The sequence below is a fragment of the Pseudonaja textilis genome, chromosome 13 (assembly GCF_049901715.1).
Source record: "Pseudonaja textilis isolate UNSWEBS1 chromosome 13, rPseTex1.2, whole genome shotgun sequence".
Taxonomy (NCBI): domain Eukaryota; kingdom Metazoa; phylum Chordata; class Lepidosauria; order Squamata; family Elapidae; genus Pseudonaja; species Pseudonaja textilis.
Genome location: NC_142002.1, coordinates 10,619,089 through 10,755,377, shown reverse-complemented (window position 1 = coordinate 10,755,377; position 136,289 = coordinate 10,619,089). Strand labels below are relative to the sequence as shown.

Sequence of the window (136,289 nt, the reverse complement as noted above, 5' to 3'; positions counted from 1 at the left end):
TGGAGCTCTCTGGGAAGGAAAAAATGGACCACCCACATAGTTTCAGTATATTGTACCAGGTGTGAAACATTGAACATCCACATGATGATCAGATGCAACTTTTCCTTAGAAGTTATCAGATCTGAACATGGAAGGTCGAACGCAATTGAGCAGCAAGGGATAACTTTGGAAGAAGAGCTCAAAATTAAGCTCATTTTCATGTAAGCAGACATGCATACCTTTTCAAGAAGACCTTGGATTTCATTATTAAGCTTCTTTTCGTATTCAGCGCTGTGAGAAACATTTGAACAACCACATGTGTCAAAATGGAATGTCAAACAAAATTTAGCAGCATTAACTTTGGAAGAACTCGGATTTCAAAATTAAGCTCATTTTGGTGGTTTGCGGGGTGGGAAATATTCAACATCCACAGAATATTCAGATGCTAGTTTTTTCTGAGAAGTTTTCATCTCAAAATGGAAGATTGGACTCAATTAAGTAGCAATGCAAACTTCTGAAGAAGAGCTCGGATTTCAAAGTTAACCTCATTTTCATGTTGTACGGGATGTGAAACATTGAAAATCCACAGGATATTCGGATGCTAGTTTTTTCAGAGAAGTTATCACACCTCAAAATGGAAGGTCGAACATAGTTTAGCAGCAATGCATAACTTATGAAGAACTTCGGATTTCAAAATTAAGCCCATTTTCATGTTCTGCGGTGTGGGAAACATTGAACATCCAGATGATGTTCGGATGCAACTTTTCCTGAAAAGTTATCAGATCTCAATATGGAAGGTCGAACGCAATTGAGCAGCAAGGCATAACTTTGGAAGAAGAGCTCAAAATTAAGCTCATTTTCATGTAAGCAGACATGCATACCTTTTCAAGAAGACCTTGGATTTCATTATTAAGCTTCTTTTCATATTCAGCGCTGTGAGAAACATTTGAACAACCACATTTGTCAAAATGGAATGTCGAACAAAATTTAGCAGCATTAAGTTTGGAAGAACTCGGATTTCAAAATTAAGCTCATTTTGGTGGTTTGCGGGGTGGGAAATATTCAACATCCACAGAATATTCAGATGCTAGTTTTTTCTGAGAAGTTATCATCTCAAAATGGAAGATTGAACTCAATTAAGTAGCAATGCAAACTTCTGAACAAGAGCTCGGATTTCAAAGTTAACCTCATTTTCATATTGTACGGGATGTGAAACATTGTAAATCCACAGGATATTCAGATGCTAGTTTTTTCAGAGAAGTTATCACATCTCAAAATGGAAGGTCGAACACAGTTTAGCAGCAATGCATAACTTATGAAGAAGCTTGGATTTCAAAATTAAGCTCATTTTCATGTTCTGTGGGGTCGGCATCATTCAACATCCACATCATATTCAGATGCTAGTATTTTCGGAGAAGTTATCACATCTCAAAATGGAAGGTCGAACACAGTTTAGCAGCAATGCATAACTTATGAAGAAGTTTGGATTTCAAAATTAAGCTCATTTTCATCTTCTGTGGGGTGGGCATCATTCAACATCCACAGGATATTCGGATGCTAGTTTTTTCAAAGAAGTTATCACATCTCAAAATGGAAGGTCGAAGACAGTTTAGCAGCAATGCATAACATTAAAAAGTTCGGATTTCAAAATTAAGCTCATTTTCATGTTCTGCAGGGTGGGAAATATTCAACATCCACAGGATATTCGGATGCTAGATTTTTCTGAGAAGTTATCACCTCAAAATGGATGATCGAACTGAATTTAGTAGCAATGCAAACTTCTGAAGAAGTGCTCGGATTTCAAAGTTAACCTCATTTTCATGTTGTACCGGGTGTGAAACATTGAACATCCACATGATATTCGGATGCTAGTTTTTTCGGAGAAGTTATCACATCTCAAAATGAAGGTCGAACAGAGTTTAGCAGCAATGCATAACTTATGAAGAAGTTCGGATTTCAAAATTAAGCCCATTTTCATGTTCTGCAGTGTGGGAAACATTCAACATCCACATGATGTTCGGATGCAACTTTTCCTGAAAAGTTATCAGATCTCAACATGGAAGGTCGAACGCAATTGAGCAGCAAGGCATAACTTTGGAAGAAGAGCTCAAAATTAAGCTCATTTTCATGATAGCAGCAATGCATAACTTTTCAAGAAGACCTCGGATTTCAATATTAAGCTTATTTTCATGTTCATGGGTGTGAGAAACATTGAACAACCACATGTCTCAAAATGGATTGTCAAACAAAATTTAGCAGCATTAAGTTTGGAAGAATTCGGATTTCAAAATTAAGCTCATTTTGGTGAATTGCGGGGTGGGAAATATTCAACATCCACAAGATATTCGGATTCTAGTTTTTTCTGAGAAGTTATCACCTCAAAATGGATGATCGAACTGAATTTAGTAGCAATGCAAACTTCCTAAGAAGAGCTCGGATTTCGAAGTTAACCTCATTTTCATGTTGTACGGGATGTGAAACATTGAACATCCACATGATATTCGGATGCTAGTATTTTCGGAGAAGTTATCACATCTCAAAATGGAAGGTTGAACACAGTTTAGCAGCAATGCATAACTTATGAAGAAGTTCGGATTTCAAAATTAAGCCCATTTTCATGTTCTGCAGGGTGGGAAACATTCAACATCCACGTGATGTTCGGATGCAACTTTTCCTGAGAAATTATCAGATCTCAACATGGAAGGTCGAATGCAATTGAGCAGCAAGGCATAACTTTGGAAGAAGAGCTCAAAATTAAGCTCATTTTCATGTAAGCAGACATGCATAACTTTTCAAGGAGACCTTGGATTTCAATATTAAGCTTCTTTTCATGTTCAGCGGTGTGAGAAACATTGAACAACCACATGTGTCAAAATTGAATGTCGAACAAAATTTAGCAGCATTAATTTTGGAAGAACTCGGATTTCAAAATTAAGCTCATTTTGGTGGTTTGCAGGGTGGGAAATATTCAACATCCACAAAATATTCAGATGCTAGTTTTTTCTGAGAAGTTATCATCTCAAAATGGAAGATTGAACTCAATTAAGTAGCAATGCAAACTTCTGAAGAAGAGCTCGGATTTCAAAGTTAACCTCATTTTCATGTTGTACGGGATGTGAAACATTGAAAATCCACAGGATATTCGGATGCTAGTTTTTTCAGAGAAGTTATCATCTCAAAATGGATGGTCGAACATAGTTTAGCAGCAATGCATAACTTCTGAAGAAGTTCGGATTTCAAAATTAAGCTCATTTTCATGTTCTGCGGGGTGGGAAACATGCAACATCCACATCATATTCGGATGCTAGTATTTTCAGTGAAGTTATCACACCTCAAAATGGAAGGTCGAACATAGTTTAGCAGCAATGCATAACTTCTGAAGTTCGGATTTCAAAATTAAGCTCATTTTCATGTTCTGCGGGGTGGGAAACATTCAACATCCACAGGATATTCGGATGCTAGATTTTTCTGAGAAGTTATTACCTCAAAATGGATGATCGAACTGAATTTAGTAGCAATGCAAACTTCTTAAGAAGAGCTCGGATTTCGAAGTTAACCTCATTTTCATGTTGTACAGAATGTGAAACATTGAAAATCCACATGATATTCGGATGCTAGTATTTTCGGAGAAGTTATCACATCTCAAAATGGAAGGTCGAACACAGTTTAGCAGCAATGCATAACTTATGAAGAAGTTCGGATTTCAAAATTAAGCTCATTTTCATGTTCTGCAGGGTGGGAAATATTCAACATCCACAGGATATTCGGATGCTAGATTTTTCTGAGAAGTTATTACCTCAAAATGGATGATCGAACTGAATTTAGTAGCAATGCAAACTTCTTAAGAAGAGCTCGGATTTCGAAGTTAACCTCATTTTCATGTTGTACGGGATGTTAAACATTGAAAATCCACATGATATTCGGATGCTAGTTTTTTCAGAGAAGTTATCACACCTCAAAATGGAAGGTCGAACATAGCAGCAATGCATAACTTATGAAGAAGTTCGGATTTCAAAATTAAGCCCATTTTCATGTTCTGCGGGGTGGGAAACATTCAACATCCACATGATGTTTGGATGCAACTTTTCCTGAGAAGTTATCAGATCTCAACATGGAAGGTCGAAAAAAATTTAGCAGCAATGAAAACTTATGAAGAAGTTTGGATTTCAAAATTAAGCTCATTTTCATGTTCTGCGGGGTGGGCATCATTCAACATCCACATCATATTCGGATGCTAGTATTTTCAGAGAAGTTATCACACCTCAAAATGGATGGTCGAACATAGTTTAGCAGCAATGCATAACTTCTGAAGAAGTTCGGATTTCAAAATTAAGCTCATTTTCATGTTCTGCGGGGTGGGAAACATGCAACATCCACATCATATTCGGATGCTAGTATTTTCAGTGAAGTTATCACACCTCAAAATGGAAGGTCGAACATAGTTTAGCAGCAATGCATAACTTCTGAAGTTCGGATTTCAAAATTAAGCTCATTTTCATGTTCTGCGGGGTGGGAAACATTCAACATCCACATGATGTTCGGATGCAACTTTTCCTGAAAAGTTATCAGATCTCAACATGGAAGGTCGAATGCAATTGAGCAGCAAGGCATAACTTTGGAAGAAGAGCTCAAAATTAAGCTCATTTTCATGATAGCAGCAATGCATAACTTTTCAAGAAGACCTCGGATTTCAATATTAAGCTTATTTTCATGTTCAGGGGTATGAGAAACATTGAACAACCACATGTCTCAAAATGGATTGTCAAACAAAATTTAGCAGCATTAAGTTTGGAAGAACTCGGATTTCAAAATTAAGCTCATTCTGCAGGGTGGGAAATATTCAACATCCACAGGATATTCGGATGCTAGATTTTTCTGAGAAGTTATCACCTCAAAATGGATGATCGAACTGAATTTAGTAGCAATGCAAACTTCTGAAGAAGAGCTCGGATTTCGAAGTTAACCTCATTTTCATGTTGTACCGGGTGTGAAACATTGAACATCCACATGATATTCGGATGCTAGTTTTTTCGGAGAAGTTATCACATCTCAAAATGGAAGGTCGAACAAAATTTAGCAGCAATGCATAACTTATGAAGAAGTTCGGATTTCAAAATTAAGCCCATTTTCATGTTCTGCGGGGTGGGAAACATTCAACATCCACATGATGTTCGGATGCAACTTTTCCTGAGAAGTTATCAGATCTCAACATGGAAGGTCGAACGCAATTGAGCAGCAAGGCATAACTTTGGAAGAAGAGCTCAAAATTAAGCTCATTTTCATGAGAGCAGACATGCATACCTTTTCAAGAAGACCTTGGATTTCAATATTAAGCTTCTTTTCATGTTCAGCGGTGTGAGAAACATTGAACAACCACATGTGTCAAAATGGAATGTCGAACAAAATTTAGCAGCATTAAGTTTGGAAGAACTCGGATTTCAAAATTAAGCTCATTTTGTTGGTTTGCGGGGTGGGAAATATTCAACATCCACAAAATATTCAGATGCTAGTTTTTTCTGAGAAGTTATCATCTCAAAATGGAAGATTGAACTCAATTAAGTAGCAATGCAAACTTCTGAAGAAGAGCTCGGATTTCAAAGTTAACCTCATTTTCATGTTGTACGGGATGTGAAACATTGAAAATCCACAGGATATTCGGATGCTAGTTTTTTCAGAGAAGTTATCACATCTCAAAATGGAAGATCGAACAGAGTTTAGCAGCAATGCATAACTTATGAAGAAGTTTGGATTTCAAAATTAAGTTCATTTTCATGTTCTGTGGGGTGGGCATCATTCAACATCCACATGATATTCGGATGCTAGTATTTTCGGAGAAGTTATCACATCTCAAAATAGAAGTTCGAACATAGTTTAGCAGCAATGCATAACATTAAGAAGTTCGGATTTCAAAATTATGCTCATTTTCATGTTCTGCAGGGTGGGAAATATTCAACATCCACAGGATATTCGGATGCTAGATTTTTCTGAGAAGTTATCACCTCAAAATGGATGATCGAACTGAATTTAGTAGCAATGCAAACTTCTTAAGAAGAGCTCGGATTTCAAAGTTAACCTCATTTTCATGTTGTACGGGATGTGAAACATTGAAAATCCACAGGATATTCGGATGCTAGTTTTTTCAGAGAAGTTATCACATCTCAAAATGGAAGGTCAAACATAGCAGCAATGCATAACTTATGAAGAAGTTCGGATTTCAAAATTAAGCCCATTTTCATGTTCTGCGGGGTGCCCTAATCTAACCCTCACCATCACCCTAACCCTAACCCGCACCCTAACCCTAACCCGCATCCTAACCCTAACCCTAACCCACACCCTAACCCTCACCCTAACTAACACCCTAACCCTCACCCTCACCCTGACCCTAACCGTAACCCTAACCCTAACCCTAACCCTAACCCTAACCCTAACCCTAACCTAACCCTATCCCTGTCCCCTTCACCCCTAATCCCATCCCTAACCCTATCCCTAACCCTAACCCCAAACCCCACCCTAACCCTAACCCCTAATCCCCCATCCCTAACACATTCCCTAATCCTAACCATACCCCTAACCCTAACCCTAACCCTAATCTTACCATCACCCTAACCATCACCCTAATCCTAAACCTAAGTGTAAGCCTAAGCCTAACCGTAACTGTAACCGTAAATGTAATCGTAAACGTAACCCTAACACCAATCCCAACCCCAACCCCAACCTTAACCCTAACCCAAACCCTAACCGCAGCCCCAACAGCAACCCTAACCCAAACCCCAACCCTAACCCCAACCCTAACCCTAACATCAAACCTAACCCTAACCCTAACCCCAACCCTAACCCTAACCCAATCGCAAACCTTCACCCTAACCCTAACCCTAAGCCTCACCCTAACGCTAACCCTAACCCTAACCATAAACGTAACTGTAACTGTAACTGTAACCGCAACCGTAACCCTAACCCCAATGCCAACCCCAACCTTAATACTATCCCTAACCAAAACCCTAACCCTAACCCTAACCCAGCCCCTACAGCAACCCTAACCCAAACCCCAACCCTAACCCCAGCCCTAACCCCAACCCTAACCCTACCCCTAACTCTTACCCCTAACCCCGAACCCCTAACCCCATCCCTAACCCCAACCCCAACCCTAAACCTAACCCTCACCCTAACCCTAACCCTAACTCTAACCCTAACCCTAACCCTAACCCTAACCTAACCATCACCCTAACCCTAACCCTAACCTCAAACCTAACCCTAACCCTAACCCAACCCCAACCCTAACCCTAACTCAATCGCTAACCTTCACCCTAACCCTAACACTCACCCTAACCCTAACCGTAACCCTAACCCTAACCCTAACCCAAACCCCAACCATAACCCAATCGCTAACCTTCCCCCTAACCCTAACCCTAAGCCTCACCCTAACCCTAACCCTAACCCTAACCATAACCGTAACCGTAACCCCAACCCTAATCCAAACCCTAACCCCAGCCCCAACAGCAACCCTGTCCCCAACCCCAACCCTAACTCCAACCCTAACCCTAACCCTATCCTCAAACCTAACCCTAACCCCAACCCCAATCCTAACCCTAACCCTAACCCAATCACTAACCTTCATCCTAACCCTAACCCTAAGCCTCACCCTAACCGTAATACTAACCCTAACGCTAACCCTAACCCTAACCGTAACCCAATCCCTAACCCAAAAGCCAGCTGAATGTTGGAATCTGGAAAGTATCATTTCTGTCCTCCTCTTGTTGTTTTTTTAAGGAAAATAATGTCATTAAAAGAGATTTAGCACCTTGTATGGAAAATGGCAAAAGATCCTACCAACATTTTTTTCCAGTAGTGCAAATTTGAGGCGCTGTACCCCATCGATGCCTCCAACCCCATTTTATGTAGATGAATGCTTAGATCTGTACAGACCAAGGTTCCCTCTTGCATTCAATTTAAGCACAACAAAATGCACAAGTACTACTGGAACAAGGGGTTGAGATCTAGTACAGTACTATATGTTATGACTCCCCTTCGAAATTCAAACGAACAAAACAGAAAGCAGCCGTTTCACAATTAAATCAAACGGAAAGAAGTCTTACAAGATAATGGCTGGCAGAAACCACAGCATAAATCTTTACTCTGTCCAGCAAACCAGTCCTGGCAATAAAAACTCAGCCTCAGAGCTCTTTGCTGTAACGTCCTCACTCAAATAGTCATTTTGTTCCTGGCGAAATGTACCAGCCCAGCTGTGTCCTTTTATACTCATTAAGGCAACGTGCTAATTTACTGACTTGCCCTTCTCATTTGCTCCAGCTGATTTTGCCTTTTCAACCGTCTTCTATTTTTTACATTTAACCACAAATTTTCCAAGTTCTCATCTCCACTAGAAGACTCTCTCAAAACTTCCTTGTCAGCCATTCCCGGCTGTTGATCAGATAAGGAACCAGAGGAGGTCAAAGGTCCTGACAATTCTAATACATCAGGTCTGTCGTCCTTTGTCACGTCCATCTCCTCATCCTGGTTATCAGTCCAATCAGTAAGCCAGGCTGGTTCATATTGTTCTGACATAACCTCTTCACTTGAACTCATATCAATCACAGGAGCTGAATCCAAGCCCGGAGCCACAACAACTATATTTATTTGTATCCCACCTTTATTATGTTTGCAAATAACTCAAGAAGAACATATTTAATACACCTTCCTCCTCCTATTTTCCCCACAACAAACCTTTGAGATGGGTTAGGCTAAAGGAGAGTGACTGGCCCAAAGTCACTCAGTTGGGACTAGAACTCACTGCCTCCTAGTGATTGGCCCAAAGTCACCCAGCCAGCTTTCATGGCTAAGGCAGGACTAGAACTTATAGTCTCGTGCTTTCTAGCCTGATGCCTTAACCACTAGACTGCTGAACTGAAGAAGTTTCTACCTACTCTTTGAGTTGGCATAAAACTATGCCAATGTCAAATTGACTTCCCTTGTCTTGCTCTGCTGGGGCAGTTGATGCCATCCTCTGACTTCCTTCCAAGTGATGAATCCTAACAACACAATCCTTTCACTAGTTCCAAGAAGGCTCCACACCCATTTGCACTACTCAGGTGACCCTGAAAATACAGATAAACTTCCAAGTGGCCTCAGTGACCCCCTAAAAGGATGCAAAGGAATATAAATATAAATCCTTGAGTCTGGCATTTTGGCTGCCAAAAGTACTTCGTTAAACACTTCCAGCATCAGTGGCCCTACTAACTCTATTGTGGCTTTGTACAATTCTACTGGAATCCCATCTGGACCAGGGGATTTATTATTACTTTGATTCTCCATTGCAGATTTCAACTCAGACCATGTAATATCCTTATTTAATAATTCTTTGTCTCCTTCCCCTATTGTTTTATCATTTGTATTCTCCAGATAAGTTCTTATTTTGTCTTCATTGATTTCTTCTTTTTTATATAATCTTTGAAAATAGTTTAATATAATATCTTTTTTCTTCTCAATCTCATGTTGTGGTATGCCTTTCTCATCTATTAGTTGGTGTATCAGTCTCTTTTCTTTTTCTTTTTTAAGTTTATAAGATAGCCATCTTCCTGGTTTATTGGCATGTTCAAAATAATTTTGTTTGGACCTTCTCAAGCTAACTTCTATTTTATCTTGTTCAATTAAATTCAGCTTATGTTTGGCTAATATTAACTGGTTTTGTAGTCCTTGGATCTTAGGGTTTTTTTGTAATTGTATTTCTAAGTCTTTGATTTGTTGTTGTAATACGTTTTGTCGGGCATAAGTTCTCTTGTTTCTCATAGCATTATAGGAAATTGTTGTGCCTCTTATAATTGCTTTCATAGTATCCCAAATATTCTGTTTTGAAGTTGTTTCATTATTATTATCTTTTAAGAAATAGTTTAGCTCCTCTTTCAGCTTATTAATATACTCTTCTTCATTTACTATTTGGGTGTTTAGTGTCCATCTTTTTTTTATTCCTCTCCTATCTCTCCAAATTAGCTGTATTGGGTTGTGGTCAGCCCATTCATTTGGTAGGATTTTAATTTCTTTTATTTCATTAGCCAAATCCAAATCCATCCAAGCCATATCTATTCTAGTCCAAGTCTTATGTGGATTAGAATAGTATGTAAATTGTTTCTCTTCAAGATTCCGTTCCCTCCATAAATCTTTTAAATTTAACTTTTTCAACATTTCCTTACATGCCGCAGAAAGTTCCCTTTTCCCCTTCTTGTTTTTTCCCATATTACTATGGTCTTTTTGGTAATCTGCAATGGAGTTAAAATCGCCAATCAAGCAAATGTTCCTTTTTTCAAAGCCTACTATTTTTTGGTGAAGGTGTTTAAAAAATTTCCCCTGGTCTTCATTTGGGGCAGAGATTGCTACAAGTAAAAATGTGATGTGGTTTATCTAAACTTGTATAACCAGAGTTCTTCCTTCGGGATCTGACCAGGTTAATTCTGCCTTTACATCTTGTTTTACGTAAATTGCAATTCCTTTTTTCTTGTGTTTATCGGCCGGTGCCGTAAAAAGTTTCCCTAATTTTGGACAAATTAGATGTCTTTCATCATTTTTCAAAATATGTGTTTCTTGAAGACATATTATATCTGCATTATGTCGAATAAGTTTTGAAAATATCCTTTTTCTTTTTGATATTGAATTTAATCCATTTATGGAGAGCAACTTCTTCCCCTCCACCATTTATCTACGTCTGCTTAGATTTTTGCCTAGTAATGATTCGGTTCTCTTGTTGTTGTTGTTGTGGGATTTGCTCTTCTCTCCCAGGTTGTGGTTTATCACTTCCTGAAATTGGAGAAAGTCGTTCCTTTTGGGTTCTGTGATTATATCGGTCCTCCTGTGGTCTCCTTTTAAGTTCTTCTTTAGTGGATTGACCATTCGTATCCGTGAGCTGTTGATAAAAATCTTGGGCCTGTTCTATCGATTCTATTTTGATTTTCCTCTCTTTCCACGTAATTAACATCCCTTCCAGGATTAACCATTTAAATTGGATTCCTTTTTTATTTAAATCATTAGCTAGAAATTTATAATCTTGTCTTATCATCCTCACTTTCTTTGGAATTTGTTTTAAAATCATAATTTCTCTGCCTTTATATGATATTGTTTCCTCCCTAGACATTTTCAAAATTAAATCCCTCAGACATCTCCTAGAGAAGTGGATATGGATTTCTCTTGGACAGTTGTTGCATCTGGCGTAGCTTGTGCTAACCCTATATACCTCATCAAACTCTTTAATTAGATCATCTTTTTCCTTTCCTAACCATTCAGCCAATATTTCTGCCATCAAATGTTCCAATTCTTCATTTTTTGCTTCAGCCACATTCTGGAACCTTAAATACGCCATTGCTTTGTCCATCTCGAGGTGAACCAGTGAGTTTTCCGTTTCTCTAAGTACATTTTTAAATTCCTCATCCATCCTTTCAAAGTTAGTCTCCATGCGTGTTGTTCTACTCTCTCTATCTTTTATTTTCACTTCGTTTTTCTCCATTGCCTGCTGTAGAGACTCTATCTTACCCTCCACCTTCGATATATCCGCTTTCATTTCAGCCTTCAGTTTCCCCATCTCATCTTTCAATTCGCTTATATCTGCTCTAGTTTCATTGTGATTTTTAATCATCATTTCTTGCATTTTAGATATAGCTTCCTGCAGGATAATAGGGAAGTTTGTATATTAATGTTGGGGACATTAGGCTGCTTTTCCCCTGTTAAGGACTCCTCAATAGTTTTTGAGTTGTTGGTGGGGTGGGTGTCAACGTAGTCGATAGGGTCGGGTAGCCTTCCTTCCTGTTTTTAAGGCCATAGTTGTTGTGGATGTCATCTCTCTAAGTATTTGTTTTTGTTGATGCACAATTTTAGATATATTATCCCAAATCACCATTCAGTGTTTGGGTCTTGTATTTGAAAGTCTATTGCGTATTTCAATTTAATATCTCACTCCACAGTCTTTTCCCCTATATCATAAATAGATATCTGCTACAGTATTCTAGTCTATGTAATAAGAAAATTGGTCAGCAATAGTACATCAATTAACACTTTAAGGCATTAATCTTAAATGTCTTAAGTAGTCTAAATAATTTATAAATAGTTTATATCAACAGAGTTTATCCCTTTTTACTATTAATACTTACAACAGTAATCTCTTAACTCTATAATAATAGTATATCCCCTCTTTTCCCCCCAAATAAGTAGAATTATGTAAGGTATTTAGGAGATACAATAGGGAGGCAGGGGGCAAAACAATAAGAGAAAGGGTAGGAGAGAGATTACCACAGCTTCAGAAAATCAACAAACAAAAAGCAAGGAAGTCATCTTAAAGAGAAAGTACTGCCAAATTAGTAATATTAAGTAGTACCACGTAATAAAGAAAGCAAGTTGGGTGAGCTAAAAGTCGATCTTCCAGCTAGAGAATTCTTTTCAGCCTTCCAATCAGCAAATGGTGTAATGTGCTGACTAGTCTGCAGTCCCAAAACCGTCTTTCCAGCCTTCTGTTCGCCTCTGCCTTCTTCCTCTTGCTGCTTCTTCTTTCTTTGCTTTCCAACTTTTAAATCAACATACAAATCTTCCAAAGTCCAATATAATGCTCAGTTTGTCTTCTCCACAGTATTAAATAGATGTAATAGTCATGTTGTGCTCAGATCTGAGGATTCATAAGACTCAATCAATGTCAGTATTCTTTCACCTCCGTCGCCTCCCTCTTCTCAAATAAAGTCAAAAAGAAAGGTCCAAAAGTCAGATGAAGCCCCTCACCAATTCCGGACCTCCGATCTCCTGGTTTTAGCAATCTCCCTCTTTCCCCAGAGCTTCCCTTTCACAGGGTAAATCTGTGCTTTCCCTTTTGTGCTTAGGCTTTTCCGCTCTCCATTAAAATCCTTTCATTTTCCCAACTGCTTTTCTGGCCGCTCTCCGCCCGACTTCTGAGAGGTGCTAATCACAACCAGGAGAGAAGAATTTATGCTGTCATTCTTCTGTCATTCTGCTCCTTTCAGTCTTCAAAGAATCCAAGTTATAAACCGTTTCTCTGTTCCTGTTACTCTCGGCCTCGCAGGCTGTCACTGCTTTGCTTATTCACTCAAGTGGCAGACCGGACTTGAAGCCGCCATAGAATGACAGCTTACTCTTTTGCGCTGGGCTCGGGAGCTTCCCTCTTCACTGTCGGGGGGGTTGCCTTCCCCCATCTGCAGCTCAAGGTTCTCCATGTTGACACGAACCTCTCCGGGGTTCGTGTATCCCTGGGGGATCGCTCCTGGCACCAGAAAAGGTGTTCAAAGACTGCAACAGTCTTCTTCAACTCCGTTCTCCCTGTCCTGCCACCGGAAGCTGTCCAACCAGACTCATGGAGGGGGGCGTTGATTTCGTTAATTCTGAAGGAGGATGTAGATGCCAGATATATCAACAATTATAGACCAATTTCACTTTTAAACGCTGATTATAAATTATTTACCTCAATTATAGCGAATAGAGTCAAACAAGTTTTAAATTTATACATTCATGAAGACCAAAATGGTTTCCTTCCATCCCGCCAAATCAAAAATAATTTAAGAACCGTTATTGACGTCTTAGAATATTATGAAGTTCATCCAGAGAAACAATTTGCACTCATGTTTTTAGATGCGGAGAAAGCATTTGATAACTTACATTGGCACTTTTTAATACAAAAAATCTATAACATGAGTCTGGGCACTAAATTCGAGAACATTATCACAATAATTTACAATACCCAACAAGCCAATATACTAATTAATGGTGAACAAACAGGCCCATTAAACATTGAAAAGGGCGTTAGACAGGGTTGCCCCCTCTCACCCCTCCTATTTATACTTGCTTTAGAATCACTGTTAACGCGGGTAAGACAAAACTCTGAAATCCAAGGAGTTAGGGTCAAAGCAGAGGAATATAAACTACAGGCGTTTGCAGACGATATGGTTTTCTTCCTAGAGGAACCCATGGAAAAAGGACATAACCTAATAAAAGAACTAGAACAATTTGGTTCAGTAGCAGGATTAAAGATTAATAGAAATAAGACAAAATTACTGACTAAAAATCTAACAGAGAATCAGAGGAAAGAATTAGAAAAAACCATGGGGATACAGGCAACAAAAAAGGTCAAATATTTAGGCATATGGTTAACACTACATAGTAAATCGCTCAAAGAGAATAATTATGATAAACTATTACAGCAAATTAAGAAAGACCTAGAATCTTGGAATAAGTTGCAGCTTTCTCTACTGGGCAGGATTGCCACAATCAAAATGAACATCTTACCAAAACTCCTTTACTTATTCCAGACAATCCCAATTAAATTACCAAAAAATTTTTTTGAAGATATAAATAAGGTAACTCTTAAATTTATTTGGCAAGGGAAAAAAGCTAGAATCAATATTAAGGCTTTACAAGATGCAAAAAGTAGAGGTGGGCTAGCGCTCCCAAACTGGGAATTATATTATTGGGCAGCCAACTTATTATGGTTAAAAGACTGGGTCAATTTACTCAATAAAAGAACTTTAGCTTTGGAAGGGCACGATCTTCAGAGAGGATGGCACGCATTTCTATGGGATGTGGGGAAAACTAAACAGTCGTATTTTCATAGATACCTTATTAGAGATTCATTATTAACTAATTGGAAAAAATATGCAAAAACATTATTCAAAAATTCGATTTGGCTTTCAACAATGGAGGCAATGGTTCATCCCAACAATTTGGATATAACAAAAACGACTAAATATAAAGATTTATTAGACCCTTTAGGAAAATTAAGAACTCGACAGGACTTACAGGAACAGGGATTTAAAATTGACCAGTGTTTATATATACAAATCCATAGCAGATACAAACAAGATATCAAAGAGTTTGGAATCTATAGCAAATTAAAATATTTAGATAAAATCTTATTAGGATCAAATAAAAAGAATATCTCCAAATTTTATAAATATTTATTGGAGGTAGAATTAGAGCAAGAGATAGTGAAAGGGAACATGATAACGTGGAGTAGGAATATTGGAAGAAGCATTACATTAATAGAATGGGAAAAGATCTGGAATAGAAACATCAAGATTACGAAATCCGCGGCGTACAAAGAAAATATGTATAAAATGTTATATAGATGGCAATTACCCCCTTCGAGGTTGGCGAAGATGAACCCTAACATGAGCTCAAGGTGTTGGAAATGCAAAAGCACTGAAGGAACATTTTTCCACACGTGGTGGTCTTGTAAAACTACCCAAAAATTTTGGCAAAAAATTAGAAAATGGTTGGAGGAGATAACTAAAGAACAAATAGACTATAAACCAGAGTTCTTCCTGTTAGGGATCTCTGATAGATATTTATCCAAAAAGACCAAATATGTAATAATCCATATTCTAACCGCAGCTAGATTAGCCTTTGCTCAATGTTGGAAATTACCTCATACACCTTCAGAGCAAATGGTTATTCAGAAAATTTGTGAGTGTGCCGAAATGGATAAATTAATGATAGCATTAAAAAACAAAGAGTCCTCAACATTTTACGACAACTGGGACTCATGGTATAATTGGCTTACACAGAGACAAATTATGTAAATGATAAAAAGTAACCTAAACATAACGGAAAAGAGAAGTAGATTGGATATGATGAAGAGAAATGATCCTTACAGACTGTCACAAAAAGATATCATTCGTTTTTAATTGTGTTTCTACCCTATTCCCCCTCCCCTTCCCTTCCCTTCTCTCCCTCTATATCCTTTCTCTTTCCCCAACCAGCCTTTATCCGGTGTGCTAGGCCGGGTGTTTTCCTTCTTTCCCCCTACCCGTCTTTCTTTCTACTTTGTAAATGTATTGTCGATGTGTTTTTAAATTGTAAATTTAATAAAATCTATTTAATAAAAAAAAAGGAATATAAATCCTTCCATTCCCCCACCATCCAGTCAGAGCTGAAGAGGTGAAACGTCTTCAAAGAAAAACAAGAAAATCTAGTTGCCTCTTGGGGGTGGGGGGAAATGCACCTTTGGGACAACCATGGCCTGGATGACTGAGAATCTCCATAGACAGCTAACAGATTTTGCATACCTTGAAGTTGTCTTTGGATAGTGTCAAAAGACATCTTACCAATATAGATGTGTGGGTGGCTGAAGCTGTCTGATGTATGGGCTGAGAATGAAACAAAGGCAGGGGTGGGATTCTACCAGTTGACACCTATTTGCTAGAACCGGTTGTTAACATTCTAAGCAGTTCGGAGAACCAGTTGTTAGAAGAAATTACTGGCCTAATCCTGTAAGGAAGGCAGGAAGGAAACATTCTGGTGTTGCTTACAGAAACTGCCTCTCCGTTAACCCTTATTACATTCTTGGCAGGACTAGACTTCCTATCTTTGGAACTTCTCTGGAGTTTTTTTCCCCCTCCTTTGCTGGTACTTTGCTTGTGTGGAGTAACCATTCAAAGTTACAATGGCACTGAAAAAAGTGACTTATGACCATTTTTCACACTTACGACTATTGCAGCATCCCCACAGTCACGAGAGGCCAGGCAAAGAGATGCATGCCTCGATGTGAGTGATGTTGAGTTGGCCACGCCCACCAATAACATGACCACCAAGCCATGTCCACCCAGTCACATGACCACCAAGCCATGCCCACCAACTAAGCCATGCCCATAGAACCAGTTGTTAAAAAATGTGAATCCCACCCCTGGGCAAAGGCAACATCAGGGGGACATAATAGAGGGAAAGAGATTCCCAGGCATGTCTGTGCCATGGTTGGTAATCGGTGGGTTTTTATTATTTTTTGGTGCTTTCAAGTGATTGTTGAGTCCTGATTCCTGTTGACTTAAATTAAAACATTTCTTTTTCTGGAAGAAATAACTATTTTTGGAGGGGGAGAGGGGTTGACTAATGTTCCATTGGACAGGTAGTTTTCTGTTTTCTTTTTCTAGACTCTGGTGGCTTTATGATCAACCTAGGTATTGCATTAGTCCATCTCCTTTGTACAATAGTATATTTCTATCACAGTTAAGCATGAAAGGAACACAGCTTCACTGAGCTACTTTGTATTTTTCTGGTTTTGAAATCACATTATTTCCAAAATAAACTTGCAAAAGGTTTACTAAGAAAGCCACAACTCTTTAAATAAGCGTTTGTATGTCTGCTTTCTCCTCTTCTTTTTTCAGGACCAAGGGTAGGCTCCCCCACTACCCATGGCTTATTGGCTAAACTTAGCTGACCAGTGGCTTGTTGAAGAAATCTTGCCAATTGAACCTGAAGAAGAAAAGGGCCCAGCGTGTTTTGTCGTGCAAAGCACTTGGCTTCCTTCTCTGCTGTTGCTTTTTAAAAGTGAGGAACAACACACCCATCTTCCTCGTGCTTTTGAAAAAGAAGCGCACTTCTCCAGCTATTCAGCAAACAAACAAACAAACAGGATTTAGCTCCTAAAGAGAAGAGGCACCTCGAGAATTCCCTCCGTCTTACTTGGGCGCATTTCACCCCAAAATCAAAACTTTTTCTTCGCGTCCGATTCTCTTCTCTGCAGTTTTCGTGGTCCCCTGAAGGACCAGGTGGCAAAACTTTTCAGAAGTATTAAAAAAAGAAAGTATTCCAAATGAAAGCTACCCTTCGCCTAAATGGCAGAAACCGGCTCCTAAAACTCTTCAACACAAAACGCAGCTACTGAGACGTCGCAGGCTGAGGGGAGGACAAGTTTTACACCGAAGAAAAAAACCCAGATCGCTGGAGATATTTTTCCATCCGGCGTTTACTGCAAAGCCAGACTGCGCCCACCCCCGTTCGCCCTCAAAGTGGATGCGCTTCCTTTCCAAGAAGGAGGCTCCCTCGCCCATTTCCCCACCCCAGATGTTGATGCAGGACAATTCCCGGCATGCTTTCCCACTGGAGCTGCTGGGAACTGTAGTTCGCCAACATCTGGAAACCCAAACGGCCCCTGTTGCTTTCCAGATGCGCCCTGCAGTCCGGCTCGGGAGAGAGCAGATGCTTCATCTTCTTCCCAGAAATCACGGCGCGTTCTGGACCCGCCGACCCAGAATCTCCCTCTTCCTCCTCCTCCTGCCCTCCTCTTCACCCCACCCCTCCAGTCCTTCCTCGGACGGACAGAAGGGGGTTTGAAGGAGCCGCCCCTTGACGCCATCGCTCCGCGCCGGCTATCCCAGGATTTGGGGCGGGTGGGGAGGTTGTGGTTCGCAAGGAGGAGACGGCATAAGGTGAGTCGGAGCAGACAGGCAGACGCCTCTTTCTGGATACAGGATACTTTTGAGCATATGGAGAGGACTTGGTGACTGTCTCTGGTGAGGGAGTGAAAGGAACGAAGAGGTGGGTCCAACAGATCAGCTTCTACCCTGGAAGCAGCCTTGGTCACAGTTTCCATCCTTGGGACAGGGATGCTTCAGGTCCCACCTGCTCTTCCGGGTCCATCTTTCTCTTAGATCTTGGGAATATCACGACTAGACCAGAAGAGCCAAGGAGCTGCCTACACAGTTCCTCCTCTAGATCCTAGGTAAAGGCTAATATTTGGAATAGACTCTCCTGCTCCAGCAGAGGGTTGGATTAGATGACCCCCAAGTTCCCTTCCAACTCTGTTATTCTTGTCTGATCTACGTGAGATATTAATTAGTTAAGATCACACCTGGAATACTGCATCCAGTTATGGTCACCACGCTACAAAAAAAGATGTTGAGACTCTGGAAATAATGCAGAGAAGAGCAACCAAGCTGATTAGGGGACTGGAGGTTAAAACATATGAAGAATGGTTGCAGGAAATGGGCATGGCTAGTCTCGTGGAGAGAAGGACCAGGGAAGATATGATCCCCTGACATGATCTTCCAATATTTGAGGGGCTGTCACAGAGAGGAAGGGAGTCAAGCTATTTTCCAAAGCATCTGAAGGCCAGACAAGAAATAATGGATGGAAGCTGAGGAGAGATTCAAACTGGAAATAAGGAGAAATTTTCTGACAGTGAGAACAATCAACCAATTGAACAGAAGTTGCTTTCTGAAGTTGTGGGAGCTTCATCACTGGAGGCTTTCAAGAAGAGATTGGACTATCATCTGTCAGAAATGGTGTTGATCTCCTGCTTGGGGGTGGGTAGATTAGATGACCTACAAAATCTTTTCCAACTCTGTTATTCTTTTATTCTTCTTCTGTTATTATTATCTCTTTCTTTCTTCTCCTAGCAGAAAGATGGCACCTTCCTTTGGGTTGTGTCACTCCTGACTTCTTGCCCTTGCTAATCATGGGTCCGAAAGCCAAGGCCCAGCCTTTGATAGAAGAAACCCCGGTCAGGGTAGCCGTGCGCATTCGGCCGTTGTTGCCCAAGGAACAGTTACATGGGCACCAGATCTGCCTCCAGGGAGACCCTGAGAAGAAGGAAGTGACTTTGGGCCACATTCGACATTTCCAGTTTGACACAATCTTCACTGAAATCTCAGACCAGGGGTCTGTGTATGCCACTTGTATCCAACCACTGGTGGACGCATTCCTGGAAGGCTTTAATGTCACTGTCTTTGCTTATGGTCAGACAGGCTCGGGGAAGACCTACACCATTGGAGAAGCACGTGTCTGTAAGTTCCCTGGTTTTCTTGCACAAATGAAGTCTGTTGTGGCCTGCTGGTGGCTGGCGGAGCTGGCAGCAGAGTTGGTACAGTAGTGAGGAGGTTGGGGAGGAAACTGGGCCAGTCCAGGGGACTGAGGAAGGCTTGGACAAGGGCTCTGTGTCAGAGGCAGAGATGGACCAAGGCAGGCAGGCAGGCAGTCATCAGCTGCCTTCGGGCTCAGATAGTAGTGAGGCTGGGGAGCAGTTGGAACTGTTCCCAGCCTGCGCATGCGCAGAGCTGTTAAAAGAAAGGAACAATTAAGAACTCAGGGTTGACATGGGAGCAAGGCCACAGGTGGACAATGAATGGCCCCTCGCATCAGGATTAAAAGAGGAGCAAAAGGGGAGGGGCTTTTGCAGGAAACAACTCGCTCGTTCGGTCGTTTGTTTGTTCCAGCCGCATGGAGATTTATTTGTAAGCCCAGCCTTCCCTGCCAACAGCAAGTGTGGAACTGTTTACTGGACAATGTTCAAGGATTGATAAAGATCTGAGATCATTAGTCTACCTTTGTGAGACTGTTTGCCAAGCTGTTGGCTGACTGTGAATGAAATAATTCACATTACTGTAAATAAAGAGGTTTTTGCCGGGACTCAGAATTGACATTGTTTTTTGGTGAGGCCTAGGGCAGAACTAGGTCCTTTAAAGCAGGAGTCTCCAACTTTGGCAACTTTAAGCCTTGTGGACTTCGACTCCCAGCAAAACTGGCTGAAGAATTCTGGGAGTTGAAGTCCACAAGTCTTAAACTTGCTAAGGTTGGAGACCCCTGCTTTAAAGTCTCTCTTACTTTAGCAGCATGAATACAGGTAGTCTGCGACTTAAGACCACAAGGAGCTTAAAATTTCTGTTGCTAAGTAAGGCGTTTCTTAAGTTGAATTTTGCTTCCTTTTAAGAACTTTCTTGGCACAGTGGTTAAGTAAATCACTGCACTTGTTAAGCTAGTAATGCTGTCATTCATCTGGCTTCCCCATTGACTTGGCTTTTCAGAAGGCTGAAAAAGTTGATCACATGACCCTGTGACACTGCAATGATCGTAAACGTGAATCAGCTGCCAAGTGTCTGAATTTTGATTTTTAATCCTGTGACCATGGGGATGCTGCAAGGATCAGAAGTATAGAAAAAAGTCATGAGTCACTTTTTTCAATGCCGTTGTAAATTTGAATGGTCACTAAACAAACTGTTGTAAGTCAAGGGCTTATCGCAAAGGTGCTTTTTCAAGAGGCAACTGGACTTTATTTTTTCTTTGAAGACATTTTGCTTCCAATCCAAGAAGCTTCGTCAGCTCTTAACAACTGAAAAACCAGAAAGTCCAGTTGCCTCTTGAAAAACCATCTTTGAGACAATCTTCCTTCCCTTTCCCTTCCTTCCTTCCTTCCTTCCTTCCTTCCTTCCTTCCTTCCTTCCTTCCTTCCTTCCTTCCTTCCTTCCTTCCTTCCTTTCTTCCTTCCCACTTTGCAATAACACTTAGACTTCTATGCCACTTCACAGTGCTTTACAGCCCTCTCTAAACGGTTTACAGAGTCAGCTTCTTACCCCTAACAATCTGGGTCCTCATTTTACCCACCTCGGAAGGATGGAAGGTTGAGTCAACCTTGAACCATTCAGGATCAAATTGCTGGCAGTCAGCAGAGTTAGCATACAATGCTCCATCACAGCTCTTCCTTCCTTCCTTCCTTCCTTCCTTCCTTCCTTCCTTCCTTCCTTCCTTCCTTCCCTCCCTCCCTCCCTCCCTCCCTCCCTCTAGTTTGTTGAAAAAAACCTGAAAACATTCTTGTTTTATTATTAATTCACAACATATATTCTGTGCAATGCACTTTCTTCAAAGTGTTGCCACTTTAGGAGGTCTACCTTTGGTGGAAATGTGAGCGTGTGTGTCAGTGGCATCAGACCATTTCCCTTTGGGGGGTGGGTTTGCAACCTCCCTGCAGCCAGTGCCACTAATAACTTCATTTCTCCCATCCAGCTTCCATCAATGAAGATGAGCAGGGCATCATCCCTCGGGCCATGGCTGAGGCCTTCAAGTTGATGGATGAGAACGATCTGCTCAACTACACTGTCCGTGTCTCTTACCTGGAAGTGTACAAGGAGGAGTTCCGCGACTTGTTGCAAGTGGACACGGCCAGCAAAGACATCCAGATATGGGAAGATGACAGGGGGAATACAGGTATAAGCCAAAGAACTCTTCTCTTCGCTGCCCCTTCCTCCATAAGGAACCCCTTAGGACATGCGTTTTTCTTCCTTTGTAATAAGAGTTGGATAGCACAGTTTGTTGCTCAAAGTTTGGGGCCAGAGAAGTAGTTTTCAACATCTGTCCCTTGCTAGGCATTCAATTGTTCAGTAAGATTTTTGAAAGCTGATTTGGCTATTCTCCCCCTCTTTTTTGTTATTGTCCTCTATATGTTGTTACTATGGTTGGTTGCACAGTCAGCCAGATGTTTTAGATTGGTTTGGCACTTTTATCCACCTTTGGAGTCTTTCCCAAGGACCAGGGATAGCAGATGTTGCGGTTTGCTGGTGTTAAGGGTATCGTCACAGGATGTAAGCTGTTCTAAGTAAAGCTGCCTTTTGCAATTGATGGAAGGTGATTCTGTCAATGCTGACGGTGTTTTAAGTGGTTCTGCGGTTATTTTGGGATTGCACATTAAGACAGCTTGTTATTATCCACTTCTTTCAATTATTGTCCCTCTGTTTTTAAATCATAGCTGCCAGAATACCCTGTTTCTCCAACAATACAGCCTCCCCCAATAGGAAGTCCCAGCATGTTTTATAGGCATGAAATAGGCCCCTCCCCCCAAATTAAGGCCTATATTAAAACATGCAAAATGGGGGGGAAATGGCGGGGGGGCTTGCTGTTAGGAAGTACTTTTGTTGCACACCGGATATGGTGCTGCCTGTGTTGACCCTGATACAAAGTGCCCCACCAACACTGAGGTCAACATCCAAGCCATCTCCGCCCGCCCTAAGATGCAAGGTGGGGGAATTAAGTCACCCCCGAAAAGACGGCCTAGCCGTTTTTTCGGGGCTCAAAATAAAATAAGATCTGGCATTATTATATGAGAAACATGGTAGTATATAAAATTCTGGGAAAGATTGCCTGCTTTGTTTTAGTACATCAACAATGTTGCTTCTCTTTTCTAATTTTATTGTTTCCTTAGCACAAAGATGTGTTGTGAAACTATATGTCACAGTACCATTTTTGCAGTGATTTACCCTAATATAAAATTGATGAATCACAGACAAAGCTAAAGCAGCCATTGAGTAAAGGCAGAGAAGTTTTGAATCCACACCCTGCTATGTAATCTAGAGCAGGGCTGTCAACCCCCCCACCCCATCACCTGCTGGCCACGCCCACGTTTGGTTTAGTGAAGAGGAAAAAAGTCCCTATATGTCACATGACATGGATCCCCTTGGAGGGGCGGAGGGGGGTTAAAGTGACATTGTGTTAACCCCTTGTTGTGCTTTGTTTATTGTCAAGATCAGGTTACTTCTGCACCTGGTTGAGAGGGCGTCTCCAACTGGGACGGATGGTGATTTAGTTTAGTTTACTTTATTGTCATTGCACCTCCTACAACAAAATCAAACACCATCTTCAGTGCACATCATGACCATGAAAATGAACACAAACACACATCCTTCTTCCTTCACACATTGAACTGGAAACCCCTGACACCACACCAACACTGCACTGTACAGCAGAATTCAAAAGAGCTACTGCCTTGGGATAGAAGCTGTTTTTCAGCCTATTTGTCCTTGTTTTCATTATCCTGTACCGTCTGCCAGATGGTAATAGTTCAAAAAAAGGCTGCCCAGGATGAGATGGTTCTTTGAGGATGTTCTGAACTTTCTTAAGGCAGCAGGAGCTATAAAGCTCTTCCAAAGAGGGGAGAGGGCAACCCATGATCCTCTGGGCAATGATGTTAACCCTCTGGAGTGCTTTCCTATCTGCCACTGTGCAATTGGCAAACCATACAGAGGTACAGTATGTTAAAATGCTCTCTAAGGTGCAGCGGTAGAAGGTCACCAGAAGTTTTTCATTCAGTTGTTTTCTGAGAAGTCTCAGGTAGTATAATCTCTGCTGGACCCTTTTGACCGGGGCTGCAATGTGGGCATGTGATGCAAATGAGGGATGCCAGGGGTAGATTTGTAGTTTTTACTTATTGCAAGGAAACCCGGAACTTTCATATTCGGGATTTCCCAGATGGGCCAGTTTACTACTCTAATAAAAGAAACTTTGGAGAGGATGTCTGGCTCAGAGTTATTTGTTGGAGTGGAGGTTTTCTGGAAACCTTACAAGAGGTTTGGCAACCCCGTTCTAGAGCGACATCTCCTTGTATCAACTGTGGTCGTTGTTAGCTATGGCTCAACCATCTTGGCTGGGTTTTTACCAGCTTCCCTTCTCATGTTGATCTAGGATGAAGATTGTTTGTTTTGAATCGCCTTTTATGAGAAGTTAACAGGGTGTATCTCTGAATCCACGATTAGACAAAGCACGGTTTCTTACAACAAGGGAGCCCAGTCTCTTTCCTTCCTTCTCTTGCTGCAGTGCTGCACGGGGTGAAAGAAACAGAAGTGGAAGGTCTGGATGAGGTTCTGAGCCTGCTGGAAATGGGCAACGCAGCCAAGCACATGGGAAGCACCCACCTCAACAGGAGGTCCAGTCGTTCCCACACCGTCTTCACTGTGACCATGGCACGAAGGCAAAACAGCAACTGCCTCACTCGCTTTGCCTGCCCAGGGAAGACTTTGGTGGCGCCGACCGCTGGGCAGGTTCTGAAGTCCAAGTTTCAATTTGTGGATCTGGCCGGTTCTGAGCGGGTGGTGAAGTTGGGGTGTACTGGGGAGAGGCTAAAGGAGAGCATCCAGATCAACGCCAGCCTCTTGGCCTTGGGCAATGTCATTAGTGCTCTTGGAGACCCCCGCCGGAAAAGCAGCCACATCCCGTATCGGGATTCCAAAATCACCAGGTAGTCTCCTTCTGATTCCTCATCGTTAGGAAGTATCTTATCCTCTTATCTGCTTTGCTGAAGCAATGGTTGCAGTGGTGGGATTCAATTTTTTTTACTACCAGTTCTGTGGGTGTGGCTTGGTGGCCATGGTATGGCTTGGTGGCCATGGCAGGGGAAGGATACTGCAAAATCCCCATTCCCTCCCAACCTAATAACCTGCTTTCGAGCTACGTTCTCCTATACAGGGCAACCAAAGAAGACCCAGCCAATCAGCTGGGACTCTGGAGTCAGAGAATGGATGGGGTTGGCGGGGCCAGTCAGGCGGTATTTGCCGGTTCTCCAAACTACTGCAACCGGTTCTCCAGAACCAGTCAGAACCTGCTGAATACCATCTCGGGATGATTGTATTCAAATCAAATCTAAATCAAATCAAGTTTATTACAGTCAGAGACCAGAACAAATACTTTTTCTTAGTATTTAATGGGCCTCACAAGTTTATGGATGGTTATTATAGTATAGTTAGGCCACGTGTAACTGACAGACTGGATTTTAATTTTAATATCTGTTATTTATTCTTTTATTCTATAATTTTTAACAGGATAATCCCTGAGTGTTTTTATTTGTTCCGGTCTCTGACTGTAATAATAAACCTGACTACAATTGTGCCCTAAATTTCGGTTGTTAAGTGAGTTTTTGCCCTGTTTGCACCCTTTCTGCCATAGTTTAAGGAATCATGGCAGTTTTTTAGTCAGTAACGTGGTTGTTAAGTGAATCTGGCTTCCCCATTGACAAAAGGTCATCACATGACCCCGGGACACTGCAACTGCCGTAACTATGAGTCAGTAACCAGCATCTGGATTTTGATCATGTAACCATGGGAAAGCCGTAACAGTCGTAAGTGAAAAAACGATCATAAGTCAATTTTTTCAGTGCTGTTGCAGCTTTGAACAATCGCTAAACTAACTGTTGTAAGTCGAGGATCACTTGTAGCCATTGATCAACTGGCCATTTCCATCCTCTCCATGGTTCTTATGGAACTCCAAGGAATTTTGCTGATTCAACAAGCCAGTAAAAACACTGATCCATCTGATCTTTTAAATTAACCTTCTCAAAAGATCTGTGTCCAAATGGCCTTCAAGAAGAATAGTTTTCAAGACTCTCTCGAAGGCCAGGAGGCTGGAAATGTTCCTTATCTCAGGAAGCAGGCAGCCCCCCCCACCAAATGGTACTACCTTAATTTTAAATCCAACCTTAAAGCTTTCTTTTAAAAAAATCCCTCCCTTGGAATTGTCCTTTGTTATCTCCCTTCATTCCATTTTAAGCCGAAATGGATGATACAGCTCAGCGTTGGGAAATACTTTGGCTGGGTGAGGTTAGCACATGCTAAATCATCATGGACTTAACAGGGACATTGGATAAATTGCAGCAGGCTGGGTTCAAACAGCATGCAGAATCACAAATCTTGATTTTTTTACGCTTTGCTGGCTGGCCTTGCAGAACATAAAAGCTGGTGGTAGTTTGGAAGCTTAGGTTTGTGGCACATCATGAGAACACAGACAACTGTACTAGTCAGCAAAAAATATTTAAACAACTGATAGTTTAAATTCAGGGCCAGGACTCTACAATGCTGATAGGTTATTTTTTCCTTCTTCCTGAAATAAAATTGATTTCAAGCTAAGAAACCACGTAAATAATGGACTTCAATGCCACTGTTATTTTCATGTACAGACTCCGATAGGTTTTCCTTCCTGAGAGCTATTTATGACCCAAAACAAAAACTGGATCGCACTGTTCCTTCTTTAAGTGTGATTCCACCCACTCTGCTTCAGTCTTGCTAATATGACATCCTGCTCTGGTTTCAGAATCTTAAAAGGCTCCTTAGGTGGGAACGCCAAAACCGTGATGATTGCCTGCGTCAGCCCTTCCTCCTCCGACTTTGACAAGAGTCTGACCACTCTGAATTATGCCAGATGGGCTCAGAATATCAAAAATTGGGCCGTGGTGAATTGTAGCAAGGAGGTGGAGCCCGTAGAAGCCCTGCAGCTGCGTATCAAGAAGCTTCAGAGGGCCTTGGAACAGAGACACCGCTCAGAGACTCGCATCATCCGCCGATCGGAGGTACCCATCAAGGGTCACTTGGAGGAAAGCATGGCTCACTTACGAGCTGAATGCAACCACTACCAGACTCGCACAGATGCCGCCTATCAGCTCTTGATGGAACTGCAAGGGGAGGGCAAATTGACAGAGGAACAGGGGCTCCGGGTGAAGGACTGGCTGTGTGCAGTGGAAAATGGGGCAGGCGAGCTGAGTTTGACCTCCGGCGTAGACAGCAGGATTGGAAGCACTTCAGCTGAGGAACAGCACTCCAAAACCTCCATTTCCAAGCTAGTCAAGACTCAGGTACTGTGGTAGAACCCCCAACTGAAGGATGGTGTGCCCATTTGGGGAGGAAAGAGACATTGGAGTTGGTTCAAGGGAGGAAACATCAGAGATCAAAATGTTAGGTCCACACCTGCTGTTTCCCAGGGGAAGGCAGACTTCCCTTGGCAAGATTCTTGTAATATAGGTGATCAATAATATACTATCTACTGGGGTCTGTCCATGTGTGGTTCTGGTTGCTTGCACTTGATTGGTACAATAATAGGAAAAGAGCACTTGGAATGCCCTGTGTTTGGGTCAGTGGTGCAGAAAAGAAAGGGAGAAGATTTCATCATCTACAAATGGCGTTGATATGTTGCCAGTTAAGAAAAAGTCTGTAGGAAACTTAAAAAAAGCTTACTGTTGTTGTAAACCACCCAGAAACACTTAGATGAGATGGGCAGTTTAGCAATTTAATAACTATATAAATTAAAAATGAAAGGTTAATACTGTTTTGTCAATAACCTGAGATAATTGTAGACTATGAAAAATGAAAGGGCATGCTTTGAAAATTGTTTTGGATCTTTGACTAAATGTTAGTCAAATAAACACACTGGCTGCTTTTCTTATATAAGAAAAGATAAATTATGGTGATAGAACCACCAACTGAAGGGGAGGATTCCCATTTGAGGGTGGTAAGAGACATTAGTTCAAGGGAGGTCAAACTGTTAGGTATATATCTATATCTTTATATTTCTATATATATCTTTATATTTCATTTGAGGTCAAACTGTTAGGTATATATCTATATCTTTATATTTCTATATCGTTAAAAACCAGCCACAATTGGTTGGTTGCCTGTGCTTATTTGTAAAACACTCTGGTTTATATTTATTTATTTTTACATCTCCATCTCCATCTCCACAACCATCCATCCATCCATCCATCTATCTATCTTAAAGATAAGCAGCCAGCGACCGGCCAATTGTGGCTGGTTTTGAAAGAGCTGCTAGAGACTATTATGCTTGTGAAGTCTTTAGAAGAGACATGATTGATGATTTTGGATGTTATTTTTTTGTGCTCTTGGGGATCATTCAAGGTGGGGGTGTAATTAAATAGCCTTCCTTGGGGTACAAGACATGGAGCTGTTTCTGCCAACAGCATTTCATGGGATGATGCTGAGAGTGGATTATGAGAATGTTCTGCTCCTTCTTTGATCTGGGTGGGGAGATGATCCAAGAACCTTCTGAAGATCCCATGAAGATCCCTCCTTTCCCTCTTCTTTTCCCAGGAGGGGCATCAACAAGGACCCGAGACAGTGGGACAGGAGGAAGTGGTGAGGCTGGAGGAGCAAGTAGAGCGCTTAGAGAAGGAGAACCAAGATTTCTTGGCAGCTCTTGAGGATGCTATGGAGCAGTACAAAGCACAGGTATCTCCTTCTTAGGTTGGCAAGCTTCTCCTCCCTCAGCTTGCCATCCACTGATTAAAAAAAGTCATTCATCTTTGCAGTCAGATTCACTTTCTCCACTTTGGTCTCCTTGAGAGCTCATCTTCTTTCAGCTTGCATTTGGAAGAAGGAAGCCACCCATCTTTGGAATTTGGGTCAATAGCTCCATTCTCTTACAGACCTGCCTTTGTGGTACTTGCCTTGCTACATCTTAATCCCAACGTTTCTCTGAATGCCCACTCAAACAGTCAATGGGCATAGGCAGAAGATCTGCAACAGAGCATTTGTGTCCAAGTCTATATCACTCATGTAGTTCTTCGGAAGCCATTTTCTTCCTTGAAATGCTAGGACTGCAAGTCTGGGAATTCCTTCTTTGAAAACATGGGAGAGATTTGAAGTGTTCTTATCCCAGCACATCTGGAAGATGTTGGACAGAGGTATAAATAAGGGCAGGAGGTCAGGGAAACCCAGGAAAATAAAATATTTCAAACAGCTTTGGAAGCTAGCTGAAGATGATGCCATGATGTCAAAGGTGAAGCCAAAATTATTGGGGTTTGATCATTATTTTTCCCCTTCCTACTAGTTTTGATAGATGTATGGATTATACATAGAGTTATGTTAGTGGTTTAATAGAATAAACAGAATACTGGTGTTGAAAGAGAACTTGGAAACTTCTAGTTCAACTCCATGCTCAAGCAGGAGTCCATATAGAATTTCGGATGAATGGTTGTCTAATCTTTTCTTTAAAATCTCCAATGCTGGGAAATCCACTGTTCCACTGATTAATTGTTCTCCCTGCCAGGAAATTTCTCCTTATTTCTAGGTTGATTCTTGCCTTGATTAGTTTCCATCTGTTGCTTTTTGTCCTGCCTTCAGGTGCTTTGGAGAATAGCTTGACCCCTTTTAAAAACAAGACAAGAAACCATATTGTTGAAAATGCATAGTTTAGTCACTTTGCTGAAGGAGGAGAAACCAGGCAGTGGGAACAATAAAGAACTGGGGTGCCCATGGCCCTGACGTTACCAGCCATGCTTTCAAACAACCACATTTGGTCTCACGTTATTTTCTTTTCAGGGTGCCAAATTGCAAGAACAGGAAGACATCATCTCTGAACTTCAGAAGTACCTAAAGATGGAGATGCCCCATTTGGGCATGCCTGAACTGCTAGGAAATGTCTCCCTGGTGCAGTTGGACCAAAGGCCACACACAGCTCCTGTGGATGCATACCAGTCCCATCACTGGCTCAAGCTTGCCTGTAATAACCATAGGAAGGTTTGTGAGTTGTTTCATCACCCTATAAAAACAGGAGTTATGTTCTTGTTAGGTCTGGATTGGAGACCACCCAGAGGCTATGTCTCCCTTCTTACCCCCCACCCCAACCCTCATCCAATTAAATAAACTCACTTTTAGAAGAGGTTCTGAATTAACATTTTTGCATACACTTGTGAAATCTCTCAAAAGGATGCCCAAATCTTGTGATGCTTCAGGAATTTGGAAGCTACTGTGCAAGATCACACAACATCTTGGTGGAAAAGAAAGGATGATAGCTCCTTCTTGAAAGTTTTTATTTTATGTATTTGATTTCCATAGCCATCCAACTCAACCAACTGACTTTGGGTGGCTTAGAATTCTAAAAATCATAAAACAATGAAAGCAATTTTAAAAACATTAACCTAAAAACACCCACAAAATAAATAAGTATAAATGGCAGCCATGATAATTAATCAACTAATTGTAAAGCCAATTCACAGGGCCCTTAACATATTCTGAGACCCAGCCTGGTTGCGTATCTTTCTCCACTGAAAACATTTTTCCTTACAGTAGGGTAAGCAGTTTGAGCATCAGTTTATTGGGCATTGCATGAATTAATGAAAAATAAAAGTAAGAACATAATGAGGTGCCAGTGAGGCATGTTGACTGTATTCCCATTATATATTTAACTTAGCAATAGTTTCCTCAATTCATCCAATTTTGGGGGTTCATGTGAGATACCGAACCATAACCTAATGACATGACCTTGTCTTGAGCAACTTATTGGTCAGAAAATGAGATCGGCTAGCAAGTGCTGTAATTTATGCTGTAATAAGTTATCTTCCTCCCCTGGAAGTAGATAAAGAAAACAAAGAAAAGATAATTAAAATTCAATCTAAGTAGCTATAAGTAACCACAAACCTTCTTGGGGCAAATAGCTTAGAGCTGTAAGCAAATTCTTAGAATCATCCTACAGCCCTTTCCTCATTGCACACTTTCCTTTAAGTAGCTCCACAGTGTCACAGTTCACAATGGAGAAGACTCACTGGGACAAAGTCACAGTCTCGCTGGAGATAACATGTACAGTCTAGGGACAAAGGATATATCACAAATGAAAACACTGGATAACGTTTTGGATTCATCTTTGGAAGATGAGAATAGATGTTGGCCAATCTGGTCCCTTCAGCAATATAGGTGAGGCATGAGTGAAATATTACATCTTTTTGTAGATTTGTAGAGTCTGGTGATATCCACAATGTTTCGAATATGTTTTTCTTAAAATAGGAAGCATCTGTATTGAATTCAAAATGGTTGCTTCAAGTTTGAAACATTGATTCCACTGAAATCCTCTACTTGATTCTAGATACAGATTTGATTTTTCTGAATTTTTTTTAAAAGAAGGAAATTTTCTGCAAGCATCTGTTTTAGCCCCATCGTCAGCCTGATCAGCCAATCTAATTTGATTGGACTTTCAATCAAATTGCCTTCTTATTGAAAGTCCAAATCCAAGCTGTAAATTGCATCTACAAAGGATGATGCTTGAGTCTCTTGGATTAAGAGACCTAGAATTTTTTGCCTTAGCACCACATTTAATCCAGTCACAGAAATTTACTAGTCTTTTATCTCCCATATTTGTTATATAACACCTTCAGTTATCTCATGGAAATATGCAAGTGTAAGTTGATTTAATTTAGCCAGTTTCAAAGGATTTGCAGTTTTGTTCCTTGTCTCTTCTGCTTTATTGGTGGCCATGTTTTTATTAAACCCAACAACTGGGTGTTCTTGTAGGAACAGAACCCATAGCTGGAGCAAAGAGGAGGTTTCAACCAAGAAGAATAAAAAATACAACTCAAAATCCCCAGAGGGAGTCCAGAAGAAATCTTTGGAGCTACCTAAAGGTACGGCATACTTTCAGCCAAGCAAAGAACACCCAGAAACAATTATTCTGCTTTCCCAACGCTGAGAACAAAAATGTTATTTCAGACACTCCTCTCTTTCTACAAGTGCTGAATATTCACCAAAGAAAAATGTGAAGAAAACTGTAGAGTTGGAAAGAGCCATTGGGTTGGCCCTGCCTGCTTCATGTAAGAATCCAAATTCAAGCAGCTTTGAGAGAGAGCTGCTCCATCCACAGAAAAGAGAGCCCACCATCTCCCTCTGTCGTTGATTCCATTGATGAATAGTTGTTTTTGTTCAGAGTCTTTTCTTAACACTCTAGTGTGGTATTTCCCAACTGTGGCAGTTTTAAGATGAGTGGATTTAAACTTCTACAGTTCCCCAGCCAGCAAGGAATTCTGGAAGTTGAAGTCCACTCATCTTAAAACTGTCAAGGTTGAGAGATACTTCTGTATCAGAATCAGTGGTTCTGAATTGAAATGAAGTCTTGATTGTCTTTGTACCATTGGTTCCATCCCTTATTGTGATAAAATTTATACCAAACACCTCTCATTTACATTTTCTTTCCCAGATGGTAGGCAACAAGAGCTGAGCAGTCCAGCAGGGAGCTTTCCAGGCAAGGATTCAGAATGGCAGCTCCTTCAGGCCCACCAGAAGATCCGTGAGCTGGCTATCAACATCCGTATGAAAGAGGACCTGATAGTAGAGCTTATTAAAACAGGTATGGAGCTGTTGAACTGTTGTTGAACTTGTCATCTGTCTAACAATAGCTTATCCAGAATTGTTAATTCTTTATTTATACCCTATGTTTTTCTATCTTGATTATATTTGTAAAAAAGACCACCATTCTATATTTACCCTTTGTGCTACTAGTTCTAATCTAATTTTCAGTACTCCTTGCTCATTCAGTATATCTCTATAAGTTACTATTATCTCCAAATTTATCAAGTTTGGATGTATAAATGCCATTCTTTATGGCCTCTACAACAATCCTATCTCCCCTGGTCATCTGTTTCTCTTCTTCACTGCAGGTAGAAAGGGCTAGAAAAAATTTCTCTTGGAACATGAGACTTTGCCTCTTTCTTCTTCTTTGTTTGCTGTATCTTTCAGCACAATTCTTCCTCTTCTTTCTAATTCCAACTTTTCTGCTCAGGAGGTAACTTGGTGGGCAGACCTTCTTCTATGTCACAGGAGTCTGTTTGTTTCAGGCAAGCATGCTCAGGCCATGAACAAACAGTACCAGCAGAAGATTCAACATTTGGAGCAGGAAGCCGAGCAGGTGCGGATGGAGCTGAATGACGGCCAGAGGCAGTTGCAAGAGCTGGAAGGCAAAGAGCCTCGTGACCCTGCCGAAAAGTGGAAACTCCAGGAATATCGCAGCAAAGTGGAAGCTGCTCAGAGCAAGGCAAAGGTAGCCTAGAAAAGGAGGAGGTTCGCATAGATCCTGAAGCCAAAAGGGCCTAGATTGTTTAGCAAAGCCCTACACCCCCCCCAACTGTTAAGGGATGCAGTGGCTCAGTGGCTAAGATGCTGAGTTGTCGATCAGAAAGATCGACAGTTTTGGTGGTTCGAATCCCTAGCGCCCTGTAATGGAGGGAGCTCCCGTTACTTCTCCCAGCTTCTGCCAACCTAGCAGTTCGAAAGCACGTAAAAAATGCAAGTAGAAAAATAGGAACCACTTGGGTGGGAAGGTAACAGTGTTCCGTGCGTCTTCAGCATTAGTCATGCCGGCCACATAACCACAGAGACATCTTCGGACAGTGCTGGCCCTTTGTAACAGAGATGAGCACTGTCTCCTAGAGCTGGAAATGACTAGCATGGATGTGTGAGGGGAACCTTTACCTTTACCCCACACTGTAAACCAGGCTTGTCCAACCTTTCACCTTCCCTGGGCCACATTAGAAGGTGAAAATTTGGTTTGGGCCGCACATAAAATAAAATAACAGTAACGATACCTGATCATCCAAAAAAACTATAGAAAACATTTTTTTCATAAGATATCATAAAAAATAGTCAACCAGGGAGAAAAGAACGCAGTGGGGGGGGGAGAAAGCTCGCCCGCCTCGCGCCTACCTCTCCTCCTGCAAATGGCCCGGCTGGATGCGGCAGGACTGGAAGGTGAGGACCGGGAGGCTCGGTGCAGCAGCAGCAGCAGTGGCGGCAGCGGCGAGGGCAGAAGCCGCTACAACAGCTCCGCCGGCGGCAGCAGCGGCAGTGGCAACAGCAGGAGGTGGCGGAGCGGGACTCTTGGGCTGCGTCTGCCTCAGCACAAGGAGCGCTCTGACGGCACCTGCCTTTTCTGTTGCTGCTTGGCATGGTGCTCGCCTCGCCCCACCTCGCGCCTGCCTCTCCTCCTCCTCGCTGGCTCATCCTCTTGCACGAAGGTTGGGGTGGGCACTGGGCCGCATTACGAGCCGACCTGGGCCGCATGCGGCCCGCGACCTGCGGGTTGGACAAGCCTGCTATAAACTGTGTTATGGCATAGTGTAATCTGTGTGACACCAACTATTTATAAATGTAGAATAGTTTAATTATTTTAGTTTAGCATGTTAAAGGCACCCAGGCATTGTAACTTGCAATCATATGTGCCAGCGCAAATCAAACTTGTTTTTTGGCCAAGACTGAGTCATTTTGAATTTTTACATTTAAATGTGGCATGCAAATTCTAGGCCATAGATTATGCATTTCCCTGCCTGATGCTGGAAACATCTGGAGGCTTAGACTTAGAAGGAAGAGCAGCCAAGTACAGGTGGTCCTTGACTTATAACCACAACTGAACCCAACATTTATGTTGCTAAGTGAAACATTGGTTAAGTGACTTTTGCCCCATTTTATGACCTTTCCTGCCTCAAGTAAAACATTGCAGTTGTTAAATTGATAGAATGGTCGTTGAGTGAATCTGGCTTCCCCATTGACTTCGTTGGTCAGAAGGTCACAGAAGTTGATCACATCAGTTGTGGGATTCAAATGTTTTTACTACCGGTTCTGTGGGTGTGGTTTGGTGGGTGTGGCAGGGCTTGGTGAGAGTGGTTTGGTGGGCATGACAGGAGAAGGATACTGCAAAATCTCCATTCCCTCCCCACCCTACTAACCTGCTTTCCAGCTCCATTCTACTGTGCAGGGCAACCAAAGGAGACCCAGCCAATCAGCTGGGACTCAAGAGAAGAGATGGGGCCAGGGCCAGTCAGAGGTAGTATTTGCCGGTTCTCCGAACTACTCAAAATTTCTGCTGCTGGTTCTCTAGAACTGGTGAGAACCTGCTGAATACTACCTCTGGATCACATGAGCCCTGGACACTGCAACTGTCATAAATATGAGACAGTTCCCCAGTGGCTGAATTTTGATCACATGACCAGTGGGATGTTGCAAATGATGTAAGTGTGAAAATTGGTCATAAGTCACTTTTTTCAGTGCAGTTGTAACTTTGAATATTCACAAAATGACTTGTAAGTGAAGGACTACCTGTAACTAGGACATGGTTCCATTGTCCCTAAACATTGTCGGAGCTGCATGTGTGGTCCCAGCATCTGCTATCCTCCCTGTATCATCTCTGTTGGGACAGATCCTTCAGGAGAAGAAACGGGCAACAGAGAGATTGGCATCCTTCTCTGCTCAAAACGAGAAACGCCTGCTGGAGCTAGAGAGGAACGTGCAGCTGATGCGGCAGCAGCAAGGGCAGCTCCAGAAGCGTTTGCGGGAAGAAGTGGAGCAGAAGCGACGTCTGGAAACCGAGATGCAGAAGAGACAGCATCGGGTCAAGGTAGAGATGGCTGGGCTCCAGCAGCATCCCAGCGAGAAAAGATGGTGAAGGGCAGAGCTTGTCTATCATGTTTGAATTGTATTTGTTTTATTAGCAATAGCACTTAGACTTATATAGCACTTCACAGAGCTTTTACAGCCCTCTCTAAGTGGTTTACAGAGTCAGGCTCTTGCCCCCAACAATCTGGCTCCTCATTTTACCGATCTCAGAAGGATGGAAGGCTGAGCCGGTCAGAATTGCTGGTAGTCAGCAGAATTAGCCTGCAATACTGCATTCTAACCACTAAGCCATCACGGCCCTTCCTTCCTTCCTTCCTTCCTTCCTTCCTTCCTTCCTTCCTTCCTTCCCTCTCTATTCAGAGTTTTTCAGTGTAAATTCAGCGCCAGAAAAGTAAACACAGATGGCTGATGCTTCATTTAACGTCTTTATAAACACAAAGTAAATTTTACAATACCAATTGTAGATTTCTCCAACATGGAGCAAACTCAAACAGAAGCAGACATGTTACAGGTTCAAAGCAGAGCAGCAAATAGACTTCAGCAGAGAAGCAAACAAGTTAGTTTCTCTTTCACTTTAGAGCTGAACATAGATCAGAGATAAACCACACCCAGATTCTCTCTAAGTTTCAGCCCTCAACTCAGCTCTCATTGGGTGACCTTGTTACTAAGCTCTATTCCAGTTCATGAATATACTCTGACACCCCCTCCCTCCCTCCCACTTTAGCAATAGCATTTAGAAATATACTGCTTTACAGTGCCTATTGCCCCCAACAATCTGGGTCCTCATTTTACCCACGTCAGAAGGATGGAAGGCTGAGTCAACGTTGAGCCCGTCAGGATCGAACTGCCAAAGTGCTGGTAGCTAGCATCAGCAGAAGTAGTTTGCAGCACTACTGCATTCTAACCACTGCACTATCACGACTCTTAGGGGCCAAGGCAGGGGGAGATATTATTATATGCACAGTCACAACAGTGTGAAGTCACAGCTGCCAGTTCTTTGGCTGGTGTTGGCCCTCATATGAATCACATTCTTCCCAATCTAGGATGTCATAATGGATTGGTATAGTATATAGCAATAGCATTTAGGCTTATATATCACTCCATTGCACTTTGCAGCATTCTCTGGGTGGTTTACAAGGCAGAAGAATTATTTGCATATTGCCCCCACAATCTGGGTCCTCATGTTACCAATCTCAGAAAGTTGATAAGCTGAGTAAACTGAATTAACCTTGAGCCTCCAGGCTGTGAGCAGAGTTAGCCAGCAATACTGCATTTTAACCACTGCGCCGCCAGCATTCTTCTATGTGCAGATACAAGCAATGGAGTCTTTTGTAATTGTAGTTGGTAAATTCTGAGATCCAAACACTTACAGGGCATCCAGGTTGGCAAATACATTTGAGCACAGAATCTTTTAAACTGGGAACCACTAAGTTTCTGGCATTTGAAAACCACAATTATCATTCATGATGGGTACAGCAGAAACAGCTGGGTTTCTTTCTGAGACCAGGACTAGAAAATTAATGTTTCTCACTTTGAAATACTGATCAATTTCAGTAGTCATGGTTGGAATAGAATAGAATAGAATAGAATAGAATAGAATAGAATAGAATAGAATAGAATAGAATAGAATAGAATAGAATAACAGAGTTGGAAGGGACCCTGGAGAACCTTGGAGTCCAACCCCTGCCAAGGCAAGAAACCCTACACCACTTCAGACAAATGGTTAACCAACATCTTTTTAAAAACTTCCAGTGTTGGAGCATTCACAGCTTCTGGAGGCAAGTTGTTCCACTGATTAATTGTTCTCTCTGTCAGGAAATTTCTCCTTAGTTCTAGGTTGCTTCTCTCCTTGATTAGTTTCCACCCATTGCTTCTTGTCCTGCCCTCAGGTGCTTTGGAGAATAACTTGGCTCCCTCTTCTTCGTGGCAACCCCTGAGATATTGGAACACTACCATCGTGTCTCCCTTAGACCTTCTTTTCATCAGTCTACATACCCAGTTCCTGCAACGTTCTTCATATGTTTTAGCCTCCAATCCCCTAATAAATTTTGTTGCTCTTCTCTGCACTCTTTCTAGAGTCTCAACATCTTTTTTACATTGTGGCAACCAAAACTAAATTTGTCCTGAGGAATTATTAAAAATAGATCGGAAGCTATATGCTGCCCAGAAGATCCAAGTTGTTCTTTGTTTTAAAATAGATACTCAAACACTAGTTAAACTGTGTATTTTCCCCCTTCTGTCTTTAGGAGTTGGAACTGAAACATGAGCAACATCAAAAGATTCTGAGGATCAAAACGGAAGAGGTAGCTGCCTACCAGAGAAAGCACAGGAGTGGCAGCAATGACTCAATGATCAGTCTAGAACAGCAGCAGGTAAAGGCAGCTGCCTACAGGTTTCCTGGCAGGAATCTGGACCACAACAGAGCCAAGGACAACACTAACATCATGACACAAATGGGATCATTGTGTTATTTTCACAGTGATATTGGGATGCACACATTGTCATCATCTGGACGTGGTTGTGACTTTGATCTTGAATTCTCCCAATTTTCCCAATGTTTCCCTAAAGGGATAGAACAGAATGAGCTGGAAAGGACCTTGAAGGTCTTCTAGCCCAGCCCCCTACTTAAGCAGGAATTAATTACATGCCATTAAGTCATTCCCAACTATCTATGAAGACCTCATAGATAGATCTTCTCCATTATGACCCCAGAGAGATACCCCCTTTCAAATGTTCCTTGTGCTTTTTGTATTTCTTCCCTGGATGACTGACACCATGGAAAGCAAAGGGGATGTCGTGGTTAGGGGATGGTTTTTCAGATTAGTCATTTTTTTAAATAAAATTTCATTTAATTAATTATGAATTTGATTTCAAGTTAATGGATAAATAAGTAAAAACAGTATCACAAACATATTCTTCTCTCTGAAGTAATTGGAAGGTATGAGCCATGGATCCCAAGGGGAAAACATTGGCATTAGTATGGCCATATAGGGATTTTTGGAGTAGGAATTCTGTTTGGCAGTCGACAATAAAAACGTACACATTGTTTAGCATGTCTGGTCACTGGTACAAACTAGTTTCCTTTTCTCCTGTTTATCTATCAGAAAATTGAAGAGCAGAAGAAGTGGTTGGATGTAGAGATGGAAAAAATCCTCAAGCAGAGACGTGCCCTGGGTGAGCTGGAAGATGAATTGATCAAGAGAGAAACAATTGTCGCCAAGAAAGAAGCTCTCCTTCAGGAGAAGAATGACCTGGAAAACAAGAGACTCCGGTCTAGCCAGGTGGGCAAAATTGTCCCTTTACTTTCTGAGTGATATTATAGTGATCAACCTTGGTTAAGAAAGAAGATTAAATGAAAGACAGTCACATGGATAACTTGTGTAAGAGATGCTGAGCAAATGAAGAATGAAGAGCCACATTGGCGCAATGGTTAGAATGTAGTACTACAGGCTACTTCTGCTGCCTGCCTGCAATTTGGCAGTTCAGATCTCACTGGTTGACTCAGCCTTCCATCCTTCTGAGGTCAGTAAAATAAGGACCCAGATTGTTAGGGAACAATAGGCTGACTCTGTAAACCACTTAGGGCTGTGAAGCACTGTGAAGCGGTATGTAAGTCTAAGTGCTTATTGCTATTTATACAAAATAGATTCCTAACTCCTCTGCTATGGTGATTTAGGTTTAAGTTCTGTTAAGTGTGGGGTAACTAGCTCTGAATCAGTTTGATTAAAGATTAAGGTAAAGGTTCCCCTCGCACATACATGCTAGTCGTTTCTGGCTCTAGAGGGTGGTGCTCATCTCCGTTATAAAGCCGAAGAGCCAGCACTGTCCGAAGACGTCTCCATGGTCATGTGGCCAATATGACTAAACAACAAAGGCACATGGAATGCTGTTACCTTCCCACCAAAGTGGTCCCTATTTTTCTACTTGCATTTTTACATGCTTTTGAACTGCTAGGTTGGCAGAAGCTGGGACAAGTTATGGAAGCTCACTCGGTTACGCAATGCTAGGGATTTGAACCGCTGAATTGCTGACCTTTGTGATTGACAAACTCAGCATCTTAGCCACTGAGCCGCCACATCCCTTTTACAGTTTGATTAAGCTTAGGCAATTCTAGTGATACCACAGTGCAATGCTTTGGACTTGACTTCAGAAAGAAGTTTCAGAATATTGGAGGTGAAAGTACTATGTCTCTCTGCAACTCTTTAAAGCAGCTGTGTCTTCCTGGGATCTGTTGACATTCTGCTAATTCTGCTTTCCTAACCTCTCTTCAGTAAACATTTACTTACCAGGAGTTATTGAAGTCTGGCAAATTTGCAGACTCCCAACAGGCACTGAATGTTCCTTAAGATATTTTTCTTCTCTCTCTGCCATAGGCTCTGAATGATGACATTCTTCATGTCTCCAGTCGTCTGGAGTACCTAGAGAAAGAGCTAACCCAGAGGAGTGGGCAGCTTTGTCATAGCAGTTCACAGGACCAGCAGCTCATCCGGCAAGAAATTAACAATTTGCGGCAGGAGAAGGACCAGTTGCTCAAACAGAGGTTGGAGATTGATGAGAAATTACGTCAGGGCACCTTGCTATCACCTGAGGTAAGCAGCTCAGATCGTTCTATTTTGAAAATACATAATAATCCCATTACACACCAAACTCAGTGTTTGGTTGAAGCATCATGGAAGTTAGTAAACGCTGCGCTACTGAATTTTGTAAGAAGGTTGCCCTTTGTTTTATTCTCACAACAGCAATTCCATGAAAAAGGTTGGGTTGAGATACCAAGTACACTTAAACTGTAGTCATTAGGATAATCAGGTATCTTGGAGTTTGTCTTGAACCATGGATGTCATTCTGCTCACTTGGGGATTTGGTGATACTTTACAACAAGAGTCTCCAAACTTGGCAACTGCAAGACTTGTGGACTTCAACTCCCATAATTCCTCAGCCAGCTTGCCAAGTTGGGAGATCCCTGCTTTAGAACATGAGCTCCCTTTGTTCTACCAATGGCCGTAACAGTAACTGAATGGAAGGAAGGAAGGAAGGAAGGAAGGAAGGAAGGAAGGAAGGAAGGATAAAGTGAGGATTGGGATTCTAGTCAACTGAAGTATCAATTTACCACTCATAAGGATCAAATAATTTATTAGGGTGATGGGGATGTTGGTCTATTTTTAGGAGGAGCGGATTCTTTTCCAGTTGGATGAAGCCATTGAAGCCCTGGATGCTGCCATAGAATATAAGAATGAGTCCATTACTTGCAGACAGCGGGTTCTGAGGTCCTCCGCCAGCCTTCTGTCCCAATGTGAGATGAACCTTATGGCAAAACTCAGCTACCTCTCTTCCTCAGAGACCCGGGCACTTCTTTGCAAATACTTTGATAAGGTGGGTATCCAATAATGCATGGCTCAGGCCCAGAAATGTGTGTGACTCCCCAACTGTCGATAGATAGCATGTCAGGGGAGATAACTGTAGACTTCTCTCTGCATGTCACTTTTCCTTCTTGAGAAATTGATTGGCTTTGTAGAAGAATGTTTAGCTAATTAAACCACTATGTATCTGTTCAGTTCTGGGATAGCTGTTGTAGAGTTTAGCTTCATGAAACTGCTTGTTGCTTTTTCGTAACCACAGTGAGTTGAAATCTTCCAAACATTCCTGTTAATGATCAGGTGGTGACCTTGCGAGAAGACCAGCACAAACAGAACGTGGCATTTTCCGAACTGGAAATGCAGCTGGAAGAGCAGCTACAGATGGTGTTTTGGTTGGAGGTGGCCCTAGAGCGTCAGCGCTTGGAGATGGATCGTCAGCTGACCTTACAACAGAAGGAACACGAGCAGGACATTCAGCTCCTGCTCCAACAGAGTCGGGGTAATAAATAGGACTGAGGAACAGTCGTGGTTATTGTTAAATCCTTAGTTGATCACTGGTGGCACTGCCTCTCCTAAAAACACACACTATGTAAGTTCATTGTTCTAGTTGTTTAGGTGGAACTGTAAAAGATGGAGAATCTGTGGTAGCCATGCCCTAATTCTGCTTTGTTGGAGAGTTCTTGAAGAAATTGGGAAAAATCACCTCTTTCTCATCTGAAATGAACCCTGCCAATGGTTTATCGTTCATATTTCCTAAGGCATATAAACTGATGCTGCATAAGAAATGGATTCCATTCTTGTCTCCTGCCAATTTGGAAAACTGAAAGGCTTCTTCCATCAAATCTGTAGAAATGCATTTAGCTGAAAAACCAACACAGCAGCTGAGATCTTTGAATAACCTTACAATGAATGGTAAAATTAAGCCTCTAATCAAAATTGGACTTTAGGGGATTATATGGACCCAACTCATGCAGACATCTCAGCAATACTGAAGGAGGGCTTGTCATTTCTCTCTTCTGGAGTGCATTTCCAGCTTTGCAATCAAATCTATGGTTCTGATTTCTTTGTGCTCCCCCATTTAAGTACCTCCAACCCTGCTGAGCTTTTTAAAGATCAGTCAGGTCAACTAAAGTGCCACTCTCTAAGCTCATTATTTATTAGCTGTTCTTACATTGTTGCATAGTGAAATGTATGTTTATCCTTAAGATAAAATGTATTCATACCCTCAGTTGAAAAGTTTCCTTTTGTTTTCCTTCAACTGATGCTTTTTAATTTTGTGGGGGTTTTTTGGTCTCTGTTGTGCAACTAATCACCACCATAGTTTGTCCAAATCTCTGTTTTTAACAAGGCTTTATTTTCTTCATTCTTTTGCAGAACATATAGAAGGACAGGCAAACAGCAGGCTTCAGTATGAACACAAGATCCAGACATTGGAAAAAGAATTGGCTCATTACAAATGGCTAAATGAGGAATTAAACCAAAAGTTAAAGCAGTCGGAGGGACACAGTGGAGGTGAGTGTATCTCTGGTGTGGTGAATTTGCCTTTGCTTTTCTGCTGGTTGTAGTGGACTGAGGAAATGGCTTTGAGGACAGGAGGAAATGCTCAGATAAGAGGGCAGGAAGGTGACCTGATGAAATGGAATGAATGAATAAGGGGGAAAGAGGAGATACTGCCTAGGAAACCATCAGACAAGATACAGGACTCTGCAGTCATTTAACGGTCAGAGAAAGAAACTTAGGAAAGATCCAGTAGTTAAAAGTAGAGATGGGAAGTTTTGTGCTTTCAGACTTGCAAGGTTCTGTTAGTGTAGACTTGCAAGTAAAGTAGAATTAGTTCACCTAATCATGCTCTCAAATGGGAACTGGATGCATCTGGATTTAGGATCTCTACAAACAGGCATCTTGGCAAAGGAGCATAGCACCGTGTCTGGCTATGCTATCCCAGAAGCACCAGGAGTTAAACATGCAGGTTGCAGTGCGTAGTGTTCCCAGCACTATGGGGTATCATGTCTTGAGTACATGGATCCTCTTGGTCCTTGTTCTTAGTAGCCTGGCTTGTTTGATTATTACCTCTACTTGGCTAATTTAATGTACCTGCTAGGTCAGGGGTGGGAAAACTACAGCTCACGGGCCGCATCCGGCCCATTGGTCTGTCCAATCCGGCCCGCCCCTGAAAAAAAATCATTGGGCGTGGCGTATTGCCCTGCGCCGCGTGGCCCCCAAAGCTGCAAAACAGTGCGGAGCGCTCTCGGGGTAGGAAAGAAAAAAAGAACTTTGCAAAGGCCTCGGCTGGGAGTTCCAAATCACCTTCGAGTGCGACCTCTCCGAAGGTGAGTCCCCGCCGATCCCCCCTTTTTTTTCTGGGGCTTCCAGGCTTAAACTTTGCACAGGCAAAGTTTGCAGGCGGGAGCGTCTTCCCGCCGAGGAGCGGGAAGGGTTCCGCCCGGCGGGTGGGTGGGCTGCTTGGAGCGGGCTGCTTGGAGCCACCTAAAGCTAGGCCACTTCTGGTGGAGCCTTGCCCTGCCTTGGTGCCCTGTTTCCCGGCTCGGCAGTCCTGCTCGGGCGGCACTTTAAAAGCCCTCCTCCTCACGAATGTGCCCAACGAGCCGCTCACCATGACGGCGGCTCCCAGCACCCGACCAACTTCCCAGCAACTTGCGGCGTCCTTTTTCCTCGTGGGCGCTCACGCCTGGCCCCGAGCTGCGCGGCGGAGGGGAAACCCGGAGCGCCGTCGGGTCGTCTCTTCCAAGCAGCCCGCCCACCCTCTGGGCAGAACCCTTCCCGCTCCTCGGCGGGAAGACGCTCCCGCCTGCAAACTTTGCCTGTGCAAAGTTTAAGCCTGGAAGCCCCGGAAACCTGAGCAACTTCCCAGCAACTTTCAGCTTCCTTTCAACTCGCAGGTGCTCGCGCCTGGCCCCAAGCCACACGGCGGAGGGGAAGCCCGGAGTGCTGCCGGGTTGCCTCCTCCAACCAGCCCGCCCACCGGGCGGAACCCTTCCTGCTCCTTGGCAGGAAGACGCTCCTGCCTGCAAACTTTGCCTGTGCAAAGTTTAAGCCTGGAAGCCCCGGAAACCCGAGCAACTTCCCAGCAACTTGCGGCTTCCTTTTTCCTCGCGGGCACTCGTGCCTGGCCCCGAGCCACGCGGCAGAGGGAAGCCCGGCGGGCGGGCGGGCTGCTTGGAGGAGGCGACCGGCGGCGCGGTGTTATTTTTCTCTTTATATAATATATATATATATATATATATATATATATATATATATATATAAAGGGCCCATTATAAAATGCAGCAAATTATATATAAGAATATTATATATTTTATATATATATATAATATTCTTATATATAATTTGCTGCATTATAATGGGCCCTTATAATGGCCTTTTATAAAATTGGTTTGGCCCTCGAACGCAGATCTGATTTTCCATGTGGCCCCCGACAGAAGTTAATTGCCCACCCCTGTGCTAGGTACATCACTCAAGTAAATTCAAAATGGTTCTACTGCATGCAAAGCAACTGGCTTTGTGAAACCCAAACCACAGCTACTAGATCAAATATGTTGTTCCATTTTTATTTGTCTTTTAATGGCTCTGTAATCCCTTGCATCAGGGTGGCCTCTGGGCAACTGAATGGAGGTGTTTACTGGCCGGATGCCCTTCCTATCACCAATGCAGAGTTTTGTCCAGCAGACATATTCTCACTGTGCCCAGAGAAATATCTGCCTCTACCTAGGATCAACTCACAGCCTCCCGATTGTGAGGCGAGAGCTTCAACTCTAGGCCATTGCACCACTCCAACCATGTTGTTCCATCATCCCTCACTAAGATTCTTTTCTCACAACAGGTATGGAGAGGAGCATCTTTGCAGTTGGAGATAGACTCAATTCACTCAGCACACATGAAGATTTTACCAAAAATAGCCAACTGGAACCATCCTTGCAGTTGGAGCCCTCAGAAAGGAATCAAAGAAAGAGAGAGGAACCCCGGGACTTGGTGCATGCGCCATTACCATCCACCTGGAGGCGCTGCTCACTGTCTGGTGCCAATAATTTGATAGTGGAAGATTTTCATGAAATGGAGACAGATTTTCTCCTAAAGTCTAACCAAGCCAAGGAGATTCTTTTGCCACCCAGATTCCGCAAAGAATTGCACCGGGTCAGCCAGAACGCCATCCCTGGGTTGTCTTATCCAGAAATCATTGATGTCAGAAAAAATCCACTCTAGTTCTGAGATGTTGACAGTTCCATCTAAAACAAGCTAATTAGCACCTTCTGAAGATAACTGCTCATAAATCGCCAAAAAGACAGTAGGTGGGTTCATCCATGATATAAAATCATTATGCACAATCTGGAGAAACAATAGCTTGGGTTAACAAAAGGATGAAGGATAGCCGCTTTGGATCTGAAGGACGGGGCAGAATTGCTCCAGAAGACAGGACAAGAAACCATAGATCAGTGGTGTTCAACAGTGGCAACTTTAAGACTTGTAGACTTCAACTCCCAGTATTCCCCAGCCAGCCATGGGGGCTGAAGTCCACAAATCTATCGCTTTCCTAATGATAGAAAATGTCCAACCATGGAAAAAGACTGCTCAGAAGCTGGTGGAGATCTTCAAACAGAAGTTTGATAGCTGCCTATCAGAAATATTATATTGGTGGATTAGAGAGATGATAAGATCCTTTCCAGCATGCACAATCTCCAGATTCTACAAATCACATTCTGCTTTAATATAATGAATGAACCCAGTCAAATGTTGATATCTTCACAGATCTTTTACCTGGGTTTCGCTGGCTTTGTTACTTTTGTATACAGGTGAAACTCAAAAAATTAGAATATCATGCAAAAGTTCATTTATTTCAGTAATGCAACTTAAAAGGTGAAACTAATATATGAGATAGACTGATTACATGCAGAGTAAGATAGTAATTGTGATGATTATGGCTTACAACTCATGAAAACCCCAAATCCGCAATCTCAGAAAATTAGAATATTACATGCAATCAATAAAACAAGGATTGTACATAGAACAGTATCGGACCTCTGAAAAATATAAGCATGCATATGTACTCAGTACTTAGTCTGGGCCCCTTTTGCAGCAATTGCTGCCTCAATGTGGCATGGCATGGAAGCTATCAGCCTGTGGCACTGCTGAGGTGTTATGGAAGACCAGGATGCTTCAATCGCGGCCTTCAGCTCTTCTGCAGTTTGGTCTCATGTCTCTCATCTTTCTCTTGGCAATGCCCCATAGATTCTCTATGGGGTTCAGGTCAGGAGAGTTTCCTGGCCAATCAAGCACAGTAATCCCATGGTCATTGAACCAGGTTTTGGTGCTTTTGGCAGTGTGGGCAGGTGCAAGTCCTGCTGGAAAATGAAGTCAGCATCCCCATAAAGCTCGTCTGCGGAAGGAAGCATGAAGTGCTCAAAATCTCCTGGTAGATGGCTACGTTGACCCTGGACTTAATGAAGCATAGTGGACCAACACCAGATAACATGGTTCCCCATATCAACAGACTATGGAAACTTCAAGCATCTTGCAGTGTGTGCCTCTCCCTTCTTCCTCCAGACTCTGGATCCTTGGTTTCCTAATGAGATGCAAAAGTTGCTCTCATCAGAAAAGAGGACTTTGGACCATGAGCAACAGACCAGTTCTGTTTTTCTTTTAGCCCAGGTAAGATGCTTCTGACATGTTTGTTGTTCAGGAGCGGCTTGACAAGAGGAATATGACATCTGAAGCCCATGTCCAGGATCCGTCTGTGTGTGGTGGCTCTTGATGCACTGACTCCAGCCTCAGTCCACTCCTTGTGAAAGTCCTCAACACTTTTGAATGGCCTTTTCTTGACAATCTTCTCCAGGCTGCAGTCATCTCTGCTGCTTGTGCACCTTTTTCTTCCACTTTTCCCTTCCACATAACTTTCTATTAATGTGCTTTGATACAGCACTTTAGGAACATCCAGCTTCTTTTGCAATTACCTTTTGTGGCTTTCCCTCCTTATGGAGGGTGTCAAGGATGGTTTTTTGCACAACTGTCAGGTCAGCAGTCTTTCCCATGATTGTGCTTCCTACTGAACCAGACTGAGAGACCATTTAAAGGCTCAGGAACCCTTTGCAGGTGTTATGGCTTAATTAGCTGATTAGAGTGGGACACTTAAGAGCCTAGAATATTGAACCTTTTCACAATATTCTAATTTTCTGAGATTGTGGATTTGGGGTTTTCAATTATGACAAATCATGGCTTGAACTATCTTGCTTTGCATGTAATGAGTCAATCTCATATATTAGTTTCACCTTTTAAGTTGCATTACTGAAATTAACTTTTGCACAATATTCTAATTTTTCGAGTTTCACCTGTAGTTGCCTTTTACAGTGAAACTGGTTGTTTCCATTCTTTACAGAAACTTTTCTTTGCAGATCTGGATTTCCCGTAACGGATGCCATTTTAAACAAAGGGACAGTAAATTTGATCTCTTTGCAAATATGTACACATATTTTAAGTAGCTTTTTGGACTGTACTTTTAATAAACTAGAGTAGCTATTTTGTAAATTTGTCTACAGTTTATCCCTGCCTGAGAAGGTTTGATCATAAACTTGACTAAAGGGGTGTTTGATTTTTCTTTTCCCCCAGATACAGCCAACAGGTTCAGGATTAGGACTTCAAAAGTGTGGTTGAGTCAAAGTTAGAGCCTTGGATTATTTAAGCATGAATCTAAGATGTGCTAAACCTTTAGTGACCATTTGAAAAATCAGTTTGTCAAAAGAAATTAATTTATTTTACAAAAGAACAATTTAAAAGTGGTTGCTTTCACTGCTCTCGGTTCTGGGCATTCCTCTTAAAACTTTGCAAAGGCCATACAGTGGCATAGCCCTTACTTTAAAAAAACCCCTATATAAAATATAGCAGGGGTCTCCAAGCTTGGCCACTTTAAGGCTTGTGGACTTCAACTCCCAGAATTCTGGGAATGGAAGTCCGCACATCTTAAGGGGGCCAAGCTTGGAGAGCCCTGAAATACAGAATTCAATTTTTGCTCTTCTTGGAACTCAGCCATGAATCACTGCCAGCCATGCACAAGCGATCCCTTGTGGTGACTGAATCCTGATTTGGATTGCAGCATTTGTCCCAAAGAGATTGAAGGTCTTGCTCCAAAATATTCCCGCTGGCCATTTCATTTCAGCAGAGTGGCCTTTTCCGTGAGTAGGTCCTGGTAATGGATCTCTTTCTGGCAGGCGTGCTGCGGAAAAGAGACAAGTCCTCGTATGCCGCTCCAAACATATCCAGGTCTTCCCCTAGAGGAAAAAATCAGTGTGAAAAATCCCAACGGAACACTGTTAAGAACAGCAAGGGTGGGGGTGGGGGAACTCATCACTTGTTTGAAAGGTGTGTAGCAGAGGTGGGGATTCATCAGGTTCTGACTAGTTCTGGAGAACTGGTAGTGGAAATTTTGAGTAGTTTGGAGAACCGGCAAATGCCACCTCTGACTGGCCCCGCCCCCATCTATTCCCCGCCTCCCAAGTCCTGGCTGATTGGCTGAGTCTTCTTTGGTTGCCCTGCACAGGAGAATGGAACTGGACAGCAGGTTAGTGGGGTGGGGAGGGAATGGGGATTTTACAGTAACCTTTCCCTGCCACATGCACCAAGCCACACCACACCCACCAAGCCACATTCACAGAACCAGTAGTAAAAAAAATTGAATCCCACCACTGGTGTGTAGGACTTTCTAGCTTTCTTAAGGAAAGGTCTTTTCAAAAGAAAAATGAAAAACAGTTTGCTGTTTTCTAGGTTAGTGTGAAGTGTGTAGAGGAAGGCGAAAAGGACTCAAGATCCTTCCCATTTATCGATTCTAATTTGGCTATACAGGTAGAGACCAGTTGCTTTTAGCGAGCTTTTGAAATTATGATGGATCCCCTTAAGAAGTACTAACGACCTGGTTCTGACAGCTGTCTCCCCACAGTGCCATATTTTGGCATTCAGAAACTGGCCCACGTTTATGGCTGTTTTAAGCATTCCCTGGTCACAGCACCAGGATTTGCAAAGTTTTTTGCTTAAAACTGGTTACTATCCAAAGGCAGGATTGAGGAAAGTTAACCTCACATAGGCCATCATTTCAGCAACAAGTGCTACTCAGGAAATCAAGCCTAGAGACAATTTTGCTTCAGGCTGTATATTTCTCCAGGACCATTGTAACCAAAAGCCAGCACTTGAATTTGTTTGTTTTTTTGCCTTTCTCACCTCGCATCATTTTCGGTTCTTGTGTTTTTGAAACCATGTTCAGAGAGAGCAGAGGCATTTACTGGTCTTGAAAAACCCTTTCTTGGCTCAAAAGAAAGCAAGGGATGTTTCCAATAAGCAAACCTCAGATTGATGGTGAAGGGCGCGGGAACTTGCCTCATCGCAACATTGTGTGCAAGAAATTTAGCTCCCTTGAAATGTTGTTGCTCATTACACTGAGGGTTTGAAATGCAAATTGGCATACCGTTGGGGCACTTCCTCTGGGTTGCATGAGGGCCTTTGTAGAGGAGTGGGGACTGTTCCAGGGCCCACAGACCACTAGCAGAGATCACACCATTTCCTGAAGATTTGGGTGGAGTCATATCTGGAGTTGGAAAAACAGGAGGTTTAAACTTAATTGAAGAAAATTGCATCTAGCACTGGAGGACAATCTAAGGAGCTCTTTACAGGAGATAAAATGGCTTTCATGGAGTCCACCGGCCATAAGTAGAAAGTAAAGCAAGATATCAGGAGCTCTGCATAGGTTTATCCTGGTATCTCATTAAAATTAAAGATCAGGCTCCAGGCTCAAGGTCCCTTCTCAGGACATCAACAAACCCCAGCAGAAATGAACCAAGGTCCGAGAGAGTCTGAACAACCACATGCTTAGAAATATTTTTAATTGGGATTCCTGCAAAGGTTTGTACTCTTAACTAGACTTGTATGAAAAGGTCTGGCAGATGGGACTTATATTTAATAGCTGCTGTCATGCCCCCATCAGAGTCTGAGGTAGACGAACAGCTGACGGAGTGGAAGAATGGCTCCGTTGGCTGTGGAGGACACTGGGGAAGGACAAAATCAGGTTGGGCAGAGCAGGGAAGAGGTAGAACAAGGGAGAGGGGGTTCAGAAGACCAAGGCCCACCTCCTCTTCATCCTAGGGCATGCAGGGAAGAATGGGGAAGAGAGCAATGTGGGTTGCGTGGTTTATGACAAGGCACACCTGGGAAGGGAGTTTAAAGGAGAACCAGTTGGGAGGGGCGTTTGTCAGGAATAAACATTGAGTTTATCTTGTGTTGGCTGCTGTTATATGAGTTCCTGGCATCCTCCCAACTGGTTTGATTTATTGCTGTGTTACTTCACTTCTGGAACTCCTTATCTTGCCCAGCTGGATTTATTACCTTATCTTGTCTTACTGAATTCATAGTTTAAAATTGTCTGTTTATAACATTTTGGAGTGGAATATCTGTAGTCAAAGACTGTTGCAGGTTCCTGAAGAGTTTTCTCTCCAGACCGGAAGGTAACCGGGACATTGGGAGCAAAGTTGGAGCTAAAGAGACCCCTACTTATTATTCTGACTGTGTAGCTTTTGCATCACACCCCAGTCATTACAGCTGCCTTGACAGGACAACAGTAGGAATGATCAGCCCAAAAGTACCTGAGAAGTTGAAGATGTCCTCCAAGATGGTTGACTTTGAGGATACAGTCTGTTGTCCCATGCTCAGCTGTTCGGTTGAGTAGACAGCTGCTCCGGGGTTCTCTTTTATTAGGCATAGCCTTTTTGTTTCCTGGCTAGCCTGCTCACCCAGTGTTCTCTGCTCCTGAGCCCTTTTTCTGGACTCTAGCACCAGAGTGTTTCTGCAGATGTTCTCATCCTTATTGCCTTCTGTATCGCTGCCAAATGACTGATCTTGAAGTTTATCAATTCCTTCAAGTTCTGGGTCTCCCAAGAGCTGAACCTTTCTGCTACTGAAGAGTTCTAATGGTTCCTGGGTCCCAGGAGGTGGAGCTGGCTCTTCTTCAACTGCTTCTGCCAGCCTTTCGCTTCTGCTGTAGCCCACCGTGGCCCTTTTCCTTCGTGGCCAATCTTTGATGGCCTCGGGGGTAACCTTCCCATTACATTTTGGAGATGGGGTCCAAGGGACGCCAGCGCTGCTCTGGGAGGGGGAGGTTGTAGATGAGGTCCAGAGAGTGGGGGAATAGGAATGGCATATGTAAGTCTGCCCGCCAATCCCAAACTTCCCAGGGGTATTGTGGGCAGAGCGAATGCAGGATGGTGAGATGGACATGGGTTCCAATTTCTCCGGGTGCCTACTACACCAGGCCACTGAAATATCCCCCACAGGGTGACCGTTTTCCTCCCCCCTGAGTTTGTCATACAAATCGAGAGGCTGCTGGGTGGCCTCGGAAGCCACTTTTCTGATACGGAGCTTCGGCAGACCAGACGCTTGCATTTCAAGCTCAACCTCATAGGTCAGCGGTGTAGCTGTGGCCCCGAAAGTTTTAGAGGTGGCCATCTTCTCCTCCTCCAGCCGTGTGGCAGCTTCCCGTTGCCTTCTGTCGGCGGTGCAACGCAACGCATAGGCACCAGACCCTCGCTTTGAGATCGCAAGCGGGGAGTCCCAATCTTGTCTGGAAGGACTTGAGAAGAGCAGAGGCTGCCCATCCGCAGCATCCTCTGTGGAAGAAATGCTACTCTTGAAGCCTGGATCTACATGAGAATCATCTGAAAGAGGCTTGTTGAGAACCAATTTTTTGCACAATACTACAGCCTGGGCAAAGTGCATGGGATTACTGGAAGAGAACGTAGGTGACAGGCATCTCTCTAAACCTTTCCTCTTACTCGGACTTATTATTTTAGTTATTTGTTCGGGTCTCTGGCCCAACGAAGCACTGTCTTCAGGTTTAATAAATGGGCTGGTTTCAGCAACAAGACTTCTGGTGCCCATAGAGGGATGTTCCTCTCTGGGCAAGGAAGGAGGGGAGCCAAGGGCAGTTATTGGGGAGATCTTTCTGACACTCTGGGTTTCTTGGGGACTACAAGAGTTTCTCCCCAGCTTTTCCCTAGTTGGAGAGAGCGTGCAAGGGCTCTCAGCTTTTGCGGACCCATTACAAGATGGAGAGATCCCGTTAAATTGGAAAGGAGGACAAATCTCCGAAGCAGATTCAGAAATAGTCCTAATATTTGGACTATTCTGGATGTGTGTCAAACCCAGTTCTGGATGTGTGCCTTTGAAGGCTGCAGATGATGGCAACAGAGAGGGGAAGTTCACCGATGAGATTGGCTCAGGACAGGTATTTCTTCGTATCTCAAAAGTCTGGTTCTCCGCCAAAACCGTAGGCATTATTTGTGGGGCGATGCTCACGGAACTCCTTGGGGATTGCAGTTCTGAGCACAACTTCCACTGAAGAGCAAATGGGGATGAAGGAGGTGACAGAACGATGGGTGAATCGGGACCATCTGCAGGCAAAGCAAACACATCATCCAGCATGTCAGAGAGTGGTGGCTTCTCTGGAGTTTGGAGTTCTGCTGCCTTGGGTGAGGAAGGATGCCCATCTTTCTTCTCCACAATCCAAGGCAGACGGGATTCCTGACTTTCAGTGGATGTAGGCAAGGATTTGCTTTTCTGTCTTGGAGGAGAGAAAAGATTTCCCAAACATTTGGCCACAGAGTTTTTAAGGGCTGGAGTTTTCTGGGGAGTCTGTCTTTCTTGGATCCGAGGAGATCTTCTCAGCGTGCTGCCCTTGGGATTTAAGAGCTCCTGGGAAGACTGAAAAGAATTCTTCCCTGGTGCCTGTGAAAGAAGCATGGAAGAAGATCAGAGATACGGTGAGAACAGGATAGGCTGTGCACTTTTTAAAGCATGAAGATCATTGTGTTCAAGAAATGTGAAAACAAAGATCTTAGCAGAATTGCGGTGTGTAATAATTGCTTTGTAGAATAGCTGGAACTCATATAACAACCCTCTTTAAAAATGGCATGTATCTTCTTCAATTATAGCAATTTTATATTCATTGGATTCTAATACATTTTAGATAAACACCCAATGAAGACTATATTACCTATCAGTAGGCTGAGATTATTTTTAGGTGTACAATTGCCAAGCAGATGCCTTGTAAATGGATAAATTAGAGTCTAGATCCAAGAACTTTTAAAAAGAGCAAAGAAACTGGGGAAAACAGTGTTGATGATCACCCAGAATTACTTTGGTGGGATGGGTGGCTATATACATTTGATTAATAAAAAGAAGCAGACAAGTATTGAGAAAAATAGAGAGATGGCAATTCTACCTGAGGAACAGGCTCATCAAAGGCAAGTTGTTTTCTTCTCATTTGGGGAGAGCTCCTTCTCCCCAAACTAAATCCACCCAAAACTTCTCTAAAAAGTATACTCTTTGGCGATTGGGGGGCTTTTACGGGAGGTGAAGCCAGACCTGTGAATAAAACAGTTTAGACAAGCTTAAGCAACTGTGCCTGTAAGTTTGCAGGACAAACTCTACCTAATATTACCATTTATTGTGATGAATTAAAACAAAAACCCTGTGTCCTTCTGAATACTACTGAACTACACCTCCTAGCATCATTTAGCCAGCCTAGTCATTGGTGAGGGATGCTGATAACTTCAGTGAAACAATATATGGAAGGTTGGCAGTTGTCTACTCTGTATTAGAAAATAGGAAAGGCTGTGGTTTCAATTTAAAGTGGTCATCAAAAATAAACCCGTTCAAACATAAATACTGATACAAGTATAAATACTGATACAAGTACAAACATAAATACTGGTACAAGTCAGGAAACTCAATCTCTCCCTTGCTTACATCCCTATTAGATCTCCTTCCTCACCTGGTTCTTCCAGATGCGCAGACTGCACTTGTGGTGTGTTCCTCTTGTTTGGCTCTAGGGAGTGGATGTTGCTGGAGAGAAATTTATCCTGCATCAATTGCTTGATCCGCGGACTTCTTAAGCCATCTTTTAGGAAGAGAGAACAAAAGGGGAGAGAATCAAGGAGCATTAATGCTTGATTTAGATTATGTCATCCTTGGAAGAAAATAATGAGGACTGGAAGCCTCACTTATAACACTTCAAATCTCATGAAGAATTCTTTGGATGCTATCATTTTTTCAGAAGCATAAATTGGCAAGATGGAAGACTGCTGATCTTTGCCTCTAGCAAATAGACACTACCACTAAGAGACAGAAATAACACTAACTTGGATTAGAAAGGGCTGTGGTTAGTGTCACTCAGTGTCCTTTAAACTGTCTCTTTCTCTCTCACACACACCCCATAATGATCTAGATGAAATTGGAGCCACTTCCTACCACCGTAGAAAGGCTGAGTCTCTATTTCATCCTGTGACTTGGCTGCTTTTTCAAAAGATGAAAGCAGCTGAGATAATAATACTGTATCTGATGCATGGCTCTTGCCCAAAGCCAGAATTTAGTCATAAGAGCCATGGTGGCACAGTGGTTAGAATGCAGGACTGCAGGCTAATTCTGACAACTGCCAGCAGTTCGATCCTGATTGGCTCAAGGTTGACTTAGCCTTCCACCCTTTCAAGGTTGTTAAAATGAAGATCCAGATTGTTGGAGGCAAGAGGCTGACTTTATAAACCACTTAGAGAGGGCTGTAAAGCACTGTGAAGTGGTATATAAGTCTAAGTACTATTGCTATTTCTCAAATTCCTGTTCAGACCACATCCGGTGTATAAGCTAAAGAAATCTATAACAGGCCAAGGTTAGAACACTTCCCCTTCTTGCTCTGCTAATGAAGATAATTTTAATTGCACTCTCTCAAATCTAGAGCCACTTTGATTTGCAAAGAAATAGCCTGTCAACCAGTACTTACAGGTTATGGTTTTCTCAGGAGATTCTTCTACAATGCCAACATCAGACCCAGGATCTGAGCACCTTTGAAGAAAAGAATGTTTTAGTGGAGCAATAAGAGGTGTAGAAGTAAAGAAAGGAATTTTCACTTTATTCCAAAGTAAGATCGGTAAATTGCGATTAAATGAATCTGAAGCTTTCACTCACCGGCCTGTAATCTGCCTCTGAAGCAGCCTCTTGGACATCTGCTTGTGCAAAGGGGTTTCTGCCACCCTTTTGGTCAATAGCTTGTGATGAGCTGGAACACAGTAAGTTGTGTAGAGAAATACTATTACACTTAAGTAAGCAATCTGCCTCCTGTTCAGGAAGCAAGGACAGGAATTCTTTTTCCAGGACTGAATTTATATTAAAAGCAGCTGCTACTCCCCCATGTTATCATGACAAATATGTAGCATCTTGAACACAATCACATTTTCCCATATAGTGAATGAACTCCACTTTATCAGATGTACTTTACTTTATTGTCATTGCACCTCATACGAAATTAAATGCCATCTTCAGTGTACATTATATATAAGAAAACTATAAAACTAAATTTAAAACATATTCTATACAATTGAATTAAACCCCCTGGCATTGCATTAATATTGCACTATACAGTAGAATTCAATATAGTCACTGCTCTGGGATAGGAGATATTTTTCAGCCTGTTTGTCCTTGTTTTTATTGTCCTGTACCATCTGCCAGATGGCAATAGTTCAAAAAAAGGTGCCCAGGATGAATCTTTAAGAATGTTTTGAACTTTCTTTAAAAAAAAATTTTTTTTTTATTAATTTTAAAAAACAATACACAAACAAACAAAACGTAGGATATAATAACGTAAGACATCTTTTCTGAAAAACAAATAAAACATCTTATTTAAAGACAGGATAATTCCAAATTATCACATTTCCATACAAGCACAATTTAATATGTATATTTATCTTATCTGTTCAACTTCATATCTTTTCCCAACTTCTCTTTATTTCTCCCTTTCCTTCTATTCAATAATATTTCTTTTGCCTTGGATTGTATATATTCATTGTATCCATCTGTCTTATTTACAATTTCGTTCTCTTCCAACATTTTTCTAGCGTTTTATTAATTCAAACATAGACAAACAAAACACAAAACATAAATACATAAAACTTCTTTTTGGAAAGCGGCTTACCCCGGGTTACATCTTTTTGTACAGACATAAATCAAATTCATGCTCACTTAATATACTATTTCATATCTTATTTAACATTCTATATTTTCTATATATTTTCTCTCTTCTATTCACTCTCTTAATTCTATTTTATTTAATTCATCTCAGTTTAAATAATTATACTTGCATCTTTTGTCCGTTCTCTTTCAATTATCTATTTATCTTTTCTTTCTAATACAATATTTCTCCTGTAATCACTGGTTGAAGTATGACAACTTTTTATCTTTCCCCTAAATTTAACACTTAAAATAATACATACTTTCCATACTGATTCTGCTTAGTACATTCTAAGTACTACATTTTAGAATAATAAAACAAAAAAAGAGAATTAAGTTTATAATATAGTAAAAACAATATTCCATAGGAAGTTAAACTCTATTGTTAAATCTTAAACATTTTTATACATTCCTTTTAATGCATTATTAAGTCATATATTTCAGTTTTCTAACTCAATTTCAAATACTAATATCTACAATACAGTCTTACAATACTTTTGCAGAATCATTTTTTAAATTATATTTTACCCTTTGTCTCTGAAAAAAAACCTGTTTTTAAACATCTTGTTTTAAACCTTTATGACTTCTTTCCTTTTTCCCTTCCTTTATCAATTCTAGCCTTTTTGCCCCCCCATCTCTCAAACTCCACTCTCTTAATCTTCCCTCTCTGTTGTATTTCTCTTTTCTGTTGCTTTCTGACATTGTATCGATTTTTCATCTTATTTTTCCCTTTCTTGGTTGCTTTTTTAAGTTCTGAGTTCTCCATTTTCTTTCCCCCTTTTCTCTTTTCTTCCTCAACTAAGATTATTTGTCCATTAAAGATGGCTTCTTCTTCTTCATCCCAGCCTTCTTGTTGTATTTCTTGGTAGGTAGAAATCACCATTTCTAAAAAGTGAAAAATAGATCCAGAAGAGCCCTTGCCTTCTTGTTCCTCTTCTTTTAGCTTTTGAAATTCCATTTGTAATTCTTCAACGGATAGTGCCATTTTTTTTAAAGAACAACCCAAATGTTTTTAATCTTTCAAGAAATAGTTCCCAAAAATCCCAAAGTCACAAAGCAATCCAAATCAGAACAAACTGTTTTATTTAGCACTTTCTTCTTTTTATATTTTCTTGTCCTGGGGTAGAATTCAATTACACAGTTCCAAAGTAATTTTTAGAAGTCTTATTGCCATTTATTTCTGGTCTTATAAACTCCAAGCAGTCTCCTTCAGTGCAATCTTAAAAAATAAGTTCTTTACCTCTTCGCTCCCACTTATAGCAAAAAAAAATATTAGTTTTTAATTCCAATGTTCAGAAATCTTTTATCCCCTTAGCTTTAAATTTCAAGTTTAGTTACCTTCTGTGCCCAAGCAGGTTTTTCAGATTTCCATCTGCTATTTCCGTGGGGAGGGAGAGTGAGAAAAAAATAACTTTCCCTTTCAATTTTCTTCTGCCGCTTTTACAGTCTTCTTGGGAAACAATGTATCATTCAAGCGATTAAATTTCCAGAATGTTTAAAGGTTCCTTGTTGTCCCAGTCCAGCCAAAAACTTTCACTTTCTCCGACTTCCTTCTGCAATCTTACCTGGCTGCAGGCTTCTTTGTGGCGGCCATTGCTAACTGCCGCTCCATCGCCTTGGGAAAAAGGAGTTTAGCCGGCTGAAGAGGGGGTTTGCGATACCCCCAAGCCCCTACCCGGATCTCCTCTATCTTCGGTTGCCTCTACAGGGCAACCCTATCCTCCAGATCCAGCTGGATCGGAGGCACTTCAGCAGTGAGCGCAGCAGGAACCACGCACAATCACGGATTCCTGCCGCCGCCGAAGCCTTGCAAACCGGAAGCCAAGAATGTTTTGAACTTTCTTAAGACAGCGGGAGCTATAAAGCTCTTCTAAATAGGGGTTAGAGAATATAGGAAATATAATGCTGTGAAAAAAAATTCTATGCTAGACAAAAAAAATATGCTAGAAAAGAACAGAACAGGAATTCTTTATTGGCCAAATATGATTGGACACACAAGGAATTTATCTCCAGTGCATAAGCTCAGTGTACATATAAACAATAAGTAATATAGTCACTGTAAATAAAAAGTTATTAATGGAATAAGAGCAATTTAGGCCAACTGAACTTTTTTCAACCCTCTTAGTATTCTATCCATTATTCTCTTACCTCTAATATCTTCTTTAGATCTGCTGCGTTTATGTTTTAGATCTTCTAAAATGGAAACTGACTGGCTCCGAACCATCTTTGGTAAGGAACTTTTACCCAGAGATAGAGTTTCTTCATTGAAAAGATTTCTTCTCACCTTTGTCACTTCTGAAATCAACAAAAACAAAAGGTTTTCTAGTGTGCAAGCATATTCTAGACAAAACCAATCAATAAGATATTTAAGAAAAACATCAGTAAAATATCTTTAAAACAAACATCTCATTGCATCTAGCTAAATTTTGTTATGCTGCTTGCAAAATAGGTATATTTCAATTATACACTGATGAACCTGCCACCAACTGCAGTGTTTTATCTAGCTTTGTTTTATTTTCAATGTTTTTTGTTTGTTTGCAATTCTGGTCAGTGACTGTGATTAAAAAATATATTCATTGAGAGAATGTTGTTTTTAGGACATGCAGTCACCGTCTAATATCATACCTCCCTGTAATATTGAGAGAAAGACCACCTCACTTCCTGCTTAGAATAGAATATTGTCACTTTGAATGTACACTAGATACATTAAAATGAAATTATGTTGCATGCAGCTCTCAAAGGGTCTTCACCTCTAATATAAACATAAACATGACAAGATAAATAAATGCAAAATTATGTATGTACCTTACATGCAATATATGATACAGAGAAACAACAGTCTAGTTCGGATGGATACATGTACATGTCGAGAGAAACCAATCTTGCAACAAAAACTTAGGAAAGAAGACATACCTTGCACTCCCATTTTCTTGGAAATGGGTGCCAGTTTAGCATTCAGGGGCACATGAGAAGTGTCCTGAAAATTTAGAACACAGCGTTAGAAAGGCTGCAAAATTCACATCATTTACAAGGCGTCAGTGGAAAATGAATACCGGTGAATAAAAACGACTTCATTCCAAGTTCTACAGAAAATAAAGTACCCCTCTCTCTTCTATGCTCAAAAACGATCACTTTCCAAAGGACTCTTTATGAAACAGAGTTGCCTTTTTTAACAGTTGTGCATGTTTCCCTCCCTTTAATCTTGCAAGCCATTTGTTCCCAACTGGAAATCTCACCTTTCTCCTGTGGTTCCAGGATGCTTGAGGAATTTCTATCTGGCGTAAATTCTGCGACATTTCTGTGATACTCCTATGTCTGGTTAACGGATGCTTTCTGAAACCAGAAGACAAATGTTTTCGGCAAATGAAGCAAAAACATTTAGATTCTAGCTCCTGTTTTTAAGATATAGGACGTCTACTTCCCTTCTCCATTATGAAGCAAGCCTGTTTTTAAGGTGCACAAGACTGAGTTTCTGGGCCCCGAATGACTTCAGAATATTCCCACACAATAAGCCCAACAGATAACAACCCAACTCTGTTTTCCACCCAATAACCCAACCAATACTGTGGCTATATAGAAATTAATTACAGAAGCAGAAGAAACATTGGGGGAAAAAAGTAGACAGAACATTTTGTTAGGGGATCATGCAAAGTTGCGCTTACATTTTAGCCTGAATTAAACTCCAGACTGTCAATTGCCTTTTCTGACGTACACCTACCGTTTCTTGGCAGATCGGGTGCGTAGTTCTTCCAGCTCGTCTGCTTCAGCACTTAAAGAAGCTGCTTTAGAGAGTGGAAGAGAGGCGGCAGAGGCAGGAAGGGATGAAGTCTGTGTCTCTTCAGGGATGGAATTATCACTAAAGAAATCCTCTGGGAGGACGGAAGCTAACTTAGCAGGAATCTCTGTTCCCAGACTGTAGTACAAATCACCAAGAGTCTTGGGCATAGACTCCAAATAGCTGTAGGGAGAAGCACAAAACCAGAGGATTTAAATCTTGGCCAAAATTATGTACCAAGCTATGTACATGTAGTCCTTGACTTGTGACCACAATGAAGCCCAACATTTTTGTTGTTAAGTGAGACATTTGTTAAGTGAGTTTGGCCCCTTTTTAGACCTTTCTTGATGCAGTGGTTAAGGAATCACTGCAGTTGATAAGTTAGTAGCCCGGTTGTTAAGTGAATCTGGTTTCCCCATTGACTTTGCTTGTCAGAAGGTTTCAAAAGTTGATCCCAAGACCTTGGGAGACCTCAACAATCATAAATACGAATCAATTGCCTCCGACTTTTCATCACTTACATGTCTACAACTTCTTCCAGAAAACCGCTGAGGTATCCTGGATCTTTAGTCAAGCACAACATCCTAAGTAACTCCGTCATCTGCAAGAGAGTAAAAAGTCCCCAAATCCATGACACTCAAAGTAAAAAACAAAGTCTTACTTTCCAGGACTCAAGAAAGCTCCCCCCCTCACTCACTCACACACACACACACACACACACACACTTTATTTACCTCTTGCACAAGCTGCCCCATTCTGTCTGGGTTATTTTGCAAAAAAGGACATTGCAGGCATATCTCCAGGCGCAAATATACTTGAAGTCGGCACCTTTAAAAAAAAGGAGAAGACAGATTGAGCGGAATATTCCTTTTTGCTCTTTTCCCTTTAACTGTTTAAACTAGCGATAAAAATGGACCGCGGAGGAAGGGGTGCAGGAGAAATTACTCTGAAAAGCATTTTTCACACAGTGCCCAAAGCTGTAAATGTTCTCAATACCAATTACAGTAGCAGTTTGGACTAAGGGTATTTTAATTGTTTACCAATCAATCACTATCAAATATTCTAGTGGAAAACCAGTCCACAAGTGTGTGTGTGTATATATATATATATATATATATATATATATATATATATATATATATATATATATATATATATATATATATATGTATATATATATATATATATATATGTATATATATTGTAGCAAAAGCATTTAGACTTAAAAATCACTTCACAGTGCTTTACAGCCCTCTCTAAGCAGTTTACAGAGTCAGCATATTGCCCCCAACAATCCAGGTCCTCATTTTCCAGACCTTGGAAGGATGGAAGGATGAGTCAACCTTGAGGTGGTCAGGATTGAACTGTTAGCAGTTGGCAGAATTAGCCTGCAATACTGCATTCTAACCACAGCACCACCACAGCTCTATAATAGCTTTATCCATACACCATACATACAAAATAATACATTTTGCCCAGGCTAATTATATACTGGGTATGCAAATATTTTCGGAACAACATAAAGGGAGTGAATTTAAATCAAAGACAACATTATATCAAGTAATGATATTCCTGCACTTATATACAGAGGAATCCCATCATCTGAAAATTAACTGAGTCAATTATTTTAGAAGCAAAGACCAGGCTTCATACTCTTTGATTCTGGTTTCTTTGTCAGGATCAGTGGCAAGTTGCTGACGAAGAATGTTGGTGGTCTTCAGGAGACTTCTTTGGATCGTGTCTAAACAAGTTGCCTATGAACACAACATCAGAAACAAAGACGTTACTGCAGATATGCGCTAAATATAAGTGGCAACCACAATAATAGCCCATTGGAATAACTGCACAAAACCAGAGTGGCTACCTAATTAAATGAGAACAAAAAAACAGTAGGAGAGTATCAGAGATACTTTATAGATTTATATGCCACTGCTAAATCCTAGAGTCTTATATTAAGGAGCAAACAAGTTAAGGCAGAATGAAATCCTTTTTTCTTCCTTTCTATGGAAGCAGATGACATTTGAATAGAAAAAGGAAACAAATGCAGGATGTTCCCGGCAAGATGCCCTTCTCAAGCAAGAACAAAATTGTACCACTCTGTTTCAATATCTTTTAATGTCATTTGTGCTGTGCTGAAAACACGGTATGACTGTTTCAAAGTCAAGTCTTGCTGGAGGTGGCTTGTTCTAATCCGATCAGGTTTATTGTTTCTGCAGTAAGTTTTCATTCACGCGTGTGTTTGTGTATACACACACACATACACACACACACTCTTCTTTGGAACTGGAACATTTCATCTCTTATCTTAGCATCTACTGTTTTCTTGTAGTCTCTAAACCAGCGGCATATAATGTGGAAAAGATCTGGGAAAGGACTTCCGCTTGCCAGCCTTGGTGACAGCAGGGATTTGCGTTTCTTCGCGATCCCCGCTGTGCTCACCATCTTGGTGCCTCCGATCCAGATGGATTTGGAGGATAAGGCTGCCTTGTAGGGACAGCCGAAGATAGGGAGAGGATCTGGGGAGGGGTATGGGGGTGCCGCAGACCCCCCCCCCGCACCCAGTTTAAACCTCCTTCTCTTAAGATGCTGTAGCGACGGTCTTATGGCCGCCATGAAGAGGCTGGCATCCGGGAAAAGATTGCGCAGGAGGGGTGCTGAAGGAGGAAAAAAAACAGAGAAAGCTTTTGGCTGAACCGGGACAACAATTAACATCTGAATACCCTGGAACTTTGGCTTTTCAAGTGATTTATTGTTTTCCAAAGGATCGTTAAGCTGCGGTGGATGAGTAAGGGAAAACCTTTTCTTTTTTCTCACTTTCCTTCCCACGGAGGCAGCAGATGGAAACCTGAAACACCCGTATTGGCAATAGAAGGTATTAACTTTCAAAATTGAAGCCAAGGGGAAATTATATTTTCAAATATTGATTCTTTAAAACTCAAACCTTTTTGCTTTAAGGGGGAAGGAAGAGAGATAAATGATTTATACTAACGTTTGTTGAAGGAGACTGCTTGGAGTTTTATAAGACTAGAGACTAAACTGTAATAAAACTTCCAAAAAATGTCTTGGAATTTTGTAATTGAATTCTCCCCCAGGAAGAGCAAATGACTTTGGGACTTTAACTATCTTTTGAAAGACTAAGAAAACATTTGGACTGCTTAAAAAAAATAAAATAAATCCTTTTCTGTTTACAATGGTGTCTTTTGAAGAATTGAAAATGCAGTTTGAAAAATTAAAACAAGAGGAAGATGGCTCTTTTGGATCTATTTTTGGCTTTTTAGAAATGGCGATTTGTGCTTACCAGGAAATGCAACAAGAAAGAGGCTGGGACGATGAAGAAGAAGCCATCTTTAATGGACATATGATTTCAAAAAAGGGTAAAAAGGAGAAGAAAATCAAGAATTTAAGCTCTAAAAAAACAATTAAGAAAGGGAAAAGAAAGGTGAAAAATCGATATAATGATAGAAAGCAATGGAAAAGAGGAATGCAACAGAGAGGGGAGATTAAAAAGTGGGAGATTGAGAGGGGGGGGTAAAAAGGCTAGAATTGATAAGGAAGGAAGAGACAAAGCAAAGGGAAGTTATAAGGACTTTAAACAAGAGGTTGTTTGTTTTGTTTATAAGCAACTTTTTTTCAGAGACAAAGGGTAAAATAAAGTTTTAATAGAGATTCTGCAAAGGTACACAAGACTGCATTTTATATTTGTATTTGAAATATGTGTTAATAAAATATTGTAGGGACTGTGTAATTGATGTGTATTTAACTAATTTGTTAGGGAATACTATTTTTAATATCTATAAGAATATTACGTTGTTGTTTTTTTAAAAAAATGTTATTTAGAATGTACTAAGCAGAATCAGAATAGAAATAATGTTTAATTTTAAGCGTTGAATTTGGGGGGAAAATAGAAAGGTGTCATACTTCAACCAGTTATTACAGGGACAAGATTGTGTTCAAGAGAAAGATAAATGGATGATTGAAAAAGAACGGACAAAAAATACAAGTGAAATGATTTAAATTGAGATTAAATAAATAAGGTAGAATTAAGAGAGTGAAAAGAGGGGAGAAGATATCTGTAAAATGTAGAATCTTTAACAGGATATGAAATAGTATATAAGCTGAGCATGAATTTAATTTAAGTCTGTACCAAAAGTTATAACCCGGAGTTAAGCCGCTTTCTAAAAAGAAGTTTTATATTTTTTATGTTATGTGTTTGTTAGTTTATATTTGTTTATTGAGGAGTAATACTGGATAAGAACATATAAAATAGTAACAATATGAAATATAGTAAGATGAAATATATGAATGAATAAAACTGAATAGAAATAAAGGAAGAAACAGTAAAAAGGTCGAAAACAGTAATAAGATATGAAGTTGAATATATAAGATGCTTATTAAGTTATATGTGGAAATGTGATAATTTAGAATTATATTGTACTTAAATGAGATGTCTTATTTGTTTTGTTAAGTAGTTGTCGGAAAAGATGTCTTATGTTCTTATGTCTCATGTTTTGTTTGTGTACTGTTTTTTTTTGAAAATTAATAAAACTTTACAAAAAAAAAAAGAAAAGATCTGGGAAAGAAAGAAGCCAACTCAATTGTCCATCTGACAAAAGGCCATGCTTTGCAGGATGTTCCTTAACACGTGTGTAGATAGACAGGCAAAAATAATTCATGAAACCCAATTAGCTGAACTCAAAAAGAATGGTAAAATACATAACAACATTTTTCTTGATTGCAAATGTCATTTCACCAGGGGATTTATGCTTCTGTAATATAGAAATAGAAGCTTGTTCTCTTTAGCTTCCCTTTCAGTGCTTTTAACCCTTAAAGACCTTTGGAAAACCTCTGGGAGGCAGACAGGTGTATCTAAGCAATGACTCTACCTCACTGGATTTCTGAAATGTATTAACAGCTGTCACCATATCTTGAGAACGTGCAAACAATTTTTCTCCGTCCATCATAGCATTCTGGTAGTTTGTATTGAGGTAAGAAAGCATTTCATCTTCAGTACTGAAGTCTGTAAAACACACACAAAGAAGCATGAAATATTTTACTATTCTGTGCAGCACAATTGAATGTAACTAATTGCTTAGGTTATAATGGTGAATTTGCAGCAAGAGGACCAGGAAAAGCTTGGGGTATGAAGACCAGGGGGACAAATGACAGGGCAAATAATCATCTCATTTGTTGAGTTGTTCATCCCCAGCGTTCACGCATTTCTATTCACTCACAACCTTCACAATTCTAGTACTAACAAGCCAGATCTCTCTGCACGGACTAACCTAGCACACTAAGAAGCCTCATGTCATTCAAGCATCCATAGTCAACTAGCTCACTGAGAGCAGGATGTTCAATCTTTCCATCCATCTTTCTGGCTCTGCAGATCAGTGGTGGGAGGATGGGATGGTTTCACGTGTGTGCCTTCCACTTGCACAAATTGGGGTTTTGCACGCGCATCTGCTGATTGTGTGGCCTGGTTCCCAATGGGTCGTAGACCAGTACCAGGCCATGGACTGGGGTTTGGAGACTCCTGTTCTAGAATGTTTGCAATTCTCTCTTAAATCTGCACTAAGACACCTAGCTTTGACTGCTACTCTTTTTTCTGAAACACAGGACTTTTGGTTTGCCTACTACGCACGACAGAAAATTGATTTCCATGCACCTATCTTGCTTTTCCGTTTCCTTCCGTTTCCTTCCCCTTTGCCATCCAATCTTCTGGAAAGCAGCCTTTGGCGTGGCTTTTTATGTGCTGGCAGCTCTCTACCAGGCTGGTGTTTTTGAGCTTTCACGTTGAACATGGCAGCGTTCAGCATTTGAAGAGAACGGGGCATGGTTTTCATCTTCTGCCTAATAGGAGTCCGGGGAACCCCACCTGCACAGGTGGAAGGAAAAAAAAGGTGGAATGTAAACTTAATTAGAGTCCAATAGATCAGTAGCATCACAGATCCTACAACACACAAGCACTTATCAGGAATGATGTGATCTTTACAGGCAAGCCTTGTCTTACAACCATTCGAGCCTCGGTGGCAAAGTGGTTAGAGTGCAGTACTGCAGGCTATTTCTGCTGACTGCCTGCAATTTGGCAGTTTGAATCTCACCAGGCTCAAGGTGGACTCAGCCTTCCATCCTTCCGAGGTGGGTAAAAGGAGGACCCAGATTGTTGGGGGCAACTATTCTGACTCTATAAACCGCTTAGAGTGGGCTGCAAAGCACTGAGGAGCAGCTTATAAGTCTTAAGTGCTCTTGCTATTTGATTAGTGACTGCTCAAGGTTACAGCAGCATTGAAAAAAATAACTGGCTACCGGTCCTTGCACTTAATTTTTTTATATACTTTTATGCATTTTTCTTTAACATACATTGGTGTTTATGGTAGTAAAGTGTATTATCTGGGTCAATTTACTTATACATAGTAATAGTAATAATAATGTTTATTTATTCATATTAATAATCTTTCAACTTCTAGCTTCTATTTCTATTATCTAACCATTGATAGAACAAATCCCATGTTCAAAAATATTCTGTGTCTTATTTGTCCTTTATGTTTAATATTAACCTATCCGTTTCTGCACACTCTAATATTTTTTTTAAATTATATTTTCATCTGTGGGAATGTTCTCATTCTCCCTTGCACTTTGACTGTCGCAGCATCCCAGTCACATGATCAAAATGTCTTTGCGACTGGCATATATTTACAATAGTTGCAACATCCCAGGGTCATGTGATCGCCATTGGTCACCTTCCCAGCTGGCCTCCGACAAGCAAAGTCAATGGGGGAAGCCAGGTTCGTTTAATGATCGCACAAGTCACTCAACAACAGGAGTGATTCACTTAAGAACCATGTCAAAAAAAGTCATAAAATTGGGTGTAAAATTCATTTAACCACACTTTGCTGATCAACAGAAATTCCATTCTTAATTGGGGTCATAAGCCAAGGACTACTTAAGTAAGGGTGATATGTTCTCTTGTGCTTTCATCTGCATGATTGTAAAAAATATATAAATTGCATACATCTCTTTTTCTGATCTTGAGGGTGAGATGAAACTGTACACTCAGAATTTATTTTCTGATAAAACTCTGCTAGGGACTGTCTCAGCTCCACTTCTGATTTTGATGTTTCCTCTTCGTTTTTAGTAGAACTTGCTTGCAGCATCCTGTAGAGAGAGAAAAAAAGAAAAATAAGGAAAATGGATAAAAGCCAAAACATAATCGCTCTTCCCAACTGCAGTTTAACAATTAGCAAAATTTTGCATGCCTAACTAACAGTTAATATTCCCCAAATTATTCTGCTCAGAAATGAATCTGCAAAACTTCAGGGCTATTTCTGATGACCACCTGTGAAGACTGCACATTCAAGACAAGTCCAGATGAGGTTTTTGTCCAGGTGCAATTTCTTTTTATCGAGACATACAGTATGACTTTATTGAGCACAAATGCTTACCATTTGGAAGAGTCTATGGGAAGGAAATTTATTCCAGTTTAATTGCATTATAGCAGCACTAGTAATTGTGGAGTATTTGGTGTCTAGATTTGCTCTTCTCTAAACTTAGGCATTTAAAATTAAGCCAAAAAAGAAAAAAAAGGGAAAAAAAGGAATAACCTGAATGACTCCATCATGTGTGAGTTTGCCCCACAAAGGTTTGACACACTGTACCAATCTTCAAGGACTGCTGGACTCCAGTTTTGAGCCTGGGAGAGCTCCTGCTGGGCCAATCCTGGACATAAACTTTCTGTTTAACATGTATAAATGAAACATTCAAAAAAAGACAAATACATTATTAGAAAGAAATTGCATCAGCTTTTACACATGTCTAGATAGAACCTATTTTAGGCAGACCTGAGCGAGAAAACACTTTTAGATATTATAGGTGAGCTTGTAATAAAATAGATAATCTCCTTCTCCAACCTAACTTTATCTAGACCTCTTGAATGTGTTAGGAAATCAGGGTGCCTGGGAGGGAAAACAGGTTCCAGCAAAATCCTAGCAACAGTGAGTTCCTGTGGATTTGGGGATCTGTTACAACATAAAGGCTTTTTATGCTTTACTCTGCACATAGTGACGTTTACAACCAGCATTTACACCACAGTCCTAGTGTTTACCCAGGGTCAGATTTCCTCCTAAGTCTCCCAACCAGAGATTATGACTTTAAATGCTCCAAAGAACCCATTGGGGGGCTAGTTCACCTTCTAGTAAATTGGGAGTATTTTGTCACTGCCACGCCCACCATGGTAGCCACTTACCACATGGGCTCAAAATTCCTGCTCTAACCCGGCTCCCAAACACAACAAACCCTCTGTAGTTAAATCAATTATTCCTTTATTAGGAGTCCCAGCAAGAAGTCTCTGTCTGTCTGTCTGTCTGTCTGTCTGTCTGTCTGTCTGTCTGTCTGTCTGTCTCTCTCACACACACACACAGAGCAGGCTAACAAGTCTGTCTTGGGAGATGAATAGTTGTCTGCGACACCTATTCATCTCCGCCTCCTGCCTTTTAACCCCAGCTAAGGTGGGGTTTCGCTAGCAGCGGTGGCTCTTCTGTCCCAAGGACTGGCCCATAGATTTCCACTGCTCTCCCCTCCACTGCCTTCTGCACATCCGTGCGTCAGGCACTGGACTCAGCTGTTCCTCCTCTTCTTCATTAGCCACCTCCAGACCTGGGAGCTGTTAACTGTCCATCTGAGGGCTATGGATGGCCTAGGCTCCGCCTCTGTCTCTATCTTTGACAGTTCCATTCCCTCTTCCCCCTCAGAGCTCTCAGGTTGCCTTGATGCTGGCCCTGACTCCCACACCACCTCATCTAATTTGGCTGCTGAAGGGGCCAGAGGCCGACAGGCCACAACAATTCCAAACAGGTCATTGGCCAAGAAAATCTGCTTGTACTGGGACACTGCAAAAGTTTCCTTTTCAGACAAAATACAAGAGGTCTTCTTGGAACATTTGAAAAACAAGAGTGGTAAAAAAAGATCAGGCTTACCAGGACTTGGTTGGTGGTTTTCCTCTGAGTCCTCCATAACTTGATTTAGCAAGCTGCTCACAACTTCTGGCAGGCAGAAGTCCTCCTCCTTGGAAAAGTTTTCTGCCACAGGTGCCTGAAGGACAGAGAGCTCAGCTTCTGCCACTTGCTCAGCAAAGAGCAGAGAAAGAAGTGCGGTGGTGCCAGAGATGGGGGAGAAAATTCCCGTACAAGGAGAATGAGCTCCAGATGAAAATGTCACTTCAGCCACCTTTCCAACAGAAGAGAAACATGAGAACAATGAGGGGATGTACAAACCCTTCCCAAGAAACAAAAAAGATGCTTTGAAGGAGAGATTTTGTTTTGATTATCCTTTCAGCAAAGTGTCCTTTGAAATTGATACGCTGCTCTGTGGCTTCACTTAATGTCTAGCATCCCATAAAGCTGATGAGCTGTTGGACAAGTCCCCAGAAGGCGCATAAGGCACTTCAGTGCGGTGAATGATGTTAATGACTCAGGAAATATTTCATTTTTTTGAACAGGCCTAAAGGCTGACATGTTTTCCCCCAATATATGTCACCGTTGTTTCCTTCTCTCTTCTTAAAAAGTGCAGGTTGATAGCAGCCTTGGGGTATCTGGGAGCTGCCTCTCAGTCTTTCAGCAGCTTGCACAACCCTTGGTTTCAAGAATAGTGAAACATCCACTTTCCCCCACCATCACCATCCTGTCAGAACCTATCATTCCCCCACCCCAACCAATCTCAACTGTCACTAACTGTCCTTCCATCTCCCACACCATCCAATACAACTGATGAAGCTTTCAGGATAGGAAGCAAAACACCTTCTTCCTCAAAAAAATCAGTGTAATTGCCTTTTCAAAAATAAAAACCACTTCGGATACATCTGATGTTGGACCATGTTAAAATAAAGCACAGTGCAAGTTTACTCAGAGTAAACAAACTCTTGAAAAAACTTATCTACTGGACCAGAGCTCCTACCAGATATTTTGGCTATCAATGAAACATAACCAACCTCACCCTGCTTATCAATTACTTATAATGTGATTTGCTTTGCAGAACAAAAAGAGACTTACCATATGAAGTCCTTGAGCCAGAATATATTTTACAAACTGCTGGAACCAAGAAATGTCTTGAACTGAAGGTCCCAATGGCTTACTCTGGAGTGTCCAGCTCTCCGTGTGAAGATTTCTAACGTGCGCTGACTTCCAGTCCGTCATGGTGCATTTAAGATGTATCTTGACTGTCCCTTCAAAGTTCCTCTGGTTCAAGGTTAGAGGCTCCAGCACCACAGCACAACTCTGGGCTTCTTCTTTTCCTGTCCATTTTTAAGATAAAAAAGGTTATACTTTTTGTTTATCAAGCTTTCTTTCTATAATTCCTGAATGCAGTAATGAATAAAAGCATAAAGAATAAAAGCAGAGAAAAATACTAATACAAAGTGCTTTACAAGGGTTTCGTTTGATCTGCTTAAAATATAACTACAATACTGTAGAATACAGGTAGTCCTTGACTTACAACCACAATTGAGCCCAATATTTCTGTTGTTAAATGAGGCATTTAAGTGAGTTTTTCCCCATTTTACAACCTTTCTTGGCTCAGTTGTTAAAAGGAATCACTATAGTTGGTAAATTAGTAACCCGGTTGTTAAGCGAATCCGTCTTCCCCATTGACTTTGCTTTTGAGGAGGTCACCCAAAGGAGATCACATGACCTTGTGACACAACAATGGTCATAAACATGGACCAATTGCCGAGCATCAGAATTTTGATCAAATGATCATTGGGTCGGTGGGTGTGCTGCAAAAATAACTGTGAAAAACGGTTGTAAGTCACTTTTTTCAGCGCTGTAGTTAACTTTGAATGGTTGTTAAATGAAGCGTTGCAAGTCAAGGACTGCCTGCGAACCCTCACAAACCATAGATATTATTTTCATTACCATCCGCCGTCAGGAGCAGGACGCCGTCCAGATATGGGAAGGATGTTCGTAAAGAAGAGCGCGAGGAAAACAAGCAGTTCAAAGAGGAATCCAAGGGCAGTATTTTGGTCCAAGGAGTGAACGACGGTTCGGAAGATGAATGCTCAACGGGGGAAGCTGGGATGGTCTTTTTTCTCTGGTGGTCTAAATGCTGCGTTAAGACCTCAGATGGCACAATGGTGCCTCCCAGAATGCACATCACTTCAAGCAATGTGAGGTAGCCCACGTGATCAGGGGGTTCAAGAAGCTGAAAGGAGACAAATCAGAGATGACCGGAATAAGGCTAATCATGATAGGTAGAACAGTACAACATGCAAGCTAAGGTTAATGTTGGGTTGCACAATTTGTGGTTCAGCAGTTTGTGGGAATTTATCCACTCGCTTACTTGCGGCATTTGAATCAGAGGGTTGCGGTTCAAGCTGCAATATGGTTTCTTAACTTGAGCACTGCATGTCACATGCACCGCCCAGTCATTTCAATATGTGACGGGCAGCAAATAAATTTAATTAATATATAAAGATAAATTCAGCATCCCAATAATGATCATCTACCACATAAGCCTTCTTTTCAATAGCAGCATGTTCCCCAGGAATCCTGCAGCTTTGCAAAAGAGAAATTCTGCTTCTACAGTAGCATCTCTAAGCAATGGTACAAACTCCAGAAAAGCATGAATTTATAGTTCAAGTGGCTCCCAAGTCTTTTCTTTTACTTAAACTATTATATCACCAACGTACTCTTAGGAAGTTATCTTATATAAACCACCAGTTGGCAACCCAGCAACTGTGGCCTGTGGGAATGCACAGACCATTTTCACAGGCACAAACAATGTTCCCCAACTGGAGTTTCACAGAATACGAAGGTTCTGCAAGAGGTTGCTAGAGATTTTGTGAGAAGCAGAGCGCAGTGCTTGCAGTGGTGGGAATTTTTTTATTAAAAAGAATTTTTATTTTTAAACATAGACAAACAAAACATAAAAACATAAAACCATCTTCCCGTTACATACAGTGTCGGTTGGTTACAAATCTTTTGTGCTTCATATCAATAGTCCTCACTTATAATTTGTATAGACTCTCATATTCTCCATCTAATATATATATGTATATTGTTATCATTGTTATGGTGGGACTTTTTATGCACTGCAACTCAGCAGCCGGCTTGCCACTTTGCTATTGTTATAAAAGGTAGATTGTCAAGGTTACAATCGAACTATATTCTGAATTATTTTTTTTAGATATTTGCCAATTTTAATGCAAGGGTTTCCCAAGACTAAAACATTATTTCAAGGATTCCTCTAAGGAAACAATATTGAGAAAGGCTGGGCACAAATATTTATACAAGGATTATGCAGTTAGTCTTGTCTGTTCATTTTGGTAGAAGGAGGAGCTGTTAGGTATACAGCTTTTTGCACAATTTGTGAAGATGTGATCAGCATGCAAGAAAACCTCAGGATCAGAAACACCTTATACAGGTAGCCCCCAACTTACAACAGTTCATTTAGTGACCACTCAAAATTACAACTGCACTTTATGACAGTTTTTTACACTTATGACCATTGCAGTTTTTTACATTTACGACCGGTCACATGGTCAAAATTTGGAGGCTTGGCAATTGGCTCATATTTATGACAGTTGCAGGGTCCTGGGGTCATGTGATCCCCTTTTGCAGTCTTCTGACAAGCAAAGTCCATGGGGAAATCTGATTCACTTAACAACTGCGTTACTAATTTAACAACTGCAGTTATTCACTTAACACCCATTGCAAGAAAAGTCGTAAAATGGGGCAAACCCCACTTAATAAATGTCTCACTTAGCAACATAAATTTTGGGGTCAATTGTAGCTGTAAGTCGAGGACTACCTGTAGCCATTTTCCATGTAGGTAATTGAGAAAACTAGAGAATAGTAAGATGAAGTTGAAATGTTAAAATAAAAAAAAAATCTGAATTTGATCAATAAGTCATAAAAACCCAATAGATGAACATGGAACCATTTGCCTCTATTACAGCTTTGTGTCTCAAGTAGTACAAATATGTATGATTTTTGAAGGAAGGAAAACTTTCCTGACAGTGAAAACAATGAATCAGTGAAGTTGTAAATGCTCCAACCCTGGAAATTTTAAAGAGACTGGACAACCATTTGTCTAAAATGGGATAGGGCTGTAATGGCAAACCTATGGCACATGTGCCAGAAGTGGCACACACGAGGTCGCCTGGAAGAGCCCCACTGCGCATGCGTGAGCCCTGCCTACCCGCTGATTGTCGGGTACCTGGAGCGCACGTGTAAAGATACACAGGGCGCACAGGGGGGGCTCGTGTGCATATGCAGACACGCATGGGGGGGGGCTGCACATATTGCCTTCTGGGTGCTGGCATGCAAGCACATGTGCAATTTTCAGCATGGGAACCCAAAAGTTTAGCCACCATTGGGACAGGGTTTCCTGCCTAAGCAGGGGAAGACTTCCAAGATCCCTTCCAACTCCTTTATTCTCTATTCTGAAATGAATGCAGCAACATAGCAAACTGAACAATAATCTTGAGTTTGTTTTTTTTACCTTGGACCATTCAGAGGTGTCCATCCAATATAGAGTGACTTTATGACTGACCATCATGTCTTGGATTCCCTTAGGGAGGAATTTTTCAGCCAGGTCATGTGAAGGAGGCAGTTCTTCTGGGAAAGGAGCATAGTTCCCAGAAATAAATTGCCATAGTTCCCTCTGAGAATGAGGGCAGGGAGACAAGATGAAAATGGCGTTAGCAAAGCCGGCATGAGTGGATTGCGCCGGAGGGTTGTCCACAATCGCTATTAATTTATTTTTCTGGCTCCTCAGCACTGGCTTGGTAGGAGAGACTATTTCAGGGCGATCCCACTGATAGTCCAGCAGCGTTTCTTTCAGAATGTTCCGAGTGATGGTGGATCGTGGCGTTGGGCCAGGTGAGCCCAGAGGGAAGAGCTGCTTCCCGAACCTGGATTCCAGCCCTTCCTCAAAGTCTTCCCAGCTGCGGGACCCAAGCTCCCGGAAGCTGCCTACTCGCGAAGCCCAGCCACGGATTCCACTGGAGTCAAAGAATTTGAAATCCCATTGGACCTTAGCTAGACCAAACTTGCAACCCAAGAAGTTCAAGACCCTCAAGGTGCCTAGGTGAAGGTGATCTTTCTCTGCAGAATCTGTCGTGTCCAAGAGGAAGACCACATTGTGGGAGCAGGTCATGATGCTGCAGCCGCTGGTATCCTGGAGGCTCCCAAGCGCAAGCAGAACCGAGATCCGAAGGTAGAGCCCCACTTATTTCAGCATTCTAATCCAATCCAAGCAGGCTAAAGGTGAGAAATAGATCCCCAGCTCTACGTCACTGGAGCCGGCCTTCCAAAGTAGCATGTTCAACGCAAGGCTTACAAAGCAAGGAACTTAAGCCCCTGCGGGCATTCACAGGCATGTGGCAGAGCCATCCATCTCCAAAGCTCACCCTTCTCAAAGAAAAGCAAAGCATTTGTAAAAGGCAAGGTGCTTTACCCTATCCACTGGGTCCTTTTGCAAATGGAGGCGCAACCTGGAAGGTCTACCATGGCGGCTTCTCCCCTGCTCTGCTCTCAGTTGCCCTGGGGGGGGGGGACTATACTTCTGGGGGGCCCTTTCCCAGTTATCCTAGAAATTACCTCCCCTTCTTACCTTGATAATTACCCTTCTGCCCCCTCCACAGCCCTGGTAACTTACTCCCTACTTCTTACCTTGATGCCTACCCTCCTGCCCCCCAGGGTGCCCTAGTAACTAAACTCCCTTACCTTGATGACTACTTTCTTGCCCCACTTGGTTGCCCTGGTAACTAGCCCCCTTACCTTTATTCTCCTGCCCCCCATTACTTTCTCCCCCCGTTGCCCTGGTAAGTGCCCCCCTTACCTTTACTCTCCTACCCCACACACTTTTACTCTCCTAACCCCGTTGCCTTGGTAACTACCCCCCACTTGATGACTACTCTTGCCCTCCCCGGTTGCCCTCGATTGCCTTGGTAACTATCTTCCTGTCCCCCGGTTGTCTTGCTAACTGTCCCCGCCCTCCGTTACCTTGATGCCTGCCTCCCCAGGACTTTCAAGGGTTTAACAAGAGAGCAGAGAACATCTCACGAATTCCTGCCCCCCACCCCGAGTGTTCTCCCAGCCTCTAGTCCTTCTCGGGCAGCCCTCCCGTCGGAGAGAAGCAGGCAATTACTCCGAGGGAGCCTCTCCAACGGCCGCCATGACACCCGCGATCGCCCCAATCCATCCAACCGATGGCGCCTTTCGCGCTCTGCTTTCCCATTGGCTCGGGAGAGGAAGCCAGGCTCCGCTCCTCATTGGCTGAGTCTTTTTTCCCCCAAATTCCGCCCCTCTCCGCTCAACAGGTGGGCTCCTTCTCTTGGGCTTCGGATTGGCTAGTGCCGTTGGCGCAGGCGCCTTCGCAGGCTGACGAACGAACTCGACGCTGGGCGGGGGGGGAAAGGGGGTAGTGGTTCTTAAAGGAGCCGCGACTCCTTTAATTTACATTAAAGATTTTGAGAGCAAAGCTCGCCTTATTTCAGTGTTTCTCTCAACCTGGCCGATTTTAAGACGTGTTAGACACTCCAACTCCAACAGTTCCCCAGCCAGCCTTGCAGAATTTGGAAGACGTTGGATTTGTGGCTGAATATGGTGGTTGTGTTCCACTCAGCTAGCTTCATTATATCTATCGATCGATCTATATCGATCGATCGATCTGTATATATACTATAGATAGATAGATACACACACATAATGTATATACATTATACACACACATATACATTATATGAATGTGTGTGTGTATAACGTATATACGTTATGTGTGTGTGTGTGTGTGTGTGTGTATATATATATATATTATACATATAGGTAGATATAGATATATATCTATAATATATATATTATACACACACAAACACACACACATATACATTAAATATATTATATGTATGTGTGTGTGTGTGTGTATAATGTATATACATTGTGTGTGTGTGTGTGTGTGTGTGTGTGTGTGTGTGTGTGTGTGTGTGTGTGTGTGTGTGTGTGTGTGTGTGTATGGTCGTTCTGTCATTTGCAAGCTCTACGTTCCTCTTCTCCCTTCAATCCATTTCCCGTTTCTCCGTCATTGGCCGAGAGCTCTGGAACGCGAGGCGCTGATTGGATGACAGGCAGCCTCGCTTTGATTTTTAAAACTTTAAAGGTCGTGATCGCTCCGGTCAAAGGGAAACAGGGCGATGCCCGGCCATTTTTAACCTTTTGCTTTGTAGTTTTTAGTGTGTTGTGTCAACCCAGCGTATCTGCTAACTGCCCGATTTCAATCTATTGTGCAAACATTTAAAAATGGGTTAAAAGAGAGAGGGGGAGGGGGGGGAGACAGACAGAGATAGAGACAGAGACAGATTTCTCTTTCTGTTTCTGCTCCTGTATATCTAACTCACATATATATGCTGCATTGTTTTACATCCAGAATAATAAAATTCAAGGACTTTGAAACATTTGAATGTGAGTTCTGTTCCAAAAAAATAATAAAACAGATTAAAAATGGCGGGAGAGAGGGGGGAGGGGGGAGAGGGAGGGGAGAAAGAGAGAGAGCGTGGGCGTCAGAGCCAGCATGATATAGAGGTTAAGGGTTGGGCGAGGGCTCCGCAGAGATCCAAATCCATTCTCAGGTTTGGGAGATCAATGATCAATGGATGACTGGACTTACCTCTCTCTCTTTCTCTCTCTCAGCCCAGTCTACATCACAGGCTTATTGTTCAGAAAGTAGGATGCAGGAGTGAGAGCTAAAAGTCTATGGAGATTCTCAGTCATCCAGGTCATGGTTGTCCCAAAGGTGCACTTTTTTTCAAGAGACAACTAGACTTTCTGTTTTTTTCTTTGAAGACATTTCCCTTCTCATCCAAGAAGCTTCTTTGGCTCTGAAGAGTTGAAGAAACTTCTTGGATGAGAAGTGAAACGTCTTCAAAGAAAGAGCAGAAAGTCCACTTGTCTCTTGGGGGAAAAAAAGCACCTTTGGGAGTTTTGAGCTGAGTGGCCTCCAATATACAGGTAATCTTTGACTTATGGCCACAATTGAGATCAAAATTTTGGTGGTTAAAGTGAGACATTTGTTGAGTGAATTTTTGCCCCATTTTACAACCTTTCTTGCCCCAGTTGTTAAGTGAATCGCTGCCATTGTTAAAGTTGTAAAGTTAATCTGGCTTCCCCCAATGACTTTGCTTGTCAGAAGTTCACAGAAAGTGATTGCTTATGCCCAAAAGGCATTTGATAATGTGAACTGGAGATTTATGTTTTTGTTATTGGAACAGATGGGCTTTGCTAGAAAATTTATTCAAGCAATAGAAGCCATATATGATAAACAAACGGCAAAAGTAATGATAGAGGGAGATTTTACAGACTCTATTAATATAAGAAAAGGCACAAGACAAGGATGCCCATTATCACCTTTGTTATTTGTATTGACTTTGGAAGTGTTGAATAGAAACATTAGAGAGGGTCCAAATATAAAAGGAATGAAAATTAAGAAGGAGGAATTTAAATTGCAAGCCTTCGCGGATGACTTGGTTTTTATTTTGGAAGATCCTCTAGGAACAGCTTTAAAACTATTAGAAAAGATAGAGATGTATGGTGAGATGGCGGGTCTGAAAATAAAGATAAAACAAAGATCTTGACAAAGAATATGTTACTAAAACAAAGAGATGAACTGGCAGATTTACTGAAAATTAAAGTTACGAATAAGGTTAAATATTTGGGGATACATTTGACGTCAAGATGCACTACATTGAAAGAGAATAACTATATTAAACTTAAACAACAGATAGCATCTGATTTGAAGAAATGGGAAAACCTACAATTGTCATTGATAGGTAGAATTTCAACAATCAAGATGAATATTTTACCCAGAATTTTATATTTGTTCCAAACCATACCAATTAGGCTTGGTAAAGATTACTTTGAAGAATTAAATAAAATTGTGTTGAAGTTTATATGGCAAGGTAAGAAAGCCAGAATAAAATTAAAACTTCTACAAGATGCTAGAATTAGAGGAGGATTTGACCTTCCGAATTGGGAGTTGTATTACCAAGCTGCAAATTTAATGTGGGTTAAAGAATGGATAACATTAAGAAAGACTAGATTGTTGACATTAGAAGGACATAATTTATTACTGGGATGGCATGCTTTTCTGTGGTATAAGGGAACTAAATTGCAGGGCTATTTTAGAAGGCATTATATAAGGGAGTCTATGGTTGAACTGGGAGAAAATTAAGAGAAAATGTTATTTGAAAATCCCAGTCTGGCTATCAACTATTGAAGCCTTTTCTTATCCTATAATATAGGAAAAGGAACAAACAGTTAGATATGGGGAAATATTGGATGAAAAGAGTGAACTTAAAACAATGCAAAAACTAGAAGAACAAGGCATAAAGATGAATTGGTTTTCATATGCGCAAATACATTCAAGGTATCTTATAGATTCTGATTTAGACAGGATCTTGACAGGTACTGATGAAAAAGTGATTAAAAAATTATACAGTTATTGGTTGGAGATTATATTAGAGGAGGAACAAGTTAAAGAAACGATGATTGTTTGGGGGAAGAATTTTGGATATGGGATTGATTTGGAGAAATGGGAAAAATTGTGGTCTCAAAATTATAAAATGACAATGTCAACAGCTTATAAAGAAAACTTGTATAAGATGTTTTACAGGTGGCATTTCCCCCCGACAAGAATTGCAAGAATGTTCAAGAACAAATCTGAAAAGTGCTGGAAATGTCATCAGATACCTGGCTCATATTACCATATGTGGTGGACTTGTGAGGATGCTAGAAAATATTGGACTAAAATTCGCATATGGTTGGAAAAAATGACAAAGACACATATAGACTTGAAACAAGAAATTTTTTTATTGGGAATCTTACCTGATATATATAATAAAAATTTGAAGTATTTGATTGTAAATGTATTAACAGCGGCTAGGATTGTATTTGCTAAAAACTGGAAGAGTGAGAAAACTCCATCAGAGGAAGAAATTATTAAGAAAATATTGGATTGTGCTGAAATGAGTAAATTGACATTTGAAATTAGAGAACAAGAAGATAAACAATTTTATGATAATAAAACATAATAATAGAACATTCAGACAGCATAAAAAAAATTTTCTTTTCTTTTTTTTGATATTATCTTTATAAAACATTATCAAGATAGATTTGATATGATCTTACGATTTATTGCAAAATAAATTAAGTAAACTATAGTCATCCTGTTAAAGTATGAATTAATAAAATTATAGATAAATGATTTTTTAGTGATGATATTAGGTTATATAACTATTGATTGATAATATGAGCTATTATGTAATATAATTATATTAGTGACTTGGAAATGGATGCACAAAAAAAAGTGGTAAACCAACCGATGCATTGTTTGTAAATTTATGAAGAAGGATGATATTTTTATGTTTTATGTGGTATGTCTATGTTGTTTTGTTGTTAAAATAAAATAAAATTTTTTTAAAAAGAAAGTGATTGCTTGATCCTGGGAATCTGCAACAGTCTTAAATATGAACCAGTTGCCAAGTGTCCCAAATTTTGATCAAATGACCTCAGGGATGTGAAAAATGGTCATAAGTCACTTTTTTCAACACCGTAACTTTGAATGGTCACTAAATGAACTCTTGTGAGTCTAAGACTACCTATATAAAAGGTGGGGTAATATATAGTAAGAATCATAACCCTTAAGTAAAAGAAAGATTTAAGGGTTCATCTATAAAATAAAACAATATCACATGTAAATTAATCTATTAAATAAGACAACATCACGCATAAAAAATGTGCTAACATGACCATAGAGTAGAACTGTGGGAAGAAGGCATTCATAGGAATTGGCAAATAGTATTTATTTCTGTGTGTAAAATATTTCCGCTAGTTAGTTTACATCCTACTTTTCTCATCTAGGACTTGAAGGTAGATGGTTATTACTGTGCTTGGTTGAGTTATCGTATCTTAGACAAAAATCCTCACCGCCATTTGGTGGCAGCAAAGTGTCTATTTTCTATTTTACTATTACCCTCTATTGGTCTTAGACCCAATTTTTGAAGGCTGATTTCTCCTTGGGATTTTGGCAGAATGATAGCATAATGAAGTTTATAATACATATAAAACCAATATAATTTATAATATTGCACAGATATTCCTCCTACAAGTCAGTGCTCGCCTGGTTCCTTTGCCTAAATTTTGTCCATAATCAAAAATGTGCTTGGACCAATGGGATTGGTGTATTTCCTGTTTTATGCCCACTAGATGTCACCATTGGCTCACTATAAAGTTATGAGATTGACTGCTTTACTAAGAATCTTTGCATAATAGGCAGCGGAAGTGTACTAAGCTCAAGTGCATACCATAAAGCCTGGAATAAAATTAACAATACTATTGGAGTCATTGAATGTATCTGAGGCCTTTAATTCAATTTTTCTATTTACTTTTAATTGAAAAGAACTAAGATACATGCACTAATTTAAAAAACCTGGAAAGGTACATGCTCAGCATCACAAAGCAAGATAGAATACCTGCACACGGATTAGAGAACAAACGAAAGTATACAATATTATCAAGAGAGTAAAAGAATTGAAATGGAAACAGACCGGTCGCATAGCAAGAAGAACTGATGACAGGTGGGCCACGACACTCATAGAACGAATCTCACTTGATAGAAAGTGTCCACAAAAGAGACCTAAAACAAGATGGAGTGATGACATCAGCAAGTATTATGGGCCCAATTGGCAAAGGAAAACTCAAGAATGTATTGGTTGAAAACATGCAGAAGAGGCCTTCATCCTGCAGTGGATAGACAATGACTAGGATGATGATGATGCAAAAAAATTATGCCTTCATATTAAAAATTCAGCAATAGTCTCTAAAATAGTCTCTGGGACAAGGACGTGGTGGCTCAGAGGCTAAGACGCTGAGGTTGTTGATCAGAAAAGTCGGCAGTTTGAATCCCTAGCACCGTGTAACGGAGTGAGCTCCCATTACTTGTCCCAGCTTCTGCCAACCTAGCAGTTCAAAAGCATGTTAAAAAAAAGTGCAAGTAGAAAAATAGGGACCACTTTGGTGGGAAAGTAACAGCGTTCCATGCGCCTTTGGTGTTTAGTCATGTCAGCCACATGACCAAGGAGACGTCTTCGGACATTGCTGGCTCTTCGGCTTAGAAACAGAGATGAGCACTGCCCCCTAGAGCCGGAAATGGCTAGCTCGTATGTTCAAGGGGAAACTTTACCTTTATCTTTAGTCTCTGGACACACTTTTTTTGAACTATTACCATCTGGCAGATGGTTCAGGACAATAAAAGCAAGGACAAACAGGCTGAAAAACAGCTTCTATCCCAGGGCAGTTACTATATTGAATTCTACTGTATAGTGCAATATTAATGCAATGTCAGGGGTTTTCAATTCAATTGTATAGGATGCGAAGGATGTATCTTTGTGTTTTATTTCTTTTATGTATAATGTACACTGAAGATGGCATATAATTTCATTGTATGAGGTTCAATGACAATAAAGTAAACTAAATAATACAGTTAAATTAAGAACATCCAATGCAGTGGCTTTGCAACACCAATTGATTCAGACCAGTAAAAGTACACTATGAGACTTTGGTTTAGCTCTTTTGCCTATAATTTAATGACAAGTTCTTACAAATCAGCTAGATAAACACCACTGCATGAATCACTGGTACGTCATTCCCGGAACACCAAAGGCCTGCACCAGATCTTTCTTGTCCAAGTGGCCTGAAACAGATGCATAGATAAGTCCAATCAAAATCTGCCTTATCAGTAACTGCATGAGAACAGAAAACAGCCCAAAAGCCCAGGAGTTTACTAACTGGCTTTTGATGAAAGATATGGCGCATAAAAAGTGTTGGCTAACACCGTTGCGCTAAGAATGGCTAAGGTCAAACACTTTAGGGGTTGAAGGCTGATCCAACCGGGTTATCTTGCCAGAGGCAAGAGCAAATGATTCTGCCCTGTTATTTGCACTCTCTTTCCACAGCTTCTTACAGCTACCAGAATATTCCTGTAGTTTGCAGTTGCAGCAAAATTCACCTGAACCGGCCATTGAATCAATTTGGAGACCCGAAGAATCCTGCGCAAGGTGACGATAAGACCACTCATCACCACCTTCTGAAATCTGCTCTCTGCTTCTGGATTCTTCATGGGTTGGATCCTACATCCTTCTCGATAGCAAACAGAGATACAGGTGGTCCAATTGACTCCAGAATTTCTGTGGTTAAGTGAGACATTTGTTTGTTGAATTTTATCCCACTTTACAACTTTCCTGGCTACTGTTGTTAAGCGAATCGCTGCAGTTGGCAAGTCGGTAAGCTGGGTGCTAAGCGAACCTGGCTTCCCTGTTGACTTTGCTTGTCAGAAGGTCACAAAAGGGGATCACATGATCTCGGGGGACACAGCAACGGTCGTAAGCATGAAGCAGTTGCCAAGCGTCTGAATTTTGACCACGTGATCACGGAGAGGCTGGAAAGGTCATAACTGTGAAAAATGGTCATAATTCATTTTTTCAGTGCCACTGTAACTTTGAACAGTCACGAAATGAACTGATATAAGTCGAGGACTATCTGTCTTTTCCCCCTCCCATCAGATATTTGATATATTGTTGATGGCGTCACATGATAAATCACATGATCTTGACTAGGTCTTTTAGGATTAAGAGCTATATCTTCATTAGACAAATGTATACTGCCACTCAAATTATATAAAATGTCTCCAGGATGCTTACAAAATTTAAAATCCACATTATAGAACCCATTCACTGTGTTGGGTCATATCATCTTTTAACCTAGCAGCCTCCAACATGCAACAACACAAGAGCACACAACAGATACAAACTCAGTGTAAACCACTCCAAACTCGATTGCAGAAAGTACAACTTCAGCAACAGAGTGGTCAGTGCCTGGAATGCACTACTTGATTCTGTTGTTACATCCTCTAACTCCCACTCCTTTAACCTCAAACTATCCACTATTGACCTCAACCCATTCTTAAGAGGTCTGTAAGGGGCATGCATAAGTGCACCATCGTGCCTACCATCCCTGTCCTAATGTTCCCATTTATTTGTACCTATTTCCTGTGTTCTTACTCATGTTTATACTTATACCTATTATCTTGTAGACGATTGACAAATCAAATAAATAAATAAAAATAAAATAAATAAATTTTGGGCACCAGGGACCAGTTCCGTGAAGAAAGCTTTTTCTGTGGACCAGAGGAGATGTGATTTCATGTGCTGCCTGCATCCCACGGATGGAGCTTTGCTTCTTTGTGTTGGCCAGTTGCTGGCATGCTACAGCCCAGTGCCAGTCCATGGACCGGGGATTGGGGACCCTGTTTTAATCTAAAAAATCCTGTTTAAATATATGGAAGATTGAGACTAACCCATAGGCTCTCCACAACCCATAGTCTCCATAACTGAATGTGATGCTCACACATTCCCCACTTTGTAAAAGTCTCTGCCTTGCAGAACAAAGATTTGGTGAGCACCAAATTTAGCTCTTGTCTTCATTTTTAAGTGAGTCATGGATTCTTCCAAACTGGGTGGAAAGACTTTCTTTTCTCCTGTCTACGTAGTTACAGCTGAATAAAATTGCATCAGACCAAATGTTCCTCTCTCTCTTTTTTTTTTTTTGTCCCTGGACAATTAGAATTTATAACCAAACTGCCTTAGCCAGTTATTTTCCAATTCTTGGGTGAAACTTAAAATAATGTGTACATTAAGCTTTGAGGCTGATCCTTAGCACTTCCAGCTGGTTGACATTCTTGCAACATAATCCTTTGTTTTCTTATTGCTACCACACCTCCTCCTGGGCATTAAGTTTGGCTCTTGAATGTTCAGTGAACTCCATGGCCAGTCCCACATTTATGTACCAATGACACATAATTTTAACCCGGTGCTCAGAATGAGGATGAAGGAATGTCTTGTCCACCTTCTTGATTCTCTTAAGCTTGGGAAGAAGTCAGAGAGAAGGCATATACAGGTGAAACTTGAAAAATTAGAATATCGTGCAAAAGTTGATTTATTTCAGTAATGCAACTTAAAAGGTGAACCTAATATATGAGATAGACTCATTACATGCAAAGCAAGATAGTTCAAGCCATGATTTGTCATAATTGTGATGTACAGCTCATGAAAACCCCAAATCCACAATCTCAGAAAATTAGAATATTACATGCAATCAATAAAACAAGGATTGTACATAGAACAATATTGGAACTCTGAAAAATATAAGCATGCATATGTACTCAGTACTTGGTTTGGGCCCCCTTTGCAGCAATTACTGCCTCAATGTGGCATGGCATGGAAGCTATCAGCCTGTGGCACTACTGAGGTGTTATGGAAGACCAGGATGCTTCAATAGCGGCCTTCAGCTCTTCTGCATTGTTCGGTCTCATGTCTCTCATCTTTCTCTTGGCAATGCCCCATAGATTCTCTATGGGGTTCAGGTCAGGAGAGTTTGCTGGCCAATCAAGCACAGTAATCCCATGGTCATTGAACCAGGTTTTGGTGCTTTTGGCAGTGTGGGCAGGTGCCAAGTCCTGCTGGAAAATGAAGTCAGCATCCCCATAAAGCTCGTCTGCGGAAGGAAGCATGAAGTGCTCAAAATCTCCTGGTAGATGGCTACGTTGACCCTGGACTTAATGAAGCATAGTGGACCAACACCAGATAACATGGTTCCCCATATCAACACAGACTATGGAAACTTCAAGCATCTTGCAGCGTGTGCCTCTCCCTTCTTCCTCCAGACTCTGGATCCTTGGTTTCCTAATGAGATGCAAAAGTTGCTCTCATCAGAAAAGAGGACTTTGGACCATGAGCAACAGACCAGTTCTGTTTTTCTTTTAGCCCAGGTAAGATGCTTCTGACATGTTTGTTGTTCAGGAGGGGCTTGACAAGAGGAATACGACATTTGAAGCCCATGTCCAGGATCCGTCTGTGTGTGGTGGCTCTTGATGCACTGACTCCAGCCTCAGTCCACTCCTTGTGAAAGTCCTCAACACTTTTGAATGGCCTTTTCTTGACAATCTTCTCCAGGCTGCAGTCATCTTTGCTGCTTGTGCACCTTTTTCTTCCACTTTTCCCTTCCACATAACTTTCTATTAATGTGCTTTGATACAGCACTTTAGGAACATCCAGCTTCTTTTGCAATTACCTTTTGTGGCTTTCTCTCCTTATGGAGGGTGTCAAGGATGGTTTTTTGCACAACTGTCAGGTCAGCAGTCTTTCCCATGATTGTGCTTCCTACTGAACCAGACTGAGAGACCATTTAAAGGCTCAGGAACCCTTTGCAGGTGTTATGGCTTAATTAGCTGATTAGAGTGGGACACTTAGAGCCTAGAATATTGAACCTTTTCACAATATTCTAATTTTCTGAGATTGTGGATTTGGGGTTTTCAATTATGACAAATCATGGCTTGAACTATCTTGCTTTGCATGTAATGAGTCAATCTCTTATATTAGTTTCACCTTTTAAGTTGCATTACTGAAATAAATGAACTTTTGGCGATATTCTAATTTTTTGAGTTTCACCTGTATAAAGTATCAAGTCAAGAGCAGCAATGTTTAAGGGGTCAGATGGATAATTTCCATGGAATTAAAATATAATCTGGTGTCCAAGGCTGCTCTGCATTCTGTCCCTGGAAAAGAACTGGATCTAAAATAGGGACAATTCAAGGAAGAAAAGGGGACAGTTTTGCATCCGTTTCTTGTTAGGACATTCGGCTTTCTCAGATAAATGCTGTGATTGGGTGTCCTGTGCTCCCATCTGCCACTCCAGGAAGTAAATGCAGGTAGTCCTTGACTTAAAACCACAGCTGGGACCAAAATGACCATTGCCAAGCAAGGCAACGTTGTTAAGAGAGTCATGCCACAATTGTTAAGCAAATTAGTGCAGTGTGTTAAGCTAATCTGGCTTCCCCCATTGATTTTGCCAATCAGAAGCAGCTAGGAAAATGCTTCAAATGGCAATCACACAACCTCAGTGTCAATGTTCCAAGTAATACACCCACAGCAACAGAACTCCAAGACAGGTAGATTCCTCAAAGAATATTTCAAGATATCATATTGGCACAGAATTCTGTTTGCTATGGATGTATGACTTGGCTTCAGGATTAACACCAGGACACCAAAATTGTTGTAACCAGATGCCAAGCACTCACATTTTGATTGTGTGACTGTGGAGATGCTGCGGCAATGCTCATAAGTGCAAGGACTGATCATAAATAACTTTCTTCCAATGCCATTGTAACTTTGAAGGATGGATAAATGAATGGTTGTAAGTTTGAGGTCTACTATGGATACTGATCTTCCAGGTGAAGCTTCATGAAGGGAAAGACACTCCAGAGCTTCTGCAACAGAGGCAAATTCCTTGTCTTATCTGATCACACTTGGTCAATAAAGTATTCCATTCCATTCCATTCATTGTCCTATTCTATTCTATTCTATTCTATTCTATTCTATTCTATTCTATTCTATTCTATTCTATTCTTATTCTTATTCTATTCCAGGCCAGGCCAAGCCAGGCCAGGCCAGGCCATTCATTGTCCTATTCCATTCCATTCAATTCCATTCCATTTTAAATGGCATATAAATGCTTGCATGTTTCCCACCATTCCTTTTCTAGCATGAAAGAGTTGATCACTTGGTTCACTCCTAGTTCCCCTGGGGTGCCTTATCCAAAGATGGAGCTATAATTTGGACTCCCTCCTTCCTTCTGAATTAATTGAGGCTTCTTTGAGAGATGGGAATTGTCTAAAAAGCCAGGTAAAATGCTAGCAATGATATTAAAAAAACCTGGCAGGAAGAGCAGTTCCCTTGGCTTTCATTGCCAAAGGCTGTCAGTCTGAAAATATGATACAGCAAAAAAAAAAAAAAAAAGCCTGGCTCTCTGTTGGAAAAGGCAACATTTGCTCTGCTGAACTGACACCCCATTGTTTTCCGAACCCTCCTTTCCTGCCCTTGACTTGTCTATAGATTAGAGCCTGTTTTTGTTCCTAAGAATTATAATTTACAATGGGAAGAAAACGGAACCTTCTTACAAGTTGTGCGTTCAAAAAATGCAAAGCCTGCAAGAGCTTTTAAGCATCTCATACTAAGGGAACTAGAGACAGGACTTTATAGGCCCTGCAATTAAAACCAGAATTAGAACAATTCAGGAAGAATAAGAATGATAATCTCAACATAATTTGGAGTAACGTGCCAGGAAAGTAGAGTTTGTTACATGTCTCTGGAATTACAGCCAAAGGGAAGCAATGCAGAATTTTGCCAGGTTTTTTTGTGAGGCTGGATAGACAGATAGTCAGAGAGATTAACAGAGTTGGAAGGGACCTTGTAGGTCATCTAGTTCAACCCCTCACCCAAGCAGGAGACCCTACACCATTTCTGACAAATCACAGTCCAATCTGTTCTTGAAAGCCTCCAGTGATGAAGCTCCTACAACTTCTGATGGCAACTTCTGTTCCATTGGTTGATTGTTCTCACTGTCATAAAATTTCTCCTTATTTCCAGGTTGAATCTCTCCTTGATCAGTTCCCATCCATTGTTCCTTGTCTGGCCTTCAGGTGCTTTGGGAAATAGCTTGACCCCTTCCTCTCTGTGGCAGCCCCTCAAATACTTGAAGTCTGTTATCATGTCTCCACTAGTCTTTCTCTTTGCTAGACTAGCCATGCCCAGTTCCTGAAACCGTTCATCGTATGTTTTAAACTCCAGTCTCTTAATCATCCTGGTTGCTCTTCTCTGCACTCTTTCTAGAGTCTCAACATCTTTTTTATAGTGTGGTGACTTCAGGGACTTTGGAGAATAGGTTGACCTCCTTTGCTTTGTGACAGACCCTCAAATATTAGAAGATTATCGAATCACCCCTAGTCCTTCTCTTTGTTATACCCCTTTCCTGCAACTGCTCATCATATTGTCCTCACTGTCAGAAAAATTCTCCTTATTTCTAGGTTGAACCTCTCCTTGATGATCCATTATTCTTTGTCTGGCCTTTAGATGCTTTGGAAAATAGCTTGACCCTCTCCTCTTTGTGGCAGCCCCTCAAATACTGGAACACTGTGATAAGTCTCCCCTGGTCCTTCTGGATTCTTTCTTCCCAAAAGAAGTTTTGTATTGGCCACCCCTTACGGTCCTTTCCATCACAAGCTGAACATACCTGTCTCAGGATCTGAACAGCTCTGGTGCCTTCAAGTACAAATCAATCAAAATAGCTGATTGAAAAGTATATCCTGTTTTCTAAAGGTCAATCCTTTGTTTAAAGAGCTGAGTTCAAAGGCAGATTTCTAGCTGCCCCACTTGGCTTTTTTAAAATGTTGTTGCAATTAAAACTTTAACTAAATCCTATAAGCAAGCAAACAGGCAGCTAGCACATCTTTCAGCTTTATATTTATTTGCCAAAAAAAAGTCTCTGGGTCCTTTATTGTTCCAAGAACATCCAGGCTCCATGGATATTCCTAGAAAACATAATCAAGTAGAGGCCAAAAATGCTCTTGGAAAGAAAAATGGTAAAAATGTAAAATAGAAGTGTAAGAAGAAAAGTTGAAGATGAAAGGGATTTTTAAAAATCCTGGTAGAGGGTGAGTTTGCAAATGTTTTTAATTCCTCAGATTTTGACTTTCTGATGGGCCATTGATTTCATTGATGACAGCCTGGGAATTGGAACAATTTGGGTTTTGTTTTATTTTTCATGAATTCTATTAACAGGATAACAGATAATCAGAGTTGGAAGGGACCTTGTAGGTCATCTAGTCCACCCCACCCCCCACCCAAGTGGGAGACCCTACACCATTTCTGACAAATGGCGGTCCAATTTCTTCTTGAAAGTCTCAAGTGATGGCACTCCCACAACTTCTGAGGCAAGCTGTTCCATTCATTGATTGTTCTCACTGTCAGAAAGTTTCTCCTTATTTCCAGGTTAAATCTCTCCTTGTTCAGTTTCCTTCCATTATTCCTTGTCTGGCCTACAGGCGCTTTAGAAAATAGCTTGACCCCTTCCTCCATGTGGCAGCCAATATTGGAAGACTGCTATCATATTTCCCTTGGTCCTTCTCTTTACTAGACTAGCCAAGCCCAATTCCTGTAACCGTTCTTCATATGTTTTAGTCTCCAGTCTCCTAATCATCCTGGTTGCTCTTCTCTGCACTTTTTCTAGAGTTTCAACATCTTTTTCATAGTGTGGTGACCAAAACTGGATGGTCTAGGTGTTGTCTTACTAAGGCTTTATAGAGTGGTATCAGTACCTCCCTTGATCTCAATTGTATCCCTCTGTTAATGAAACTTAGGATTAATTATTATTAAAAAGCTCTCCATCAATTGAGCTTTCATAGGAAGAGGAAGTTCACAAAATCACCCACTCACAACTCGGATTATATAGGTGGGTGCTTATTTATTTATTTTGGCCCAGGATATTAGCCGAGCCTTTTCTGAGGCATTGATTTGTGTAGATATGTCAGTAGCCTCACAAATGTGTGTTGTGGTGGTGGGTGGTGGGGGTGAGAGAGTTAGTTTCCGTGCTTTTAAATTGGGCATTAGCCTCTCGGGGGTTGCTTGTTAATTGAGCAGCTGCATATATTGAAAGAATATAAATTAACATAATATTAATTATCTGGTATGTGTGTATGTTACATAAATAAATAAATGCAGCAGCTTTTCTCAAACATATCCATTCCAGATGTGTTAATTTAAAACTCATTGTCCCCAAGCAGCATGGCCATCAATCTAGATCAGGGGTGTCAAACTCAAAGCCCAGAGGCTGGATCGGCCCCCTGGGGTGTTTAGATCTGGCCCTGGAAACAGCAAAGGATCGGCCCACAGTGCCTCTCCCAACAAAAATGGTGCTCGGGAGGGCTGCAGGCGGTCCTCCTGAGCCCCATTTTCGCTGGCAGAAGGTTGCAGGAGGCCATCACAGCCAAAAATGGAGCTCACGAGGGCCACAGGTGACCCTCAGGAGCCCATTTTTGCTGGCAGAGAGCTGGGGCCCTCACAGGTTCACCCCCCGACCCAAGTGATGTCAAGCTGGCCATGCCCACCCTGGCCATGCCCACCCCAGACCCCCCAAGGTCAAACACAACCCTAATCGAACCCTGATCTAGATGGAGCAGGTTGGTGTCCCTGGCTGAGAAATAATTACATTTTCTGAGAGAGATCTTTCATAATGGAAATATATTCTAGTTAAATATCCACTCTGACTTTTTGTTTCCAAGGCTTGGTATAAGGAGAGATGGTCTGGAGGGTGGGGAGGCTGGGAAACACACACACACAGAGGTGCCCTGGGGTGGGGTGGGGCGCTCTGACCTTAAACAGGCAGGAGGATTTTTCTCTAAAACTGGAGGTTTTAAAGAAGAGATTGGTCAAGCATTTGCCTGAAATGCTATAGGGTTTCCTGCTTCAACAGGGGGTTGGGCTAGAAGACCTCTAAGATTCCTTCTAACTGTGTTATTCTGTTAGAGGCCATCCTCTTCTAGGTCAGACTTGAAAGACAAGAAGTCTGTTAGCCTGCTGAAACATTCCTTTCCATCACTGAAACAAATTATGCAACATTGTTTGCCATCCTTACAAAGCCAACCATCCCTGACCTTGGATGAATACGGCAGGAACATTTGAAGAACATTCAATTTTTGTTACACACAGAGACACACCGAAAACATGTTTTCCAACATAACTGCCTGTTCAGCCAATGCAGTTTGTCCATCAGCATGCAGCTGAGGTGGTCTCACCGTATTTGGTATCACCGTATTTCTACAGGGCTGAATCTTGCATGCAAATTATGCATGCAAAGTCAAGGAGCAGGTGACTAATAGTATAGATATCCAAAGTTGGGCCATTGAGATGAGCAATAAAGGTGCTCACTGAGTGCTTTAGGTTATCTGGGATCATTTCTGACAAGGAGCAAGATGCTTTGGTTCCAAAGTTCCTTGATCAAAATGTACATCATCTGGTTGCCTGTTGGCTATCGGGGGCTTTAATGGTGGGAATTCCAACTGCATGTCAAAATTTTGGGCTGATCACCATAAATCAGTATTCAGCTTTCCATTATGATTACACATATTCCTCAACCCAAAGGAGCCAATTGTGGCCAAGCAAGACAGTTGTTATGTGAGTTTTGCCCCATCTCACATCCTGTCTTGGCCCAGTTGTTAAGGGAATCAAGCTGGCTTCCCCCACTAAGTTTTGTTTGTCACAAGCCATCTGAGAAGGTTAAAATGTAGATCAAATATCCCTGGGACATTGCAACTGTCATAAGTACATGCCAGTTGCCCAGTATCCAAATTCTGATCACATGACCATGGGATGGCGGGAACAGTCATAAGTGTGACAACTGGTCCTAAGTCACTTTATTTCAGTGCTGCAACTCAGTGGTGGATTCAAAAATTTTTTACTACTGGTTCTGTGGGCATGGCTTGGTGGGCATTTGGTGGGCGTGGTAAGGGAAGGTTATTGCAAAATCATCATTCCCTCCTCACCCCACTAACCTGCTTTCCAGCTCTGTTCTCCTGTGCAGGGCAACCAAAGACCCAGCCAATCAGCTGGGACTCAATGGGAGGCAGAGAAGAGATGGGGGCGGGGCCAGGCAGAGGCGGTATTTGCCTGTTCTCTGAACTACTCAAAATTTCTGCTACTGCTGAATATATCACCTCTGCCACAACTTCAAATGGCCTCAAAATGAATGGTGGCAAGTCAAAGACAACCAGTAATTCTGTGGTTTCTTTCCATCCTTTCCCAAGCCTCAACCATTCGCTTTTCATCGGTTTTCAGCCATGCTGCTTTTTCTGTTCTTAGCTGGTGACCTGAAAAAGAAACAGAAGCAGGAGGGCTTTTCAGCTGTGAGTCTCAGGTCTCACAACCCAGCGGGGGAAAGGTGAGAGCTTTGGAGAAGTCATTGGACCAGGAAGGCAGGTGGCTAAGTTGGAGATTTGCCCATAATGTTTGATTTTAAAAGCTGATAGGAGTCTAGCTTGAACTGAAAGATAGAGTAAAATAATGGTTAAAATGATGGACTGGGAGTAAGACACTCGGTTTAGATCCCTTCTCAGCCACTAAGCTTAACAGAATAACAGAGGGGCCTTGGAAGTCTTCTAACCCCTTGCTCAAGTAGGAGACCCTATACTATTTCAGACAAATGGTTGTCCAATCTCTTATTTAAAACTTCCAGTGATGGAGCACCCGCAACTTCTGAAGGCAAACTTATTGAACGTCTTTGAAGCAAGCTTCATCTCCCAGTCTAACTCAGCTCATAGGGTTGAACAAGTTAGTTTACTTTATTGTCATTGCACCTCGTACAACGAAATCAAACACCATCTTCAGTGCACATCATGACTATGAAAATAAACACAAACACACATCCTTCACACTCCACACATTGAACCGAAAACCCCTGACACCGCACCAACACTGCACTCTACAGTAGAATTCAAAAGAGCTGCTGCCCTGGGATAGAAGCTGTTTTTCAGCCTATTTGTCCTTGTTTTTATTATTCTGTACTGTCTGCCAGGTGGTAATAGTTCCAGAAAAGGATTCCCAGGATGAGATGGATCTTTGAGGAAGTTTTGAACTTTCTTAAGGCAGCAGGAGCTATAAAGCTCTTCCACAGAGGGGAGAGGGCAACCAATGATCTTCTGGGCAATGACGTTAACCCTCTGGAGTGCTGTTCTATCTGCAAACCAATACAAATTCTATCTGCAAAACAATTGGCAAACCATACAGAGGTGCATTAAGTTAAGATACTCTCTATGGTGCAGCGGTAGAAGGTCACCAGCAGTTTTTCATTCAGTTGTTGTTACGGTGAGGATAAAATGAGGGGAGATAACTTCCCCTCTCCTCTCCATTTATATCACCTCGAGCTTCCTTGATAAGTAGCTTTAATCATTCAGGAAGATTTCTTCAAAAAATAAGAGAGTATCCACCAAGAAAGTGCACTTATGATTATGCTTAGTCATAAAACCTTTAAGCTAGCCAAAGTCTATCGTCAGTGATGTAAGGGGTGAATATACCCATGTTCAAGTCAGAACAAGGTCAAGGTTCCATCAAACATCCACACCCAGCATTAAGTTTCAAGGGTATTAATTAATCAGCAATTTGGGCTGGGCCTGACCTAGGGCTCAAGGAAATCACACAATCAAGCATAATACCTGTAGCTTCCTGGTAGGAGCTTTGCTGAATGTCATCCCCCAAGAAATCTCCATTGAGAAGCAGCCTTGAAGCCCTAAATCTTCTGCATCCAACACCCAAGCAACTTTGATTTTATCAGGTCTTTTTCTGCAGAGCTTCATTTCCCACTGGGTGCCTCCCTTACCTGCATTCTGAAGGGCTGGGGAGTGTGGTCTCAAGTTCCAGATCAAGATTGTTCATATCAAGATTGGGAACAATCAGCTGGCATCTCAATTGGTTCCTCTGCATTTGACTTGATTTACTGTATCATCAAGTCCAGAGGGGATTGGACTAGATCAGTGGTCACCAACTGGTGGGCTGTGGACTACTGGTGGGCCATGAGAAAATTTTGGTGGGCCACAGAATAATCTCACCCCCAGAGCACCACCCCAAAGCAATTAATCCAGGCTGCATAGAAACACAAGGCTGTTCAGCCCACATGGCCCACAGGAACCCTCCCCACCCACTCATTCCTTACCTGGCAGACTTGTCTACTAAATTGCTGCTTTTCCTTTTTTCAGCTCTTCTGCTGTGCCGGGAGATTTAGATTAGCTAGGAAGCAGGAAATGGTTGGATTTCTTGCTTTCTAGTTAGTCTTTAGATCTTCGGCTCTGCTTTTAAGCACAGCCGAACCTCCCTCAGGACTGAAGTTTCTATTATTCAGTGCAGACTCACGGCAAGCAAATTTGAGAGTCTGAACTAACTGATGGCAGATAGATAGATCTCTGAATGATTCTGTGAGCAACTCAATCTGCCTGCCTGCTTTGCCTGATTTTGGGTAAAAGTTGCTCTTTTTTGTAAAAAAAATCAATATTTATATAAATATTTATAATATTTACATACAAGCCATGCCCAGCCCATCACATGACCACCAAGCCACACCCACAAAGTAGGTCACACCCACAGAACCGGTTAGTGGTCCCTGGGGTCCAAAAGTTTGGCAACTCCTGGACTAGATGACCTACAAAGTCCCTTCCAACTCTGTAGATCTGTAAATCTGCAACTTACAAATCCATGTGGCTGCATCTATACTCTCAGCTGAGCTCAAACTCCATCAATATCATTATGGCTCAATGTGGTATGGAAACCCACTTATTTTGTTTTTAACCAGAACATAGATATTCCTCAATTAGGGCCAGGTGCAAAATTATGGCATAAAGGAGAGGATGGAGCTAAAAGCAGTCAATTCCTGACTGACTTCCCTCCCTTCAAAACACAAATACTGCTCCTGACTGGGTTGGGTTGCATTTGTATACTCAGATCTACGTCTGAAATCCTCCATTTCAGGAGTAGAATAGAAGCTATGTAGTTTTCAGTATTGCTCAACAGGAAGAAGTCAGAGATGGGGTGGCTTTTCAGCTACTTTCCAGTCAAGAAAAGTCAAAGGCAGCCAAGTCTTAAAGCTAGCTTGAACTCAGGAATCAGCAGCTGGAAGAGTCACCTCCCCGAAGTTCTCCTTATGCATTTAACACCAGGGGTTGATTGCTGGGGGTTCACAGGGGTTCAGGAGAGGCCCTAGCTAAGATTCTGCACAGTTTGGAGAACCCCCAAATCCCACTCCTGGATGGCCCCGCCCAACCCTCCCCTCCCAGGAGCCCCCACAAGGCCTGTTTTGGATGCAGGTAAGTACAGGGTGTGTGCAGAGGCTTGGTGAGGGTGAAAAATGGGCCTCCCAGAAGTTCGGGAAGGCCAGAAATGGGCCAGTTTCTGGCCTCTGGAGGGTTTCCGGAGCCCGGGGAGGCCATTTTCACCTTCTGGAGGCTCGAGGAAAACCTCCAGAGCCCAGGGAAGGCAAAAACACCCCTCGCTGGCTATGGTGCAGGAGGCTGACTAGGCCACACCCACCATGGCCACGCTCACCCAGCAACAGGGCAGAGAACCCATTGCTAAAAATTTTGAACCCCACCACTGTTTAACACCAAGGCTGCAGGCTGATCAGGAGCATGAATGAATGATCTGCTCACAACCTTTTCCTTACTAGGTTAAGCTGAATTGCATTTCTTATTCTATTTGCATCCGTGTCTGCAGATAAAGCAGACGCAAAGGTTACAAGAACCTATTCTGGAGATATGTCACCATCGAACAAAATCCCAAGGATGAACTTGCAGCCCCCCCGCGTGCATGAGTATTTGATTAGCATATTCAGCACGAGAGCACTTCGACTGATTCTCTGCATCAAATTGACTTTCTGAATTTGCATCCAACCTCAGAGTCAAACCGATGACCTTTCACGACTACAAAGGAAACTGTGTGTTCAGAATCACATTAACCTGAAAATACAGTCCAAAAAAACTGAATTGGATTGATTCAGGAATGTGAACTGACAATTCGAATCAAGTTTGACTTGATCTCCACACCCTTGCATAAAACCGTGAGCAATCTAATTTAACAGATCTCATTTCTTTTCTTCTTGTTGTAGACTCTGTTTGAGGATCTAACAGAGCTTTTCACCTCCATCTACTCACAACAGAATACCCTATGCCTCCAGACTTGAAATTTTAGTCTTAGATAACTTAGAACTATGCCACCTTCGGTCTGACCTAAGTGTAGTACATAAAATTATCCATTACAATGTCCTACCAGTCAATGACTACTTCAGCTTCAACCTCAACAATACACGAGCACACAATAGATACAAACTTAAGGTAAACCGCACCAACTGTACCTTGATTGCAGGAAATGCGACTTCAGCAACAGAGTGGTCAATGCCTAGAATACTCTTCCTGACTCTGTGATTTCTTCCACTATCCCCAAACACTTTAACCTCAGACTGTCTAGTATTGACCTCACCCCATTCCTAAGAGGTCTGTAAGGGATGTGCATAATCGCACCAACATGCTTACCATCCCTGTCTAAATGTTCCCTTTTATTTGTATCTATTTCATGTATTTATAATCATGTTTATACTTATATATAGCCTCAAATGCATGCTTGACAAAAATAAATAAATTAAAATAAAATTTCTCTTCTGTTGTAAATGTTGATTTGGGCTTGAACATGTTTGAAACTGGAGAATAGCTAAGTCTTTTCTGGTGAAAAAGCCTGAAGGCACAACAAATGCTAGAACATTCAACTCATAATAGGCAATTAGTTTCAGGTAGTCAAATGTGTTATTTAACTATGTTAAATATTACTTTTTAGAATATTTTCAAAAATGTATAGGAATTATTTGCTACATCAGATCATTTCCCTGACTGGACCATAATTTCAGCAGTGGGAATAAGTATAAGGTTTCAAAATACAGTTACACAGTTTAAAAAGATAGAATGGATATTGAAAATTTAAGCAAGAAGATTAGAATGTCCCTGGAGGGAGAAAAAACATTCTACAGGACTTCCCAAAGATAAATGTTTTCCTGATCAGAAAGCCAATGGACTAATTCTCAGTGTGCAAACCTGTATTTTAACTGTGGGACATAATAAGCAGGATGCCCTAATGTAAAACAGAAGGGCTGAGGTTTGCCCAAAAAGTTGTTAAAAAGGTGAAAAAAATATGGTAGGTCATATTCTTTCTTTTCTGTGTGTGTAGATGCAAAATTGCCATGTTTCTTAACTGTCATGGTTTATTTATTTTTTTCCAGGCTAGGAGGAAAAGTGACTTAAAATGAATAGGTTTCACTGCTGACCTATAGAGTTGTAAAGGGCCAGGAAGAACATTAGAACTGAACTTGTAAATTGCTTTTGCTTAATGCTCCAAGTCTTAGTCCTGACCTCGGGTTATCCTTGCCATGGCTTGATGGGCTGGATAATCTTCTTCCCAACCTCCAGCTGCCCCACCCCATCCATCTCTTCTTTCTTCCCTGCCCCCTCACTGATTCCTACACACCCTGTGGGGCTCCTATTTTTTCCATGATTTGTGTTGTGCTTGTAAATCAGGAAAAAGATATTTCAGAGAGAGAATAGAATAAAGCCTAATGAGAATGATGGACTTCAGCCAAGGAAGATAGAGTTTCAGTTTTTCCTTCAATCATGAAGCTTATGCGATGACCTTGGAGCAAGCTGTCTCTCTTTTCTCATTCTCTCTCCTGCTGCGTAACAGGATTTTGTTGTTGTCTTTAATGAGGATAAAATTATAAAAAATGATCCTGAGTTTCACGGGGAAAGGGTGGGAGCTACAGATGTAAATACTTCATAATCCATAAATACACTGCAGTGACCCTTTTGTGATGAGAACGTGAACTGAGAATGTGGGGAATTGCAGAACCCTAAACATTTATTGATATGCCATAGTATTGATGGACCATCTACAGGTAAATCTCGACTTACAACAGTTCATTTAGTGTCTGTTTGAAGTTTCAATGGCACTGAAAAAAGTGACTTATCACCATTTTTCATACTTACCATAATTGTGGCATCCCCATGGTCACATGATCCATGGAATGGAATGGAATGGAATAGAATAGAATAGAATAGAATAGAATAGAATAGAATAGAATAGAATAGAATAGAATAGAATCCTCTATTTTGCCAAGTGTGGTTACATACATAAGGAATTTGTCTCTGGTACAAAAGCTCTCAGTGTACATACGAACAACGGAGTGATAAGTCATAGATCATAAATCATAAGGTACAATCACAAATCATAAGATACAAACAATTGATAAATCATAATATGGAGAAGGAGAAGGTAGTAGGAAAGATGAGAAGTGAGAAAGATGAGAAGATGACAAAGATGACAAGGATAATAGCAATCCAGCCCTATTACGTGGGTAGATATCTTTAGGCATAAGACAGTGCTATAAGAGTTCGGTGTTTAGCAAGTGATGGCATGGGGGAAGAAACTATTACAAAAATTCAGAATAAGGAGGGAAAAGACTCAGTGGCATTATAAGTATGAGCAAAAGAACAATAAAGGCATGGAGAACCTATAGCCTTTAGATGTGGTTGAACTTCGCCTGCCAGCAGCTTCTGTCACTGTAGACAATGGTGAAAGCCGTTCAAAGTTGCAATTCAGGGGAAATACATCCTCCCCTGGTAGGCAAATTAATTGATGGTTCTGCTTGCCAGAGAAGCAGATTACTAAACATTTTTTTTAATATGTCCCCAGCATGCAAAGATCAACAGTCACTTGCAAATTGGTAATAGCTTTGTACTGAAACATGCCAGGCACAGCTGAGGGCAGAATCTAGAATATACTACAGTTTGATACCATATGGCTATATAGGATAGGGTGAACCTGGAAAGAGATAAAATCTGTCCTACAATGTCTCAGATATTTCCTTTTTCTGTGAAAGATGTTTCTATTTGAGAAGGTTGGAGAAATTGTTTTTTTTTCTCTTTTCTCTTGGAAATGTTTTTGAGCTTGGTTGTACCGTGGAAGTGGTGAAGGTTGCTGCCACTGGTGGTGATCTATAACATATCTTCTCCTCCTGAATCCCCACTGCACAAAGAGGAATTTCTTCCTGATATATTCCCTAGTGATTTAATAGGATCCTAAGAAGCCAGAGAGTGGGCAGATTGTTGAAAACACAGCTGTCCCCCCAAAAGGCAAGCCATTCAGACATAACCCTTTGGTCATTATGGAATCATAAATTATCAGAGGGGAGAACCTCTCTGAGAGTAAAAATTCGCTAAGAGATTGTCACACTAGTGGAGTCGCCACTTTTGGCAGTGTCATTAATCACGTGTCACCCAAGGTCTGGAATCAATCTTTCCTGGTTCCACGCATGTAAACATCGTAACATTTGAGTGAGCCTGTGATGGTGAGGAAACCAATGTCCATATAGTTCCTGCAGCTCAACCCCAAAATCCGTAGCCCAGCGCCGATGGTTCATAAAGCAGTCCTTGGTTAGAAATGATAACAGGGAGGTGATGCACTGAGACGGAAGGGGGAACAGCAGCCCAACGATGAATATTGGTGACATGGTCAGGCTGTCCGTACTTGGAGACCTTGATGTCCCAGGTCTCCCGCATTCGTAACCGGACACTATGGAGACATCCCTGATTCAGAGCCGGTTCATCGCATCCACAAGTAAACCCGGTTTGGAAACAAATGAAATGTCCCGCTCTCCACCCAATTACTGTGCCAGTCATTTCAAAAGTGAATTCCTTTTCATTCAACTGAATATGTAAAAAAATGGAGGAGAAATGTTACATGTGGCGCTTGTTGGAATGCTAAGCATTAACATAAATGAGATCTCACAACCAGCTTAAGTCAGCTAGACACAGTCCAGAATGGTAGGACAATAACCTCATGGTCCCTGCTCAATATCTGGAGGAAAGTGAATCAAGACACCAGAAGTTGTCAGGCTGGAGACAACTGCTTTCTACAGAATATATAATTGCAGTTTCACTGGGGGTCTGTGGGTCTCACTTACTCATTCATTCACTTCAAATGCACTGGGTGGGGATGATGAGAATCATAGCCCAGCATATCCCAAGATCAAACAACAAACAACTCTAAATCATGCACACGCAAAGACAGAAATCTTAAAAATAAGATGATTTGCTGTAGCATACAGCAGCCTGTGGATTCCAGATATTAAGGAGAGTGATAGAGCAATTTCCTTGCTTTGGCTCCTGCTTATATGGATGCAAGGAGCTGAGGGATGAAATAGAGAAGTCAAAGGAACAGGATTGCAACCTGCATCCTTTCTCTGCAAAGGTATTTGAAGTCAGCCCCATCGATTCCCATACATCTGCCCCAGGATCATCCCCAAATGGCTTGCCTTGACTTTCTTAGATACTTCCTTGGCTTATCTTCCTCCACTTTCACTTGGAATGTGACACAGCAGGGAAAGGCTTGTCATGCTGGAAACTGAATCCATTCATCTGTGATGTCATGCTGGTGTGTGGAATACATTCTTAAGAAAAGCCAGGACACTCGCTTGGCTTTGGACTAGTACGAGAGAGTGGAGAGACAGATGCCCTCCCTGGGTTGCTGGGATGACTGGCAGCCTCAGAGCCACACCCACTTCTCCCCAGATTATATAAAAATGAATGAACAGGTTGGACTGTTTGTGAAGCTCCTTTCCAAGCTCCTGTGACTTCTCTGTCCTGACACCTTCACTGAACAAAGGGGAAAAGAAGTTGAACTCATGGTGTGCCTGAGCACGATGGCTAGGAACACCAATATGCGCTGGCGCTTACCTATGGTTTGCCTCCTCTGGGAGGTGGCCATGATCATCCTTTTTGGGATTTTCGTGCGCTTCAACCCAGAGGCAGATGTGGCTGACTGGGAGAAGGAAAAACAGCAAAGGAACGTCTCTGATATTGAGAATGAATTCTACTTCAGGTACCCCTGTGAGTATAGCTATACCAGGCAACAAGCCAGCCTTGGGTTTCTTTGGCATGCCTTTTGTGTTGCACTTTTCCTCTGCAGAATTCTGAAGGGAGAAAGCCATACTTGAAAACCACAAGGCTACACAGAGCTCCAGATTAATGCCATAACATGTAGTGGCATAGTCAGCCTGTGTCTGGGTTTACTGGTTTTATATAATCAGCCGTGGACTTTAAAGAAACTTTGTTTTTTTGGGCTGCACAACTTTTCCTGGGCATCCCAGGATCATGCTCCAAAATGTATGGGCTGCAACCACAACAAAGACTCTAATCTGATTTCACTTTGCTTGCCTGTGCATTGAAGCCAGATCAGATATAATGAATAACATTTACTTCCATTCATCTTTAAAAGAAATAGTTTCTCTCTCCTGCCATGTTAAAAGTGGCAATTTTGAAAGTTTGGGAGATGCCTCTAAGTGGGAAGAAATCTATCACCCTTAGAAGTATTATATTTCCACTAGAAATAAAAATCTGGATTGTTTCACTTACAGTTTGGATTGTTTCATCTACTTCAAATATCTAATGCAATTTCCTCCTGTTTTATGTATGCATGCAATATGTATTTCTTCATGATCTGTAGGAGATAACCCTTTGCTTGGTGTTTCTCCCTCATTTACTGGGTGAGGTTCTGAATGCCAGCCCTTAAAGTCCTGATCTGAAAAATTCCTTCTGTGCTTAGGTAGGGTTAGTCTGGAGAGAATAATAGAAAAGTGAATCAAGATGTTCCAATCACAACTGAAATACAGCCTTTCTCAAAGGAATCTTTACCTGGAACAGGACTCTTAATTGATGATTGATTGATGATTTAACTGATTTTTATAATAAAATAACCTCTGCGATTCAACTTCCATTGGGGCTTAGCTTGGAAATTGGACAGTGTTTCCCAATCTCAGCCATTTTATATTGTCTTGGGAATTCTGAGTTGAACTCCACATAGGTTAAAATTGCTGAGGTTGAGAAATATTGAAATAGGGGAAAGAACAAAAGGTATCTTTTCTGAAGAGACAATAAATCACATCAAATGTTTATGGAGTGCAGAGAAACTATTTGGAGGTTGACTTGGCCTTCTATCCTTCTGAGGTGGGTAAAATGAGGACCCAGATTGATGACTTAGTACACTGCTTAGAGAGGGTTGTAAAGTACTGTCTAAAGTAAAGTCTAAATGCTATTGCTATTGCCTGTATTAGAATTCCAGGTAATTACGTATATGAACCTTGTTTAGCTATCTTACATTCTAGCTTTACAATTCAATTTGTTTTGTTTTTTTAAGTTGGTCCATTGGTCCTTTTCTTTCTGGTAAGCTGGAATGCTTTCTGCTTTTCCAGTTCAACACAAAGCTATACTGGCATGACATGGGTTATTCCCACTGTCATTCCCTATCATATCTATGGAGATTCTCCATCATCCTGGTCATGGTTGTCCCAAAAGTGGTTTTCCAAATGGCAACTGAATTTCCTTGGTTTTTTTTCCCCTTTCATCCAAGAAGCTTCTTCTGAAGTTGGAGGGCCCAAAATAGGAAGAGAGGGCCAGTATTCTGTAATGGTTAAATCACCAATCTGGAAACTTGGAGACTTTGAATTCTAGTCTGCCAGTTCTGAGAACTGAAGAACCTTCTTGGATGAGAAGGAAAATGTTTTCCAGGGGAAAAAACACCAAGAAAATCCAGTTGCTTTTTGGAGAAGCACTTTTGGGATCCCTATTTTGCTTCTATTACTTCTCTTTTGAGCCACTGCCAGACTTTTGACTTCCCTGCGAATAATGGGTGACAAAGCTTAAACAATTTTAAACACCTTAAGAATGTCCTTGACAGTGTCAGAAAAAAGGTTAAAATTCTCCCGATTCAGCTAAGCGTGGCCTCCGCTGTGTCACATTCATGGACCGTGGATAAGATGAAAGATAACATCATGGGGACATGGCAGAAAAAACAGATTTCCAAGTCATGCTTGTACTAGGTTTACCTGCATATGGGAAAAGGCCCTGAATCTGGAGAAATAGAATAGAATAACAGAGTTGGAAGAGACCTTGGAGGTATCTAAGTCCAACCCCCTGCTTAGGTAGGAAATCCTATACCATTTCAGACAAATGGTTATCTGATCTCTTAAAAACTTCCAGTGTTGGAGCATTCACAACTTCTGGATGCAACTTGTTCCACTGATTAATTGTTCTAACTGTCAGGAAATTTCTCTTTAGTTCTGAGTTGCTTCTCACCTTGATTAGTTTCCACCCATTGTTTCTTGTCCTGCCTTCAGGTGCTTTGGAGAATAGCTTGACTCCCTCTTCTTTGGGGCAGCCCTTGAGATATTGGAACACTGCTGCTATCATGTCAACCCTAGTCCTTCTTTTCATCAGACTAGACAAACCCAGTTCCTGCAACCGTTCTTCATATGTTTTCAGCCCCCTAATCATCTTTGTTGCTCTTCTCTGCACTCTTTCTAGAGCCTCAACATCTTTTTTACATTGTGGTGATCAAAACTGGATGCAGTATAAATGATTTCCCTTTACATCTGAGCCTTGTCTTTTTCCCATATGTAACAATTCTCATTGTAAGTACTTAAAACTCTCGCAGTTTTCTTGAAGGATGCATGGTTTGGATGAGCAAAATTTGACCATGGTGCAGAACTGTGTGGAAAGACATTGCCACTGGTACTCAGCTAGAGAAGTATCACTTGGGTTTCGCAAGCTGAAAGGGTTTAGAAAATTCATGCTCTGAGCAGAGAATGCTTCTGGACATTAAGTCAATCGAGAAGGGTGAACTTTTTGGCAGGGGTTTGGAACTAGAAGCCAGATGGGATTTCCCTAGCAGATCACTGGATTTTTTAAGGAGAATATCGAACTCACCATATTGCAGAGGTAGTCAAGGATTGTACTTTGCAGGCACAAATGGGGGTGAGGAAATAGGTTAGAGAGACCCAGGACAGGACCATTCAAAGTTACAATGGCACTGAAAAAAGTGACTGATGACCAGTTTTTGCACTTATGACCTTTGCAGCATCCCCCTGGTCACGTGATTTACATTTGACTGCTTGACAAGTGGTTCACTTTTATGATGGTTGTTGTGTCCCAGAGTCATGGGATCCCCTTTTGTGACCTTCTGACAAGCAAGGTCAATGGGGAAACTCGATTCAATTAACAACCATGTTGTTAATTTAACAATTGCAGTGATTCATATGGCAAGAAAAGAATGAAACTCACTGAACAAATGCCTCACTTAACAATATAAATTTGGGACTCAATTGTGGTTGTACATTGAGGACTACTTGTACTCTGTAATGGTTAAGGCACCAAGTTGGAAACTGGGAGGCTGTGAGTTCTAGTTCTGCCTTAGGCACAAAGCCAGCTGGGTGGTGTGGAGTCAGTCCTTCTCTCTCACCCCTGGGAAGAAGAAGGCAATGAGATATCTCAACTAGAAGCAGGAGACTGATAGAAAAAAAAAAATCAGTAGAAGGACTTGCCTTCAGAAGTTGTGGCTGCTCCATCACTGGAGGTTTTTAAGAAGAGATTGGACAGCCATGCTTCTGAAGTGGTAAAGGGTGTCCTGCTTGAGCATAGGGTTGGACTAGAAGACCTCCAACGTCCCTTCCAACTCTGTTGTTATGTTATTTGGTTACTCCTTCAATTACTGATATTGCTCAAAATTGATTTATGGAATAATTAGCATTCCTGGTAATGAACTTCAAACATACATCAATCAAATGAACAGCAATCTTTGCTTCAATGTCCTGCTGTCTGGGAATTGTGGAATCTGAAGTCAACAGGGTTTTTCCTTCGTTGTGGGTAGTATTGACACAAAACGCTTTATGCACAAAATGCTATCTTAGGAGTTGTTTCCATTTCACAGTCTTCAGGAAATCTGGTTCTTGGTTATTAACTAAGTTGCAGTCTTAAAGCACTTAGAGGAAATAGCCTGTTTCCCACTTAGATTTCATAAACAAAACACCTCACTTCATTAAGCATGAGGTTTTGATCAGAATTGGCTAGTACCATTAGTCCCTGGAGAGCTTTAAGCTGCCCAGGCTCACACTCATCATCATCATCCTGGATTAAACCAAACAAGGGTTTAATCATTAAACTTCTTTCAGAGAGCAGCAATGGAGCTTCAGTCTAAATTCTCTTCTTTCTTCATGAGTCCACATATAGATATCAACTTCTGGATTAAGAAGATGTATTTACTGTGCCAAATCAGAGGACACAGAATTCCATGCAAGCTTTTGAGTTCAGTAGGATCTTTCAGGAAGGAAGGGAGGGAGGGAGGGAGGGAGGGAGGGAGGGAGGGAGGGAGAGAGGAAGAACTATAAGTCATTTTTCCTCTTCTACCTATGGTAGATAGGTAGGTAGTAGGAAGGAAGGACTATTTATCCAAATAGATCATTCTTCTTCTTCTACCTATGGTAGGTAGGTGGTAGATAGGAAAGTAAGATGAGAGGAAGGAAAAAAGGAAGGAAGGAAGGAAGGAAGGAAGGAAGGAAGGAAGGAAGGAAGGAAGGAAGGAAGGAAGGAAGGAAGGAAGGAAGGAAGAAGGAAGAAAGGACTACCTACCCAAATAGGCCATTCTTCCTCTTCTACCTATAGTAGATAGATAGGTAGTAGGTAGGAAGATAAGGTAGGAAAGAAGGAAGGAAATTTCTTCTTAGCTCTAGTTTGGTTCTCTCCTTGATTAGTTTCCATCCCTTGCTTCTTGTCTTGTGTATTTGAGAATCATTTAAGAGTTTGTTGTTTGGTTGGCATGAACTAGATTCACATCTAGTTCAGTAGTCAATCTCACAGAAATTTACATCGTAGTTTCCAAAGTTTTTTTGATACCCAATAATTTGATTTTTTTTTAGTTTGAATACAAGTTATGGCTTTGTTTTTATCTCTGAGTGAATAAAGAGGGATTTCTGGCATCATGTTGCATTTCAGCAAATAGTGGCGCAAGACCTTTGTTGAAAGGTGAATAAAGTAATGGGATTTCTTTTGCTCCTTGTCAGTCTTGAAAGGGTGACTGACACATGAGGTGTTTTCTATGTTGTGCAATACTTCTGGTCACCTCTCCTTCCTGGTCTTAAAAAAAGTTTCACGGGAACAATTACCTTGCATCATCTTTTGTGTGGATAAAATTGAAATGTAGGATGCCATGGAAGCTGCCAACCTTGAAAAAGAAAATAGTACAGAGCCATGGTAGCACAATGGTTAGAGTGCAGTATTCTCCCAAATGTTCTTTTTGATTGTGAAAAAATATCTGTGAATAGTTAAAAAAATAAAATAAAGCCAGAATAGAATAAACTGGAGACACAAAACTAATTTCATCCTGTTATTTTAATGAAACCTGTTGCAAAGGGTGGGTTTTTACCTCCTGCAGTTAAAATACTTCTCAAAACTATCAGTGGGGAATGGGGCAATGCATGTATTTTTCTGGTTGCATGAGTTGGTGGGAGAAAAGGCAGATTCCTAAGCTAGTGATGGAAGAAACACAACACTCATCTTCAATTTCTTGCCTTGCTTTGGGCATCTCCTGGACTACCAATAATTGCTAAGTTTCATTTTACAGCACTAGAGCAGATTCCTATCTTGAGGATATGATGAGCAGCAAAGTTGGTTAAAGATCTACCAAGTTGTTTGTTCGGCAGACAAAATATCTCTCCACCCCACTTGCCCAGGGTATAGGATGAAAGTTGCTCTTTATCACACAGATAGAGAAAATTCTAAGAGATTAGATTTTGAAGCTTTTGACCCAAAAATGTTGGCAACAGCATTTTTTTTTCATTAGAGGTTGGGCCAATATTGATTTTGTTAATGCAATAAATTTACTCCCAGTTACCAAATTCACACTTTTTGTGGGATGCCACAATGCATTAAACCATAAACTAATCAAAGTGGATGAATTGCACAACCAGCTAAGCCACAAAAATAATAAGTAAAGTTAACATTAACTTGGTTTTATTATGACAATAGCACTTAGACTTATATACTGCTTTACAGCCCCTCTCTAATCAGTGTACAGAGTCAGCCTATTATACAAAGTCAGTAATCTGGCCCTCATTTTATCCACCTTGGAAGGATGGAAGTCTGTTAACCTGGTGAATTTGAACTGCCAAATTGCAGGCAGTCAGCAGTCAGCAGAAGAAGCCTGCAGTACTGCACTCTAACTACTGTGCCACCGTGGCTCATTATGTTGTGTTAATAACTCTGCTAGAGAACTGTACTTAGCCTGGTTAAACCTATTGTGAGAACATAACTTCTACCTTCCTCCTAAATTCAAGGCAACTTATTTGGAATTGATAATGCATGCCCTCTTTACAGCAATCCTGTGTGGTATATTGAATGAAAGAAAGAAAAATGAAAGAAAGTTCAAAGATCAACCATTAAATGATCAGAAACTGGACTCAGATCTCCTACGTGCAACTAGTATTACCCTTTGAAGAATCCTGGCTTGTCAAAAGTTGACTGTCCAATTTATTCTAGTGATGATATCTACCAGCATTGCCTAATAATTCAGAATGAATTTTCAAAAATAAGAGTTTTCTGAATGAGTTTTCAGAAATAAGAGAAAAGACTTCACTTTCCACTCAAGCAGTGTTTTTCAGAATCTTTCATTGTAGACCAGAGTTTCTCAACCTTGACATCTTTAAGATGTGTGGACTTCAACTCCCGCAATTCTCCCGTCAGTACATTGGCTGGAGAATTCTGGGAGTTGAAGTCCGGACATAAAATTGCCAAGGTTGAGAAATATTGTCCTCAACCCCTGGTCCATGGTGTGGCACCAGTCCATGGCATGCCAGAAACTGAGCCATGCAAACAAGGGAAGTCCTATCCATGGAATGCAGGCAGTATGCAAAACCATGCTCCCTCTGGTCCATGGAAAAACCTCTCTCCAGGGAACCAGTTCCTGGTCTCCAAAAGGTTGGGGACCACTATTGTAAACCATAGGTGAGGAACAGTCATGTATACACTAGTAGTCAGTATTGAGTGAGGCGGTTGCTAGGCATGCAGTTAAGGATGGAAGGAGGGTGATAGTCCATGTAATGAAGCATCTTTCTTTATTGCAGCTTTCCAAGATGTCCATGTGATGATTTTTGTGGGTTTTGGATTCCTCATGACCTTTCTTCAACGCTATGGCTTTGGAGCTGTTGGCTTCAACTTTCTCCTCGCTGCCTTTGGGATCCAGTGGGCTCTTCTGATGCAGGGCTGGCTCCATACCTTTGAGCATGGGAAGATACTCATTGGAGTGGAAAGGTAAGTTGGCATGCTTGGACATGGAAAGAAAGCATTTTGGTGTAGCAGGACACAAGTCGAGCATGAAACTATAATGAAGATAGATTAAATTTGTGGCTTAGGAATGCAAAGATATGCACTAGGTGAGAGATAAGATGGATTCTGTTATTATTTATGGAGTCCAAAATAAATGTCCAGAACATCCAAAAACAGCATTTTAGAGAGAACGTGGAAGCATCATCTGAGACACTCCATTTACTCTGAGGCACATTTGGAATTTATGACCAAAGGCACATGTGGAATTTGGAGTGAATATACTGAGTGCGCTGACAAAATGGCTGCTATGATGTATATAGCAATAGCACTTAGACTTACATATCATTTCACAGTGCTTTACAGCCCTCTCTAAGTCGTTTACAGATTCAGCGTATTGCCCCCAACAATCTGGGTCCTCATTTTACCCACCTTGGAAGGATGGAAGGCTGAGTCAACCTTGAGTCTGGTGAGATTCGAACTGCCAAATTGCAGGCAGCTAACAGCCAGTAGAAGTAGCCTGTAGTACTGCATTCTAACCACTGCGCCACGGAGGCTCTTATGTTATTAATAGTGAGCTAGTCTTTCAGGATGTTCTCTAGGGGACATTCTAGAGGACTTTGTGAGTCCAGAGGTGTCTCCTGCCAACAGATGAGATACTGGAGGCTGGTGATTTACTTTACAGCATGCAAGATTGCTGTTTGCAGTTTTTAAAAAACAGAAAATGGTCAAAGAGACAAAGAAAGTGCTAGGCACTAAGGGATATACCTGAAGGGATATTGGGGCCTGAAAGCTCATGCTGCCCTACCCTATTTCAAGCTAAGACCACTATTGTAAATTTTGCGCATTGGATGATGAAAAATGTCTATCAGGTCAAAGCTTCTGGGTTACCCTGGATGATAAATAGGAAGAGTTCCATTAGAATCTTTGTCAGTCACTTCAAAGCTAAACAAATCAATTTCTTCAATCCTCATTGCTCAGATTTGGCCCTTTCCCAATTTGCCTGAATACTTTCCAGCAAAAAAAAAAATAGAATAGAATTGTGACTTTCCATGATTTAGAAATTCACCTTTTCTTGAAGCAACCTAATTGAATGACGTAAAAGTCTACGTTAGGGACAGGTCATAGTGGACAAAATCTACCCCTGTCACCCCCAAGGATCAACCATGACTCCAAAGGCACATAATCAAACTTCATGTGTCATTTTTGTAGCTATGTCTCACTGCTGGCTCATGTGATCAACTACAATTCCAAGATGCTCATTGTTGTGTTGCTTCAGTAAATTTCTCTGACTTCCCCATCTCTTCCTTCTCCTCTCAGCCTGATTAATGCAGATTTCTGCGTGGGTTCTGTTTGTATCGCCTTTGGTGCCATTTTGGGCAAAGTCAGCCCCGTCCAGCTGCTCATTATGACACTGTTTCAAGTGACCCTCTTCTCCATCAATGAATATATCCTGCTTGATCTGCTCCATGTAAGGCTCTTCACCTTGGTTTCAAACATTCAGAGATGCTCCCCTGTCTTAATTTCAGTTTTTATGACAAAGTTGCTTTGTGTATTTGGTTATCACTTACCATCCTGAATAACTCTGTGCAGACACAAGACAAAGAGGACAATGGTTTAAGCTTAAGGGTATGTCTTACTGTAGTGGAATGTAATCTGGATTCCCAGGAGGGAGGGGCTACATTCCAGAAAGCAAAGAGCTAATGAAGTTTGGAAAGTTTGATCAGAAGGAAGAGGTTTAAAGCAGCTCCTCCCTAGTGATTCTCACTTATAGGTCTAGAGATGAAGAACAATAAAGGAAGTAACTCCATCTATTGTTCTTGGTTCTTGGGACCTGACACAAACTTCCTTCAGCTCAAAGCCTACTCTAAGCTTTGCAGGGCTGGGCATGAGAGACACTTCTTTAAGCAAGCATCCTGATACTAGTCTATTTTGGGAACAAGAGATGGGTCAATCCTCCGGCACCAGAGATCATCTTCTAGCTCATTATAACACACTGACAGGAGGAAGAGCCTCAGAAATTTGAACTTGAATTTTGGCTTGTCTTGCATTAGATGCATGCAGTTACTTGAAATCTTTTGTAATGAATTCATGATATAGTTTTTCTAAGGGATAAAACTTTGACAGAAGTTTTCTGCCCTTGGAGGTATATTCTTACAATTGAGAGAGAAAATCCTAACATCACACATGAAATATGTTCCAAAAGTAGATCACACCATGGTTTAATGGGGAAAAGAAATTCATAATTTCTAAGGAGCAAAATAGATGCCTTCAATTCCTATAGGACTGCTTCCTGTTTTTTAAATGCTTTCTAAATAACCTCTAATTCCAATTTCAATATTAATCTGTCTGCTCATGGTCCTTGGTGACTACAAAAATGGAGCCTGTCAGTGTGACTTACTAGCTACATTTTTTACACCCATGTTATAATACATCTTTCCCCAAGTAAGTGCTCTCTAAGATGCATTGCATAACAATTTCCAGAATTTCCCAGCAGCATAGCTTAGAAAGCAGGTGGGAATTTTGCAGTCCAAATGCATCTAGAAGTCTCCAGGTTGGGGAAATTGATTTAGCAACATTTGCTCAAACTACCTGCAGAACCTCCTAGATATCCAATAAGAAACTCACAACTATACATGTACCAGAAAAATATTTGCTAAGATTTCAGATTTTCTTCAGCTTTAAGAAGGGTGGCAAAAAGAAACAGGACTTTCTTGGTGATAGCTCTTCTGCTAAGAAATGCTTGCTTGGTTTCTACCATGTTACAGTCTTGGATGAAGACTGCTCTTTCAGGCTTCTAAAACATCAAGAGCTGTCATTTTATTTGCTATGCTTCACATTTCATTCCTGCAGTCCTTTTTGTGTTGTGTTCTTTCACTTGGATGTGTTTTGATTATTCTTGTATTTTATTATCCCTAAATAATAAGTGACTGTATCTTGCTTAATGCCCATAGGTGATAACATGTTACTGGTCAAGGTAGACCATTATATTACAGTGCCCCTTCATATCCACTGTGTGGGTGAGAGGACAGCCAAGTTAGGGAGGGAGCAGAGCCCATTGTTGGCTTCTTATCCATGGCCCACAAGGTGCAGGGCACAACTCTTATGGGCTTGGAATGTGGTTGCACAAGTAGGGGCCATTTAGATTGAATGTACATAAAAGCCCCTGAGAGGAACAGATTAACCATCAGATAAGGGGGCTGAATGAGATTGTGGCTTGAGGGTCTGAATGGGAAAGCAGATTTAAAATAATAAAACCAGCTTGTGGAATGCAGGGAGACCTCATTGACTTCAGCTCAACATGTTCTTCTTGCAAACAAAGGAGCATTTAATTTGCTAAATGTGTACAGTTCATCTTCTACTCTCATTCAGGCTGAAGAGACAAGAAGATTGAATAAATACAACATCCAAAATTATTCTTCCACCCCTTGTAAAACCAGAGATAAGGGTTGTGTCCTCTGAAGGGCAAAGTAGTTACAACTCCATTCTTGGGAGAAGAAATTGCATGTATTTTTTTTTCAATGTTTCCTTTCTGTCTTTTTTGAAATATTTTGTTTATCTCATTGTTCAGCCCAAAAGACTCCCAGGGTATCTTTCAGATAAGATAGTCCTTGACAGCTGGCTTACAATTTCAAAGATCCCTTAGCAAAGTAAAAGAGAGAGAGAAGGGAGGAAGGCCAACAGAACTAAGCAACATGAAAAGTCTGCTACTTCTTCTTCCTCAAGACTCCAGTTTCTTACATTCTCAATATGGGTAGCAGTGAAGGGAGTTGTAGTCCAACACATTTCCTGAGTACACATAAAGGAAAGTTAAATTAGAGATATCGATGGGCTGAAGATCCAGAAGTCCACGTCTATGAAGATTCCCAATCATCTAAGTCATGGCTGTCCCAAAGGTGCTTTTCAAAAGCTAACAGGGCTTTCTTGAGTTTTTTTCCCTTGAAAACATTTTGCTTCTCATCCAAGAAGCTTCTTCAGTTCTGAACTTAATTGAAGAAGCTTCTTGCATGAGACACAAAACATTTTCAAGGGGAAACCCCGCCCCCACCCACCCCAAAAAAGTCCAGTTGCCCTTTGGAAAGCACCTTTTGGGACATCCAGAAATAGAATTTTCAGGTGCCCAAAGGCACAAATGTTCTATTTAAATTGTTAAGCAACTGGGTTCAAGTCTCATTTGTGATATACTGATTCTCTATAGAATAAACCAACTACTTCTGGGTAGGCTTCAACCTCTTTTATATTGGTTACTGCAGGTGAAAGATGCTGGAGGATCCATGACTATTCATACATTCGGTGCTTACTTTGGCCTAACTGTGACCTCTATTTTGTACCGGCCCAACCTTGAGCAGACCAAAGACAAGCAGGAATCTGTTTACCATTCAGATCTTTTTGCCATGATTGGTGAGTTGTGGTTCCTCTTTCTGTTAGACTGGAGATACTTTGCTTTCTGAGACAAGAGGTTAGGAATAGTGAAAAAGAGGCTCAGGCTACTAATGAAGAGGTCTTTTCTCTATTTTTATTTCTGTTCAATGTAGCCCAAGTGAAGGTACTTAAAGCGGAAAATATTGTGAAGGTATTGTGGACTCTGAGCCTTTAATCCATCAGGCACGAAGCTGCATGCTCATCACATCTCGAAAAGCAGGAAAAGATACGCTTGGCATGTTTTGGAAATCTTGAAATCTCTTTTGATCCTTATGATCACATTGAAGGGAATGTAGAGTTTCTTGATGAGCTCTTTCTAAACTACCCATTTACTGATCAGCAAACCTCATTAAATTAGGGAGCTTGGTTTCCTGGTTCTGCTATTTCAACCTTGTTTTGGATATTTTTAAAATGCATCCTGATATGCATAGAAGTATTTCTGTACAAGAATTCAGTAAATATGCTGTTATGCAGATCAATATTACTGATTGATTAGTAAATTATTTTTCCTGCCCTGTCTTTAGTTCGGCTAGAGAGCTTCTCAGGGGGCTTACATTCATCCCTCATGCTTTATCCAGAAGAGTGAGCTGCCTGCAATTTTTTGGTCTGTCCTTATAAAAAAGTCAGTTCTTAACCACCATTGCAGGAACCTTATTTCTGTGGATGTACTGGCCCAGCTTTAACTCAGCCATTTCCAATCATGGAGATGCACAGCACCGAGCGGCCATCAACACCTATTGTTCACTTGCTGCTTGTGTCCTCACTTCTGTGGCCTTCTCTAGCCTCTTGCAAAAGAAGGGAAGGTTGAACATGGTGAGTAAAGTCAGGCAAGATGTCATGTCTTTCTCTTATCTTTTGCAAAGTTTCATGGAATCCTCTATTACGGGTGTGTGTTTATCAGTGTAGGGCTGCTTATGTGTCTACTTGCCTACCTGCTTGCCTGCCAATCAATCAATCAATCAATCATTAAAAATGGTGTCATGGCTTTCTATTACCTTGTACTAAGTTTCATGGAACCCCCACCAAAGGGGAGCGGGTGTATTTATTCTTTCTTTCTTTCTTTCTTTCTTTCTTTCTTTCTTTCTTTCTTTCTTTCTTTCTTTCTTTCTTTCTTTTCCTTTCTTCCTTTCTTTCTCTCTTCCTTCCTTCTTCTCCTTCCTCTCTTTTTCTTTTCCTTCCTTTCTCTCTCTCTTCCTTTCTTCTTCTCTTTTCTCTCTCTCTCTCTCTTTCTTTCTTTCCTTCTCTTCCTCTCTCTCTCTTCCTTCCTTCCTCTCTTCTCTCTCTCTCTCTTTCTCCCTCCTTCCTCCTCAGAAAACCCATTGTACTAATCATAGTAAGACTGCACTTTAAAGGACTATTACATTGTATCAAAGAATGACTGTTAGAGGTGAAAATGGCCCTTGAGCAAAAAATAATAATAATATAGACTTTTAATCAGGAATTAAAAGTACTGTGTCTTTGCAGGTCCATATCCAAAATGCCACCCTCGCTGGAGGTGTGGCTGTAGGAACTTCTGCTGAAATGATGCTCACCCCATATGGTGCCCTCATTGTAGGCTTCATCTGTGGCATTGTGACGACCATCGGATATGTCTACATCACAGTAAGAGCATTTCTGAATGCACCAAAGCTTTCTTGAGCCTTGATGGCAGGATCAAATGGTGAAAAAGTGGAAATGTTACTTTTTTACATTACATTACATTGTTGTGGCAGGTTCCTCTGTAGAGCTCACGTTTTGTCCCTTCTTTCCTTCCTTCCTTCCTTCCTTCCTTCCTTCCTTCCTTCCTTCCTTCCTTCCTTCCTTCCTTCCTTCCTTCCTTCCTTCCTTTTAGCCTTTCCTAGATACCAGGCTACATATCCAAGATACCTGTGGCATCCACAACCTTCATGGAATGCCAGGTTTAATTGGAGGCATCGTGGGAGCCGTCACTGCTGCCGCTGCTACAGAAACAGTCTATGGAAAGAAAGGGTGAGGTGCTTTAGGCCATCTATGTTGGGAAGGGTGTCAAAGACAAGGTCCACGGGCTGTATCCAGTCTACAATGTGGTCAGATCTGGCCTGTGGGGCTGTCCTGGAAAATGTAAGTGGCTGGTTTGCATGGCTTTGACGTGGTCTACCCAGTGCAAAGAGGAAACATACCAGCAGTTGGGGGAGTGGCATCAAGTTGGCCATGCCTACCCAGTTGGCCACAAGCTCAGCGTCTTGGCCACTGAGCCACTGCATCCCTTATTCATGATCTCAACCAAAAAGACTACAATTGTCCTTGATATGGAGGGAAATCCTCACCTTCCCCTCTTTTCCACTTCACTTCATTCTCACAGGCTCATCAACATGTTTGACTTCACCGGAGAATACCGAGATCGAACGCCTAGTATCCAAGGGGGATTCCAAGCAGCTGGCATTGCAGTATCACTAGCTATGGCTTTTGTGGGAGGATCTATTGTAGGTAAGTGGAGGCTCATTAGTGAGAAATCTAACCTAGATTTCTTGGCTAAGACGCTGAGCTTGTCGATCAGAAAGGTCGGCAGTTTGAATCCCTAGTGCTGTGTAATGGAATGAGCTCCCGTTACTTGTCCCAGCTTCTGCCAACCTAGCAGTTTGAAAGCAGGTAAAAATGCAAGTAGAAAAACAGGGACCCCTTTGGTGGGAAGGGAACAGCGTTCCGTGCATCTTCGGCGTTTAGTCGTGCCGGCCACATGACCACGGAGATGTCTTCGGACAGGGCTGGCTCTTCAGCTTTGTAACGGAGATGAGCACCACCCCCTAGAGTTGGAAACGACTAGCATGTATGTGCAAAGGGGACCTTTACCTTAACCTAGAACTAAGAGAAATTTCTTGTCAGTTAGAACAATTAACCAGTGGAATGCCTTGCAGTGTTCTAACACTGGAGGTTTTCAAGAAGAGATTGGACAACGTCTGGAATGGTACAGGATCACCTGCTCAAGCAGTGGGTTGGACAAGAAGACCTCCAAGGTCCCTTCCAAATCATATTCTGTATTCTGAAGTTAGCCTCATTTTTTTGTATATTCTCTCCTTCTTGAAGGTGAACATGGATGAGCGTCTTTCTCTGCATCACGTATAATTCGAGGCAAAGCCAAGATTTAAATTAGATGAAAATTAACCAAAGAGAGGTCCCAAACTAGAACTAAGGATAATTTTCCTGATAGTGAGAACAATTAATCAGTGGAATGGCTTGCCTTCAGAAGTTGTGGGCATTCAATCACTGGAGCAGTGGTGGGATTCAAATATTTTCACTATCGGTTCTGTGGGTGTGGTTTGGTGGGCGTGGCAGGGGAAAGATACTGTAAAATCTCCAGTCAGAGGTGGGATTTGCCGGTTCTTTGAACTACTCAAAATTTCCGCTACTGGTTCTCCAGAACTGGTCAGAACCTGCTGAATACCCACCTCTGCACTGGAGGTCTTCAAGAAAAGGTTGAATAGTCATTTATCCAGAATGAGGTAGTGTCCTCCAAGTTCCCTCCCAACCCTATTGTTCTATGTTCTAACTGAAAAATCCTCATGCAGATGCAGAACAGCTGTTTTCCTTAATAGTGCACCAGCAAGAGGTGAAATCTCTGCCTGGTCATCTATCTCTAATTTTCTATGACTCAACCCAGCGCCTACATCTCTGATGTTTCCCTACTGCCATCTTCTGGCTTGTTAAGCTTCGGTTGAAGAAAAATTAGAAAAGTAAAATCATCTTCCCTCTGAGCTAACAGCTAATAGATAATAAGAGATAACAGGAAATCAGAGTTGGAAGGGACCTTGGAGGTCAACTAGTCCAACCCCCCTGCCCAAGTGGGAGACCCTACACCATTTCTGACAAATGGCAGTCCAATCTCTTCTTGAAAGTCTCAAGTGATGGCGCTCCCACAACTTCCGAGTAGCTCAACTACTGTAGACTGACATGGAAAATTCCTGCAGTCTTTTGGGGATTATAGGATGTGTTTCTTTCATATTCCCAGTTATGCAGCTCTTTCAAACGCCTGATGTCAAACTTAAGAGTAATTTTTTCTGGTTCTCATTAATTGTTGGGTGTATCTTGGTGGATGTTTGTTTTCCCCAACATACTTTTTTTTTCTTTTGTGATTTGTGCCATGGTACAGAGGGCTTTCTCAGTTGAAAAATAAAAAATTAAATAAAAAAATTAAAATGCACCATAAGAGAATTTAGCATTCAATTTTTCTTTCCCCCTAAGGTGGCATTTTGAAACTGCCCTTTTTTGGTGATCCTACAGATGAAAACTGCTTTGAAGATAATGTCTACTGGGAAGTAAGTGGATTAGACCTGGATTAATTAAATTAATCCTTGTTAAATGTGGAGTCAGCACCAATAATTTATTCCATAGTCCTGGAAGTAAGTCTACCTGAAAGCAAAGGAATATGTATTTCATTAAGTGTAAAGCAATTCTGAACTGCAAACTGTTTCCAGGTTTTTTAACATAAGTCTTCTCTGATGGAGAAGGTGAACATGACATTTTCAGGATCGTTATATAAATATCTCAGTGTGACATACACAGACACCCACAGCAACAACCCTGTGAGGTAGGTTGGCTTGAGAGATCACAACAGGCCCCAATTCCCCCAGGTTGCGTCCATAGGTAGATTAGAATCTGGGTTTCCCCATCCCAGTCCAACAGCTTCATCTCTTCATCACATTGTCTCTCTCCTTCAGAACAGGAAGAAAGATAAAATCGAGTCTAAATTTATAAAAATAAATAAATAAATTTGAAAACATGTGTGACCCTTAATTCAGGTTGACGACTACCAGTATTTTTAATTTGATATGATAATTTGAAAACCAGTTTATCCTCACTGCCCCTGAGGAACATACAATAAGAATATTCCCTCTTCTATATTAGTGCCAAAATATTCGAATTTCATTTCTCATTTATTGATGGTCTCTGTCTTGAGATCAATATGGCCAAACCTAGCTCTCTAATTGTGCATTTCATTGTTTTTTTGGAACAGAACTCATATTCAAGTGTTTCAAAGTCCTTGAAATATATTATTCTGGATGTAAAACAATGCAGCATATATTATATATATGAGTTAGATATATGGGAGCAGAAACAGAAATTCTCTCTCTCTCTCTCTCTCTCTCTCTCTCTCTCTATCCCTCCCTCCCTCCCTCCCTCCCTCCCTCCCTCTCCCTCTCCCTCTCAAACACACGCACATGTCTATCTATCATCTCTCAATCATCTATCATCTATCTATCTATTTCTCTATAGCTATATCTAGCTAGCTATTATCTCTCTATTTCCCTCTGCTCTATCCCTCTATATCTATATCTACCTATTTCATCCATCATCTTTCTATATCAATCTTTAATCTCTCCTATCTATCTATCATCTATCTATCTATCTATCTATCTATCTATCTATCTATCTATCTATCTATCTATCTATCTATCTATCACCATCCATCCATCTAATTCTAATCTATCTGATATACTGTATGAGGGTAGATGTATTGCCACTAGGTGACACTGTTGTCTGCCAAATAGCAAGCTGGGAGCTTACCAGGTTGCCCAACATACATGCCCTCCAGGCATGTTGGATTCGAACTCCCATCCCTCTCAGCCACCTAGCTGTGTGCCACAGACACCGTAATCCAGATATTTTGACAGTGAAGGCTGTGCCTTCAGGTGCATCAAAGCAATTGATGCAGGAAGAAGGATTTTTTTTTTTTTAAGGTGATTCTGACTCACCCCACATTCTGTCATCCTTCTAAAGGTCCCTGGCGAGGAAGAGAGCAACCTTTACTGCATGCATGACTCCAATGCTAAGCCTGTGATTAACCCTTAACAGACATCAACAGACAAAGGGTAAGACAGACAACTTGACCAATTTTATATGCTGGCTTCTTTCTTTCTTTCTTTTAATATTACAGTACGACGCAGACCTGATCAGGTTCTCCAAGGGTATTAAAGCCCAAATGAAACCAATGCACAGATACCTTGCACACATTTGCCAGAAATTGGGCCTACAGCCTAAGTTTTATATGCTTTCAATGGAAAGAAGCTTTTTATTTACAAGGCATCCTTCCTGATATTCTTTAGTGTCTGGTTGATTTTCATAATGGCAATATCCAGCATGCGCTATCATAATCTTATGCCCCCTCCCGCACACTCCTCACCCTAGTGACAAAGGCTTCTGGTTTTCTGCCTTATGCTCAGAGGGGTTCAAATGTTTTCTATCCTTCTGCAACGTTCCTGGCTGCTCCCACTTCCCAATCTGGAAAATCCCCATAGGAGACGTCTTCTGCCTTGGCTCAGCATTTGGTGGAAGCATGCAAGGCCCGGAAATTTGCAGCAAGAAAAATTATTTTGCATGCTCTCTTTGTTGACCTTACTGCTAAAGTAATGCAAGAACAACACTCTTTGATTGTGAGAATTGCTGGCTGTGGGATTCTGGGAACTGAAATCCACACATTTTAAAGATGCTAAGGTTGAGAAAAACTGGGTTATAGTACACAAAATATTTGTCAGGTCCCAAGCTGGAGAAGGGACCTATAAATAGACATTAAGAAATATTTCCACAGCTAGTAATGGGATTTCTCTCTTTCTTTTCTTCTAGGGTGATCAACCTCTGCCTTTGGAATTCCCGCCCCACTTTTTTTTACAGCAGAATCAAGGAAATGGAAGAAGGCAAAAATATTATCATTCAAATGAAGAGATTATTTTTAAACACGAACTCACACACACAAAAATATGCAAACAAATTATAATGAAGTTAAGATGGGTGAATTCAGAAGCATCTTGCTAAAACCAAAACAAGTTATGAAACAACAATGACATAGAATAAGCTATAAAATGTTAGAGCTTATTGACCAATAAAAAATGAGCGAGGCATTCCCCACAGAGCTCTTAAAATGAAATAGCTGAAGTTTTAGCAAAAGCATATAACTTTCCCTAAAATTGGCTTTTTTATTTAATTTAAAGGCCTGGAGATTAGTTGTTTTTAAAAAATATAATAAGTAAGGAAGGCAAAGGAAGCTAAAAATTACAGCTCCCATTCTAGGTAAATTTGTGGAAAGCATTAGGAAAGATAAAACTACAAGCCATATGGAAGAATGAATATGGTGGTTTCTGGGCAGGCAAGTGTCACCTCCCCAATTTTTAAAGAGTTTTTTAAGGAGTCAAACTGATCAGTCTTTTAGCTGGATGCTTTAGCCAACATCTTCCCTCAGGGAAGCCTGAGTCAACCTACCAATCAAGGGAGAAGACCAATCCTTTCGTAGATGTTGCAAGACTTAGAAAGGGGGAATGAATGCAATGTGAGTTTTGCAAAAGAAGAATGCCAGAAAATAAGACCATCCATAGGATCTATACGGAAATTGGGGCATTTTAATAAAGTAGTTCCAAAATGATCTAGTGAACAGCCCAGAGTAGCAAAGTGGTTGAATTTGCAAAAGTGTCAACCAGCCCTCGAAGGGTTCCCAGGTGAGATTCCCTCTCGTTGCATGGAAGAACCACCTAAGTGTTGTTATAGGTCTTGGGGTGGTTGTCTACAGTCTGATGAATATCTTGGCCCACTCAATGGGACACCAGGTGCCACCAAATCAATTAAAGGCCTTGAGGCTGCAACAGACAACTATGCTTTCCTAAATCTGTAAATGTTGTAAGTAAAGGCGTTTTTACAAAAAGTGACCAATGTTTGCCATGTTTTATCTTCCACCCAGACTGGTTCTTAGAACATTGAATATCAGAGTTGGAGGGGACCTTCGAGGTCTTCTAGTCCAACCCCTTGCTCAAGCAGGAGACCCTATACCATTTTAGACAGTCTTTTCTTAAAAGCCTCCAGTGATGGAGCACCCACAACTTCTGGTGGCAAGCTGTTCCACTGGTTGATTGTTCTCACTGCCAGGAAGTTTCTCCTTAGTTCTAGGCTAGGTCTCTCTTTGATCAGTTTCTATCCATTTTTTCTTGTCCTGCCCCGAGGTGCTTTGAAGAATAGGTTGTCCCCCTCTCCTTTGTGGCAGCCCTTCAAATATTAAAACACTGCTATCATGTCATTCCTGGTCCTTCATCATCTTTCTTTCTTTCTTTCTTTCTTTCTTTCTTTCTTTCTTTCTTTCTTTCTTTCTTTCTTTCTTTCTTTCTCTCTCTCTTCCTCCCTCCCTCCTTCTTTTCTTCCTTCCTTCCTTCTTTATTTCCTTGCTTGCTTGCTTCTTTCTCTCTCTCTCTCTCTTTCTTTCTCTCTCTTCCTCCCTCCCTCTTTCTTTCTTTCTTTCTTTCTTTCTTTGCTTGCTTCTTTCTCTCTCTCTCTCTCTTTCTTTCTTTCTCTCTCTCTCTTCCTCCCTCTTTCTTTCTTTCTTTCTTTCTTTCTTTCTTTCTTTCTTTCTTTCTTTCTTTCTTTCTTTCTTTCTTTCTTTCTTTCTTTCTAAAGGAGGGGATGCTCTCCACAGTGTCTGCTTATATTCTCACACCCAAGGAATGAATTGGATGCAAGCCATTTGTTGCCCTTGGGATACAACACCCTCATTTTCTATGCTGGAGAAAGAGGGGCCAGTGCACCCCCCGCCCCAAACCTGTCTCTCTTTATCACATGTTCCTGGAATTTGTCAGCAGCTGCCAGCAGCAGCATCTTAATTAACTGTCGGCAAAGATGGAAGCACATGAGACACGGTTCTAATTGGACTGTTGGCATTGTGGAAATGGGGAGGGAGTAGAAAGCAACAAAGGCAGAGGCTCCAGAGCTAGGAGTGTCCCCTCTGTGTGGCATGGGGAGGTGGGATGAAGGAGATCCATCTGTCAAAATAAGTGAGGATTTGGTTTGGCTTGATCCACTATCACTTTGATTTAAAGAAGGGGTGAGGGAAGAGAGAGAGAGAGGGAGAGAGGGAGGGAGGGAGAGAGAAAACAGGAACGATGACCAGAAGTCCGCAGCTATTTTTTTCTCCTAGGTTCTTTGTCAAGGGTGATGTAGAAGTGGTGGTAGAAGGTAGAAAAATTGATTGCTGAAGGGTTCGTTGTTACTTGGTTGCATCTTGCTTTGGTAACTGCTTTGGAACATGTAGGATTCTCTCTCCCCCTTTCTCCCTCTCTCCCTCTCTCCCCCCTCCCTCCCTCTCTCTATCTGATAGGTAGGTAGGTATATAGGTAGATAGATGATAAATAGATAAATGTTAAACAGATGAATGGATGGATAGACAAATAGACGTAGTCCTCAATTTATGACCACAATTGGAACCAAAATTTCTATTGCTAAGCAAGACAGTTGGTAAGTGGGTCAGACTCAATTGTGCCAAGTGTCTGAATTTTGCTCACTTGACCTGTGATAGCTGTAAGTACAAGGACCAGTTATAAGTCACTTTTTTGTTGCCAACTTCAAACAGTCATTAAACAAATGGAAGTACTTTGGAGGTCTTCTAGTCCAACCCACTCCTCAAACATGACACCCTATACTATTTTAGACAAATGGTTGTCTAATCTCTTCTTTAAAACCTCCAATGTCAGAACATCCACAACTTCCAGAGGCAAGTTGTTCCATTGGTTAATTGTTCTCACTGTCAAAAAAAATTATCCTTAGTTCTAGGTTGGTTCTCTTCTTGATTAGCTTCCATCCATTGCTTCTTGTCCTGCCTTCAGGTGCTTTGGAGAATAGCTTGACTCCCTCTTCTTTGTGGCAGCCCCTGAGATATTGGAACACTGCTATCATGTCATCCCTAGTTCTTCTTTTCATTAAACTAGACATGCCCAATTCCTGTTCTTCATATTTCCACATGGTTATGTGCCCTGCATAGGCCAGCTTTGCTTTGTATTCATCCTTGAAGGTAGAGATGCATGCACTGTACATCCAAAAGCCAAGTCCATTCCTATGGACATATTAGCCACCATGCCTGTCACGATGTCTGTGCATGTGCTTGCCGATCTCCATGCCTATGTGAAGTGCTCCCAGATTTTCTGAAAGAACTCTAGGGGAAAAAAATTCTAATCAGATTAACGTGGCCAATCACTTTGAGCTCTTGAAAAGGACATACGGTTTCTAATCAGCGCCTAGCCCCAATGTCCAAGTAAACCAGCAGGGGTCAAGCCCTCTGAAGCACAAGCAAGAGAGGCCTGCTTTTTTCCCCCCTCCTCTCCGTCCCTTGTAATTATGTCAGTTCACTAGCCAAATTGTCTGCTTGAGTGGACGCCGGGGTTCTTCCATTCTTCTCCCCCCTGGCCTCATTCATGTGGTAATAGAAGAGAAGCATGGCCTTCTCAATTCTGGGAATGAGGCTGGTCTTTGGAGATGCAGTGATGTTGCTTTGCTGCAAAAACAATATTGGACATTGATACAGGCATGGGTAGAGCAAATAGTGGGAGAACACATTCAATTTAAGCCACAGTTATTCCTGTTGGGAATAATGACAGAAGGCCACAGTAAAGGTACAATATATTTAATAATACATGCATTGACCGTGGCAAGAATAGTTTACACACAGTATTGGAAAAATCAAAATATACTACCAAAAGGAGAGATGATAAGGAAAATAATGGCGTGTGCAGAAGCTGATAGACTAACTTTAGAAATGAAAAATAAGGGAGATTCAGAATATTATGAAACTTGGAACATGTTTTATATGTGACTGCAAAAAAAGAAGGGAAGGTTGGAACAAAATCAGCTAGGAGGATTGGAAGCAAAATGTACAACTGAAGGAATTGTGAGGGTTGTTTCCCCCCCCCCATAGCACATGGAACATTTTAGTTATTTATGTATTTTTAATTGTTCTCCAGAGGTGATCCTTTCACAAGGTAGCAGACTTCTACAGAGTGATACTGTAGTTTTATGTGGGCTGTGGGCAATTGGGTTTCACGGCTAAATCAGAAGGACACAGAGTTGGGGAAACTGAGTTTATCTGCCTATCTCCACATACTTGCTAGAGCAATGTCCCAGTTTGTCTGTTTGGGAGGGGCAGAATTCTCTTACACCAATGTTTCCCAACCTCAGTACCTTTTAAGATGTATGGCTTTCCATTTGCAGAATTCCTCAGCGAAACAATGCCCTAAAGACAATTCCATCGTGTGCTGTCCATGGTCCTGTTTGACAACTGTGTGAACTCAGTGAGTGGCAGGAATGATACCTGAGTAACATTTAGTATAGTTTGGCAAAAGTCATCTTTAGTGGCCTGAGAGTTAACAGGATGATTCTTAATTTATTTACTTCTGGCTATGTTCACAAACATGTTGAGCACAGCTCTTTTCTTGGGAAGGTCATAAAAAAATTTTTTTTTTCCAGCTACCAATATTCTTTTCAGTTCGCTCCACTCATTGTTGCCCCAAAAGTGCTTTTTCAAAAGGCATCTGGACTGTTTTTTTCCTTGAAGACATTTTGCTTCTCATCCAAGAAGCTTCTTCAGTTCTGACTGAAGAATTGAGGATGCTTCTTGGATGAGAAGCAAAACATCTCCAAGGAAAAACAAAGGAAGGAAAATACCTACAAGGATAAACAATTACCTTTTGAAAAAGCACTTTTGGGACAACCATGACCTGATCTGGTGACTGAAAATCTCAATAGACATTCCACTCATGGGTTTTTGTTCTGCTTGAAGGTAAAACAAGTATCATAAACTGCAACTTCAAGAGAACATGTACGTCTATTGGGCAATTTTCCACATGAATTGTTGATTCAACTCTCAACACCATAAGAACTCACGAGACATCTTTTCTATGACTGGATTTACATACTATTACATATTAGATACCCTGAATATGGAGATTTAAATTCTTAAACAAATAAGCAAATCTGTATTTGCCATTTTTTAAAAAAACATTTCCCTCCAAAGATCCTAGCAACTGCTCTTAGCCTCATACACAGTTACTTGCATTTTTTTTCATAATTATCAGCTTATGGATTCCTACATGTTCTCTGTTCTATGTAGAGACAAGTGAGTGAAAAGCTAATGGAGGGTTAGAAAAAACTGTGCATTTATTTAAAGACCAAGTTGGTTTCCATTAGATTTCTTCATACTCGAATCCATATTCAGAATAAGGCATGGCCAATGCTGTGATTTAGAAATGATGCTACTGTTGGTGCAGTCTAAAATCACACTGGCCTTTTTGCAGCTGCATCCCATATTCAGTTTTGTCACCAGCTGCTCTGAGTATTCCTGCAGACGATGCTATAGTATCTCAAATGTTGTCTCCAAATTTTTATTTAAAACTGGAACTAGAATTTAATTTTATCACTGGCGGTTTCTAAAGCAGGTCCGATATATACTCTATTTTTGGGTGGTATCTAATCAGTTTGCTTATAGCTGTAGTGGTTAGGATTGCTTAGGGTCAGTAGGTGCAAAATGACCGAGATGGAAAAGACCACTGTAAAACTATTTAATTAGCTGCTTCCAGTATCTTTCCTTTTTCTAACTTTTTTTTAAAAATTTGATTGGCTCATGTGACACAGATGTAGTTATGGCTGCTCACACAATGTGTGTGTCTGTGTGTGTGTATACATACATACATATGTGTATACACATGTACACACACACACACACACAGAGAGAGAGAGAGAGAGAGAGAGAATTGCAGTGGTGAAGCAAACAATTCATGGGGACATAAACAGCATTTTATCATTGATGGTATATATGTGTGTGTGTGTGTGTGTGTGTGTGTGTGTGTGTTCTATGACAAAATGCTGTTTATCTCCCTGTGAGTTGTTTGCTTCACCTCTGCAGTGCTATACACATCCAGAGGTCATTCTCATCAGCTCATTATGTCCAAAAGTGTCAAATGACTCAGCTGCACCCCTGTCTTTCACCCAGGGCCCAGAAATCTGGACAGGCAGACACTGAGGGGAATAAATAAGAATTGGAACATGTCTCCAGCAGACGTTATTGTTTTCCACCGCCTCTCTCCTCCGTCCTTCCAGACATAACATGATGCAGATGCTCTGTGAAGTTGTTTGAAAGTCTGCTGGCAGTTTTAGTGGCCATGGAGTACAGCTTAACTATGATCTGATCAGCTTCGTATCTAAGCTGCATTCTCCCCGCTGACAAGTATTTGAAAGAGGGGAGGGACCACTTTCAGTCCCAAATGATGAATCTTTCACAGACAAGAATGGGCCTTTTCTTCTGCACTGGTCTTTGCCTTGTTGCTAGGCAAAATGGCATGAGGCCCACACTTGGAGGCTGGGGCCTAGACTGGCCGGCCTCAGGTTAACAGGATAAGGAGATTCAGACCAAACAATTTTTTTATATGGTGCTTTCCCCCCACACTCTTCTCCTCCTTCAATGGCATTTGATTGGCAGATAACACCTCTTCTCAAATTCCAACCCAAAAGGTTGCAACTTCTTTCTGGGACCTTCGCAGAGTTGTGGGGTGTAGAGAGGGTTGCAAGCATTTGCATAAGGAGACAAGGGTAGATCCTTTCATTTATCCTTCTTTGGCAGCTATAAAACATACTGGCTGTTCTGTCTCACAGTTTTGCTGGATTGGGTGATAAATGTCCCACTACAGGACACCTGTTTTGTCCAGTCCCCATTCAAACAAACATGGAGTTTCCCACTGCATAACAACTCAGGGTATTGTTATAGGACTTAGGGATCAACCATAATGAGGAAAGGTAATGCAGCCTCTCTGGGGAAACTTTTTCACAGAGTTTTAAATATTGCATGTCCGACGATTGTAATGTTGTAACTATTTCCCTAATTCTCAAGAATATTTCAAACCTTAGTATGTTCCTGGAAATAACAATGAAAGAGAAGATCTTTGATTTAAGAGGGGAAAAAAACTGCTTTGAAATATGACAGCTTCTTATTTAGGGGAAAAAAATTAGTGATGATAATCACTATAATTAAAATGAGAATCAAATGCTTTTCTCATTCTTTTTAAGACACCAGATCATTTCAATGGCATAAATTAGGAGGCAGAGGGATTAGGCATGTTTGCTACAATGAGTTGACCATAATAGATAAAAGGTGAGATTAAATTTAATAATAACAATGGGGCACCTCTTGAACATCATTGACATTGAACAAACTTGCCATCGGTCAATTGCAAAAGGCAACTTCACCTGGAACAGCTTACATTCTTCCACAATGCTTTAATACAATCAATAAAAGAGAAATTTTGAAGTTCAGGGTTGAAATGAGGGGTCCTTGGTGCTCTCTGAACTTGGTTGTTTTCTTGCAAATGTTTCATTACCCAAGTTAGGTAACATCATCAACGCTGGTCCATCAAACAACATCTGCATATGCCAGGTCCTTGGACTGAATAAGTGGATAAAAATGCCATATCCAGTATACATACCTGGCTGATTGTGTAACAAATGATGATGATGACGATGACGACGATGATGATGATAATAATAATAATAGAAAAAAATAACAAAATATCGCGACCTGGCCATTGAAACTACGCGATTATGGATGAAACATGTTTCAGTGATACCCATTGTCATTGGGGTACTTAGTACCATGTCCAAGAATTTTATAAAATACATCAAGAAATTGCAACTTCCTGCAATAATACCAGCAGAATTGCAAAAAACTGTGCTACTCAGAACATTGTACATCTTAAGAAAGCCCTTGGTTGTTACCTAGGACACTGGCAGCAACCCGTATCAACCATTAGCACCAGTCAATGGTATTTGTGATGCATTTTTGAATTGTGTTTCATGTTTAATGAATAAAGTATATAATAATAATAATAATAATAATTATTATTATAATTATAATTATTATTATTATTATAATTATTATTTTATTATTATTATTATTATTATTATTATTATTATTATTATTATTATTATTATTATTATTATTATTCAGAATTAGCAAATCAGTTCAAAACAGAACAAAAATGCTCCTTTTTTGCGTATGTACACATCAACTTAAATTCTTTTCTCCTATCTATCCCCTTGCCAAGATTGCCATAATAGTTCACAGAGGATAAGTCTAAAAATAAGGACAACAAACAAACCATTTGTTCCCTAACTTCACATCATTTAGTAAAATTGTATGACCTGGATTAATGCAATTTGCATATTCTTGGCTAATTATGGATAAGTGAGCAGTTTGAACCCTATCCATCTTCTCCCATGAATCCTTCCTTTGAAAATAAAACCCAGATTAGCACTGCAAACATATCCAAGTGACAATTCAGATTGAAAATGTATGACAAGGTGAGCTCTGGGGAACCTTTGGAAGATAAAAGCTACATTTAACATTTTATGTGCAGTGGCGAGGGGAGGGAAATGTCATATCTGAAGTAACAAAATGGGTGAGGACAAGGATTGAGCTCAAGCCTACTCTATTGCAAAAATCTCCCCTGCAATTTCAAAGTTTTATTCCTCTGGAAAATAGGTATTTACTTTTCCATCTTATTCCCCAATCACTACGCATCTCTCTATCAAATTTGTACTTGCTTTTTTGAAGTGTTTCTTTTTTTTAATTAGAATTTTTCAATACAATAAAAAGTATTAAAAATTAAATGAAAAGAAAAAAGTGAAAAAAAGAAAATAGAATTATGACTCCTGTCCTTCTTTCTGTTGAGCAGTTGCTATTTTACTTATTCCCATCCCTCTTTAACCCTTTTTAATCCACAAGTTCATAAATTCAGTCTTTTCCGCTTTCAACAAAAAGTCCAGTCTTATACAAAAAAAAGTTTTTATTGCTTTTTCCCTAATGAAACAAATCAATTTTGCCAGATTCTCCATCAATTTTCTAATCCAATCTTCTACTGTGGGTATTTTAAAAAATGGGAATCAATTTTTGAGGATGGCAAGATGTAGAATGAATGAACAAAAGAATGAATCAATCAATATCAATCAATCAATGATTTTGATAAAGCCTACAGGGATGGATTCCATTCTGTTTTCTTACCTTGAGATTTATTGGAATAGACATTAAAGAGATAGAGGGTGCATGTCCACTGGGTGAAGGCAAGTGATGAAACTTGTCTCATGAGCCATGGTGGCACAATGGTTAGAGTGCACTACTGCAGGCTACTTCTGCTGGCTGCCAGCTGACTGCAATTTGGCAGTTCGAATCTCACCAGGCTCAAGGTTGACTCAACCTTCTATCCTTCTGAGGTGGGTAAAATGAGGACTCAGATTGTTGAAGGCAAGAGGCTGACTCTTTAAATGGCTTAGAGAGGGTTGTGAAGTACTGTGAAGTGATATATAAGTCTAAATGCTATTGCTAAGTGCTATTGCTATCACACAAAAACTGTGATATAGGTTCTTGTACCAGTTATCAGGACTTAAGTTCATAATTGTAGCATATACTGGATGAGATGAGATCACCTTGCTTTTGTCATTCTGACATCATCACAGTTTGCTGTAGGCAACACCAAGAATGGATTGTCCAGTGAAACATAGGCTATACATCCATCACTATCCACTAAGTGCATAGTTACTACATAACACTTGGGGTCATAAAACATCTTCTTTGAAATAAATTTGAAAGCAAATTCTCTTCAGTCAAATTAAATGAGAACTAGTTCTGAAAAGTGCAGGATAATTTTTCAGTAGGTCACTAGATAGGCAGAGTTAGGCTCTCTGCCCCTCTTATTTTGTGTTATGAATATGCGATTATTACATATCTGCTTATTTGATCACATTTAAAAATCACCTGGGTGAAATGAGTGACCTGGATCCTCCACTGAAATTCAGACAGGAAGGTGCAGGACCTCACCTGCATGTTTCCTGAATGCAAAACTCAGTAGAAAGTATTTTATGGAAATAACTGCAGTCTAAGAATAATTATTTCAAATCTCACCCAAAATAAAGCATCATCTAGTCTCCAAATGTGTGAGTTTGGTTTCAGTCACTACCAGACAACAGTTTTTTTTCAGTCTCAGAACAAGATTGCCACTAGTGATAAATATTTGTCTATTTTGTTTTTGTTATAAAATCCTATGAAAACCTGAATTATTCTGATCAGAGGAAGCCTCATCAAGAATAAAGGAATTGTGCTCGTTTCTGTATTTGAAACAGGACTTGTGGTTAAGAATTGTTCCTCCAAGCTTGTCTTTTTACTGGACCATCTTGAAGTCTCAATTAATGTCCTCTTGGACTTCAACATAATGAGAACATAATGCTCATATCCAAATATTCTAAGGCCTCTGGATTTAGTCCAATTCATTTCAATTTATTCCTAGATTTCCAAGGCATGGCAACAGATATCAGTGAAAGCATCCCAATGTATAAGCAATTGTCTTTCACCCTTGAAGCAAGTCTAAATTTTTTTCTTGAATTTCCTTTTATTTTATTTTTTTAATTCTTTCTTCCTTTCCACTCCTCTCAAGTTAAAAAAAAAACAACCCCAAAAACCAAGATGGCTAGCCTGTTTGAAAGCTTCTCCTCTTATTCATTTGCATTCTCGCCAGCCTCTATTAAGGCTCTGTTTATAAAGTTACAACCTTCACATTTGGTAGCTGGATGCATTGTTGGCTAGCCTAAGTCTCTAGCTCATTTCTCTGTGGCAAAAAGAAACCCATAACTAAGCCTTAAGCAGACATCTTTTTTTTCTACCCATAATTGACATTTAACAGACGTCTGCAACTTTGTACTTAAAAGGAGGGGGGGAAGACCCAAGTAACAAAGAGGCATCTCCCCATGGCACACAGTGGCTGTGTTTGTATCTCTATTTGCCTCCTAGAGTGTTTATGCTAATCCACTGCCAAGTGGATTCTACCTCTGCATACTGATTTGGCATTGATTCAGTCTAGATCAGGGTGTATGTTGTCTGGGGCTCGAACCGTGTGAAGATCCTGAATAGAAAAGGACAGCTATGTTGTTTGTCTCTCTCTCCTTTCTTCCCACATCCCAGAAGAATCATCATTCGGACCACATAAAGGGTGGGGAGTGAAGAACCAACCCTGCCACCTTTGGTCAAGTCACAATGGAACCAAAAGGCATGGACATTAGCTAGAAAAAAGAAAGACAAGAGGATTCCAGTGTAAAATTCCACCATGGGGAAAGGATTCCCACAGATGGGTTGATTGCCTGCCAATGAAGATGAAAACAACAAAAATCACAGTGCTTTGCAACATTTGCATTTTTGACAGGTTCAGGACTGGGCTCCTATCTTACTCAGGTGTTATTGGAGATGGTTGATCTCATACTGCACACCTCTGTCTATTTTGTTTCACCTGTTCAAGGTGATCTCCTCAAAAGAATGAATTGAGAGAAGAGGTTTTTATATCATGCTTGATCTTTGAAGAGACAACAAGCAACAGAGAAGAAAACTGGAAAACAGATGTCGAGAAGAGACACTAGAAAAAAGAGGCAAATGATAAATACTGGACCAGTGACATACTTAGGGTTAATATATAGGCATATAGAACTTAGAATAGCTTTTATTGTCACTTTGAATGTACACTAAAATGAAATTTCATTGCATACAGCTCTCAAAGGGTCACCAATATACACTACATAAACATGACTAAAATAAATAAGTACAAAATTAGGTATGTCACCACATATATTATATGACACAGAGAAACAACACAGTCTAGTTTGGATGTATACATGTACATGGCAAGAAAAACTAATCTTTCAAGTTTACTAGATGGATGGCCTTGGGAACAAAGCTGTTACAGATTCTGGTAGTCCTACTAGAAATACTTCAAAACCTCCTCCCAGAGGGGAGCAACAGAAACAGACCATGGAGTGGGTGTGCAGGGTCTCTAACATTGCTTTGAGCTCTAGGCACACAGTGCTTATAAGCTATATCCTGAATAATGGGAAGCAAGCTTCCTATAATCTTCTTTACTGTCCTCACCACTCTCTGTATGGACTTTCTATCTGGGGCACTGCTTCCACCAGACCAAACAGGGATGCAGTTTGTTAAAACACTCTAAATCGTGTCTCTGTGATGCCCCTAGTGGAGACTGACTCTGAGGGAGAGGAGGAACAGATGATAGGGAGTGGAAGTGTGGCTCTGGGGGTTGTGGAGGAGGCTGGGAAAGCGTGGAGGCCGGCTGGGCAGTCAGAGGAAGACCCAGGCCCATCCCCTCTCCATCCTAGGGCATGCAGGGAAGAGAGGATAAGGGAGAGATGTGGTCTACTCAGGAGGAGAGGGCCTTGATCCTCTTCATGGGCTGCAGATGTGACAACTGAATAAGAGGTCGGACATGTTTATGGGCGAACGCTGGAAACAAAGCATGGAAATATCTCTAGTTGATGGTTCCTTTCTGAGTTTGGCATTCTTCCCAGTGTGTGTTACCTGTGGATGTCCTCCAGCCCTTATCTTGCCTAGTTTGCGTTGCTTTTTCCCTTCTTCTTGTAACTGTGTGGGAGTTTTTTGTCTTTCATCAAGAATATTCGGAGCTTGGAAGCAAAGTGAAGGAATAAAAGGGGCTTCACCTGTTTTCTGTGGCTGTGTTTGTTTTGTATCCCACCCTGGATCATCACAGCCTCCATAAAAAGTGGCCAGGACAGAAGGAGAAAGATGTGCTCTCCTCAGGGCTCAACCAAGTTTGTGAAGCCAACCACTTCATACCTGCAAGCCATTAAGCTGCATGCCAACAAAGAACTCTGCCACATGAGATTAAAAATACCCAGACTATACCTTTTTCTATATGACTATCCAAGGGCCAAAAGCCCACTATCATACATCTGGTTAACACACGAGTGGGAAAAGTGCCTGCTTACATTAGATCACATTCCTCTTCTTGAGCAGAGATGAACAAATGGAGTTTAGTTGGAGCAAACGGTCACCTGGGCTTGTCCATTCTCCAGGCGATTGTTCTCGCTAGCTCCCATGATGCTCCTTGGGGTTTTGGGGGGAGGGAGGGGGGAGAGGGAGGCAGCTGGGCACACTTCCAAACAAAGCCCCCACCTTCCATGCTAATGTTCTAAATATGCCAATCAGGCCTGTGTGAAACCCAGAGATAATCGGGTAAATAAAGATGATGCCAGAAACTGGCACTTTGCCAGCTTCTCAATAATTATTATTTTTAATTAAAAGACTCTTTTAATTAAAATAATGTCAGGGGGGAGGGAGCCTGACAGATGTCAACTAAGGTGTCCACAGACAACATATTGCCTTTTCCTATTTCAGCATAGCAGAAGGGGGGAATTGAACGGTTCTAGCTTAAGAGTGTGTGTGTGTGTGTGTGTGTGTGTGTGTGTGTGTGTGTGTGTGTGTATGCATGTATATATGTATATAAACTTCAGGAAAAGGAGGCCTGATTGGTGGATCACATATTTTTTTAGCAGAAGCTCAGATGAGATATAGCTCTCATGTGAGGTAGTCACATCCATCAGGCCTTCAGATAACTGGGCAGCTGGAGAGATCACCAAACAGAAGGACAGCTGTGAGGGATTTAAGTGCTCTCCCAGTTTCTAGCAACAATCTCCTCCCTTCCCCACTCCTCTGATCTGCATTTCAATGGGAGAGGAGAAGTAAGTGGGATGCTGCTTAAAGGGGTTAGAATGATTAATCATTTAAAAAGCAAGATCTTAATTACAGGGTGCAATTTTTGCTATTTAAGGAGTCCATTAGTTTCTTGGGAAAAAAAGAGGGGGGAGAAATACCACAGGTTATTCTCCTTTTGAAGAAATGGAAGAAGGGAAAGAAAGAAGGGAGAGGGGGAGAGAGGAGGGATCCAGAGGGATGAGCTAATGGTGTTTCAGGTAGCTAAAGAGAAATCTGAAGGGTGCATTTTAAGCTGCTATGATTTGGAACCCCTTGTCAAAACCTCACATTTGATGAACCAGTTAAGAAAAGCTAGCTAAATATTCCTAACTCTAAATGTAGGTGTGTATGTTGATTTACAGATTCATTGGAGGTGTCTTAGGCTTCTCTCCACATAATGGAAAAAGGCTGGAAGATGTACATAAATACATTTTTAAAACAGTTTTGTAACATAAAATTCACAATCTATTTAAAAAGAAAACTTGTAAAGACATGTAAATATTTTGGGAGTGCAAAAAACCCCAAAAAATAATTCCTCACATGCACCTTACCAATCTTTGTTCATTCTTCAAATGTAGTGTTTTCACAGAAAAACACCATCTCGCATATGTAACTCCTTGTTGTAAGTGTGCCATTTCTGATAGCAGGTGTGTTTGAACAACATGGCAAGCCACAATCTGGGTAAATTCTTATGTGCTAGAAGACATTGCTTCAACCATCCCTATGGAGCCTTCATCATGTGAATGGATGTAGCTAACCTACCATGGACAGATTCCTGCTTGGTTTGTTTAGTATGTTCTTCAATCTGGGGACTCTAAAAAAAAAACCTCTAGGAACAGACCAGAAAACAAAATGCCAAGTGTGTAAACAAAATAAAGCTGTTTATGGTTTGTTAGCCATGCCTTTGTGGTTTAAGGCAAATTGTAGTTTCTGTACCATCTGAAAATGGACAGTTATTTCAAGATGAGAACAGAAGTGTATAGTTGATGGTCATTATTCAGTCAATCTCTAAATCAGTGAAGACTTTAAGGGCGAATACATTTTAACTAAGAACTGCACGGTTCTTCCATTATTAAATGCATTACTTTATAGCTTTTCTGTTTAAAAGGAGCATCATTTTTTGAAAAGATGGAATGGCCTTCTAATGCACTAGATCTCATGAAAACCTAAACATGGGGTCCTTTTTTTCTGATTGATTCTTTATGATTCCTTATGAATGAATACCTCTGTATGCCGAGATCTATATCAAAGAGAAGAAAGCTACATACAGTGGACTACATAGATCAATATAATTTGGAATGGTAATACTGTCATTTAGAAGTTTCAGTAGGTTTCTCTTTTTTGAAGATGTCAGATCCTGAAATAGAAATCATTGACATATGATCTAACCCAATGAGCTTCACACTTCCCAAAGTATGAGCATGTAACATAAATCCTAGTCTAACAAAAAGCCATCTGTGTGTATAACTTTGCAAATTGCCCAGAGTTACTTAAGTGAGATAGGTGGTGTAGGAATTTGGAATACAAAAATAAAATAACTTCCCTATCTCATTGAAAAGACCACAGGAAAAGCTATACAGAAAATTGTTTCTTTGGGGATCTGTTAGAATAATAATCCATTACAACTGGCTGAAAGTCCAGCAGAAATGGAAGGACTTCAGAGAAGGTGAGCAGTTGATAGGAAGTTAAGCAAGAATACTTAGGCAAGGAGTTCCAAAGGTTATGTAGGGTTGTTGTGGTGATACTGTCCCATTTGTGGCAATTCATACATCTGCTCTTAGAGATATGGGGTGAATATTCAAACTCATTTTACCTATGAAGTCTAGGAGTACAATCAACAGTGGTTATTGGGGTTATTGGGCACACAAAGTCGCCAAACTTCGTTCAGCAAATCAGGATGAAAAGGAGAATGCATGATATCAAACCAAGATGATGGTTTGATATCATGTGCAAATATACTCATTATTTTAATGAACAAATAAATTCATAGTGAGGACATATTCCTTTGAATGTTCCGGCTGGTATAAGTATTCTTTACTTATACTCTCTCTCAGAAGAAAGCATCCTGAATACAGATGCTCTCTTCTGAATTCTTTGTCACTGATTTTGCCGTGGATTAGAGGGTAAAATGTGAAGAGTAAAATTGTCAATTGATCTCTAGAGGTAGGGAGGCAGAATCCATCACCAACAATAGGAATTAATTTCAAGATCAGTCTTGCTCATGAGGAAGCAGACTGAAATTGAGGATAAATTGTGAAATGGGTACAGCCAGTGGAGAAAAAAGAATGCTGAATTTAAAACTACCAACAGTCAACAGGAGGTGGCAGCTTTTCATTAACATTTAAAGACTGAGCCTAAATCCACCCATTAAACCATCCTGTACTCCACCTCCTGGTTTTTAAAAATGCATTATTATTATTTTTCTTATACCAAAGGCAAATTATATCAATGGCCAGTTACGGTAAAGAAAAATATACTAAATTAAGACAAGAAAACCAACCCATTAAAATTGTTAAGCATATAGGTATGGAATTCAGGTGTGTGGCTTCTTCTCTTTTTCTCTTTCAAAGCCCCAATAGATTATGTTCATTTTCCCTTACAGTCCTGGTTCTATTTCTTAACAGATATGCTGTTGCTACTCAAAAGGAATAGTTCTTCCTTCCTTCCTTCCTTCCTTCCTTCCTTCCTTCCTTCCTTCCTTCCTTCCTTCCTTCCTTCCTTCCTTCCTTCCTTCCTTCCACAAAGTTTAATTTATTAAATTTACAAACATTTTAGAGAGGAGTGTCATTCTAGGGCTGTATGAGTTTTTAAACTGGACCTTTGATGGCATTTCAAACCCTTAAATCAGATTTCTTCAATATACTAATTTATTAGAATCACTGCATCAAATTGGTTTGAATGATCAGGGTGTCTTCTGCAGATGGCAGCATTTGTCTTGAACATATTAGAAAATTTGAATCAAATTGATTGGATTCAAGGCCTGGAGTTAGCTGGAAGTTGAATACCAGACTGGGATCACAAATCTGAGTCAAATCAATTAACTAAATCTGATCATCTTCAATTTATGTAATCTTCTATGATTTCATACCTGGGCTACTCCACATTTGCTAAAATAACAACAAACTAGCCAAATGGGCATGTTAAATTGAGCATAAATTGCAACCCCCAATTCTATATAGGGTAGGAATTTTCATGCCAGCCAGTCAGCGGTTCCTCAATGCTGGCACTGGCACTGGCACTTAGCCAAATCAGGCAATATTTTACACTCTATTGATTAGCAAAACATTTTTCTTTAGCTGTCTGCATGTCCACTCACCCAACTCTAGTTGTTTTCTGTAAGGTCATGAATATCTGGCATTGTGCTTAGGCATTAAGGCCAGGATACTAATGGAATCTTATAGCTGTGCTTTGGCATTGTGAGTTATTTATGTGGTGCTCTTATTCTTGTTATTTTCCCTTTGTTTTGTTTTATTTCAGCTTTATAGTATTTTCTGTATTGTGTTGTTTGTTAGCCACCCAGGATTACCAGTTAAAGATTGGCAACTACATGAATTGTCTCAATACATAATAAATACCCTGATGGACAACACATTGGAGAATTCCTCCAGCTCTCCCTATAAAAGCAGTGGTCAAAATCAGTTATAGGCATACAGCCATCTGGTACTAAGCTCCAAGGGATGAAGAGCCAAATGGGGAGAAGAGAATTGGGTGGCATTATCGACCTGTTTACAAGGAAGGAGTAAATTTTGGGCCGCACAACTGACTTACTCAGCTTTGCAAGAATAAGAAAGGAAAAAAGAGCTCAGTTCTGTCCCTGTGGGGAGAGAAAGAATGGAAAGGAGGTTGGGGGTCTTTGGTGTTCTCTGAGCTTGGTTGTTTTCCTTGCAGAGGTTTCATTACCAAACTAGGTAACATCATCAGTACATAGAGGGAGATGAGCAGTTTAGAAAGAAGAAATATAAACAAACTAACAAACTAACAAACTCAGAGCACACCAGGGGTGGGCTTAAATTTTTTTTAGCAAAAGGTTCTCTGCCCAGTTGCTGGATGAGCGTGGCCATGGTGGGCGTGGTCTAGTTGGCCTCCTGCACCATGGTGTGGGGGGGTGTTTTTGCCCCCCCCCCAGGCTCTGGAGGATTTCCTTGAACCACTGGGAGGGCAAAAACAGTCTCTCCGGGCTCCGGAGGCTATTTGGAAGCCAGAAACGGGCCCATTTCCAGCCTTCCTGAACTTTCGAGAGGCCTGTTTTTTGCTCTCACTGAGCCTCCGTGTGAGCCCTGCACTTACCTGCATCCAAAATGGACCACGTGGGGACTCCTAGGAGGGGAGGAGTGGGGAGGGGAGGGGCAGGGAGGGGAGGGGTGGTGTGGGATTTGGGGGTTCTCCGAACTACACAGAATCTTAGCTAGGGGCTCTCCCGAACCCCTGCAAACCCCCAGCAGCCCAGCCCTGGAGCACACCAAGGACCCCCCCAGTTCAACCCCGAGGTA

The 136,289-nt window shown here is 41.1% G+C and overlaps 3 protein-coding genes across 5 annotated transcripts; 2 read left to right on the top strand and 1 right to left on the bottom strand.

Moving 5' to 3' along the window:
* The first annotated feature begins 18,020 nt into the window (after positions 1–18,020).
* On the top strand, positions 18,021–47,092 carry KIF7 (kinesin family member 7). Of its 3 annotated transcripts, none has more exons than XM_087941360.1 (19): positions 18,021–18,158; positions 19,128–19,514; positions 21,508–21,708; positions 24,088–24,508; positions 26,353–26,890; positions 28,140–28,277; positions 29,370–29,567; positions 30,556–30,740; positions 31,335–31,444; positions 32,014–32,163; positions 32,651–32,853; positions 35,005–35,202; positions 37,448–37,573; positions 38,306–38,482; positions 39,575–39,790; positions 40,365–40,571; positions 40,856–41,054; positions 41,930–42,067; positions 44,397–47,092. In XM_087941360.1, exons 2-19 carry the CDS (start codon positions 19,187–19,189, stop codon positions 44,774–44,776), a joined length of 4,113 nt encoding a protein of 1,370 aa, XP_087797486.1. In that variant the 5' UTR covers positions 18,021–18,158; positions 19,128–19,186; the 3' UTR covers positions 44,777–47,092. The 3 variants fall into 3 exon arrangements, with proteins under 3 accessions (XP_087797486.1, XP_087797487.1, XP_087797488.1); XM_087941361.1 differs by having other exon boundaries at positions 18,031–18,158; positions 19,131–19,514; XM_087941362.1 differs by lacking the exon at positions 18,021–18,158 and adding an exon at positions 18,924–19,034.
* Positions 47,093–47,295: 203 nt separating this feature from the next.
* Positions 47,296–73,955, bottom strand: TICRR (TOPBP1 interacting checkpoint and replication regulator). Its single transcript, XM_026709426.2, has 22 exons — positions 72,864–73,955; positions 70,277–70,562; positions 69,416–69,657; positions 68,345–68,594; positions 66,974–67,103; positions 66,385–66,527; positions 65,038–65,247; positions 64,259–64,392; positions 61,029–61,129; positions 60,110–60,203; positions 59,897–59,976; positions 59,319–59,558; positions 58,837–58,933; positions 58,514–58,577; positions 57,749–57,895; positions 54,563–54,653; positions 54,378–54,439; positions 53,376–53,501; positions 52,824–52,966; positions 50,191–52,327; positions 49,020–49,139; positions 47,296–47,832 (listed from the first exon to the last, which is right to left on the bottom strand). The coding sequence occupies exons 1-22, from the start codon at positions 73,518–73,520 to the stop codon at positions 47,717–47,719; spliced, it is 5,670 nt and encodes a 1,889-aa protein (XP_026565211.1). The 5' UTR covers positions 73,521–73,955; the 3' UTR covers positions 47,296–47,716.
* A 25,404-nt stretch (positions 73,956–99,359) lies between these two features.
* On the top strand, positions 99,360–119,092 carry RHCG (Rh family C glycoprotein). Its single transcript, XM_026709407.2, has 11 exons — positions 99,360–99,770; positions 106,832–107,018; positions 108,351–108,501; positions 111,284–111,431; positions 112,099–112,265; positions 112,917–113,054; positions 113,284–113,420; positions 113,773–113,897; positions 115,650–115,723; positions 117,186–117,277; positions 118,029–119,092. The coding sequence occupies exons 1-10, from the start codon at positions 99,566–99,568 to the stop codon at positions 117,255–117,257; spliced, it is 1,404 nt and encodes a 467-aa protein (XP_026565192.1). The 5' UTR covers positions 99,360–99,565; the 3' UTR covers positions 117,258–117,277; positions 118,029–119,092.
* Positions 119,093–136,289: the final 17,197 nt, after the last annotated feature.

What these genes read in the sequence shown, in the direction of transcription:
- TICRR (XM_026709426.2), bottom strand. Translation starts at nt 73,520, where the DNA reads ATGACCTGCTCCCACAATGTGGTCTTCCTCTTGGACACGACAGATTCT. An exon ending in TGGGGCAGCTTGTGCAAGAG is followed by an intron (nt 59,977 to 60,109) that starts GTAAATAAAGTG and finishes ACTCTCTTGCAG; the next exon opens with ATGACGGAGTTACTTAGGAT. An exon ending in CTGGAAGAAGTTGTAGACAT is followed by an intron (nt 59,559 to 59,896) that starts GTAAGTGATGAA and finishes TTCTCCCTACAG; the next exon opens with CTATTTGGAGTCTATGCCCA.
- KIF7 (XM_087941360.1), top strand. Translation starts at nt 19,187, where the DNA reads ATGGGTCCGAAAGCCAAGGCCCAGCCTTTGATAGAAGAAACCCCGGTC. An exon ending in CCAAGCTAGTCAAGACTCAG is followed by an intron (nt 26,891 to 28,139) that starts GTACTGTGGTAG and finishes TTCTTTTCCCAG; the next exon opens with GAGGGGCATCAACAAGGACC. An exon ending in AGTAGAGCTTATTAAAACAG is followed by an intron (nt 32,164 to 32,650) that starts GTATGGAGCTGT and finishes TGTTTGTTTCAG; the next exon opens with GCAAGCATGCTCAGGCCATG.
- RHCG (XM_026709407.2), top strand. Translation starts at nt 99,566, where the DNA reads ATGGTGTGCCTGAGCACGATGGCTAGGAACACCAATATGCGCTGGCGC. An exon ending in TCCTGCTTGATCTGCTCCAT is followed by an intron (nt 108,502 to 111,283) that starts GTAAGGCTCTTC and finishes TGGTTACTGCAG; the next exon opens with GTGAAAGATGCTGGAGGATC. An exon ending in ACAGTCTATGGAAAGAAAGG is followed by an intron (nt 113,421 to 113,772) that starts GTGAGGTGCTTT and finishes TCATTCTCACAG; the next exon opens with GCTCATCAACATGTTTGACT.